Source organism: Carettochelys insculpta, chromosome 12 (assembly GCF_033958435.1).
Source record: "Carettochelys insculpta isolate YL-2023 chromosome 12, ASM3395843v1, whole genome shotgun sequence".
NCBI classification, from domain to species: Eukaryota; Metazoa; Chordata; order Testudines; family Carettochelyidae; genus Carettochelys; species Carettochelys insculpta.
Window position 1 is genome coordinate 44046442 of NC_134148.1, and position 141405 is coordinate 44187846.

At 46.3% G+C, this 141405-nt stretch overlaps 1 protein-coding gene across 2 annotated transcripts; it reads right to left on the reverse strand.

Annotated features, from left to right (window-relative positions):
- Positions 1-24130: 24130 nt before the first annotated feature.
- UACA (uveal autoantigen with coiled-coil domains and ankyrin repeats) lies at positions 24131-80036 on the reverse strand. Of its 2 annotated transcripts, none has more exons than XM_075006769.1 (19): positions 79796-80036; positions 66226-66359; positions 61581-61669; positions 60433-60497; positions 59964-60021; positions 58487-58557; positions 58266-58372; positions 56714-56895; positions 56017-56054; positions 54533-54619; positions 52721-52828; positions 44055-44087; positions 43285-43383; positions 43060-43090; positions 34608-34660; positions 30671-33385; positions 28350-28502; positions 27099-27164; positions 24131-26130 (listed from the first exon to the last, which is right to left on the reverse strand). In XM_075006769.1, exons 1-19 carry the CDS (start codon positions 79862-79864, stop codon positions 26059-26061), a joined length of 4230 nt encoding a protein of 1409 aa, XP_074862870.1. In that variant the 5' UTR covers positions 79865-80036; the 3' UTR covers positions 24131-26058. The 2 variants fall into 2 exon arrangements, with proteins under 2 accessions (XP_074862870.1, XP_074862871.1); XM_075006770.1 differs by lacking the exon at positions 79796-80036 and adding an exon at positions 70269-70657.
- Between the last annotated feature and the right edge of the window lie 61369 nt (positions 80037-141405).

Here is a 141405-nt window from a genome sequence, read left to right on the forward strand (position 1 = left end):
GACAGGCACAAGGCTGATCACAGCCCAAAGGCAGTTTGCTGGCATCTCAGACTGCCAGCCCTGCTATCACCAAAATGCCATGGAGTAGGGCCCTGGAACAGTCATTCACTTCTAGGAATGCTAAAAAAGCCCTGACGCTCCTTGTTTGGCAGATCTGCCCTGGTTTCTGCTCATGCTACCACGTGCTTACAAGTTTAACCTAACTGCAGCCACACAAATTAATTCTTGAATGCAGCATCTGACTCCTGTGCACTTGTGGCCTTCCGCACCTGCACTGGCTTGCTGCAGGCCCTTGCTTTCAGACTGTGCCGCCTCTTGAAGCAGAACAGCTCTGATGACACCTGGTAAAAGCTCCTCAGCATCCTTCTTGGGGAGCAGGACATTTAGAAGCTGGTGATTGACAAAACTCTGCCATCCAGCTCCTCAGAAGCAGAATAGTACAAGTTGGGCACAGCACCTCACCCTTTGACAGTGCTGGTAGAGGGGAGTTGGATGGAGTCTTTGCTAACAGCAAGCCAAGAATTGCAAAATGTTAGCGTGTACATCTGGGAAGAGGCAAGGTGAAAACATCAGAAGCTGTGAAACCAGGTGGAAAACTTCTGACTTGAGTACAAGGGCAGGACAGCCGACCACCTGGTGAATGATGGAGAAGGGCATGGTGGGCTGTCAACTCCAGGGGCCTTGGCCAGCATGGTGAAATTTCTGAGGCTTTGAAATCCGTGGCTGTCTTTGGAGGCACATTGTTCTCTAACACACATGCCTCGATAAGTCTCCCTTTGGCAGCACATCGCACAAGAGCTCGTTCAAACCTCCAGGCTGCTGGACTGGTTTTAATCTAGGTTTTATTTCTGTAAGCGGCAAAACTATGAAGAGAATGCTCCCAAAGTTCGTCGTGGGGATAGACTGCAGGAGGCTGAGCCAGATCCCCTAACGTCAGCAGTGGAAACATTTTAGCTTCTTCAAGCATGGGGACCAAATGTGAAAACCTTTTCATCTTAAAAATAACGGCTCTGTCAGACAGAGAGAGGGGCAACTTGTCCCCCCTTCCCCCAATACAGCGCCGCCTCCGTCTTGGTTCCCAGACGCTCTGCAAATAGGATGTCATGTCCCTCTGGATTCACTACAGTGTGGTGATTAGCCACTTCTGTAAAGTTGTTGCCTAACAAGAAATGGGCGTCTCCACCTAGACCAAAGTTGAAGATGCCTTCTGTGCTGCCCCAGCCAGTAAGCAGGTGGTTATTCTACAGCAAATAATGCCTGTCTAGAGGCCACTGCCAAACCACATAAAAATCACTCCCCATTGATCAGTACTCGCAGTGCAATCATCATGTGCACAACGAAGCCAAGACATGCTGGAGCATTGCCAACAAATAGGGTTGGACTAAGGCTGCCTGGTCTGCACTCGTTACTCAGCTCTACAAGTCTGGATCAGCCCAGGGAGTGGATCTTGCAAGAGACTGTATGTAGCCATAGGGGCCCTGCTCATTCAAAGGGATTGCCCTCCACTTCAGGAGTGGCAGGAAACAGGAGGGGTGGGCATATGGAAAAAACTGGAGACAATTCTGGACCACACCGGGAGTCGGATAGAGTGGGGCTTGAACTTGCCTCATGTGCTGGTGCCTCTTGCTGAACTGAAAGGTACAGATTTTAATCTGCAAATGGACGTTTTGATGCAAATTTGGTTTTGCGAAAACACTGGAAAAAGTTCTGGTTTTACGCTATTGTGGAACAAAAACATTGGAACCCTCTGGTCAGACACCCCTTGTCCTGGGAAACTAGTACCTCTGGGCTACCTCCTGCTCATCACACTCTTAACAGTTCCCTCCACACAGTGGAGTAATCCCATCAGCAGGGGGACAGCCACGCCGTCTCTGACCTGGCCCATATTAGGAGGGTGCCATCACAACAGGTATTTGTGTTTGGCTCTGGATCCCGTAACTGACCTCCGGTCTCTCTCAACTAATAATATTCTGAACAGGTAAACGAATGGAAGATATACTTGAAGATTCTTTCGCTCCGACAAGGTTAAATGCATTTCTGCCTTGCAGCTAATGCTGAAACCGGACAATTGCACTGGAAATCTCTAGCCAGTCTTGCTTTTTAGTGAGGACAATTAATTTGAAGAAAGTCTGTCTATTCCTTTTCTTTTTTTGTAACTCAACTTTCAAGGCAGCTGATGTCCTGAAATGTGCTAAGTGCTCCCAACGTGAGGAATTAATCGAGTGACTTCAAGGGTATTCCGAGCTAGGAGACATATGTTCTGGAACAAGTGAAATATCAGTGAGAGGAGAGCTGGCAAGCAGCTTGCTGCATGATGAAGCTCTGAAATCGAAGAGGAGGAGGAAGGAAACAGCATGTGCAAGAGATTGTCGCATGCCCTCTTACAAGGCATTATGGGGTCCTCAGAGAACGTCACACTAAAATCCACCCAAATGCTTGTGCACGGCTCATGCTTTCAAAGCTGCATTAGCAACCCTGGCTACCACAGCAGGTGTTGACTGTAAAGGCCAGAGAGACAATGTGCATTGAGAGGCAGGATGGGTTAGTCGGTGGAGCAACAGACTAGACGTCAGAGACTTGCATTCTAGCCCTGGCCCAGCCATGTGACTTTTGGCAAGTGACTCACTGCTCTTTGGGACCTCGAGAAGCCAGATAACCAGGTCCCAGCACTCAAGCCCTTCGCTGGTCTGTCCTGTCTGCAGACCATCATCAGCTCTTCGGGGCTGGGACTGCTGCTCCCCGTGTGCACACGGCAGAGAGCTCTGCTCTCGGCCTGGCTCACAGGAGACACCAGGAGAGAGGTAACTGTATCACTCCTACAGCAGAGCAATGACTCTCTCAAGGGCTTTAGCAAAGTGAGTGTTTCTGCCACATCTGAGTCTTATTTCTACTTTCCCCCCATTAAATTGTAATGTTTTCATCCAGGCAACGCAATGAACACACGCAGGGCTTTTTGGGTAACAATTCCCTTTGAAATTTGGAAACTCTCATTACAGCTTTTTTTCCCCTTCCAAGTACTGCCCAATGTTACTTTATTTGTAGGATCATTATTATTATTATTTCTTATTTCCAACTAAGCACGTTGTTTACCCAATTTACTCTCTAGCTTTGATCAGCATCGCGAAACTAGGTAAGAGCTTGCTTTTGCTTGTGTCCATAGTGCCACCTGCAGGCGGTACTCACCTCCCGCAGCCCCCAGTTTTGCTACTATATTTGCACTGAAAAACAAAAAACAAAACAAGGAAGGTTTGGGGCTGCGGAGGGGTCAGGACAGTTTGGTCTTTTAATACTTCATTCAAAGCAGAGCTATGATCACCAAGGAAGAGAATCAGCCTGCCGCTTTCAAACAGACATGCTATCAGACAGACAAATCTAAAATCACTAGGTCTTTTTCCTATCAGGCAAGGCAGAACAAACACCACAGATATTTTAAAGCCAGCATCCCTATTACGCTGATGATAGCAGCAAACTATGCGTTCTACTTCTCTGGGCACCTCTCACCTCAACACCTCAAAAGCTTTAATGTATTTCTCCTCCCAACACCCCTGTGCGGCACGGCAGTGCCAGCTGGGCTCAGTCTCTTGGGGGGTTCCTCTTTAACAAGTGCGAGCCCCTGGCCAGGAACCCGGGACAAGCACAGACCACCTGGGGGGTGCCGGTAAGAGGCACTACTGCCCTTCCCCCAAGCACAGAGTGGGAGCGTAAAAACACTGTAATAAAAGAAGGGAAGTGACCCCGCATCGGTTTGGGAAAACACAGCCAGTAGGATTCCGATATGTAAACCCGCAAGCGAAAGCCCAGCCCCAGAACACATCAGGCAATGTCAGTGTCTCCCCACCATGCCTGTCCTTTCCCAGCACCCTGCTCAGTGCAGCATCTGCAGAGCTCCCTGCACCAGGGGTGGAGGAGGGTAAGAAGGCGCCTTACTTGCTCCCCTGCCCAGGCACTCTCTCATCAGCTTGCTCTGCTAGCTGATGACCGTGACCTGTTCCCATCCTCTCCACTAACTGGCCTGCTGGCAATCACTGCCGCAATCCTCTCTGCCAGCTGCCCCGCTGCCCAATCGCCATGTCCCGATTCCCTCTGCCTCTCGCCTTCCTGCCCAGCCACCCTGTCTCTCTGCCAGCCGCCCTGCCGGCCAGTCGCTGATCATATGGGATGTCTTCAGCTCCCGCCACTGACCACAGCTGTCAGTTATGCCAGCTGTTAATGGGGGAGCCTCCCTGCTGGCGCATCCTGCACAACGTCATGCAGCAGAGTCCTGCTTTGGAACAGCGTCTGGCACTTCCACCCAAGGAGCAGGATTTGTGCTCTGTGGTGCATGACAACACTGCCAATTGAGTCTAAATTAGCTCTTCTATTCCACTGTGCAGAGAGGGAGAGTCAGCCTGTGCCTGGGGCCCATCCCCCTCCCTCTCTCAGCTCAGCAGCCTTTGGAACCCATGGCCCCTGCCCACTGAGCGCCACAGCTTCAGGGCTGTGTCCCTCAGTCAGGAGGCACCAGGCACACAAGGGAAACAGCCCCTTATTACTCCTGCCCCATCGCAAGGAGATGGCAGATTCAACAACAGCCAAATGCGACCGCCTGGGCAAGCAATCCCATCATGCTGAGCGCCTACACAGGGTGGGCATACCCTGGCACTCAGCTCCTGGTGTCCTTTTCCCCAGCTCATCACCAGATGGCAAGGGAGAGTTCATTCTGACCCTCATTACACACAGATGAGGAACTGAAGCACAGAGGTTAAGTGACTTGCCCAAGGCCATGCAGAAAACCATGTAGTGAACCTGAACCTTTATTTCCCTAGTAACTAGAACTGAACCTTTATTTCCCTAGTACCCTCACCCCTGTGCATGCCTTCCCCTCCAAGGAACTGGAGCTCACCAGTTGATTGCAGAATGGTCAGGCATACAACTCACCCTTCCAGACAGATGAAATTAAAGCCAACATTTAGGCCCACCGAAGAGTGATAACATCGCAGCCTAAGGGCCTGGATCTACAACACTTACACACACACTTAATTGTATCCACATGAGACTCGTTCCCTTTCATTGATTGATGTCAGTGGGAAAGGCTCATATGGTTTCAATAAAAACACACATAAGGACTTGCAGGCCAAGGGCTTAAAAATACCCAGCTGAATGATGAGCCACGGCAAGGCCAGTAGAGGGGCACCTGGCAATTCACAAACGCTCTTGGAGACGACCAAGTGTTCCGTTTAGTGCACTCAATATGGTAATTCAGCATCGTGTGTCTCAGAAAAACCCTGGCTAGGTACTGAAACACACTGCATGCATATTCCAGGAGTGGATGACCTGACAACCACAACAAGCATCAGCCTGTATTTCACTGACCAGCAGGCTGAGTTGACCACAGCAGGCTGGGAAGAGCTGGTTTGGACTTGTCAGTTGCAATGGTTTCCAAGGGAAAGGGTAAATAGTCTCAGAAGGGTGTGTGTCCCCTGAGGGAAAAGGCAGCTTCCATAAAATGGGCATTTTAAATTTTCCGTTGAAATGACATTTTAGCAGGGTCCCCCCCCCCCCCGCCCCAAAACACAACTGGAATATTTCATTTTGTTGAACTGATCCAGAACACTTAGTTTTGAATCAGTTCAATATGGTGCTGAACTGCATGTTCCTCTCAGCACGTTGCCTTATGGGAGCTGTACGTTGGGCCCTGGGTCTCTCCTATTGGCCAAGCTCTCTGGAGGACTGCCTCTCTCATAATGCATTGGGAATTGCATTCTGCCCAAGCTTATCTGCCTGGCACACCCTCCATGGGCAACCAGGTGGGCCAACTGGCTTCTCTGGCACATATCAACCCCTTCAGCAGTGCCTCTGCCTGGGTGGCCTCTTATCACAAAGGCAGAGGAAGAGATTTTAAGACTGAAAACACCCGGGTATCAAGTCCCCACTGGTTCACAAGCGAAACAGCCATTCCACCCGTACCATGGTCAGTCACCACTTACCACCATCACCAGCCTGTGGCAGGGAACCAGCTCAGTACTGCAGCTGTCGTTTCAGTAGGAAATGGCTGCATTTTTCAGAGGACAAGTTCCTGTGAGGGGCAGGAGATGGCATTGTGATGAGAGCATAGAAGGAAATGGTGGCCCCAGAATTATGGGAAAAGCTAGAGGCCCTGGTTCAGGCAGGAGAACCAGGTGCTGTGGGACTGGTCAGGCACTTGGAAAGCTCGGTCTCTGCCAACCTCCCATGCGCACACAGGAAGGTTGTCAGATAAGAGGGGAACAGAAAGAGATCTCCTATTACCAACATGCAATCCCATGGGGATGAGCAAAAGCCAATTGAAGTCAGTGGTGGGACTGTTTCCAGGGACTTCACTGGGCTTCAGTTCAAGTTCCCCAGGCCTGGTGGTTTCTGTGCTCCACAACAGCTTTATCAAGATTGGAGCTGGTGGAATGGAGGAGCTGTAAGCCATCAAAAACATGAGCATGATTTTACCAATTTTAGCGCCTCCTGGGCTAATGACTAGATTCCACATGCCTCTGCTCTTCTGAGCACCAGCCAGCTCTCCCCCAGATAAACGCTACAGGTATCCAGCACTGATCAGGGTCTTACGGGCATTTGGAAATCAAGAGCACTGATTCTGGAATTGATCCAGGCACCATCTCTCATGCACCCAGGAACCCCAGAGTGCAAGTGCATTTTCCAGGTTTTAAACCATTATTACACGCCTGAGGCTTCACGAGAGGTGGAGGAAACGTCAAGTCAACAAAGCAAAGCCCTGCCTCATGGAGCCTATTGTCCAGTGGCTTTGGACTTCAGCGTATTCTAGTCCACAGAGCTCAGCAACTGACCCTCTCCTGTTCTTAGAAAAAGATGTTGCATCTCCAAAACACACTTTGCTCCTGGCTATTTATTGACCAAGCAAAGCTGGCCCAGTTACTCAGTTATTAAAGGCCAGCCAGATACTCGAAGGAACATCATTCAATAGCTCCCGTCTCCAACAGCTCAGAGCATAAACTCAGCCTCCAGAGGAATAGTGATTATTTTCACTGAAGGCAGGGAGGAGAAAAAGTTAAGCTCCGTGCTAATGCCCACTTGATTTAGGAAATTCTTAGGAGCAGCAACTTTCTTCTCTCCAGTTATTGGCAGAAAATTTTTTTTTTCCTGTTGAGAAAATATAAGTTCTGTACCTTTGCTGTAAAGCGTTATCTGCAATTAATTTAAAATAAGCCTAAAATCCCAAAGAAATGCCCTTCCTTGGCATTTGCATTGGAAATCATGTCCACTAGATACACACACCCACAACAAAGCGGCAAAGGGCAGCGAAGAAACCCTCTTAGCTAGGCTGCGCTGTAATTTGGTTTCTCTCAAGGCTACGTGAAAGTGCTGTGTCTCCAGCAGAACACCAGCTGCTAACCTATAAGGGGGAGAGAAAAAGCAACAATCGACACATTAGAAAGTCATGTTTCCAGGCACAGGCTGGCCCTTTAGCAGCTTTCTGAATCTCCCACTAGAGCCTAATCACATCAGCCTGGGAATTATAAGGTGGCCCAATGCACGTTTTACCCACTGACAATCAACAAGTAAACCGTAATCCAGAGATGCTGTTATTTAGTCTCTGGCCCACTTTCTGTTCAGCCAGGACCTGGCTGCCACATTTGAGGAGACAGTCTCCTGTTTCTGCCAATATATAAACTTGATTTTAGATCACAGTAACAGTTCTGAAGACTTCCTCTAAAAACCAGCTACCCTGATGATTTTCAGATCCCCTTTTGTCTGATCCCCCGCCCAGCCTTGATTCCAGGCATAACAGGAGACAGAGCAGATGAAAGTCTAAACTCTCTTTCTTTCCATCTTAAACCAGGTGTAGCACTGGCATGAAAGGGTTCCAACTTTCACTTACTCCAGCAAAGACATGCTAAGGCAATAACATGGAAATGACTAACATGTGGTCCAAAAAAAGTCTGTTCATTTCACTGATTTGCTATACATGAATTTTCCTGGGGCACATTTTTTTTAAAATGTTCTATTTTACAAGCATTAAAGGTTTCAAAGACAGGGCAGTCCCTTGGAAACTTCTGAAATGCCAACACACAGGCCTCTTGCCCACTAATAGCCTATTATTTACAATTGTGAGGGGCTCAAATTGCTGATTTAAAACCTTCAAATGACAAAAATTCCTTGGAGGAAAGATGCCAAAGTTGAGCAAACAATTTGTAGGGCATGCTAAGTGCAGGGGGAAGCCACCGAGGCTGTCTGGTGTTTCCAACTGGAGCCAGGCAGGAGTGAAATGAAATGTGGCCAGCTACTGAGGGAGGTAACGAACAAGGGAAAGTGAGACAGGATTAGAGGGATTTTTGGTGACTTGCTGAACCCCCCGACAGAGGTTGATAAGGACAAATGCCTGCAGAGAACACCAAGTCCATCCATGGCCTGTCAGATTCCAAATCAGATTATGGAATAGACTTCAAATCATAAAAGTGACTCACATTTTAATTTCTAGTTCCTAGCAGTAAAGTAATGAAAGAGACGCAGGGGTACCTGCCTCCTTCACAGTTCTCCTGCAGTTCCTAGCTCCAGACAATATTCACCTCAGAATGAAATTCTGTATTCCAGTGGTTCCCAACCTTTACACTAGTGCAGACCCTCCATCACACGCCCACCCCATTCACAGACCTCCCCCATCTCACCCCACCCCATTCACAGACCCCGATCACCCCTCAACTCATTCAGACCCCCAACTGCACCCCAAACCTGTTCATAGGGCCCCCCAAACCATTTGCAGACCCCCATTAAAGCCAATTCTAGCTGCTATGTGAGCTTCATTACATGAAAAATGAAACCACAACGTAGATTTTCAGACATCAATTAACAACATTATTGGAAGATACTTAAATAATTGATTGGAACTTTGCAATTTATTTAAAACTTATTTTCTATGATCCTTTCTACTTATCTCTCATTTTTTTCACTTGCCCTCTGCAAGATCCTCATGGACCCCCGAGAGCTCACGGACCCCAGGTTGGGAACCATCGCTTTATTCTATAGATGTGTGCTTGTCACCAGAATATTCGCACGTCTTCCAGTGGCACAACACACACCAGTCCTTTTTCGCCTGGTCTCCCCGGCGGGGGGCCCGCCTTGGTTGCAGGACTGGATGCTGAGTACACACCCGCACACGCTCTGTGTGTGAAAGGCAGCTGGTGCAAGAAACGCACCAAAGATGGCATCCCAGCTTTCTGCACCTCAGCTCTGACCAACAGGGGCCCCAGGTACACTTCAAGACACAAGCTGAACACAGGCCCCAACCTTTCAATAGCACTGAGCCCCCAGGAACTCCAGCTGAAGTCAGTGAATGCTGTTGCCACTCAACCTCTCCACCCAGGCCCACTGTCCCCTGCCTCTGAGCCCCCGGCCTTTGTTAGTGGGCTGTTCTCCGTGGACTGACTGGCAACGGCAGGCCAGGCGATATTCTAACCACCCCAAACTCCCAGCAGGCTGCCAAACCTAAGACATCCACCATACAAGTGCTTCTGCTGAAGGTCCACCCACTGTCCACACCCCGTATAAGGCAGAGCAACAGGAGATGCACTGTGAGGCTCATTGCTGTAGGTAGCTCTGGGGACATTTTTATCCCTTAACCAACTTGGCTGTAAAATAAGTTCAGTTCAGGAATTCCTGGTTTCTGTCCAATGCGTCGAGCAGGCTGCTGCTGCTTATTGCTACAGAGGTGACTGGCCCACTGGTGGCCTGATGTTTCCGGTGTGATTCAAGACCAATACAGAGCTGGTTAGATCCTCTTGGCTTTTCAAACTCTTTCTGAGTAGCTGACGCAAAAGGCCCTTCTGAAGAAATCCCCACTGGGAGAAGGAAAGAGCCCTGGCAAACGTATCAGAAAGCCTCTTACCAGAAGATACTCCGACCAAATGTGCACACACAAGAGGTTCAGATAAGCTTTGCTGAAGGTCAGGGCATTTCTTTGAGTAGAACCTAAACTGACCCTTCAGCAATTCACCCAACAGCATTCCCAGAACTTCTGGTGGATGCCAAGATACTGAGGGAGTGGGCTTTTGTATGCTCAATTCTTGCCAGCACATCTCAGTTAGAGAAGACTGTTTCTTAATTTAGTTAAGGAAAGCCCACCTCAGCCCCGAGACTGGGAAGCCTCTTTACCCCTTTTTCCAGCTGCATTCACTGAAGGATAGAAACGGTCCCTGGACTAACTGCTTGTAAATGCTGCCACTGTTTCAGATCCTTTGCTCTAACCCCAGCTGATGGAGTTCTCTGAACTGTTATTTAACTTACACCAAGCCCACAAGGAAGCACGTGGATAGAATTCCACTGACTTCAGTGGCGCTGCAACAGGAAGGAATTTGGCTCATGGAGCATATATCATTTCCTCAAACTAAAACACAGTATGCAATTTTCCTGTGCACAGAACAGGGATGTTTGCACAGAAATGAGCCTAATAGGACAGAAGAAAACCTAGTGGGCCATGAGAGAATTCTTTCAGGCTACAGTGGCCAAGCCCAAATGTTATTACTTATTAAGCTATGTCAGTTGCACACTGGAACAATGAGTTTAACAGACGGCTGAGCAGGAACATGCAATCAATGAATAACAGCACATCCCCAGCCTTGTCGTACTCAGTGGACAAATGCCGTTAACAGAGAAACATGCCAAAGTGAGTCTTGCTTCAGAGACACTTAACGTGAGCATTCTTACCACCACACTTCGGATTGTTTGGCAAACACATCGTAAAATAACTAACACAAAGCTCAGACCTTGCCATAGAGTGCATGAGGGCAGACCGCGGACCCGCTCGCTCTCTGCGGGCACAGCGATGCCCCGCCGCTACCCAGAGCCTTAGTATGTTTGAGACAAAGGTCTGTTCAGTAATGCTTACTGACACGAGACCCTTACCCTCCCTTGGACTGACAGTGGTTGGGGCACTTACCCGCTGATCCAATGGAACACTAAACGACCAGTTAACAATAATCAAGAATCTGAACAAAAGCAGCCAGAGATGATGACTGACCCACCAGTTTAGATATTTACAGCACTGCTGCTATGACCTGACTAGTGCTAGTTCAGGCCTTCATTCAGCCGATCACTTAAGCACATGCTAAACTTTAAGCACATGAGGTAGTCACAGCTGTCTCAAGGGCTTAGCTAGATCTAAACACCTCTGGTTCTGCGAAGTCGGTGGAAGTAGCAGCACAGGAGCTGCCCTTTAGGCTGAACGACTACACACTAGTAAGACTGTTATTGTTCCCGCCCCCAGGGAAGCCTTCTGTGGCACTGGTTTTGGCTTTACACACCCAGTTCTCCCAGGCTCACTTCTTTCCCCCACTGCCCTGCACTCCTGTCCATGGCAACACTGAATTTTAAACACAAAGGCCGTGTCTACACTAGCCAAAAACTTTGAAATGGCCATGCAAATAGCCATTTCGAAGTTTACTAATGAGGCGCTGAAATACATATTCAGTGGTTCATTAGCATGCGGGCGGCCGCGGCACTTCGAAATTGACGCGCCTCGCCACCACGCGGCTCGTCCAGACGGGGCTCCTTTTCAGAAGGACCCCAACTACTTCAAAGTCCCCTTATTCCCATCTGCTCATAGGGATAAGGGGACTTCGAAGTAGCCGGGGTCCTTCCGAAAGGAGCCCCATCAATTTCGAAGTGCCGCGGCCGCCCGCAGGCTAATGACATGCTGAATATGCATTTCAGCGCTTCATTAGTAAACTTCGAAATGGCCATTTGCGTGGCCGTTTCGAAGATTTTGGCTAGTGTAGACACGGCCAAAGATTTTAATGGGACATTTTGAAAAACAAATCCCCCCGCCCAAGTGGCTGCCTAGATGTTGACCTGCTGTGGTGAATACACAACACAGCCGCCATGTTCTTCCTACAGAATCAGCAGCTCTTGCTAGCACTCCCGTCTGAGTCATGCTTACTACTCAGGAGACCTTCCCTCTCGGTATGCATTCGAGATTGGCCTTAAGGTCGCGCCGACTCCCAAAGGGCATAAAGCAAGGCACTGACGCACAGCAGCCTTTCTTGTTTCCCTGGGCACCTTATAATGCATGAAGATGTCCTACTCCATCATTGAGTGACCACCAAGCAGAAGATAATTAATATCTAGATGCTGTTACCTGTGCGGTCAAAGAACATTAAGAGATTGTTTTCAAGTCTCCTTTGATGACCCAATACATTTTTTGGCACCCCTTGGGGTTGGGACGCTGGGGAGAAGCACCTAAGCAGAAAGTGAGCCCTGATTTAGCAGAGCTTGTACAAAATTAAAATTTAGAAGGAAGGCTGCCTTAGCCAACAAACAATGGGCTCCTCAAAGCTGCGTTACATCCAACAGACCTTTCTACTTGGCGCCTGTGACCTACGGATCCATCAGTGTGATGAGCCCTTCACTTTGGGAAAGCAAAGTCCTGTATCTGAATTTTCTGTGCTGGAGCAATACCTTAGCCACTCCTCCAAAGGGAATCAAATGGCGTAGAGGACATGGCTGAAAACAAAGGAATAAAACATTCTCTCCCTGGTGTTGGACTGCTCATCCTGGGGTGGGATCCTTTGGTGACAACTGTTTCCACATTCAATAACTATATTAATACTGCAAAGGGACTGGGTTACGAGTTGATGACCTTTTACAGACAATTCCTGTCTTCTTACAGCTGTGGCTAACAGAGTTAATTGTTTTACTTCCTGCCAAACTGACCTGGACCCTGACCAGACGGCCTCCAGGTTAAGTTAAAAATGCAAAAATAAAGGCCACTTGCATCTTCAAGTTGTAAGGATTTTCACTCCAAAATGACACTGAACTCCCAGCCCTGAAAAAAGCAGGTCTTTTTCCCAAGCAGAATTTGGTCCAATAAAAGATATTACCTTCCCAGCCTCCGCTCTCCAATACCCTGGAACCACATCACATCATCATCTCCTGGCAGCTAGCAACTAAACCTCTGTGTGATTCAGAGAATTGCAGGGGCCACCTCTGTCATCCACTGAACTAATAAAAACACCTTCAAAAAAGTCGCATTACTCACCACCATTGTTTGTAAAGACACAAACATTTGCTGGAAGCAGATTGGTTTATTTGTTCCATACTATTTAGCTTAAAATGTGTCCCTTGATTTCCCATACCTGGCAGTATGGCAAAGGGGTCCAGAGACGTTTTTAATCATATGCTCTCTGCATTGCAAGAAGCGCACAGATGGGAGAATGGAGGACACCAATATCGGCACCCCCCTCCCCACTGCTCTGCACCGCAAGCAGGTGGGTCCCAGAGCACCGAGCGGCAGCAGGATGGCTCAGCGTTGAGGGAGGAGCACCTGCTGCCTGCGATACACAGCTAAATCTCTCCTGCATGGCGGAGCCCGCCTGGGCCCCCGGGGAGTTGCCCCTTTCTTCTCCCTCCCATTCCACCCCCAGGACTGTATGTGGGTAAGATAAAGAATATTTCTTAACAACTTAAGAGCAGCCATTCTGGGTCTGAGCAGTGACCAGCTAGCCCAGTACCCCGTCTTCAGCCAGCGGCCAGCTCCAGGTGCTTCAGGGGGAAGACCTTGGCCGGGGTGACCAACCAGTTAGAGACAAAGAGCCACATTAAGAGTGCAAAGAGCCTCGTATTACCTATTTATTTTTATCTATCTATTGACATGATGCATAGATAACAAATATATAATACATGGCTCAATGCTGTCCCTCTGCCCCAGAGCTAGGCACCCCCAGCCTCCTGCTCCAACCCAATCTCCCACCCCTCCCTCCTCTCACTAATTCAATGCCGATGACTCACTGAAGCCACTGCTGGAGCTGCTGCCACCACACATTTCTCTGTGCGCACAGAGTGGCAGACGGCACGCCAGGCGGGTGGCTCTCGAGAGCCGCGGGTTGGCCACCCCTGTGCTAGGCAACGTAGCGAGTGGCCCAACCCCTGCCAAGAGCCCTGGGCTAGAGAGGCTAAAGGACACAGAACACCATAATATAAGAACTCATAATACAAGAACTAGAGGACACCAAATGAAATTAATGGGTAGCAAGTTCAAAACTAATAAAAAAGTTTTTCTTCACACAGCGCACAGTCAATCCGTGGAACTCCTTGCCAGAGGACGCTGTGAAGGCCAGAACTCTAACAGAGTTTAAAAAAGAGCTCGATAAATATTTGGAGGTTAGGTCCATAGATGGCTAATAGCAAGGGGTAAGGTATGGTGCCTAGCCTTTTGTCGAAGGCAGAAGATGGATGGCAGGAGACAAATCACTTGATCATGGTCTTTGGTTCACCTCCTCTGGGGCACCTGGCATTGGCTACTGTCGGCAGACAGGATACCGGGCTAGATAGACCTTTGGTCTGACCCAGTATGGCCGTTCTTATGTTATGTTCAATCTAGATCGGGACAACTTCACCTCACAGCTCTTCAGAGCTGAATTTGAAATGGTGACAAGACCCCCCAAATTCTCACTGTCAACTCCTCTGGCCCCACTGCCCACTACAGACAGCCATGTGGCTGCTCAGGGGAACACCCAGTACTAACGTGGGCCTGGTTACAAACCCACCCTACCTTTGCACCTTTAGGGAACAAGAAAGCTACTTGTAGTAGAACTTGCATCCACAGAATAGAGAAACAACCCCTTAAAACACTACCGCAGTCTGAATACACTGAGGAAGGGCTGGCGATGGTTAACGAAGCACAGCCAGAAAGCGAGGGAAGAATTTCATAACCAAACGTTTAATGGGCCTGAGAAAGCTATAATCCAGAGCTCCACAATGAACTGGAGGGCAGCTCTCTCCTGAGCAATTGCTGGGTGCTAGCTCTGTACATTTGCTTTGTAACCATGTTCCCTCTTATTAGTTCTATAGGAAATCAGCCCCTTATTGTATTGAACTGCAAATCCATCTGGTTTTTTTCCCCGACAGAAGGTAATAAATACCTTTATTTGTTCCTGAACGGTCTAAAATAACCAAGCTGTTTGGGGCCAACTCATTTTTGTGTCCACAGCCTAATGTTTTAAAATGCATTTTAAATGTGGTTGTTTTTCTGTTATCAGGTTGCTTGGTGCAAAGCCTATTTAAACCTAGTCGTTGGAGGTAGAACAATAACAGCTATATCTATAAAGAGAGGCTCTGGAAAAACACGTCCTTGTGCAGCAAAGCTCTTGCCATGCCATTATTTAGAGAGGGAAATGGAATGCCTACATAAAAATCCACACTCCCTCATGCAGAATAGTTATAGTTTCAAAACTTCTATTACATTACTTCAGAGGCATTTCAAAAGCTGAGGCTGTCGTAGTCTTTTTCACATGGATTCAAAATAGATTAAAATCTCTCAATAGCCACTGCCAGGATTCCTATTTTTTAAGCAGCTATAAAATGTACCTGCACTCAGAGGAACGAGTTACACAGCACCTCTGATCGGACCATCTTGGTTGGACGGGAAGGACTACACCTTAGAGCTACACGGAGCTGGACTTCAGGTCTGGGGAAGGCAAATGTTCCTCCTGCACCTCCATGGGAGCACGCACCAGAACCATGCCTCAGGAATGGCAGTTCAGAACCGCAGTCTGGGCAAGGAAGAGGAAGATGTTTCATTCTGTACATTTGTTTCAATTTCCTCTCCCTTCTTTAAGGTAAAGAAATCGTCATAATCCGCCACACCACACCACACAGGAAAGAGGGCAGGGCCGAGAAGGCACCTTTGGTGACAAACTTTCCTTTAAGCCAATCAATCGGACAAACTCCTGGTTTCATTCACCCCAATCTCAGTGAGGCCCTAGAAGCCAGTCCTGGGTTACAGAGCTCAGAATCACCGCTTCTTCCCGCCTCACAAGTGGTGCCAGGTTACCAGCAAGCAGCCCACTAGCGCCCTGCACCATAGACAGCAGCAAGCAGTGCAAGATCACCTGGAACAGTCGGTGCAGCAAGGATGCTGCTGGGTGCAATCCCAGCTGTCGTCATCCCTGACAAAACTCCCATTCACCGCACGAGGCCCAGCATGTTGCCTGCTGCTCTCCCTTTAGAGTTAGCAGCCGCAGAGCAACGCTTACATTTTCTTCTGAGCTACGCCAGCCCCCACTCCCTGTAACAGTATAATCAATAGGGTTTTTCTATAGCCATATTGAAAGGCCTTGCTCTACAGCAGAATGAAGAGCCGCAGCCATTAACTGTAGAGCTACAAGTCACACATGATCAATCAGAGGGGTAGCTGAGTTAGTCTCTATCTTCAAAAACAGCAAGAAGTCCTGTGGCACCTTATAGACTAATAGATATTTTGGAGCATAAGCATTCGTGGATAGAGACCCGCTTTGTCAGATGTTTAAGTGGGTGTTCCAGAGGAGGGTCTAAATTTATAGGCTCATGAAAAGGAGGGAGTCCCAGTCAAGAGAAGGGCCAGAGCTGACCAGGTCAGTTCAGTCATGGAGGACGTGGCCCATTACCAGTAGCTAATGTGGAGGTGTGAACATCAAGAGTGGAGAAACCGCTTTTGTAATTGGCCGGCCACTCCCAGTCTCTGTTCAATCCTTGGTTGATGGTGTCAAATTTGCAAAAGAATTGCAGCTCTGCAGTTTCTCTTTGGAGTCTGTGTTTGAAGTTTTTGTTGTTGTTGCAGGATGGCTACTTTTAAGTCTGCTACTGTGTCCAGGGAGACTGAAGTGTTCTCACAGATTTTTGTATGTTACCATTCCTGATACCTGATTTATGTCCATTTATTCTTTTACATAGAGACTGTCCAGTATGGCCAATGTATGTGGCAGTGGGGCATTACTGGCACATGATTGCATATATATCATATTAGTAGATGTGCAGGTGAATGTGCCCCTGATGGTGTGCTTGATGTGGTTACATCCTGTGATGTCACTGGTGTAGACATGTGAGCAGTGCTGGTGCTGGGGTTTGTTGCAGGGATTGGTTCCAGGTTTAGAGTTACTGTTGTGCGATCTATAGCTATTGGTGAGAATTTGTTTAAGGTTAGTAGGCTGTCTGTAGGTGAGGACAGGCCTGCCTCCCAGGGTCTGAGAATGTGAAGGATCGTTGTCCAGGATGGTTGTAGATCACTGATGATGCACTGGAAAGGTTTTCACTGGGGGCTGTATGTAGCCAGTGGTGTTCTCTTGTTTTTCTTGTTGGGCCTGTTCCATCTATCTCATTACAATAGTGTCACACCAGGCTGTTAAGAGGGAGACCACAGCCTAAGGCCACACACTGTCACCAGACAAAGAAAGGAGATCCCAAGATGCATAAAGAAAACTTAGTTAACAGCATTTCTTCTGGCAAGAAACTACTTATCAATAGCTGAGGTTGTAGAATCCCTATTCTGTGATGATCGTCTTCGCTTTTCTGCCATTTTCTTTAGGATCTCTGTCTGGTTTGTAACTGTTCCCATTGGTTATATAATTAATGTTGCTAGGTTTTAAATCAGTTAAGTTGGTGGGTTGAAATTGGTTAGGCAATTCTGCTACAGTAGGTTAAGACCGGTCAGAGAAATTATACTAAAATAATTGGTCAAGATATAGTTAAGCAGGGCTCAACTTCCACTACTTAAACTGGAGTCTAAGAAGGAAAACAGCAGGAAGGAAGGAAGGAACCCCTTAAGGGAAGAACCTGGAAGGACTTGCCCCCAAGATCAGAACTGCCAGGCTCTGAGGTGCAGCAATCAGCATCCAGAGACCGCTGCCCCAGTAGCGAAGTCTGCCTATCTTTAACCAGCTTGCTAAGCATGACACTGAATGCTTAGCATGTATTCTGCTTGCTTGGTAATTGTAAATAAACAGAGAATAAGACTGTTACTGTGTAAGGCTTTTTCAGTGGCACAGATCCTATATACCCACAGGGAATTATGCCCTGAGCCCTAGGAATTGGGTCAGGAAGTGTGTGTCCCTGAAGCATAGAAGGGACAAAGAAATGTGTGCAGGTAACACCACCACACTGAATACCCCATGGAGAAAATCTCCCAGGGTGTAATTTATCATCTATGTTTCCAGGGCTACGTCTACACTAGCCCCAAACTTCAAAATGGCCACACAAATGGCCATTTTGAAGTTTACTAATGAAGCACTGAAATGCATATTCAGCTCTTCATTAGCATGCGGGCAGCCGCAGCGCTTCGAAATTGACGCGCCTTGACGCCGCACGGCTCGTCCCGATGGGGCTCCTTTTCGAAAGGACCCTGCCTACTTCGAAGTCCCCTTATTCCCATCTGCTCATGAGAATAAGGGGACTTCGAAGTAGGCGGGGTCCTTTTGAAAAGGAGCCCCGTCAAGGCAAGGCGCATCAATTTCGAAGCGCCGCAGCCGCCCGCATGCTAATGAAGCACTGAATATGCATTTCAGCGCTTCATTAGTCAACTTCGAAATGGCCATTTGTGTGGCCATTTCGAAGTTTGGGGCTAGTGTAGACACAGCCCAGGGCATACAAAATAGCAGCACCACCTGCCTATGCACCTTCCTGCCCATCTCTGTGGGCTACTGCTTTTGCACCCTCTTCCTCATGTTCTTCTCCACATTCTGCAGGAACAGGCAGTTGCATGAGCTGCTGCACACCAGGCCACCTGGCATGTGTTTCCTCAGGACAATGCTGTGCGGCGTGTATTATATACTATTAAATACCAGTAAGAGCGGTCTTAAAATTATCTCAGCATCCACTGGCTGAGAACAGACAGTGCAATATTCAGGAGATAATTGCATACTTGAGATCGAGAGTGTCAGGACTACAGACAAGAAATCTTTGCAACCGAATTTTTGACAGCTGAAGAATGGACTATTTCAGATATCCAAACTTTTTATTTTACCCCACCCCACAGTATTGATGATTGAGAAAGTTCAAGGTTTCATGGCTTTGCCAAACCTGCGGCACGTTTTCTGTTTCCACATATCAGCATGCTTGCAAAATGAGTAGCTCAGATGGCCAGATTATTTGCTGCTGCAAATCAGTACAACCGCGATCGAAATCAGTGGAGTTACACTGTCCCAAGCCAGCCGAGAATCTGCCCTCTGTTGTGTGCGCACGCTCGGGCTCATTCCAAGTTGGTGGGTAAAAACAACCACTGTTTCAAGCCATTGTCAGTTTGTTCCTAGGCTGAGAGGAAAACTAGTCAGGAGTCAGTGTAATTCGCATGGGCCTCCTCACAGGGAGTACTAGCCTCTCTGCACTTTTCAAGTCTAGAGATGAATGTTCTCTCCAGGACTCCAGGCATCCACCATAATATTAAGCTTCATGACCAGTTGGCCATCTCCAGTTCCTTGCCTCACAGTGATCGCTCCCTCATAAACACAGATTTCAACACAGCAGGGTTAAGTTGTCCCCCCACTATTTAACTGTAGGCCCTCATTTTTCCCCTTGGAGTTCTAACCAGTTTGAAATGGTCTGCTTCTCACCTTTCCCTCAACCTCTGTGTAACTAGGATAACATTCTTGCTAGTTTTGCTTGATTCCTGTTGCTCCTGCCATTCTCACCCTCTGGGAAGACGTGCTTCAGGTCTCCCAAACCCAGCACATTTCTCTGCTTTGTTCTGCTCCTTTTCCCCCTTGGCGAGAAAGATGAGTCATTTTCCGCTTACCTCTTCCCTTCTGGCTTCCTTCACAGCTGTCCCCACGTCTGGTTATTTTCTGCAGATTCTGCTGCTTTTGTAGTCTGGCCTACAAATAGCCCAAAATGGTCCCTTTTATTGCTTCCATTGCATGACTTCCCTGGACAGAATTCTTGCACTCCAGGGTTAGGTATCACATTAGGTCTCTTTGCCTCAGTCTGACTACCACAAGCAGTTATTTCCATTCGCTGGGTGGGTCCCAGGATAGTAGAGAGACAAGTGGATGAGGTTCTCTCAATGAGCAAACTTCCATTGTGAGAGACAAGCTTTCCAGTTATACACTGGGGTTCTTTAAGTCCAGGAAAGGAACACAGAGTGTCCCAGCTAAATACAAGGTACAACAAATTGTTCAGCATACATGTGTACCTATATTGTAAGAGACCATCTAAGGAGAAGTCCTGCAACAGAAGAGATCAGGCCACTTCACCAAGATAAGTCAAGTCAATAAGAGATTACTTCACCCACACAGAGTATAGTTTGTAATCCCATTCACCCAAATGATGCAGTTCAGCGTCCTTCTCCAGCCTCAGGCCCATGCTCTGACTGCAAAGCAGGATCAGGCCCTAAGTGGAAACTGCCTCCCACCTAAAAAGTTTTCTTCCCATCATATTTGACCCTCCAGGCACTGGGAGCAACTTTTAAAAGATTCTTTCCTGCAGTGAAACATCCCCATTCTAATACCATGCGGCCTGGCTCCATTTTCAAAACAAAAAGCAGTCAAGTAGCACTTTAAAGACTAGCAAAGAAGTTTATTTTGTGCAGGTAACACTTTTTAAGTGGGCTCCATCATACTTCACAAGCATTTAACAAAAACCACTGCTTAATGAGGTGTAGAACTAGTTATCGTGAAATAAAACTCATGCTTTTTGGTGTGTGTGGGCGGGGAGTGGGAAGGTGGAATCACATTTTCATGGCCTATTTTCTTTTAAAATCTGTGCTGTTCCCACCACATCATGTAATGCCCTCTGTAAAGCTAAAAACCAACTCTTCACAGCAGAGTGCTGGCTTAGAGGCCTATGATTCCCATAATATAAAAGCCCTGAAGTGTAATTGCCCTTAAATTCTCCTAATCTTTTACACTTAATGTAAAAGCCATCTGATCTAATAGCCGTGACTAAATTATATTATATTTTTTCTATTAAAAGTAATTTTCTGAGTTGGTAGAGCAACACAAGCATTAAATTATTCAGAAAGCAATACCCTCTAAACTTTCCAGAATTGAGAAACATTCCCCAGTCAGCTACCCAGAAAAAAACCTTTAACCGACCCACTCAAAAAATGAGAGCCAGTGTGTAAACAACATTGTACCAGCAATCAGTTATAAGCTGTGAGACTTATCGGTGTGGCTTTCACTAGTAGATGGAATGGATCACAATGCACAGCACTTCTGACACATCCCTCAGACTTTGTGGATCTATTTCATTTGTATCTGACATTCTGGTGACCTTCCATCTTGCTCAAATTCGTTTATCTTCAATACCTTTTCGCAAAGAATATGAATGAAAATGTCCTTTCATATGTAAAAATGAGAATTCCTGGGGTACCTCAAAGCATCTGACAAAGTGGGTCTTTGCCTACGAAAGCTTATGCTCCAATAAATCTGTTAGTCTACAAGGTGCCACAGGACTTCTCGTTGTTTTTGTGGATTCAGACTAACACTGCCACCCCTCTGATACTTTAATACATAGGTGATGCTGCCTGCTTTGTTATGCTGAACACATGCATTACTGAAGATCTAAATTTACCCTCCACCTTCATGACTTACTTAAGCCTAAAGTCAGAGACCAGGCTAATGAACTCGGCCTGTAGTCCTCGGACTGAAGACTCCTTGTGTTTCTTTATTGTCCAATATTAAGGTTTAAATCTTATGAGAAGTTTTACTTCTGGCAGCACAGCTATGTAGAACAATCACAAAAGAAAAGCTGCAGTAAAATTCAAGGGAAGAGACGGGTTGAGGGATTCTTTTGGATTACACAGAATTCGGAATTTTCAATTACAACATATTTGGAACCAAATTCTGATTTGCCTTCCTTTTTAACTTTAAAAAGGCATTCGCTTTAGTTTATGTAAGTCTTACTGCTGCTTCCAGGACACTGAGCATGCCTGTCTACTGTTCAGCTAGTGCTGCCCTGCAAGTGGGAATCAGCATTTTATATGTGCAGCTGCTAAGAAGTTTAGCAGTGCCCATTCATTCCAAGATTCACCAGCAGTACAAAGGAACTACTCAGGAAGGAGCTCCTCCAGACACACTGCTGGCTGTTGCTTACACTCTACACTGGATGCATAACTGTGACCTCACATCAGTACAGAGAAGTCAGTAGAGTTGACTAGCTAGGCGATCCAAGTCTGGCCCAGTTTTGGAGCACTGCTACCATAAAAGGACACAGTTCAAGGAAAAAGGAGGTATTGCCCAAATCAACTCTCAGCTAAGATGCTGCAATTTAGGGAGATCAGATATGAAGGTTAAAGTGAGACATTTATGATGGAAGCAGAAGAGTTTGCAGTCTCATACTCTGTTGCAACTGGAATCAGAACTCCAGATTTCTTCGATTCCATGCTCTGACAATGCCTTTCTTGGACCGAAAATCTCCATTCCAAGATATGCACAGAAAGCTATTCTTATAATATTTATGGTCCAAAACGCATCAGAGAGTATCAGAAATCCAGCCAGAATGCTGTTGTGGTATTCCCAATCCAACCATGCAGACTCAGAGTCAGATAAGCATCCACATTTGTTAGGCTGTGTACTTGTTCCAGATAGCACCAACTCACACACAATCAGTGTTTATCAGTAATAAAGTACTAGAAAAGGCAGAACTCCATTTCCTAGATTCAGGCATATGGCAGGGGTTACACACTTCTGTCACGTCCAGACAACAGTAGCTACCATTTGCTCTTAGCCTGACACAAGACATCATCTAAAGTAGATTGTGTCAAAGTCTTCTATTCACATGTATGCTTCTTCCCAGACTGCTGTCACTTCAATGCCAATCACTGCAGTTGCCATGTGAATCCATGCAACAGTGCACAATAGTCCATGCATGTACTTCCTTATCACTCCCATCAGCAGAACTAACCACAACAGCTATTACCCCTATTCTCCTGAAAATAGGTTCATTGTTATAAAATTAGCAGTAGCACACTCATTGTTTTCAACAGAATTAAATCATATATGAAGGCACCACTTCAGAAATACACTTTCAGTCCTGTATGTTTTCTGTAGAAACATCAGATAATGCAAAAATTCTACAGCTACAACGATTATATCTAGAAGTTCATTGATCATTTCTGTCTCCTACTCCACTGAACAAATTGTTGCTTGCAGGTCTCCATACAATTTCAGGATTATATGGTACTCTGATTTTTATGCTTCCGTATTACTGACAAAGTATACACAGACAGCATTTCCAAGTCTCCATTGTATTATAAGTTTGAGGCAGCGAGAATTAAATCTCTTCCACTGTCATCTTATTTTTGAGAGATTTCCAAGCCAGTGTTTAAATAGGTAATCCTATTTAAGAACTAAGAAGTGTCAGACTCCCACTGAAAACATTGACAGCAGAGGGGAATCTGCTTGCTTCATCAAAAAAACATAAAAGACAGCCATTCAAAAGTTTTCAAAGAAGTGGCTTCAATGTGGAGTACATAGCAGAGTCAGCTAGTAACAGATTTCAAAAATCCATCATAGAATGCAGAAAGCAGACAACTGGTAAATCAGTGAAAGCCGCTTCCAAATAAGGTCTGAGTATCAAGTGTTGTAGATTAGCCGATATTCATAAGGTGACTTCTAACAACCTACTGCTTGGAGTCACATATCAAACCACATTGTTTGACCCACCCGGAAGTCTCACTTGAAGACAAACACTCAAACGTATGAGATGTTTCAGGTCAGGTTTGAGGGGAATTAGAAAAACTGAGGAAATGTTTTCACTATACTTACCACTTTGTAAAATTTCCAATGTTCTGAGAGAAAGTGATGATTTACTGCATTGAGGCAAGACTCACTCTGTGCTTCTCAATAACAGCTTTCTGTGCTCATTTCCGTCACGGACCCAGCCTGAATAGATTATGGAAACTAATATGAAGGTAGTATCTGGGTGTAGATATTAGTACAAAGCCTTTTACCACCAGGTCACCAGTTCCAATCCAGCCATTTTGGCAATGCTCAAAAGTGAACATGTGAAGGCTGTTCAGTTACTCCCAAAACGTGAGGCAGAAACTCTACGAGACATGTTCAGTTCCCAAACCGCCCTTCTCAGCTGGCACGTCTGTTGGCTGCATCATCAGTAGTAAGGGATTGACTGGAGATGAACTAAATTGCTCTGTTTTGGAGGTGATGGAGAGTTATTTTGATGGCCCACATTGTAGAAGCTCACTGTTGAATTTCTGTACCCAGTACTGTCACTTCGTCCCTGACACAAACTCTCAAAACTCACCTAAAAAGTTGGTTCTCTTCGTATGTGCCTTGGCAACACACACAAATCTTTTCCTATAAAATGAAGACTAATATCCTTTCTCCTTTGCCAGTAAAGAACAAGGCCCTATGCTGCTTTACCATTTATCAACGGACTGGTACAGTAAGATAAAATATTTTATTGATATGTAATACAAGAAAAATACATAAAACTTGCCCCACTAAGGAAAAATACAATACCAAAATATGCTAGTATCAGTACAGCAAAACAATCTCTCAATGACCAGAGCTTCAAGTCATGTGACTAGAAAAGAATTTCTAAAAACTAAAGTACACTTAGTGAATGCCTGCTTCTCAGGGGAGTCCTCTAGGAAACTGAAGGGAAACAAGAGCAATCAGTTGTCACACTGTAGCTAAATATTTACTAAATATATTACACATGTATCTCCAAAGCAGCTTTAAAAATGTCTGCATCCAGACCTCCTTTGCCATGACTGGGGACTGTAATTGCAATGACACAGGCCCACATTCAAGGACAGAGAGACTAAACTCTGTTGGAAAACAGGAAGTTTACAAACTACAAGGTACAGTTTGAGGGGAAGAGCGTATTTTAAATCCAGTTAACATAACAGTAGTTAAATTAAACATTCATAGAATTTACAATACAACCTTGAAAGTCTCCTGTTTCCAAGAACTTAAAAGCTGAATTCTGATCTGTCCTGCCCTGCCCTGCATCAGTGCCAGGATGACAGCCTGCTACTTGCTAACTGTGGGCAAATGCTGACTAAACAAGTGTAATGCTTGGTGCCGAACATAGCATAGAGGTCATGGGAGTACTCCTGCAGCAAGGAGTATTATAAAACAGTAAGTAATTTTTACAGGATCAGGCTCTCTTCTGTTTAACCTGAGAGACTTAAAAAACAGTGACCTTGTGATTAGACCCTTGTTTCACTTGAAGTATTCCCATGCTTTGTATTTTCTTCCACAAAACTCTTTGGCGTTATTGCACTTCAACTTAAACATATGAAGCTCGGTTTTGTTTAACATGTGAATTCCGAATTAGATTTCTCTTTCTATCAACCTAACTATTTGCATCTTTCCCTATAAATAATCAGAAATTGACTATAGTACATAATTTACAGTGCTAATAAACCTGAAAAATCTCAAGCTTTTGCTGGGTAAGGGTTGACCATGGGATGCTTGAATTAGATAATGTACAACTTTATCAGGCATGTTAAACAATCTAGGCCCATTTTATGCATAATGAAGTTTGCAAAAATACATAATAAAAATGGGACTATTTCACTTGAGACTAAAATGCTGCTTACATTCACGATCCATTCCAGCCCTGCTGTTTCTTAGCCTACTGAAATCAGTGTTACAAAGCACTAATGAAAAAACCTCTCTTGTAAAAAGTTAGTGTCTGCTGGAAAAACCTGATTTGTAGCTCTAAGTAAAATGCTAAGGCACTAAACCTTAAATTATTTCAATAAAAGAATGTAGCCTGGCCAGCCAAGCTACAACGTATACCTTGACACACTATCTTGGTCTGCACTTGACCTACTGTCAATCTGCTGATCACCTTAATATAGCCACCAAAAGCACACCTTTTAACCATGAAAAGAGAAAAAAAAAGAGTTACAGTGTTTCAGCCATAGTCACTTTAGCTGAAGCTCAATGTCATTTGCCCTTTGGGACTTACCAACAGCATCAAATTTGGAGATATTCAATATGGGTTTATTTTACCCTAAAATGGTCAATCCGACATCAAAAGAACATAACTACTATGTCATCATTTTGACTCCCATCTTGTATGCCAATTGTAAAATACATTCTACACAATTTATAAGCCCCATACGTGAAATGTCCAATTTGAACCAAAGTAGTTGCCAGGTTGTTCAGTTTCACAAAGAGTAAATGACTTCAGCCTCTGAATTTTTTTTTGTATTTGGCATAATTGCAGGGGAGGGGTGCATTGTTCTTACAGTTCCACAACACAATAAGATAAAGTTAACAAGAAGGTTACACTACTGTCATCACGTCACTCCTACAGGATTGCAGCAGTCATACCACAGAACGAGCATTAAGCATATTAACAAACCAGCCCCTGTCTCATTCGAATGATCTGGAGTAAGGCAGCTTGAACATCTTCATCCATATGGCCCTGGAATTGGAGAGGAAAGGGGGAAGGGAGGATAAAAAACCGACCTGCATTAGTCTTGAATAAAATTAAAACAAATATCCTCCCAAACAGAACAGACAGTCAATCACCATCTCAAGTATCAGGGGGTAGCCGAGTTAATCTGTATCCACAAAAACGGGCACCTAATAGACTGACAGATTTTTTTGGAGCATAAGCTTTTGTGGGCAAGGGCCTGCTTCAGCATCTGACAAAGCGGGTCTTTGCCCATGAAAGTTTATGCTCCAAAAAATTCTGTTACTAAATTTAGATGAACTTATCAATGACTCTGTGTCAGCAGAGCTACTTTCCCGCATTGGAACACAGTGGTAAGTTTCCTGTTTGAAATCATTGTTTTGATTTAGAAAATGTTGTTCATGTCTTCTGGCTTGCCTTGCAGCTTCCTGCCACTACCTACAACCCCCAGCTACAACATGTGACTAACACAAGAGTCATAGTTAGGGTCTGGAACTGCACAGCGTCTCAGCTAATCCACATTAGAGTATGGGCTGCAGCCAGTTACAACATAGGGAACATTTACTGGTCTTTGTGTAAATTCATATTCTGTATTCAAAAAAGAAAAAAAAACACACCCAGGAGAGCTGAAAGTTCCCAAAGCTCATGCAACTCTCCCACTGCACTATTTGGGATCGGGACATATGCTGAAAGCACTGTATTATTCCCTTTAAGTGTGTCACCACCGTATGTTGTCTAGATGTCCATAAAAAAAGTGACCAGCTGAAGGGAGCATGCCATCTCATTCTTTTGCTTCTCAGTTTCTTTCTGGAAATCAACAGGCACCACAAAAAGCCTTTGTAAATATTGTCTAGGGCATACGGAAAACCATGACATTAGCTATTATTCATTCATGCACGTTTATACTGCAAGATTTCTCTAAAAGACACTTAAATCATCAAAAAGGTATCTTCGCATTTCTAGACCAGCTAACCTACCTGCACAGCACTAAGAAGATGGGTCCGATAAATTGAAACTACTTCTTGGTGCTGTCTGTCAGCATCCTGGATGTACAAAGGTAGGAGAAAGAGGAGAGGTGATCACTATTTTCAATATCAATTTGTCATACAAGTCCAGTTTTGCTTGTCTGACTTAGGTTGCTTGCTTAAGAATCATACTACCTTAGAATCTCAAAGTTAACATTTACAAAACTTTAACCAAATAACAGAGCCTTTCGGCTTTCGCATCAACTTGAAATGTTTTGCCTTGAAGTAGGAGGTACGCTCATGCTGCATGTCAGCCCAAGTGTCAACATCACCAACCTCCTTGGATAAGAAATGAGTCTGACTTCTGTTCAGATGCCCCTAATCCAAGTCCCAATTTAAACTCACTTTACCCCACTTCTATGTAGATTTACACATGTAATTTTGCTTTCTTGTGCAGCTCCAATGAAGTCAACAGCACTACTACTCACACAAATGAAGAAATTTATGTGCATCATACTAACACCCTAGCATGAAGTCCAGTGGGGCTACTCACAACAGAAAGCAACACTGGAGTAAGCATTTGCAGGTTCTAACAGAGCAGCTGGGAACCTCCCACCACAGGCAGCTGTGCACTAACTCTGCTAGAATTAGGGTGCTAAAAATACCAGCACAGCACAGCGGTTTGCTGTTACCCACATGAATACAATCCAGCCCAACTCTCCCGCTTGCATTCCCAGGCCACTAACCCGGGCCACCACCATTGCCATTGTGGCTGTACTGTGATTTGTAGCGGGTTAGCTCAAAGAGAGCTAGCACTTCAGTTGTAACCAATTTGGGAGGTACTGCCCTAGCTTCTGCATAAGCATCCTGAAAAACTACCTTCCCCTGGGTAGTAGTACTGCATGGAGAACTGTTGGCACGTGTAGTGTGCACTAGTACCGCTGCACCATTACACGGGACTAATTCAATGATTTTTGGCTTGATACTACAACAAGAGAACCGTTCTTTGGGCATGCTTTGCCAAAAGACACTGCTGCCTCCTCATGGGCACAGCATGAGCTGGTACAAGTACAAACCTTCAAAATGTTCTATCACAAAGACACATTAACCTGTGACATTCTTCTCTCAGAGGATCCTAGCTTCCTGTCGCCACTTCTCCCTTGCACCAAAACATATATTAATGTTTATTCTACCACCTATGACAAAAAAAGGTAACACGCCTTACAACTAAGCTTTGGAGCAAAGTTCTCCAGAAGTACTTACAGCCAGCTGCTGCTGCAGAGTTTTCACCTGGTGCTGGAGCATTTCAACCTGTTGGTTCTGTCTCTTGGAGGGAACACCACATGTGTACGTAAGCTGAGACAGGCCATTAAGAGCTTGTTTTAGCCGCTCTACATCATTAAGCAGCTCTGTTATCTTTAAGAGAAATACAAAGATTACAATTCATCATTTTCTGAACTTGTCAACAGAAAATATTAATTTGCAAGGCCAACTACAGGCTGACGAGCGTATGAAGGCATCATAACATTTGACTTCTCAATATAACCCATAAAGCTCGGCTTACTAGAAAAGCTCATATGAGAAAGAGAGAGAGAGAGGTTTTGAAAAATCTATCAGCTATAGGTTGCACCTCTCAAAACTGGACTTCTTTCGTCTGGCAACATCTGTCATCCAGCAGGACTATGGATATTACTGGATCAGACACTCCTGACTGGGAGGTTGCTAGGAAATCATCAGTAGGTGGGAGCCCTGCCTGGCAGGAGCCCAGTGATGGGGGGCTGGCAGCCCTGTGCAGGTGAGGCCAGAGGCGTCTATCCCTAGAGGCAGACATCCCAGCCAAGGCTGGTGCCAGCCCTGTGGGGCCAGTCACAGGAAAGGAGGGGGAGGGGGAGGGCTGAGGCTGGGGACCGCCCTTTGTTTGGTAAATTCCCTCATTCAAGATAGGTCAGACCCCCAGGGTGTCGGACGAGGGAGATGAAACCTGTACAGTTATTTTGTTGTCAGCTTCTCAGGATTCTGAAATCTGTAAGACATGGCCCACAGGTCAACCAGGCACTTAGCTAATTCACACACTGAAGAGGAGACCCAGAATTCAAAGCACATTATGCTTATTTTTTTCTCTTAGGGGCGATGAACGTCCACAAGGGAGCCTGCCCACAAGAACTCCAGCCGTAAAGGAATTCAATTTTTCAGAGGAACAGTGCACATAGTATACGCTCAACTAGAGCATTAGCCACTACTAGCAGATGTGAAAACCTAGTTCTCTGGATGGTAGAAAGCACATATAACCAAGTCTGAAAGATACAGTAGCATAAAGTTACAATGCTGTGTGCTTAACCCTAGAGTATAAACGATAATGTTTCCGGTTTTAAAACTAAAATACATTCACTAAAAGTAGTAACTTTTTTTTTTTTTTAAAGGGGGGATAAGATAGAGGTCTATAAACTCATGAGTGACATGAAGAAAGTAAGGAAAAAACTTATTTATACCTCCTAACATGAGAATTAGGGGCCACCAAATGATATTAAAAGGCAGCATATTTAAAACAAAAGGAAGTATTTCTTCACACAAGGCACAGTCAACCTGTGGAACTCCTTGCCAGTGGAGGTTGTGAATGCCAAGATGCTAGCAGAGTTCCAGGAAAAGCTAACTAAATTCATGGAGAATAAAGCCACCTATGGCTCTTAGCCAGAATGGGCAGAGATGATGCCCTTAGCCTCTGCTTGCCAGAAGCTGGGAATGGGTGACGGGAGGAATCACTTGACGATTGCTTTGACGACGATGAGTACACAACATGGAATCCTTAACAATGAGCATTAACACCACCCCAGTCTGTCTCAACCCATAATCATGATGCTTTAAATCTTCTCTCTTATACCAGCTTCCCAATATTATTTATTTGGTGTTAAACTGCCAAGGCAGTTATTAAAATGACACGGCAACACACAAAGGACGTGAAGTATTATTTTTTTCAGATTTAAAATCTTCTGGCATTTGCACTATGGATATTTTCAATTTGAATAGGCCCTTAAACCGAAAAATTCTGCAGGCTGAACTTCTCTAATCAGGCACACACTGATCCACCATGATTTTTGTTCGCTGAATGTCTACTTGTCATGGTTACGGTCAAGCTTCCTATAGTCCCATGAAGTTTGTTTACAGCCACCAGCCTGACTCTCAGTGTTCTGTGCTGTTTTTAGCTGTAATTTACCCCTAAATGTCTTCCAAGAGCCCAGTCAGCAGTGGAAGTGTTGGTAACGCTGCTAGACAATATTGACCTCCCATGGTTTGGCAAATTCTCTGGTTCAGCACTAGTCAGGTCCCAACGGTATCAGACTAGAGAGGTTCAGTCTGTAGAAGAACAAGAACTATTTGAATCATTTTATTTTATGATTAACCACAATTTATTTACAAAAAAAATAGCAAGTAGGCAGCACTTTGCATAGCAGACACACAAAACTTGTCCTCAGCTTGGAGAATGTATGTGCTATTATGCAAAGTGCTAACTAATTTCTCAAAATCTGGCCTTTTAGACCTAGACAGAGGCAGTTAATATTGTTAGATAATGGACACTTTCTACGTACCTTGTTATCTTTGGCTTCTACTTGCTTTGCAGATTCCTGGATTCTTTTTTGCAAGTCAGTAATTGTTGTCAAAGATTTATCACATCTCTCTTTCTGGTCCTTAATTTCTTGTTCGATGCTGAAGCTTCTTGACTGCAGAAATTCTCTCTCATCTTTTGCAGAGAGCTCTTCCCTTCTGGCTTGCAAAGCCTCTTCACACATTTCTTCATATTTTCTATTCAAGCTGGCCAAGTCTCCAGCTATGTTAGTAACCTGGGTCTCTAAGGCACTCTTCATGGATTTGTACTCAGACATATCAACCACTTCTTTGCTCTCCAGCACATCTAACGCTTGTTTAGTACTATGAATCTCAGACTGGAGTTTAGAGATTTCCTCACTTTTTGCTTGGTTTTCTTCCATTTCCCTTTTCAAGCTAGTTTTGACTGTTAGAATTTCTTTTTCAAATGCTTCTTTCATCTGTGCATGTTCTGTCAAAGAGATTGAGGTGTTACGTAGATCTGCTAATTCCTGCTGCAGTTCTCTTACTTTTTCTAGTTCTCGGTCATAACATGCCCTCTTACTATTGAGGTCTTCTTTTAGGTCCTCTATTGTCTGGCCAAGCGTTTTCTTCAAGGCTTCAAACTGTTCCACTGGAACACAGTGATCTTGCATACGAGTTTGCACAGCGAGGGCCTCAGAAAGCTGTTTGGCACTCTCTTCCTGTAGCTTGTCTTTTTCACGTTTTACCTCTGTGTATTTGTGCAGTAAGTCTCTCAATTGCTTATTCAGTTCTTCCATTTTGCTGGTGAACATTTTTTCCATTTCATGTGATTTCTCAGCAAGAATGTAATTTTGTTGCAAGTCATTCTGGATTGACAAAAACCCATTCTTTAACTTTTCATTTTCTTGTTTGTATTTCTGTGTCTCAGCCTCACATTCTCTGCATTTCTGTGTCTGTTCTAGCAATTGGTTTTTTAATTCATTCATCCTGGCTTCAAATTTTCTCTCTCTCTCTTCAAAGCAGGCAACTGGGGCATACTTTGACTTAATGCATTCTTGAATTGTGTCCAGTTCCCTTTTCTGGGCTTCAATGTCGGCATGTAACTGTAAGATTTCCTCTTGGCCTCTCTTATATTTAGCCAATGTGTCAGTGTTGCTGCTCTTTAACTCTTGCATGCTTTTACTTAAGGTAGACACCTTACTCTCATGATCTTTTAGGCTCACATATTCTGTTTGTATGCTGCTCTGCAGGAGTCTCAGCTTATTTTTCAAAGTTTCATTCTCTTCATTTACTCTCATAAATTCACGCTTTATATCTTCAGTTTTTTCCTTCAGATCTGATAACTCTCTATTGGTCTTTTCAAGGGTACTGTTCAAGACTGTTTTAATCTCCTCATGTGTTATGGCAGGCACATACTGATGATTCATAGTGTCCCTCAGAGTTGTATTTTCTGACACTAGTTTGGAGACTTTTGCTTGTTCAGCATTGTATTTTTGATGAAGCTCAGCAAGCTGATTTTTAAGTTCCACAATGTTGGATTTTAAGGCTGCCACTTCTTTTTCGTGCTTTTCTGGAGACAGGTACACAGCCTGGAAGTGACTCATATTCTCACTCAAACTGGTCTTTTCTATTAGCAGCTTCTCAACTTCTGCTTTGCTTTCATTGTACTTTTGGGTTACTTCAGCAAGTTTTTTGGTCAGATCCCCAATAGTCAGATCACTTGTTTTTTTCATCTCTTCATTCAGTTTTAAAGGCACATATTGGCTTTTAATTTCAGCTGTTAGAGTGTGTACTTGCTGCTTAAGCAGCTTGTTGTCCAGGTGAACCTTTTCCACTTCCTTCTGAGACGCCTGATTCTTCAACAATAATTCAGAAATAGTTTTTTCCAGTTCTTCAGTTTTTTGCTCAAATCTGCCCCTCATTTGTTCGTGTTCTTCTGGCCTCACATGCTGAGCAAAATTAGCTTTCTGACTCTCCAATTCCCTCTTTAAGAGCCAAAACTCTTCCTGAAGCTTTTCACACTCTCTTTCCCTCTGTAGTAACTTCTTTGCTTTTTCATTCACTTCAGTTGATAATGAACTCTTCATATTTTCAAATTTCTCAACAGGTACAGAGAGGACCAACTTTGCTGCCATTTCTTTCAGCTGTCCTTGTACCTCCAAGACATTTCGCTCACTCTTCTCTCGCTCCATCTCCAACATACCAAGTTCCTTCTGCAATCTCTTGTTCTCCTCCACCAACCTCCCCTCATCTCTCTTAAATTCTGCAACTAACAATTCATTTTGCTTGATTTGGTTCCTTAGCTTGCCAACTTCTGCTGAAGCTCCTTCGTATTTTGCTTTCATGTCTTGCAGCTGATCCTTTAGATCTTCTGTTAATTTACTGCTTCCTGTGGCAGCTTCATGGGTCAGGTGATCTTTCAGCGCAAGAAAGTGGGTTTGCATTTGCTTCACTTTGCCTTCTGAATCAAACATTCTCTTCTGCACATCTTTTAAAGCATCTTCCAATTGCTTTATCTGTCCATCAGATTCTTGCTTGGTTCTTTCACATTCTACTGCCATTGCTTTGCATTCTGCTACCTTATGAGACAGCTCTCGCTGAAGTTTGCTGACCTCTTCCTTTGCTGTGCTATAACTGATTCGCACACTCTCTAGTTCTCGCTTTAGAATTTCATTCTCAGAACTTGACGATTGGCTAGCTAGTGACAGTTCCAGTGGTCTCAGCATAGACTTTGTCTGCAGATTAGGTGGCACAGAAATAAACACAAACTTAGAAAGAGGAAAAATTCAATTTACTATTCGTATCTTTTCACACATTATTTCAATTCTGCTCATCTAAAACTAGAGGTTACCTCCACTATATAGTTCAGATTTACAAGCAGTTTCTAATTTGTGAGTAAGATAAATTAATCCTGCTAATTTACATCAGGAGCCCAAAATATATTTTGTCTTATACATGCAAAATTACTAGAGAAATTATGCAAATTTACATATAGCTGTCACTTAAACATCTAGAAACAATCTGAAGATTTTAAGAGTATAAAATAAATGTAGGTGTACTGAATGCATGCACATTTTCCATACGTTAGGAATCAGGTTAGGTCCATAGATTGCTATTAGCATGGGGTAAGGTATGGTGCCTAGCCTCTTGTCGAAGGCAGGAGATGGATGGCAGGAGACAAATCGCTTGACCATTGTCTTCGGTTCACCTCCTCTGGGGCACCTGGCACTGGCTACTGTTGGCAGACAGGATACTGGGCTAGATGGACCTTTGGTCTGACCCAGTATGGCCATTCTTATGTTCACTCTGATAAGACTCCGCGGAAAAAAATCCACACTATGCTACACTATGAATTGAACAGGGCCCTAAAAATGCAGTTTGTTTTCAATGGAATTCAATGGACAATTTAGGCTCAATTTAAGGTGAATTTCAAGGAGAAAGTGTGGAAGAGGGTAACTGATTCTACTTTCAGGCTATGAAATGGTATTACTACTTATCAGCTGGTCAAAGTTTATTTTTCCATTTCAGCGTGCACCATGTTAATTTTATAACAATACTGTTTTTAAATCAAAATGTCATGAGGTACCAAGTCAAATGACTTATAGAAGTCTAAGGTAAATCATGTTGATTGTAGCATAATTAAATAACCACAAAAGAGATGTCCAGTTAGAGAGAATCTATTTTCTAATTACCCCATATATAACCCTCCTTCAATTCTTTACTCATTAGATTTCCATGTCTGCAGCATTAACTCCTCAAACAGTTATGCTACCATAATTCCTCTGGAGGGCACCAGTAATTAAGAACAGTTTAGTGTGATTAGTGTTCATTATACAATATATTTCTGTTTTATAACTGTAACTACTTCAAGGACTGTTTACGTGCCCAGGAACACATAGAGATAGTTCATATAGCCACTTGCTGAATGTTAATATAGTCTCACAAAGTAAAGGTTACCTGGGACTCTGTAGCCATCACTTGACCCTGTTTAAGCAGCATATCTTCTTTCCCTAGATTATCACAGAATAAAGCCAATTACTCTACCAGTTTAAAGAAAAAAAACAGTAAATAGAAGGCAAGGGACTAAATTAATCCCCGTTGTAATTCTATTTGGTTCAAGAGAATTGCAGAGATTAATTTGTCCCCTAAATTAATGTCAAACAACCCTCCTGTGGTTATTTTTCATGTGAACCCCACTAAAGATGATAAACCTCTAAAGCAAAAGAGCCAAAACAAACACCATTGTTAGGGATATGGTAAAAGCCTCTTTTCAACTAGCCATAGGAGGCCTTACTTCGCAGGTGAGCAGACTTTTTAGGTCAGTCCTCACTTTTTGTCCCTGAAATTAGCAGGCCCCTGAAACCTGACGGAGGACCATAGGAAAGAATGGTGGGGGGTGCTTGGGAAAGGGGTACTGAGGAGCTTCAAGGGGTTCACCAAAGAGGGACGGATACTCAGGGAGAGGACCCCAGGAGGGCAAGCAGGGGGTTCAAGAGGTGCCCCAAAGGAAGAGAGGCACATGGGGGAGTAACAAGAAGGGAGGAGGGGTGCTTGAGGGGACTCCAGGGGCTCACCTGCATCACCACCTCCACCTTTTAGGTGTGATGCCCTTGCTGAAGCAGGGAGGCAGTGACTCCAGGCTGTGCCATGTGCAGTAGAGGTGGTACACAGACACCACCCCACCCCGGCCCCACACAGCAGCACTCCTCCTCCTACCAGCATCTCAGGGAATCGGGGTGTCCTGGATGCAACTGCGCTGTGGGGAAGAGACTGGCTACCTTACCCAGCTGGGAGCTTGCTGGCTGCCCTGTCCCCTGACTCAGGGCCTCCCAGAGATGCTGCCACATGTTCCAACTGACCTTGTAAGCACTGTGATGGGTAGGGCACCATTCCCACTGGTCACCATGCTCCCTCAGCAAACAGTGGAAGTGGGATGGGGGGGCGGGCTAGAGGAGCCAGAGTAGTCCACAGGGAGGCAGCAGAAGATGGGGGGAGGGTTAATCAAGCTGTTCCCTCCCTTTACAAAATTTCATGTCCCCCCTCGCAGGGGCACACCCCCGCTTTACTTCAATGAGCAACATCCAATGACTTGCATATAGGTTCATGACAGACCAAGGCCGTGTCTACATGAGCCCCAAACTTCGAAATGGCCACGCAAATGGCCATTTCGAAGTTTACTAATGAAGCGTGAAAAGAGAAGTTACTCACCGTAGTAACGATGGTTCTTCGAGATGTGTCCCCGTGGGTGCTCCACAATAGGTGTCAGGCTCGCCCGGCGCCGTAGATCGGAATTCTTCCAGCAGTTTCTCCTGGATCGCACATGTGCCGGCACGCGCCGCTCCCTTGCGCGTCCCCGGCCACATGTGCGATCCAGTCCCCGCCAGTTGCTTGACCAACTGCCTCGGCTGCTCCTGAAAAACACTAAACAGAGATCCGAAGCGGGAGGATGGGCGGGTGGTGGAGCACCCACGGGGACACATCTCAAAGAACCATCGTTACTACGGTGAGTAACTTCTCTTTGTTCATCGAGTGTCCCCGTGGGTGCTCCACAATAGGTGACTACCCAGCAGTAACCCAAGTAAGGAGGTGGGTAATCGGTTTAGGTGCAGTTCGCCCCCGAAAGGACCGCTGTCGACAGACGGGTGTCCTCTTGGTATACCCGATGTAGTGCATAATATTTGGCGAAGATGTCATAGGATGACCAGATCGCCGCTCTACATATGTCTTTTAACGCGATGCCCTTGAAGAAGGCTGTTGATGCCGCCACCGCCCTGGTGGAGTGAGCCCTAGGCGGGGCTAGCAAAGGAGTCTTTCGAAGTTCGTAGCACATTTTTATACAGGACACAATGTGCTTAGAGATTCTCTGTGAAGAGAGACCTTCTCCTTTTGACCTGGGAGCGAGAGAGACTAGAAGTCTGTCCGTTTTCCGGAAGGACTTAGTTCTGTCTATATAGAAGGCCAACGCCCTTCTCACATCCAGGAGATATACGCGTGCCTCCTTGCTGGAGCTGTGAGGCTTCGGGTAAAACAAGGGTAAAACTATTGGTTCGTTAAGGTGGAACTCTGAAGAAACTTTCGGAACAAAGGCTGGGTGCAGCCGTCAAGTTACCGCCTCCTTTCAGAATACTGTGCAGGGCAGCGTTGCCATAACTACTGCAAGCGAGCTCACCCTGCGAGCCGACGTAATTGCAAGGAGGAATGCTGTTTTTCTCATAAGGAGACGTAGGGGAACTGTGGCTGAGGGTTCAAATGGTGGACCCATTAGTGTGTTGAGCACCAAGTCCAAGTTCCACGATGGTGGAAGCGGTTTCCGAGGGGAGTACAGGTTTACCAGCCCCTCCAGGAACCTGGTAACAATAGGATGGGCAAATACTGTGGGCCCCTCCTCTGCGTGCCGAAAAGCAGATATAGCGGCGAGGTGGACTTTTAGCGAGGATAGGGAAAGCCCGCCCCTCTTGAGGTCCAATAAGTATTCTAGTATTACAGGTATAGGAATGTCAAGGGGAGCTAACTGCTTGGTGGAACACCAGGCAGTGAATTGAGTCCATTTCTGCTCGTAGGTCTTCCTGGTGGAGGTCCTTCGGCTACTTTCCAGGACTTGTTGTACTCCCTCCGTGCATGTGCTTTCTAGGGAGCTGAGCCATGGATTAGCCATGCTTGTAGGCGCAGACCTTGAGGGTGTGGGTGCACTATGGACCCCTGGGCCTGCATGAGTAGGTCCGGCGCCACCGGAAGGGGGAGCAGTGGGCGGTCCGACATGCTCAGAAGCAAGGGGAACCATTGCTGTCGATCCCACGTTGGGACTACTAGAATCATGCGGGCTCTCTCCCATCTGGCTTTCTGCAAGACCTTGTGGATGAGCACTGTGGGGGGAAACGCATAAAGTAGGGGGCCCTTCCATGAAATTGTGAATGCGTCCCCCAGGGACCCCCGCCCCAATCCTTCCCTGGAGCAGTGCTGGGGGCACTTCTTGTTGTGCTGAGTGGCAAACAGTCGATCTGGGGAAACCCCCATGTGTGAAAGATCGGTCGTAGCAGATTGGAGCGGATCTGCTATTCGTGCACGAGTGCGAAGCGCCTGCTCAGCTGGTCCGCTTTCACATTGTGAGCTCCCGGCAAATACAAGGCTTTCAACGTTATATTGTTGGCAATGCACCAGTTCCACAGCTGAAGTGCTTCCGCACATAGGGCACGGGATCGGGCTCCTCCTTGTCGATTTATATAAAACATAGTGGAGGTATTGTCTGTATTGATCCCGACTACTTTGCCCTGTATGTAGTCTCGAAAATGTTTGCAGGCATTGAACACTGCTCTGAGCTCCAGTATATTTATGTGCAGCGACTGTTCCGTAGGGGACCATAGTCCTTGCGTCACCTTGTCGCCGATGTGTGCTCCCCATCCTATGTGGGAAGCATCGGTAGTAAGAAAAATAAAGATTTGTGGTTGGTGAAAGGGTACCCGTCTGCAGGTTCCTGGGGTTTACCCACCACTGCAGGGATCTGCGCACCTCTGTCGTGGGCGATAACACCCTGCGGACAGTGTGGGATGCCGGTTTGTAGACGCTCGCCAGTCAATGTTGTATGCTGCACATGTGCAATCTGGCATTCTGCACCACAAACGTCACCGCCGCCATGTGGCCCAGCAGCTGCAAGCACGTTAAGACAGGCACCGTGGGGCTGTATGTAATGACTTGCACCAGCGAAATGATAGTGCAAAAGCGGGCGTCGGGTAGATACACCCTTGCTGTAATAGAGTTTATACGTGCCCCTATAAACTCTATGTCTTGTGTGGGGCCGGTCTGACTTCACGAGGTTGATGACTAAGCCCAGTGAAGAAAACGTGTCTGCTGTTACGCGTATCATGCGTAGGACCTCTACCTTCGAGGCCCCTTTCAATAGGCAGTCGTCCAGGTATGGGAATATAAATACCCGGTCTGTGCAGGTAGGCTGACACCACTGCCAGGGTTTTGGTAAAGACTCTGCGGGCCGAGGAGAGGCTGAACGGGAGAACCTTGTACTGGAAATGCTCCTTGCCGACCGTAAAACGGAGGAAGCGCCTGTGTGCCGGGTGGATCATTATATGAAAGTAAGCATCTTGTAAGTCGAGGGCTGCAAACCAATCTCCATCGTCCAGTGCCGTGAGTATGGAGGCGACTGTGATCATCCAAAAATGTTGTTTGCGCAAGTACCGGTTGAGGCCCCGAAGATCTAAGATGGGCCTCCAGCCTCCTGTTTTCTTCTCTGTGAGGAAGTAGCGTGAATAAAAGCCTTTCCCCTGGAATTGCTCCGGCACTCTTTCCACCGTCCCTATGAACATAAGATGGTCCACCTCCTGTTTGAGTCTCGCCTCATGGGAAGCGTCCCTGAGGTGGGGCCTGGGAGGAGGTTTCGGCGGTGGGAGCGACTGGAAGGGGATCGCGTAACCCGTGGCTATGATCTCCAGTACCCATTTGTCTGCGGTGATCTTTTGCCATTCGGAGTTCAATGGTCAGAGGCGATGATGGAACATGAGCTGAGAATGGCATTGCGCAATGGTAGTGCTAGTGCAGCCCTCAACATGCCCCTCAAACTTGTTGACTTTGGGCCTGCCCCGAGGATGCACGGCTTTGTTGGGAACGTCGCCTGGGAGTTCTGTACTGTTGCTGCTGTTGATGTCGCCCTTGGTCGTAGCCCCGTTGGTACTGAGCACGCTGTGGTTGGTACGGGTATCGTCTTTGCTGAGGGTAATACTTTTTCTTCCTATATGGAGGGGTATAAATACCCAGAGTTCTAAGTGTAGCTCTGGAGTCCTTACTGGAGTGGAGGACCAAGTTGGTTGAGTCTGCAAACAATTTCTGCGTGTCAAAGGGAAGATCCACAATCTTCGCCTGCAGATCCCTCAGGATACCCGATGTCTGGAGCCAGGATTCTCTACGCATGACCACCGCTGTAGCCGTGGAGCGTGCCGCTGTGTCCGCCACGTCCAGGGCGATCTGGACTCCTGTCCTCGAAGCCGCGTAGCCCTCTTGCACAATTGCCTTTAGCACCGGCTTCTTATCTTCCGGAAGCGAATCCATGAGAGAAGTAAGCCTGGAGTAATTATCAAAATTATGGTTCGCTAGATGCGCTGCATAGTTTGCCACTCTCAATAGCAGGGTGGAGGAGGAATATACCTTCCTGCCAAACAGCTCTAGCTTCTTGGCATCTTTGTCTGAACCCCCCGATTTGTCCTGAGAAGTCTTTGATCTCTGCTGAGACGATTCTACCACCAATGAGTTTGGTTGTGGGTGACTAAAAAGGAACTCCATGCCCTTCGCCGGGACAAAGTACTTCTTATGCGCTCTCTTGTTCATAGGCAGAGCAGAGGCCAGGGTCTGCCATATGGTAGTGGCTGACTCCATAATGGCTTCGTCAAGTGGGATAGTGATTTTGGATTAAGCCGGGGGTCTCAAATTTTTCAGGAGTTTGTGATGTTTCTCCTGCACTTCTGCCGTTTGGATGCCTTGCGTAAAAGCCACCCTTTTAAACAGCTCCTGAAACTGTTTGAGGTCGTCCGGGGGAGCAACGTCCCTGGGGGCTGTGGCCTCATCGGGGAGAACGAGGAGGAACCACTAGGGTAAACCTCCCTCGAACTCTCAGGTTCTTGCGGCCGATGGTACACCCGCTCGCTGGAGGGTTGCAAAGGAAAGTCTCGGGGTTCTAAAATTAACTCCCCTTGAGATAGCTGTGTTTCCGTCTCCGGCCGGGAGTGTCCACAGGGGTATTGGACGGCCGGGGGGGACCTGCCCCTAGGTGTAGGCCTGGGGCGTCTGTGTCCAGCATGATAAGAATGACCATGGCAGCACGGGCATGGGGATGGAGACCTGGACCACTCTCGGGGTGCGTACCCCTGACGTCTGGGAGAGCGAGATCTCCGCGACGATCCAGATAACAGTGAGACTGGTTTGTTATAGTACTCCAGGGGATCCAGTCCCAGAAAGGGCGAAGGTGGCCCAAGCCATGGTGATGTAGGTTGGAGGAACAGAGAAGGAGACTCTGGATAGGCGGGTGGAGACCCAGATCTTCTGGGTGGCATGTGCAGCGTAAGGGGAGGGCTTGTTGATAGCAGCATTGCAGCCCTGTCCGGAGAAGGGCTGCGGTGCCAGGTTTTTACTCTTGCCTTCCCCCTCCCCTGCGGGGCTGGCACCGCCCCCTCCCGTGCCGGGGATCTCGGCCCCGCTGTCGGTGCCGCGCGGATGACGTCCTCCGGTGCCTGCAGCCTCCGTGCCTGTTGGCCCTGCACCACTGGCACCGCAGGGGTCGGTGCCGCCGGTTCCGGCGCTTGCCTGGCCGCCGCTCTAGGTGCCGCGCGCACCAGCTGTTTGGTAATCGGAGGCTCAGCCTCTGCCACGTGCGCTGCTGCGCTGCCACTTGTTTGAGTATGCGGCTGGGGGCTGTGTGCTCCACCCGTCGCGCTCGCTGAGACTGCCGGCAGGGATCGGGCTGGGGAGAGCTTCCTCCGTTTCTGCACCGAGGGAGTGAGGGAAGCCACCTTCCTTTTGTGGAGCCCTGAGGGCCCCTCTGGTTGAGGCCTCTCCGGCAAGTCGGGCTGGAGAGACTTAAACAGGAGCATTTTCAGCCGCATTTCTCTGTCTTTCCTGGCCCTGGCTGTGAGCTTAGCACAGTGGGAACACTTCTGGGTAACGTGTGATTCCCCCAGGCACCAAATGCATTCGCTATGCCCATTGGAGGCCGGCATAGCTTCGCGGCAGGACACTCACTTTTTAAAGCCTGAAGAGGACATAGCGGTGAGTCTTTTTGTTGTTGATAGGGCACTTAGCACTCAATTCGTGCCTGTTTACCCGTCGCGGATACCGGCCTGCAGCGGCAGGAGGCCCACTGGCCTACACATCCACGCGTCTTCTCCGCTCCTCTCTCTTTTTATTTTTTTTTATTTTTATTTTTTTGCTCTCTCTTTTTGAAATAAAAAACGAACAACAATTTACACGTAAAACTCTAGCTAATCTGACTCTGGCCATAGCCTGAGCGGATTCTGTCTGCAGCCAATGGCGGTTGAGAAGGAACTGGCGGGGACTGGATCGCGCACGTGGCTGAGGACGTGCAAGGGAGCGGCGCACACCGGTGCATGCGCGATCCAGGAGAAACTGCTGGAAGAATTCCAATCTGCGGCACCGGGCGAGCCCGACACCTATTGTGGAGCACCCACGGGGACACTCGAAGAATGCACATTTAGCGCTTCATTAGCAAGCAGGCGGCTGCAGCGCTTCGAAATTGACGCGGCTGGCCGCCGCGCGGCTCGTCCCGACAGGGCTCCTTTTTGAAAGAACCCCGCCTACTTTGAAGTCCCCTTATTGCTATGAGCAGATGGGAATAAGGGGACTTCAAAGTAGGCGGGGTCCTTTCGAAAAGGAGCCCTGTCGGGATGAGCCTTATGGCGGCGAGCCGCATCAATTTCGAAGCGCCGCAGCCGCCTGCATGCTAATGAAGCACTGAATATGCATTTCAGCGCTTCATTAATAAAGTTCGAAATGGCCATTTGCGTGGCCATTACGAAGTTTGGGGCTAGTGTAGACACGGCCCAAGTAATTCATTTTTTTACTACACATATATTAATCCTATACTCATCCAAATTAGAGGACAATCAAATTTGAAAATTAAAAGAATACCCACATCAAAAAAGGGGGTTATGACCTGAGAAAGACTTAATACAAAGCACTTGTAGGTATGGGTAGCTACACTGGCACCAAAGCCTTTCAGTCATTTGTCTAGAAACTCACATCTTGTAAACATTCTACCAGGCAATCCCAGACAACACTGACCTACAAAACTAAACATTGGACTTTTTAAATTATATTTAAATAGAACCAACAAATCTTTTGCTTTAAAATAGTTAACATCATAGTCTTCCATACAAATGTACAAGAGCTCAGATACTAACTACAGCAACCCACATTATAGATTCTGAACAGAAAACTGGACAATCAGGAACCTACGTCTAGAGATCATAGCTGTTTGCAATCTTTATATAGGATGTGTAGAGAAGGAGAGAGAAGACAGTAACAAGAACATCTGTTCAAGCTTTTTTTTTTTTTAATTTAAAGGGTTTAGTGAAATTCACCTCCAATTATTACAGAATATACATACCCATCCCCGTCAACTAGTCAGAGGACAAACGTCAGAATACCCTTTGCTGTCTATGTATTGGGGGGTTTGTATTTACAGGAGATCTAGATACCAACTCAGGACATGCCTATCTACCATCAAAGACTAAATATGAGTGTACAGAAGTGACATGTATAAATTAAATTGTTAGAATTAAGATTAGCAAGAGATTAGGAAAAAAACAGAATTAAAGAGAACAGTTCCATTCCAATTTTTTGAGATTGCAGCATACATTTAAAGAGAAATTCTAAAAATAAAAGCCACCATTACCAAAATCGCTTCCAGAGCCCCGGTAGTCAAGCTGAAATGAAAAAACAGATTACAGTATTGAGATAAAAATAATATATTCATTTCTTTCTAACTGTACATACAGAATGAGATGCTATGCCAAAATTTGAATGATAATTTAACCAGCATAAGGTGACTTTCAGAACAATGTGTTTTTCTTTGCAAGGATTTAAAAGTTATAATGGTTTGAGTTGAACTACAACATACCTCATAGTGTCTAACTTTAGATTTCAGAGCTTCAATACTTCTTAAGCTTTCTTCCTGCTGTTTTTCCTTGGCTGTTAAGAGTCTTCTCAGCTCATCTTTCTGAATAAAGAGAGAGGGCTGTGATTGAGAGCAGCTATCCAGCACCATCTCCAGACCCCTCTGCAAGTAGGCACCCATTCAAATCCTGAGTTAAAATTTCAGGTGATCTCCAACCACAAGTTAGTATTCAGAATCCTATGCTTTCTATTGCCAACGATTTCTCTGACAACTAACATCTGTACATTTATTAGTCACGTGAATATGTAAATGATAGAGACAAAATGTTAGGAACATAGCTGCATGCACCAGACATCTGCTGTGTCACTGAGAGTCACTAGTTTAATAATGAAAGAATACAAAACAAGCAATCTACTTCAATGATTTATTGGCATGCTTTACACAACATCCTTGGAATGAGATGTATGATGGTGATGACAAACATACATAACTAATGTAAGGCAACACTAGATGTATGTAATTTTGGTTCTCAAATCAGAAGCTTTTGTCTTCACTACACACAAGTGCAAAACATGGAAAGAACTCATACAGACAAAAATACAGCTGTGAAACTTTTGTATTAAAAAGTAAACATGTAACATTTTATTTTTGCCGGGGCAATTATTACAACTGTCATAATAAAAGTGATAAAATGAACAAAGGGAAGTATTTTACTCAAGATACAAGTTAATAGGAAAATTTAAAGTGGAGAGGTGAAAAATGAGTTTTCCTACCTCACTTTCAAGATCATCTGCAATCATTTGCTCCTAGAAGGCAACCAAAATCCCAGCCCCCCAAAATAATTTCAGTTATATGTTAACAGGGGTTTGTGTGTATTTGATAAAACAAACAATCACCATTTCAGTCCAGAAAGTTACCTGCTGCCAACATATCTTTCCCTTCCATTTTTCACATTCTCTAATTTTTGGCAGGGAAGTGCCTGCAGTCTATCACATTCCAAATTTCAAAAACTATAGAAATTAAATAGTTTTGAAGCCTTAACATGCATATGTAGACAGCGTTTCCAAATTACTGCCTCGTATATGCCTTCTTGAATCAGAAATTTTCTGCACAGCTGATTATCACATTTTTGGTTGATTTTGGATGAAAATAAAAACTAGGACAAGTTCCTCTCAGTGCTATTGTTCAAAGTAGTTGAATGTTCATGCTCTTGTAATCACGATCATCAGCTGTGAACATACCAATGGATGCTTATGGCTCACACACACGATGGGAGATTGTGCACATTTGAGGGTGATTTTGATTACTGCTGTTAAAGTTTAAAAAGTATCTGTGATGAAAGTGCAGGGGAAAAGCCTGGTTCCCAATAAACAAGGAGTTAACTTCAGCTTTGTTTTCCTCTTCCATTCTACAAGCTTTTTAAGCACTATAAAGGCAGAGGCAGATACACAATGCCTCTGGAAAGGCAGGGCTTCTAATTCACTTGGCGAGAGCAGGGTGAGTCCCAGGTTGGGAATCTTTGTTTCCATTTCTCCTGACAGAAGAGTTCCTCTTGCTGAACTCTCCTGCTTATTACTACTGGTTGCACCTCCTAAAATTGCACACTCTGGGTTCAGCAACATCCCTGGACCAGAAAGCCAGGGCAGGAGGGCAAGCTGGATCCCACATCCTGGCAGCTGCATGGGGGTCAGAGGCATTAGCCTCTCCTGGTCCAGCAAAACCCTTGTGCAGGACCACTGAGGTCCAAGGGCATTGGACCAGGGAAGTGCAACCTGTACAATTTGAGGTATGCTGAGTCACTCCCACCAGATCTCTGTATTACAGTATCAAAGCAATGCCCAAGATGCAACCCATTCACCAGTTAATGGATAATCATGTTGGGGGGCGGGTTCCCCTGAGCTGTTTTTTAATACTGAAGAGAAGATACGGTTTAAAAGGCCTCAGATTAGCATTTGTTCCTTAAAACCATAACATGCTCTACGCTATGATGTAAAGGATTTGAGCATCAACAAAGCTACTTCTAACAACGTATGGTAACATTCTAGAACTGATATCCATAGCAAAAGGCCATCTCTGCCTATGGATATACCATGCTGTAGCAAAAGTCTAAGTTACACTGAGTCAACAGTAAAAGCTCACAGAAAAGCAACAAAGAACATCATACTGCTCAGTATCTGTACACTTGTACCTAAATACTAGAGAGCATGCTTGACCCAAGACTGGCTGGGGGAGGAGGAAGTGGCTCTGCATACTTCCACTGTGGGAAAGGTAGTGCAGTGAAGCATTTTCTGAGACTTTCCCTGCTACTCCCATAGCAATGGGGGGATACAGAGCCCCCAGTGGCCCCAGGAGCAGGGTGTAGGTAAGCATCGCATCCCGTTCACACCTAGACCCCATAGCACTCTCCCTGGCCCAGAAAATTCTTTAATCCAGCATACCCTGTTTCCCAGGTTCGCTTAACTAAAGAGGTTCAAGTGTATTCCCCCCACCCACCCATTCACAGACAAATCTAAGCCACTGATCAGGCTGAGGCTGCGTCTACACAACAAGATAAATTCAAATTTAAGGCAGTTAGCTCGATTGTACCAAGTGACTGTCTTCACTGTAAATACCATTAGCTCAACTCAGGGAGTACTAATATCATCTGAACCGGCTGGGTGTAGAGTCAAGTTTGAATTTAAAATCTCGAATTAAGGCCAGTGTGGAAGCACCAGGTCTTTAAATCGAATTTATTAACCTCCAGAAGTGTCCCATATGTACCCCACTAAGCTATGCGATTACCTGCCAAATATGGCCGCTTCCATCTCCGCTGCCCTCCATCCAGGTGCACAGGGAAAAAGGTCACAGGAAGCCCGTGAATTTTTGCTTAAATTTGAACTCATCAGCACCCAGGAGTGCAAATACAAAAGGTGCCCACAATGAAAAAATGTTTTACCCATCACATCATACCACATCAGTAGCCATTGCACCACATCGGTAACAAATCGCATTGTTAGCCATCTCCTGCTATCATGAGCACTCAGGGTAGCGATTTACCTAACAGTTCTCAGGCTTGCAAAGGAGCTCCACTGTGGAGCTATCAGGAGATTCTGGCTCTTCTTGCAGTTTGGGGAGACAAATCAGTGGCAAGGAGACTTCGGGTGGCCAAGAGAAACGAGGACCTCTACGATCACATGTAGCACAAGATGACCACCAGACATTACTCCCGGGACTCTAAGCAATGCTGGGTGAAGGTGAAAGAACTCCAGCAGGCCTATCACAAAGTCCTGGAAGCCAACCAACAAGTCAGGGTCATCACCGCTATTATGAACAGCTGCATGTGCTTCTTGGGGCCAACCGCCACCATGGAGCCTGGTATTAACTATGACACTTGTGGAGGCCCTGGTCTGGCACCAGGGGTGACTCAGGAGGAGCTGGAGGCCCAGGAGGAAGAGGCCAATGGACAGAAAGGGAGCAACCAGTAGGGAGCCATGGAAGTTCTTCCTGACAGCCCAGAGCTCTTCACCCAAGGCCTGGAACCTGTCCCCGCTAAGCATGTCCCCTCTATGCCAGTCCCTGAACCCCCCAGGATCAAGCTGTTCTGGTGAGTATTTTTTTCGTGAATGCTAGAAGGGGGGTGCAGGTGGGTATAGGAATAGGTATGGCTACAGGCTCTCTGGGCCTTCTCCCTTCACATGTCCCTTTCCCCAGGCATTTCTGTTCACTTCACAGGGATCCCTGCCCACCCAGCTGGAATCAAACCCTCCCCCCAACCAAGCGGCTGCCAGACTCTGCGGACCCTGCTATCGTAAACCGACATGTGCAGCACATGCAGGTTTGCCCTCCTTTAAATAGCCTTTTCTTCCAGATGAGGGCTGCTTCAGTAAGTGCCAAGAAACCTTTTTCCCGTGACTCAGCAGATCCCCCTCCCACCATGGCATTTCTTTTAACTTTACAGGGATCCCCCACCACCCAGCCATTCATGTGGCTGGAATTGAACCCTTCCCCACCAGCCTCTCTTACCATGCAGCTACTGGGCTCTGCCAGCTTTGCTCCAAGAATGGACAAAAATAGTTTATCCCCTGGCCCAGGACACCAGATGGCTTCCCTTCTTTGCAGCCCTCCCACTTCCTCCAGAAAGCAGACAAGGGCTTACCATACCCACAACTAAATGTTCTGGATAAATGATGGATTGCGCAACGTACACTTCAAATCCCATCCTTAATAAGCCTTAAGCGGCCTTGCAGAAAGAAACTTTCCCTGGTGAGAGAGAGAGATCCATTCATTCTGAGCCAGCCTTTTTAGGAGACAAATCTGAGGAACTCTCCCAGATTGAAGTGACATTAGAGGAGGTTTTGGAGTTAATTGATAAGCTGAATAGTAACAAGTCTCCAGGACCAGACGCTATTCACCCAAGGGTTCTGAAAGAACTCAAACATGAAATTGCGGAGTTAACAACAGTGGTTTGTAACCTATCCTTTAAATCCGCTTCGGTACCCAATGACTGGAAGACGGCCAATATAACTCCAATATTTAAAAAAGGCTCTAGAGGAGACCCTGGTAATTATAGACCGATAAGTCTAACATCAGTACCAGGCAAATTAGTAGAAACACTAGTAAAGAATAAAATTGCAAGGCACGTAGAAGAGCACGAATTGTTGGGCAAAAGTCAGCATGGTTTCTGCAGAGGGAAGTCATGTCTAACTAATCTATTAGAATTCTTTGAAGGGGTTAATAAACATGCAGAAAAGGGGCACCCAGTGGACATAATATACCTAGATTTCCAGAAAGCCTTTGACACGGTCCCACACCAAAGGCTTTTATGTAAATTAGGCGGTCATGAGATAGGAGGAAAGATCCTTTCATGGATCGGGAATTGGTTAAAAGACAGAAAACAAAGGGTTGGAATAAATGGTAAATTTTCACAATGGAGCGGGGTAACTAGTGGTGTTCCCCAGGGGTCAGTCCTGGGACCGATCCTGTTCAACTTTTTCATCAATGATCTAGAAAATGAGGTGAGCAGTGAGGTGGCAAAGTTTGCAGATGACACCAAGTTGTTCAGGACAGTCAAAACCAAAAGGGATTGTGAAGAACTACAAAAAGATCTCAGCAAACTGAGTGATTGGGCAACAAAATGGCTAATGAAATTTAATGTGGGTAAGTGTAAGGTAATGCACGTTGGAAAAAATAACCCAAATTACATGTACAACATGATGGGGTCAAATTTAGCTACGACAGATCAGGAAAGGGATCTTGGAGTTATAGTGGATAGTTCTCTGAAGACATCCACGCAGTGTGCAGCGGCAGTTAGTAAAACAAATAGGATGTTAGGAATTATTAAAAAAGGGATAGATAATAAGACAAAAGATATCATACTTCCCCTATATAAAACTATGGTACGCCCACATCTCGAGTACTGCGTGCAGATGTGGTCTCCTCACCTCAAAAAAGATATATTGGCATTAGAAAAGGTTCAGAAAAGGGCGATTAAGATGATTAGGGGTTTGGAACGGGTCCCATATGGGGAGAGGCTAGAGAGACTGGGACTTTTCAGTCTGGAAAAGAGGCAATTGAGGGGCGATATGATAGAGGTATATAAAATCATGAATGGTGTGGAGAAAGTGAATATAGAAAAATTATTGACCTTTTCCCATAATACAAGAACTAGGGGACACCAAATGAAATTGATGGGTAGTAGGTTCAAAACTAATAAAATGAAATTTTTCTTCACACAGCGCGCAGTCAACCTGTGGAACTCCTTGCCAGAGAAGGCTGTGAAGGCCAGGACTCTATTAGGGTTTAAAAAAGAGCTCGATAAATTTTTGCAGGTTAGGTCCATAAATGGCTATTAGCCAGGGGTAAAGTATGGTGCCCTAGCCTTCAGTACAAGGGCAGGAGATGGATGGCAGGAGATAAATCACTTGATCATTGTCTTCTGTTCTCCTTCTCTGGGGCACCTGGCATTGGCCACTGTCGGCAGACGGGATACTGGGCTGGATGGACCTTTGGTCTGACCCAGTATGGCCATTCTTATGTTCTTATTCCATAGCGAAATGCTTTGAATTGTACCTTGATTTTAACCTTCACTTTACAGCTGCCATTCCCAGTGTGGCAGACAGGGTGAGGAAGGATCAGGATCTGATCTTGCAGCACATGGAGCAGTCTGAGTCAGAAACCAGTAAGATGACAAGGGACACAGCTCAGTGTCGGCAAAGTACAGCTCAGTGGCAGCAGAAAATGCAAGAGCAAGTGGCAAAGTTCGCAATGGCAATGAGCAACCAAACGGAGTCCTGCACTCCATGCTGCAACCGCAGAAGGACTCCCAAAGCAGCACTGCAGGCTCTGCTGATGGCTGCCCAGAGTCTCCTGAAGACAGGTCACCCCCCAATCTCCCCTCAGCATTGTGGTCCCCAAATGCAAGAAGGGAGGGCAAGGACAGCCTGATGCTGTAGCCCCAAAGGCCACTGCAAAAGGCTGTTTGCACCACCTTTGACAAGTCTTCTTTTCTCTGACACTTAAACCTCTCCTCCCTCAAAAACAACTTATTCTTTTGAGCTCGGTGTGATTTTTTTGGCATGCATGAGTGGTAGAGTACACAAATCATCGTGGGGAACTGGTCAGGGCAGAGAGAGGGCTCATAGCACAGGTGCCCGCCACTAAGCCAAGGTCTGCAGAGGACAGGCAGCAGACAGAACCAGGCGGGGGTGAGTGAAGGGCTGAAAGCACAGGTGTCCTTTTTTAGGAAAATAAACCTCCCTTGACATCCATTCTACTTCCTGTAGTTTAGCCCCCTCCCACCAAATAAAAACATTCTTTCAGTAAGACAAGGGTTGATTTATTGGTTCACGTTTGGTGGGGAGCACTAATCAGTTTGTGCGGGGGCAGGCTTGGCTGGTATTACAGAGAAATGTATCACTATGAGGTGCGTGATAGATAATGCATGAAGCTACATTCTGAAGTGTCCCGTATTGCTGCTGCTTCCGCATGATTATTGGTGAATGAACATGTAGGCAGCTGCAAGTAAGCCCTCCTGATGGCCTCAGCCTCAGAATTCCAAATGGACAGGACATTCTCCTGCCTAGATTCACAAAATGTTGTTCAAAATAGTGCACTCTGAAATCACTGTGGGGGACATTAGTTTCATCAAGGTCCAAACTGGTCAAGAGGCATCTGAACCTCTCTTTTAAATGGCCAAAGGCACATTCAACCACCATTCTGCACATGCTGACTCTGTGATTGAAGTTTTCCTTGTTGCGGCCCAGGGCTCCTGTCTAGGGCTTCATAAGGCAAGGGAGCAGAGGGTAAGCAAGGTCGCCCAATATTACAATAGGAGTCTCCACGTTGCTAATCTGGATTTTCCAGCCTGAGAAAAAAGTCCATCCATGAGCTTTCTGTACAGTCCAGAATTTCTGAAGATGCGTCCATCGTGAATCCTCCCTGACCATCCCATGTTGATGCCAGTGAAACAACCTTTGTGGTTTACCAATGCCTGTAAAACCACAGAAAAGTATCTCTTTTGGTTTATATACTCAAAAGCCAGATGGGCCGTGGCCATGATGGGGATGCACGTGTCATCTGTTGCCCCACCACAGTTAGAAAATCTCAAAGCAGCAAAGCCATCCGCTATAGCCTGTACATCTCCCAGGGTCAAAGTCTTCCTGAGGAGATGCTGACAGATTGCATGGGCCACCTGCATCACCACAGACCCCACTGTAGATCTGCCCACCCCAAATTAATTTGCCACTGACAGGTAACTGTTGGGCACTACAAACTTCCACAGAGTGATTGACATTTCCTTCTGAACCACTACAACCAGTCTCATTCTTGTGTTGTTGTGCCTCAGTGCAGGGACCAGCACATCACAAAGCTCCATAAAAGCGTACATGTGAAAGTTTCAGCACTCATTGCTTATTATCCCAGGACTCCAAAATGATGTCAGACCAGCACACATGGATGGCACCACAAGTCCAAAACCACTGCTCCACTGCCAGCAATGCATCCAGGGCAGCCTGCACTTGGGAGTTCTTAGACTGCAGTTGAAAGACTTGCTCTTCGAAACCAGCATCAGTATCATTGTCATACTGAACCACCACGGTGCTTTTTAATAGACAGCAAAATTGCACAACAGTCTGGGAAGTTGCTGCAACGGTGTGTGCAAGGACTTGAAACAACTGGGTATCCGTGCTTTTGCTAGCACTGTGACGTAGAAAATGCTGGAGAAAATGGCACGATCTCCAGTTTGTTTTTGCGTGGTTATTGGGTGCTCTGAATTCTGGGATTCTTACATGAAGCACTCACAAGCAACCAGGGCTAAGGCACTGTGGGAGAGGTACCCACAGTGCATTGCTCACGCAGTCAAAATCAGATAAGACAATGGGGACACAGAAACTCAAACACGGAGAAATGGTGGCTCAAATTTCCAGAAGGTTTGTAGACACAAATGCGAATTTATAAGAACAAGGTTAAAAATTTGAATTTAGTAAATATCAAATTTATCTTGTAGTGTAGACACAGCCTGTGAAATTAAAATGAATGATGAACAGCGCCTTACCAAACCCACAGCCCATTTTGATCAATTGCAAAGCCAGAAGTTTTTAAACTGGTCAATTTCACGTTTTCTGCTGTTTACATCTGAAATTTCAGTGTTGTAAGGATAGGAGTCCCAACCCCAGTGCTACCTGGAAGATCTTGCCCTGCCCAATCAAGGACAAGTTTTGTCTCTCCCCAGCCTAGCAGTGACTCAGAACTCGATGCTCCCTGACTGCAGAACTTCCAGGAGCAGGAGGATAGCAGACACACCTTGACAAGTCTCCTCCAGATGCAGGAACCTTGGGAGCTGGAGCTTTCAGCAGCATTGAAAGGCACACTGAGATGGGTCCAATCACCCCCAGCAAGTGAGACCAACCATATATGGGAAGGACAAGTCCTTTCTCTCCCCACCCAAAACTTGCTGCTAGGAGCACTCCTCTTCCCACAGGGTCTTCCCTGCAGCCAGAAGGAGGTTAGATTTCACAGGGAAGGCTTTTTTTCACGGTGCATAACACATTTTTCATTTCTGTGAAACTGGTAAGGCCCTGTCAATAAAGAATCCTTCAGAAAGGGAGAGTGACTACCTTCCCAAACATATGCTTTTCAAAACAAGCATTGGTTATTCATCAAAGACCATCAAATAAAAAACCCTACTTTGAACTTTGGAGTTAAGTAATTCTGTTTCCCACAGATATATAAGCAGAGGCGCTATTGATTTCCTGGTGGAACATCTGATTTATGATAACTAGCAATCCAACAATAAATCCCTGTGTCCTTTTTCAAAGGTGCAGTTCACTGTGAATTGTTGAAATTTCCATTTCAAGACTTTAGGCACTAAAGGCACTACTATGCCAACTTCAAAAGAATGTCTCTGTTATTCAAGTTAGATGACTGATAGTGTTTAAATGCATATTATACAAAATCTATTTACCTCATTCAGTTGTAGCTCTAGTACACTGACTCGGTCTATAAGAATTCTATGTTCTTGTTGAAGGTCTCTTAGTTGGTTTTTCAAGTCTTCATTTTCTGCCTCCAGTTCCTTCAACAAAGAAAGTTTAGACATCTTAACAAACGATTATGGTCATTCAGAACACCAGTGCTTGTTTAACAAAATTCGTAACACATCTTCAGTCTTGCTTTAGAGGAGTTTAAAGGTAGAATGATATAAAGAGCCTCCAGATACTCCACCACTAGAATGCTTGTCCCTGGATGTAGCACACACATGGTTTTTAATATAATCTTTCCCTGTCCAAATGCCAATGCTGACAGCATTTCAAGACCGACTTTAACCTCCTGCCTGTCAACATATTAAAATACACTTTTTTTTTTTTTTTTTTTTAAATACAAGAGGACTGAAACTCAGCCACTGTATTGGTAAAGCCTCTTCGTGAGCATGAGGCATCATGATAGTATTTTAATACGCAGCATGTCTGAAGTGCATCAGATGGAACCTTCATCGTGCCTGTTGAGCCAGAACAAATGCATTCACTGTTCTGCCATTAAAATTAGCACAGTATCCTGTATCAGAATGAGATACATACTTTCTAAAACTATCAGCCATTTTAATTTTTTCTGCTATTAAAAGACCATTTACAACATTAAAAAAAAAAAGTCAATGGGGCCTATTTATACTGACAAAAGCTAAAAGTTCAGAGTTAGAAGCTACCATTACTGTAACTTCTCACAATGTACATAGAAAGGTACTTCAACAGTACAATTGCTACAATAAGGTTTGCATGATTCTCAATTTGGGGACCTAGGACCTCAAGTCATTGCTATATACTAGATTAGTTCGTAACAGCATCCTTGTTTTAAAATTTGCTAGTTTCCCTAATTTAAAATGTTAGTTCCTCAGTGTTTTCACTTTTTTAAAAAATACTGGTACACTAATAAGCTGAGGAAGGAAATGCCATTGATTATCCTCACAATTCTAGCAAGCAAATTCATCTTTGGTAAGACACTGGCTAATATATATTTATTTTTATATTTTCCTTAATTCAGTGAAACGCTCAAAAGGTTGTAGTAAGAGTTTGCTTTTTATTACACTGCTATTTATGAACACTGGAGCACTCTTTACAGAATATATCTATTTTAGCTAATAAAAGCCTTTGCAGAACACATTGCCACATACAACACAGGGCAGAAAGAGGGGAAGTAGCTTGAAAAAGGCCTGCTCATGGGTATTAGGTGGAATTAGTAAGTGTCTCATGACTTAGGAGGAAAAGACCAGGTAAATTTTTTGAAGCCTATGTCTTGCTTTTACATTGATATTTTCTCTAGTGAGTACTAGACTCCATCAGAGACCAGTAATTCCCTCACTTTTGCCTCCATCCTGAAAGGCAGCAGCCACCTTCATCCCTCACTCAACAGGAGGTATTCAGCACTTAAGAGAATCTACAAATACATAATGAGAAATATTTAATGGCTCAAACTTGGGTGTCTGATTGAACTAATTAATATGCATTTTACATGCACGACATTTCTTAAACCTTTTTAGTCTGTTAAGACATTGCAGACATTTTTTCTCCCTTTTTAAAAGAAGGGTAACAAATCACACCCTTGTAACACTGCACATCAGCGATGTTAGACTGAATTAAATGCTCAGAACTGAAATATCGCAGTCCTATTATGGGAATGTACAATGTGATTTCTAACTAAACCTTCATTTTTAAGCACACATGTTCATTATCGCATAAAATAGGCAAAGCGCTAACCTCTTCCTAATCTTTTTATTCTGATTTACCTGTATGCTTAACTGTTCCCTCTGATATTGCTTGAAGTTCACTTCTTGTGCATAGAGCTGACTCCTCTTCTGTGACATATTAATAACCTGTTATTGCAAATTAAAACAAAATAAACTCATGCTATTTCACCTTCTGGATACAACATGCAAGGCCAAGATTTTCCAACTGATATCAGCATTATACTTTGCTATACACCTCCAAGGGTGTAGTGTTACTATTAGTTCACGCTTATTCTGTTACGCCATGTTTCATAGAGGATAACATAAGTGTCCACCTAATCTAGAGAAATCCCATTTCAAATCCCTAAATGAATAAAACATCCATATCCCTGAAATATCAAGGGTCAACTTAGCACTCACAGCAAACAAGCATTGAATACAGCTGAAGAGAAGTATCGCTTCTGCACCAAGGTCCATGTTTAATCAGAGACGCTTTGAGCCTACTCTAAAGTATGCCAGCAGTCAGCAAGATCACCACCCCAGGAGCTCTTATGTATGCAAGTGGCCTAGACAAAAACAGTGTATGAGCTGCTACTGTGGTTTTACACCACTGATGCAGTCCCCTCTGCTAGGGAGTCTTCCATTCACTCTCTAAACTGATTTAACTGGTCTAGAATCAAGTCTCAAAATGCATTCAGACTCTGGGAGAGTTAAGCTTCAAAATAACCATGCACACACATTATGAAAATCAGCACTCACATTCACAAAGATGCTCAACGTAATGATTTTCCCTTACAGGAGCCAGACAATTTTAGTAACTAAAAATTAACTTCTGGGGAACATGAAGTACTATTGAGCAAATATTTAAAAAGGTGAGGTTAAATCGAGTAGGCCTGGAAATGTTTCACATACAAGCTGGATTATAGGGAAATTATACAATAGCAGTTTTTCAAAAAAGCTTTAGCAAAATAATTTAACGAATGAATTACTTTTACTGGCCTTGCCCTTGGATGGGATTTAAAGCAATATTACCATTTACTGCACATTAATCAAAGTTACAGACCCCAGAAGCACCTGCAAAAGTCACATTCTGTATAAGCATTTCAGCATTAGCCACAGAGGATCATTTTGATGGCGCAAAAGCTTAGAGAAAGTCCTACTGAGGATGGATTCATATTCACACACTGCCTTTTCACACAAGCAAAGCCACGTGCTTGGTGACAGTACAGCAGCGTACAAACAGCCACTTTTGTGCTCACCAGTCACTCCTGTGCAGCTCTGGGCAACAGAAGAGGCTTTATTGACAAAGAACATTGGACAGAACCATAGGGATGTCACTATTCATTTTGAGAAGTGCTATAACAGAATGGGGAGGGGAGGCTCTTTCTAGGCAAGCAGCAACCATGGACAAAGAAGAGGGGGGAGTCAACATCTTGCCAAAAAGCGGAACCTTTAGAAGGATACAACATGCAGTATAAGTAATGCATATGAACATATGAGCTCCCTCAGTGATTGAGACATTTAGCATACAAAGAGGGTCTTACCTTTGGTTCAGGCTGTCCTTTCTTCATGAACTCCCTTGCTAAAAACCAAGAAAACTTAGGGTTTTAGTTTTATATTACATGTATACACGAACATGCACAAGGGCACACACACAATTATTTCAAGTTAGACATTGATCAAAGAGGGATATTGGTGGAATATCTAATTAACAATTTGCATTTCTGATTTGTTAACTGAAAGAATCACAAAGCCAAAGAGCATTACTGCAAGTAAGGTCAACTGCTTCTCATCATCCCTGATATACCAATATCAGTAGCAATCTTAACAACAAAGCCTATTTAAAATGTATCATTTCTGCTTTTGAATTTCCAAATGTATAGCAGATTTACATTGGGCACAACGTTAGGTTTTGGTAATAGCATAACATTATAATGGAGTTTCCCAGAATTAGATAATTTAAATGTTCACATTCTGAATCAAAGTGACAGTCTCTCCTACAATGTTAGCATCCCATAAGGTGACACTATCCATCCTTATGTTGAAAAAGTGTATTTCCAAAAAGACACTGTCTGTTCACAATACAATTGAGACAAGTTTTCCTTTAAAACTTTAAAATGCTTGTATTAATACTATCTGCCCACCCGAGAGCTGACACTCGCTGTCAGAGGAATAACAAGCATGAAAACTAACACCACAGAAGAGAGAACTCTGCGACATATAAAGCAATGCTTTTCATACCTTTCTTGGAATCCTCAATGGCAGTCTTTATTAGGGCCAAAATGTCAATATTGTCACCAATTCTTGCATAGTAAGAACAGTCATGATCAAAGGCATCAACCAAACTAACATCTGCACCATTTTTGAGCAAAACTTCGACTGCATCCTTGCAGCCATATTCGCAGCCTAACATCAGAGCAGTCCTGGGGGCAGGGAGAAAGACCACATACATGAGACACTTGAGGAGGGGGAGGAGACAACATTGGCAAAGGACAGCTTACTTAAAAGTAGTAATAACTACTATTTTGTAAACTCAATTACAGAAGCTTATGCTTAGAGAAAACCTTTCCTCAATGCATCTTCATGTCATTGAATATTTCTGTTTCACTAATCTGTAAAGCATTATTTTGATAAACACCTTCAGGTAGCAAGCTTTATTCACAGAGAAAATGAAAATAAACCTAATTTGTATTCACCTCAAGAGACTCATTTTCAAAACACAGGTTTATTGTCCCATCCTCCAGTCTAAGTTTTGCTAAGAAGTTCAGCACATAAAATTATAAATATTATGGAAAAAATACCAAAAGAGTCACACAAAAACCCTCAGGCCACGCTGACGGGGTGTGAAATCATGCACTCCCACCCAAACAAGTGCATACACACCTTGCAAAAAGCACTCATGCAAACTCTTAGGCTGTGTCTACATATGGCCCTTCTTCTGGAAGGCGCATGGTAACGAGCAGCCCAGATGATGCTAATGAGGCACAGATGTAAATTTCCCATGCCTCATTAGCATATGGCCATGTGATTGGGAGTTCAGAAGCAGCTCTTCTGGACTCCAAAATAGACGTGTAGACACGCAGCCCATGGGGATATTCCAGAAGGAAACCCTCCTTCCAGAAGCCCCCGCTTTCTCAAAGTTTTGAGGGGCATGTATATGGCATGTTTAGATGCAGCCTTATATTCTAGCCAAAACAAGGCACCCATCTACCCAGCAGCATAACGTATTTATAAAGCAAGTAAAAATACTGGGGAGGAAGTGGCTGTGCATGAAACGCAAGAGTACAGATATGTAAACATACCAAGTAAAAGTTACAAGACCACCTAAGTCACTTAGGAGCCTTAATGGGACCTGGGACAGAAGCTGTAGCCAGGCAACAGTGGAGGGATACATTTTTTCACAAGTGCCTGAGTTCAGAGAACAGGCAAGTCTTTTTCTCTTGGTCTTCCACCTGTCCACTCTACTTCTTGCTAGTTCACTATAAGCAGCAGCTTGCATCTCTACATGAGTCACCAATCTTTCAACTGCACAAACAAAGACGAGGTACACTAACATAGAAGACTGTCATGGAAATTCTGGATCTTGGTGGAAATATGCATTTTGCGAATGCTCTCTCATTTACTTATAGCACGTGAACTGGCTAATCCCCATTTGAAGTGAATCTCAGGTTAGGATACTGCCCAGCTGTGCAGTTTTATAAGTTTATCTCACAACTTGGAAGTGTGAAAGAGGAGGGAGCGCCCTGTGTAAGAACACGGATACCTCGCCAACATAGCCAATGGCATCTATTACCTGTTTTGTTTATCTCTGGCATTCACATCAGCTCCCCTGCCGATCAGAAGCTGACACGCTGTTGGACGACACATCTGAGTGGCCAGCACCAGGGGTGTCCTCCCATCCTGGAAAACAGGGAAAATTGGGAAAGGGCCCAGCCTCAGGAGAAAACAGCCCCACCACACAGCAAGCCGTTCCATTTGGGCAAGAAGGAAGGATAGCAATAACTAGTGACTTACTCCATCTTTGGCATTCACTGAGGCCCCATGATCACACAGCAGCTGAATACTAGAGGAACAGTCTGACATCGCTTTGGAAGACAAAGAAGAGAAAAATTGGATTAGGTACAGATCCACTTTTAACCCTTCCTCTGCCAAACTCCACTCTGCAGCCACCACAGCTCCAGCCCTGCAGGAGCAGAGAGGACTCAAACTTATTGCCTGTAATTAGCCACTGGAGTTGCTGGGCAGCATGACGCACGCCCCCAACATACACTCCTCACCATGAGCTACGCATTCTTTGAATGCTGCTCACAGGCTATGGACTAAGGATTCTAGGACTCAAACCCCGAAGAGATCCTGGTGTTTTATTCTATGCAAGACAATGCAGAAACCACAGAATGTGAATTTAACTATTTACTATTTTTGACATCGTGCCATGCTTCTGAATGACTCCTCGGAAAGTGACTGCTATGTTCTTCGGCACACATGAGAGAGTTTATAGCATAAGAAAAGTTCATAGGCAGGAACAAACATTCCTGTACTACACATTCTAAACAAGAAGGCTTAGTCTTATGCTGGAGGTGGCACTTACTTAGGTAAAAAGTACTGTCATTTGCAGCAGTAGCTATGTCAGATCCCTCCAGGATACCAAAACCCAGCTTCTAACCCCTAATACCTTGTTTCTCATGCAAGTCAATTTCAACACACATACACATGAATCTTGTGCTTTAGGATTCAGTGAACTCTGGCCCTATGCTCTCGAAAGCTTGTGCAATTTGAAATGAACATACAAGCACACTCCAAAACATTAAAGAGAAGCACAGAATATGGGAAGGATTTAGACTGATTCTGCCTAAGTTATCTCAGTCTAGTCACACTGTGCACCACTATTCAGAGCACTGTCACCTGCGAGGTTGTTAAAATTTCAATGGCAAACTTTGCCTGCATTGCACTTTTTATCTTCTTTTATTCTTGTTTTTAAACTGATTGATAACCTGCCAAAGGCTTGTTTTCCTCTGCATGGACAAAGTCCATGGCAATTCCACAATTTTAAGCAGCAGCCATTTGGGTAAGAATGCAAAACCACATCTAAAAATAGGTCTTAAGCAGCAAACCAGTTCCCTCACGCTTATGTACAAAGGAATAAAAATGTTTATCATGCCCGACTGCCTCTGCCCCCAGTGTCACTTTTAGCTTAGTGATATTTCAACCAATTGGTTTGTTTCAAAATTTTAGGCACCTGAAAGCAGAACTTGATTTTGAGTGCTTCTCAACCCTACAGATATTAGCTGACATAAAGAAGAAAATGTCTTCAAGTAAATATTTTCTACCTCCGGTCAAACTGAGGGAAGAAAACCAAGCTATGACTATTTCTTGTACAGTACATACTCCAGCACAAAGGTATTCTTTTCAGTAACAAATAAGAACCTCTTAAAATGGACTGAAATAAATAATTCCTGGCAGCAGTTCCTAGAATGGCAAAGCCACTGCTTACCCGCATCATGAAGAGCGGTTCTACCTTGAAGATCCAGATTTTCAGTTGGACAATTGTACTGTTAAAAGAATAAGTCTTAATTACAAGATATGAATCAATTAAAATTTAGTTCCAATACTTACAATGTGCAAGTCATTCAGGCTTAAAATGAAACCTAAAAAAATAATTGAACTAGAAACACTTAATGCTTCTCATATTTAAAATATGCTAACAAATGGTAAAAAATAACCACACCTCTGTATAATTCTTCCCGCAATGAAGTAGATAAATTATTATTCAAGTAGGAAAATGTGGTTTATATGATTATAAAAGCCAAAAAGTACATTAAGAGGCAGATGCAGTCCCACAAACTACTTTTAATTTTTAATTGATTAGAAAAAAATTGATAGCATCTCTTAAAGAATACCCATTACTCTTGTACATCTAAATGTGAAGCACGGCACAAAGATTGGTTTGCAGTCTTTAATACCTGTAATAACTTTTGCAAACAAAGAGCGTGTCCATATTTTGCAGCCAGATGCAATGCATTTCTCCCTACGGATTACAGATACATAGACATATTAAATTTGGAATTACAGTTGGGCTAACATTATGAAAACAAAGTAAAATATACCATGACAACAGACTGCGTGATGAACAGCAATATACTTCATAAGAAACAAGAAATTTAACACAAATCAAGTGACCAAAATTTTGTTTATTTCTTCAGTACACCACCTTCCACTTTTCACATGCTTCCTTACTCACAACAGGTTGAGCCTGTAGTCCAGCACCATCAAGACCTGACTCATGCTGAACCAGAGAATTTGCCAAACCACAGGAGGTCAACATTGTCTCACAGCATTACCAAGACATCCATGGCTCACTGGGCTCTGAAACACACTTAGGGAAAATTAGAGATAAACACAGAACACAGAGCCAGGACTGCTGGCTGTAAACCAACTTTATGGGGCCACAGAAAACTTGGCCACACTTATAAGTGGACATCTGGCTCTCTAAAATTGTTCTGGATCACAGGTGTTGCCGGATTAGACAGGTTCAACCTGTAGTAAATTCAGAGCCTATATGGAACGTCAAGGTTATGAAAATTTCCAGATTGGTTTCTGGACCAAAGACAAGTCGGAGAAGCATCCACATGGTTTTAAATACTACTCACACCCAAACCTTTTGAAGTTCTCCTGGTACTTTTTTTCTGAATGCCATAAATCATACTGTTTTAATACATTTTTTATATTTATGTAAAAAGGTTTACTGAACTAGGATAGCACAAGTAGACACAAGTCAACATGCAGGGAAGCCACAATACTTAAACTCAAAATAGGGTAAACGATTGTAGCTTTTCTACTGCCTGGAAATCTAATTCAGAGAGCCTAAGCTATAGCCAACATAGAAAACAGAGGCTGAAGCATAAACTATAAACTGCTTCTTAGCCAGAAGGAAGCAAAGAATTTCAAGTAGATATTGAACACCTACTCAAGTTTGCATCTATTTTAGCCTGTTACACACTACAGGGTAAATTACAAAGATTTCATGTAGATTTTTGTTTTGGGAGGGAAAAAATCAGACCTATGCCAAGTGTTTCTGAAAGCTTCACCCTTAAACTTTGAGGAAACATACCTACAGCATCAGTGGCTACAATATCAACCCCATGTGAAAGAATGGCATTCAAACAATCCAGACTTCCTTTTGACGCTACAACATGAAATCTAAAGAAAGAAAAAAGATACTATGTATTTCTTGGCTTAAAATAGTCTAATTTTACATGCAAGAACAAAAAAGGGTAACACTCGCCAACAAAGGCAAAGCTCACAACAATGCAAACACAGTCATACAGGGAAGCGTTACACAAGTGACAACCAGATTTCACCCACATAATTCAAGCCTGAACAGTCTAATGTTATAGCATGCCCTGACCCAATTAAAAGTTGCACAATGTTTTCCTCCTACATCAGGAATGAATCTTTCCAGCTTAGCAGAAGAGAACATGTGTGAGGGTCTGCCCATATGCCCATCCAGCAGGGAGCATGGTAGCAAGCATCATCTCTTTCAGTGCCAACAGTACACTACTTCTGTGTTTCTGGCAGAGTACGAGTATAATATTGACAAGTTTTTAGTTCTCAAATAATGGTCCAAATTTACTAGAAATAAGCAGCATTCCCTGTAACCTGAGCACTTGGGCAGTTGCCCAAGAGAGATTTGGGTACTACCCCCCCGATTAGCATTTTCCTCACAGCCACCTACATGTGTTTCTACTGGTGGTGCACATAAAATTTATTCTGTGCACGGATGGAAAAAATTAGAGGGAACACTGGAATCAAGCATTAGTCTAGTCAAACAACAATAACTACTTCAGTTTGAAACGTAGCCACATGGATTCCTGTTAACCTGCATGAACACAGCTTGCACGAAGCAAATTGTTAGAACCTGCTCAAAATTTTCCTACCCCTCCTCTTTCTAAAGAGAGAGAAGTTCTTACTCTCGCCTTTGCCTTTCTTCCCCACAGAAATCCAGCAGTTCCTTCCATATTTACTGTCAGTTCCTTTGCTTTACAGCTGCCTGCTTCTCTCACTCTGATCAACCCCAGCTCCAGTTTCAGTTGGGTACAGTACTAGCTAATGCACCATGTAGTTTGACAAGCACAGGAAAGGCACCTGGAGGCACTGGGGCCCAGAAGTAGTGCTGTTGGGTCCACCATTTCTAATGCTGAGGAAGCTGCAGAAAACTAGGTTGCTCCATTGGCTTAAAATTCCCTTAAGATGTCTGCTAAGTATGCCTCAATCCAGGGGAGCTATTGGCTTTGGCCCAGCTGTTAAAACAATGGTTGTAGTTCTGATGACTTCCCACTTTTATCTGGAATCCCTCCTATTTCACACAGGAGGCAGTGAAAACAATACCAGTAGATTCTTCCATAAAATACTTATGCCTAGAGGGGGCTGTTCTGTGGAATTATTTATGAAAGCCAGGGCTGGCTCCTATGCAGTGGTGCACAAAACATGCTAAGAGACCACCAACCCTCAGGAGAAGTCCACCACATTAGCATGCACTCATATTTCCACTAAGTCCGAGTAACTCCTGGAACATGAGCAATGGGGCTGGGAGGAGGGAGACAAAGAATGTGTAAGTATTAAAGAATGGCAGCACCCTAAAAAAGACACTATCCAAAAGATAGGGTACTTCTTTCTTGGCGTATCTGGCAATTTTGACTCAAGATGACTTAGGAACCTGAAATGGGTTAGCTGAATCAGGTGGATAGCCAAAAAGAGTTCACTGAGATAGAACTTTTACTAAGGTTGATGGGCATAAGAACGTTCCATCGAATCGTACTTTATTTTACCTACTACATTACCAATCACAAATCATAACTGTACTAATGCTGTGGAATGACCTAGATATACTGTCTCAACATCTGTAATTTGAGACATGCAGTTTTACACATTAAAATCTGGAGGGCGTTTTCAAATCTTTTCAGTTTAGAAGATTCTTTTAAAAAAAATTCCTATTTTCCAATATTTCATCCTTTATGAAAGGAATTAAATTAGCAAACCCCAAGGAGGTTTACGAAACACTTGGACCTTGTCTGCACCACCAAGTTTTGCCAGCAAAAGGGGTCAGTTGAATTAAAACTCTTTGTTGCATGTCTACGCTAGTTCTCTGGGTCAGCAGAGTGCATCCATGCTAACAGCTCTTGCAACGACACATAGCAGGGCACCGTACAAGTGGCGGCTGGCTGCAGGGTACTCTGGGAAGGGTTTGCAATGCCTCTTGGGGCAGGTACAGCATCACAGGAGGTGCATTTCTCAATCCAGTCATTCCAGGTGCATCCCAGGAGATGGTCAGGTGCTTTTGCAGCTAATGAAGTGGGGGAGAGGAGGAAGAGAGCAGGCTGACTGACCTACCCTGAGGCAAGGAGAGGAGATGCCCCCATTCCAGCCCCAAAGCTCTGCTCAGCACTTTCCCCCGAACAGCCCTCTCTGCCTGTGTATGTGCTCCAAGCGGCTCTGGGAGCTCTCCACAGTGAGGAATGCCAGAGTGGCACAGCAGTACGAGTGCAGGGCACAATGGCAGCACTCCTCATGAAGGATTTGTTCTTTGTGCCCCAAACAGAGCAGCAGGCTCGGCTGTCCGATGCATCCCGGAGCTTTGAAATGGGAGGGGCACATGCCAGCAGGGCAGCAGAGATAAGCACAGTGAGCAGCATGGTCATGGCAGGCATTCTGGGATAGCGGAGGACATCAGTTATGTTGACAGCAGCATCTACACTGCTGCTTTTGTGGCTTTACCATGAGCCATGCATAAAACTTTATCGTAGAATCACAGGGCTAGAAGGGACCTCAGGAGGTCATCTAGTGCAGCCCCCTGCTTCAAGCAGGATCAACCCCAACTAAGTCATCCCAGCCAGGACCTTGTCAAGCCGGGACTTAAAAACGTCCCACTCAGATGGTTTTATTTTGTCACTGCCAAAAGCCTCTCAAGGAATAGAATTTGTTTACATTTAAGGGGGGAGTGTTTGTTTTAAAGAAGCTTAAGATAAATTACTCCACACACCACAGGCACTGAGTTTCAGATTTCCTGGAGGATGCTCAAGCCCCCCACCCCTCTCCACCACCAGCCCAGCTCTGTTTTAGGTGCCAACTCTATCCCCTTCGCCCAATGGCCCCTCCCAGCCCCACAGCCACCGTGCTCTCTCATCCCATGGTACCTGCGGGGGGGGGGGGGGGGGGTGGAATACTTTATTATCCCACCAAACCTGCCTCCACCCTGCATGTTCTGTTTCTCTCCCTGGTGGGCAGGACCCCAGATGTAGAGCAGAAGGGAGACTCAATGCTGACCCTTCCCAGTTGCTGCCTGGCAGCTGCTTGAAAGAGCCTGGCTGGGATGGGAGCAGCTTCTGCTTCCTGCCTGGGCCATCCAGCTACTGTTGAGCCCAGTCCCCAACTGGAGCAGGGAGTGGACGTCACCTCCCTCACCAAGCTCTCAGGCAGCTGTCAGGGCAGGCTGCACAGCCGCATCTCAGAGGCCTGGGGGGAGAAGGGAGCAGGTGCTCAGCACGCACTGTTCTCCCCCCGACCATGTGCTCCAGCCCCAGAGCACCCAAGGAGCCAGTGCCTTTGCCACACGCTATTATGTACAACCAAGAAAGCCCCGATATATATATACAGTTTGTGCACTGAGAAGGAAATAAAAAAACTGCAGAAGCAGCTGATGGGACTGGCTCGATCTCCTGCTTTGGGCTTTATGCTCAAGCCTCCAACATGCCATGGACTCCTGAATTCCTGGAATCAAGCCCTGTGTGACTGATTGCTGCTGAGCAGGTTTTCTGTATGGCTACATCTACAGCAGAGAGTTTTGTGGATACACAAAGTTTTGTCGACAGAAACTGTCAACAAAAAAGCTCCACAGATGCTCGGGGTGGGGGGGGACTTTTGTCAACAGAGTGGTTAAAAAGATCTTTCTGCTCTTATGCGTAGACAGGACCTATCAACAGAAGTTTTGTCGTCACACCTCTTCTGACAGTAACTCCTGTAGACAGATGCTTCTAATGTAGATGTAGCTCATCAGTCCCAAACCTGCTACTTTGCAGTCCCCCTTCAAACCTTTCATTCACAATTCTGTATAGCTTAACCTAACTGATCCCCTACAAGCCCCTCAGCCACCCACAGCATCCAATGTACATTCCTTCAGATTACCACCCCGGTTTTGCTATCCTAGGCTGTTACTCTTCACCCCTTTTTGTCTTTCCAGCCCCTCCCACACACTGAACCCTGAACCTCATATTTTTGGTTTCTGTCTCGGCCCCCAGAAGACAGGTAATCTGGCATGGGGGAAGCCCTGAATCTTAAAAAACAAAAAAACAAAACATAGCTCCCCCTCAGCCCCCCCGACCTGACTTTTATGTCAGTCCATGACCCAAAAAAGGTCTCCCAACCCTGTACTAAATGAACCTTACTGACAGGTTTGGCAGCCTCAGAGCAATGGTATGCAGCTAGATGAAATGCAAAATTTCTATACAGGATGGTACAACAGGGAGTTCATTTTACTAATGTATGGAATTTCTACACACTTTGTTTACTTAAAATCTTCTGCTAACAAAAACCCAATTCTGTAATCGGCTGTCTGTTTCAGAGGGGGAGAAGTCTAACGTACACCAGCAGTAAAAATATTTAAAACCCTTTGAAGTGCTATAATGAAGAAAGATTTACAGTCTAAATAGATTTCACTACTCGTGCCCTCATCCTCCACTGCATTCTTGGGAATTACTTACGCAGATCTCCCTTCCACATCCAGTTTAGTCGGACTGACTCCCTTTTTGGAAAGGGTTGATGAAATTTTTTCCACATCTCCCCTTTCAGCTGCTTTCATCAACCGATCATCATATTTGCTCCAATCTGTATTCAGCTGCATAGAGACAAAAGTTTAAAAAATAAATAAATAAATAAGTTTACTGCATAGTGTGAACCAATTAAGATATAACAAATTAATATATGCTCTGATTGCCAGGCATTAAATTACAGTTTAACCTGTCAATATCTGCTATAGACACAGAGCAGCATGTTCATTTAAAACCACTACCAAAAGATACCACAGAATTTTCCTAGAGAAAAAAATATGACAGATGGGCAGACACTGTGCTTAATTCACCACAGGAAGATACCCACATGCTACAGTGATGATGGCATCATAGCAGCGATACAGAATAGAATATCACATACTTAAGGAGATAAGTGTGTTCGAGTGCTGTAGAATTTGCTAAAGACCCGAGTGCTGTGAACTCCAGAAATTAAAACAAGTTTGTATTAAACAAATAAAAGCTCAATATGAAAACCAGTCATGTGGCATACAGCTAAAGAAACAACGCTGCCTGCTGCCAGCTTTCCAACCTGCATGCTACATTCTACCCCAGTGTAAAATGAAGACATTTTACTAGATATTTTAATAAGAAGAAAAAGTTTGCAGCCATTAACAGCCTAATCACTTTAGGGGGTTGATGCCACACACAAAGTCTACATCTTTGACTGCAAACACACATCTACAACATGAAACTATAAGCCAGTATCATTCAGTACAATGAGGGTGTCAACTGAGTAACTTTTGAACCAGCTCTTTGTAGCAGACCCAGAAAAGTTAGCTTAGATTCCATACTAAATCTCAAGTCATGAGACCAGTTTTATATTTGAAAAATGGGGTAGTCACAAAACTAAGATTTTGCCATGGGGGTAGAAGGCCACATGAAAGTTTACGTACATATGGTTATCTTTATGCAGGAGCAATTTCTATCAGCAAAAGCTTAACACGAGAGCCACATCACACAGCAAAATGGTTGTGTAGCTAATTAGCCTGTGTTCTGAAACACCTGCAGTGCATGTTTATTACCACCCAACATTCGTACCATGGCAGAGTCCCAAAAGCCAGAGCCAGAGCCAGGCTGGGACCCTACTCAGCTACTGTATGGCTGACATCAGTCTCCAGCCCAAAAGAGCTTATAAGTTAAGAGACTATACAAGTGTATGAAATGTAAGTGGGCAGTGAGAAGGTGTAACACAAGCAGGCTCTTTCAGCACAGAATACAAGGGGTTATAGTAGTGGGGTGGTGGTAGTAAAATTACAACTTGCCAACTATCTAGACATTTTCAAATATAGTTTTCCACACAGCAACAAACAGGTTTAATCAGAAACGCTGAGGTGGCTTTACAGATTTTGATTGGAAGGTTTTCACGCATACATGAAAGGTGTGATGTGTGTGTTAAAGTACAATGGGAGATTTAAATGAAATTCAATCTATGCTCCTTATGTGTAGGATAGCAAGTGGCTAGAAGAAGGCAGCATCATAGCAAAATACTCCCAAATTCTGCCAATCTACCATTCAGTAGTATACTAAGTAAGTACAGCAATTTTGACACCAACTTCTATTAAAGTAAGTGGTTGGTTATCTGCTTATTTCATAGCTAAAACTCACCTCCATTGTTAGGAAGGAGGCTGACAAATAGTAGGGAGCCTACTTTTATCTAACATTCCTTCAAGTTGCCCTTCTGATACATGTTCAAGCTACAAGAGAAGCGTGCAACTTACACTTGCAATGCACACAACGGACTGCCCAACTGACGAGAGTCAGGCTATTTTGTCCCTTATACCACTCCACTGATGGGCAGCTTAAACCTCTCACACACGTTTACTTCTGCACCAAGATTCCCACCTGAGTTACGTCAGCTTATTCCATTCCTTGTTGAATTTAGCCCATTAAATTAAAAACACAAAAAAGCAATGGCTGAACTATATAGTAGAACCAGTAACTTAACTTCCGAATTTCAAAATGAAAAGCTGATGCCGAAAACCAACAAGATCAGACTTTCCCTGTGCTGTCCTCTCTCATTAACACTGTAGTGTAAACATTTTAGATGTTCTCAGGCAGTTCCCAAAATTAACAACTATTTGGGGTGAACAAGAATGAGAAAGTTCACAAAGTTGTTTCAAAGTACCTGCAGAGTGCTATGCTATGCAGATTTAGTAAAGATACAGAAATAATTTTAAGTAGTAAGCAATTCACCCACTAAACATCACTCCTTGAAACCAAAACAAACCTCCACACACAAATTTAGAGTTTCAACAAACTTGGGCCAGGAGATCTGAGAAGCCAAAACGTATTAGGAGTCCACCCCAACAAATGAAACCAGCATACCTTTCTAGCTCAGAGGCACATACGTCACTTTGTCTGAATAACCCTTTCCAGTCAAGAAAAATTCTAGTCTGAGCTAAGAACCTGCGTGCAACACTTCAGACTGATCAATTCAATATTAGGGAAACTGCAGGCAGAAGTAGTCCAGGGTGGGGGGGAAGGGAGATCAGGATTATAATGGAATGTTAGCTTGGCTATGCAGAGACTAGCGCCTCTATGCAATTCACTAAAAACAGTAACTTACAGCTATTTGTGGCTGCCAGAGGTCACTGAATACAAACATTTTAAAGTTCTTGATTTAGTGAGAGCCAATCAGCAGCAAACCTAACTGAATTTCTTAAAAAAAAAAAAAAAAAAAAAAAAAAAAGATGAATGATTTATGTTTTCCCATATAACACTGCAAACTGACATTGTTAATGCAACATAAATTTATGTACTGTGAGAAATATATTTTGTTCCACTCTTAATTTATCAAAAATATTAACCTATGATTGAGTCCTGGGTCTGAACGGGTGAGCCTGGTCAGTCTTTATACATACATGAAACAAAGGAAACCAGGAAAAAGGTACATCAACCAAGAATATATGTTAACATTCACTTTAAAAAAAAAAAAAAAAAAAAAAAGTCTGGGACCATTGGTCTATCCATACCCTGAACCTCTGTAGTGATGCTAATGTGCTGTAGCAAGGTCTGATATTACTACTTAAAGAAGCAACTCTTATTCTGCAGAATGCCTAGACAATGGAGCTTGCAAACATGACTGGAACCTCTCTTGTGATAAACAGTCACCATACTTCACTTGTGCATGTACTTTACTGGGAAGGATATGTTGCTTCTCACAGAAAAATGGATTTTTTTTTTGTCACACCTAAATTTCTTTGCATGTGTATTTTGTATTTATATAATTTAAAGAATAGGCATAGAACATCCTCTTGTTGCCTCTAAATACAATTAAGTACAGTGATTTTCAACCTGTGGTCCACAAAATATTTGTAAGATGTCCAAGGAGAGCCATGCCTCCACTCAAAAATTTTTATGACTCCACAAATGAAAAAAGGCTGAAAAATCACACGTTAACATTCAGTGTGATAGATTCAAAGAGAATTCCAGAAAACGTCTTGCATGCAGGCAGCTGCTTGAAATTTTCAAAGATCTTCAGGCTATTCAGGCTCTTATATCTGTAAGTAGGAACAAATTTTTTAACAATCCCTCTTCAATAAAGCTTCTTTTAAAATGAAAAAATATTCCAGATGAAACCACTGTTTTCTTATACCCATAATTAATATGCTCATGAGATTAGAATTACCATAAAAAAGTTTTTCACCAAGTTTTAAGGAAGCAACATACCATAAGGGTTAATGATTTCTGCATATGTTACTTTCAGTTAATTTGGTCTACTAAACCAAGAAATTATCAATTGAGAAGTAGCTCACAGCATGCTTATTTTAACCATAGTATAGTAGAAACTCCCAGAAAGAAATACTATTTATACACTATCAATATGGCAATACACATAACACATGCTAAACAAAAACAAAATAGGAATAGCTTGAATATTTACAAAATGTAAAGAGATGCAGGAAGGTTTAATACAAAAACCTCTCTTCCATTAATAAGAAATACAAGATACATACTGTGTTTTTATCAGCACAGGAAAACCAACAAGTCATCATAGAATTTGCAGCTCCTTGCTGTCAGCAGCAAATAATTTGCCTGGCATTCAGTTACAAACTACTGCAGTTTACAAGGCTAATACCCAACCAGAGTTCAAAACAGGCTGCTCTAAGCAATACACTATTGTTCTGCCCTACATTCATTTTGGTCCATCCTTTACTTAGCTTGGACCTCCAACTATATTTTCTCCATCTTCAGGATCTTCTTCAGACTTCATAACTGTTACAAAAACAAGGTTTCTCTCACTGAAAGACTGCCCAGGGACAGCCTAAGACAGATACAGGAGCTCCTCCTTTTGTAGTTACTACTTAGACGCTCCTTTTCTGGCACTCCACATCAAAACCCTATATAGAGCTTTTGTTTCTGCACCCTTGGTGCTGCAGCACAGACTGCCACAGTGACTCTGACCCAGAGTAATATTCCCCAGATCTGAAATATCCTGTAAACAATATGCAGACAGTCTCACATCAGCCCAGGTCTATTTTTTGATTGTCCAGTACTTGATAGCTGAGTGATAGAAAGGAATAGCTACTAATACATTCTATGCATGCTCACCCTGTGAGTAATACATTTAATGTTTATGGGCAGCAAATGAGATAAGCATATGTGAAACTCTGCGACCAGGGTGCCACATTTTGCAGATGTGCAAACATTCACCTTATAGGAACAAACATGTTAGTCACGTTAACTTTTGACTGCCGCTATATGGGGTCACAGTTATCACTGTTAAACAGGATGCTACAAATAATGGCAGGAAAAGATTGAGTGATTCCACCAACCACCACAAAGCTGGAACCAGCTTTATGGTCATCTGACTTTCAACAGAGTTATGACTACACAGCACATGGACTGCGTGATTCTATTTTGACAAAAATGTGTCTGATTTTAATTTAGAAAAAGCACATGCCTTTGCTTTAAAAAAATTCTCCCTTTGCAAGTATGAATCCCATTCTGAATAAAACCAGGTTTCAGCTTACTTCTGCTGCCTGTCTGTCTCCCCAACATGTTAAATGAGAAGAGCCAGAGAGGCTGTCAAACCATTAAATAGACAGCCTAATGATTAACAGTATTGAAGAGGAAGGGTCCTCTTTCACATATTTTAAATTTAACAGTTGAAAGCTCTTAAATAGCCATATTTAATGTACTAAGTCAACATCATGACTGACTGTTTTGTCTGCAGGGTGTATAAATGTGCGGCAGTGTAACAAAAAAGAAAATACCCAGGACATCACAAGACTACACAACATGCACAGTCAGCAAGCGTGCAAGTGCAATTTTCTGTGGAGACCCATTTTGGAAGGCAGGCATTTCGCAATACACTATCCCTCCTCCTCCTCCTCCTGTCCACGTTTGGGGTGGTGTGCATGCAACTGCTGACACCTCAAAATGCTATGGTTTCTCACCATACATCTTATGTGACTTCTGAGCAAACCCTGCACCACACAAAACACTTTTTCCCTTGAAAGTACGATTCAAACAATTCTCAAAGTTTCCACATGACAGCAGCAATTCAACAAAAAAGTTAATTGAATTTGATACCACATGTCATACTAGCAGTGATCTTATGACCATGAAACAAATCAATTTCCTACAGCTCTAAAGATCATCTGGGGGAGAAAAGAAAAAAAAACACACGTGCCTAGCCTGAACGTGCTAAACCAAGATAAAGTTAGCCTGCTTACTTTGAAAAGGATATGTTTAAAAGCCCCACTGAAATCATAACATATCACACACTAGGTCGCACTGCAGGGCTGACAACAGCATAACTCACTAACATGTCAAAGAACTTTAGAAAATGCATATGAACTTTCACCTTCAAGAGGGATGAACATGGACAGGTTATAAAGAGGACCTCCTTCTGGAAAGGAGCAGGGAAAACTTGCTAGCCAGTTCTACAATACAGTAAACCCCCAATATGTGCAATTTCGACTTGTTCTTAACTCGCAAGTGGAAATCCTGGAGTTCCCAGGGGCTGGGGGGCTGGCAAGAGCACAGCTAGTCTACCAGCTCACCGCTCCAAACCCCAGGTCCCCAGCTGGGGGAAGCCAGGGCGGCATGGCTGGCTGTCCACCCAGATTTCCCCAGCTGCTGGAAGCCGGGGAGAGCTGGTTCCCGGCTCCTAGCCACTGGCATGAGCCAGGAAAAACTGTAGCCATTCTTCTACCAAAGAATTTTACCCCAAGATTACAGTGGGAGACATCTACATTGGAAGATCGTTGGAAATCCTTTGCAAATCTGACACATCTAAACTAGGCCTTAACAGAGATCTCAACTACCTTCTGCATTACAAGGACCATTTCCCCAATCTTTGATATTCACAGGAATGGGACACCTCCTACTTAATTTGATTCATCAACTGGCCCTCCTAGTGACAGGTAACCCTTTTTTTATCCCCTCTCTAACCCCCACATCCCTGCTATATAAACCCTGGATACTATTTGTCTATTCCAATCATCAGAAGAAAGTGGGTCTTATACATGAAAGTTCATGACCAAGTAAGTTTGTCTGTCTCCTGGTGTTACAGGGCTACTTGTTATTTGTGAAGCTATAGCCTAAATAGGGCTACCCCTCCGAGGCAGTATGAACAAGTTTGAGTTTACAGCATTGCTGTATTTATTTAAGCCCCAGGGAGGTGGGGGGGGGGAGAGGTAAGGAATGGATCAGACTCTGTCTTCAAATAGGGAAACAGTGCAGAAACCTCAAGCTGCTAAATAAACCGCCAACAGACAAAAGCTGTTACTTTGCAGAGTAATATTGCCAGTGCTCACTTAACACAGAGCAGCTGTTTTGCTAAGTGGGCGTAAAGGCCAAGAACCTTGCAGTGAAGAAGAACAATATAAAACACATCTTGGAAGCAGATTCACTGACCTCTCTCAAAATAAATACCTGTAAAGCTTCGTTTCCCTGAAATCAGGAAGATTGCCTTGAAAAGATACGTATGATGTATTTTCTAGTATCTTGTACAAAACATTCCCAAAATAAATCAGGCATACATTAGTGATCAGTACAGTCAACATATTCCTGCAACCCCAGCATAACTTGAATGTTCACACTGGATCTCGGCTCCCCTGGGCTTGCAGGCTCTGGGAAACTGACCAGCCCACCAGGGCTGATCAGTTTCCTGGCTCCTGGAGTGGCAGGGAGAGGGGAACCAAGCAGCTGCCTGGTTCCAGTCTCCCTGTGGCTTGCAGGACTGGGAAACTGACCAGCTCATGACTGGTCAATTTCCCAGTTCTGCCAGCACAGGGGAGCCAGCAACCAGAGTCTAGAGCCTTCTACCTCCCTTCCCCAAGCCACATGGCTGTCTGAGAGCTGTGCAGCTGGGGAGAAGGGAGTGAGAAAGCTGCAACCACAGGGCTGTGGGTCACCCCGCCTTCAAGCTGGGGACCCCGCAGCTGGCTCTGCACCAGCCATGGTGTCTCTGCAGCACGCCCCCACTCCCAGTTTGGAGACCACGCTTATCTCAAGGCATTACTGCATATTAAAACACAGATTCCATTGCGTCCAAGTCAGTTCTAAAGAGAACTAACCACATTATTCGAAAAATATGTTTATTGTTCAAGTAAACTAGCCACACGTGGCTAACATGTTGGACACGATGGTCTCAGACCCTCAGTGGCTATTTACCCATGCCCTCCTGTTCAACAAGTGCAATGCAAAAACAGAACGAAAACTGGAAGTGTTAAATTAAGCATTTTCCAGATGTTTTGTCAATCAGCTATTGGACAAAAAGTAACCATTATGGTGGTGGACTTGGAGTGATGTTGCCTCCAATGTTATTGTTCAGCTCTCCATGTACTTTTGTAAATACAGCTAGTGTGAAATTTTATAGTTAAGCATTCCTTACAATATCCACTCACTAATCAAGATCAGGTCTATGGGATAACAATGAGGGAATATTGGCAACAAAAAGACCATTAAGTTAAAGCACTGCTGAAAGTGACTCAATATTGTATTGCTAGGGTTTTGTTACTTGGCCAGCAACTGCGGTTACTGAGGAAATGTTAGTTTTCCATTCTTGATGCCCTCCTGTGTCACAAGACCACGAATACCAAGAACATTAGCAGTACACACAAGCATGTTATTTCATAGCATTATCTTACAATAAAATGCGGTGTATTTGCATACAGCTTTACTATTTACACGAGATGCAAAATTCAAGAGGCACTGCTCGGTCCCAGTGGCAGCAGAGTCCAAGAGAGGGTCCAGGAGTTCTGTGCTTTATCTTAGGATGTCCCACAAGAAGAGGAATAGAGATATGGTGGCATGGAGGCAATTGCACAGGTCTGACTCGTTAGCATCACAAGGAAATATTGTGAGCTCCTTTACTTCCTGTGAATTTCTAAAATGTTATTGGAACACGAGCCACCAACACGGTCAGCCTCGCCACAGTGACACAGGAATTTATCTTCTCTACGCTGTTTAGTGCCCTTTGAGGGAAGGGAGGACTAAACAAGCTGAGGGAAAAGGAGGCCAAAGGAAGCTCTGGAAGCAAGGATGAGAGCTTTGACGTGCCCGTGGCTACATGGCATGTCGACACTTTGAAGTTGCCGCAGGAGAGAATTAGCCTAATGGAATGCTGCATACTCATCACAGCACATCATTAGTAGTCTCCCATCAGCCTGATTACCATGCCCCCTTCAAAGTTCGGGGCAAATGTAGAGATAGCCATGCTATTCCAAATCACAGCAGAGGGCAGGATGCCAACTACCTCCGCTGATGGCTCTACAGTGCGGTTACTCACTTAGGCTGCTCAAATTAGATAATCAGAAACCCACCTCACAGGAGCGAGCTCATGTCCAGAAGCCACGTGAAAGGGCAGTTTGGGGGCAGCGATCTATTCAGAGTAGGAGGCATCAGTGTGACAGCTCCATAAAGCAGGGGACGACTGGAGTTAGGGGCAAATGGATATCTATTTTCACTGTCCTTCTAGAGATTGCTACTGCAGGTATAGTCCCGTACATTACCTATACTGATAAGCGTATCCGGAGCCACATGGAAAGATGGGATGCTAATATGGTGAGACAACGGTTAAAGAGATATGGGATGTAGTAATTTGTTTTGTTTGTCGTCTCCTTCCCCATGCAAAATTTTATACTAAAACATTCCAGTTGAAGAGACCTGCAACAAAGGAACTGAGTCACAAGGGAAAACCTTTGGCCAGTTAACATCATTGTACAAAAACCCAAGCTTAAGGAAGCTTTAAGAAAAACAACGTATAGTGCAACTTCCCACAATGTTTTTTGTTTTGTCCTGATTTTAAATGCCAATTGTGCGCTCCCCTCCTCCCCCCAGTTTTACTTCCCACATCCCAACCCTACCCACACCTCCAAAGTGTCTTACCCGGGACAGGGGAAGGAAAGGAAATTGTTAGGAGCCAGCTGATAGGATTTTTAAAAAAATATAAGACGAAATCAAGGCTTTTAGGCCCAGTATGGCTGATCCTTTAATGCAGTTCCTGTACTTTATCCAAGTAGCTAAAGTGTCCCAGCTGATGTCCAAATATTTTCCAAACAATGTAGTATTATATAAGGATCCAACATTTACTCTATAAAAAGATCTAAATAAATCAGTGTGAGTGTGCACAAGAGGCCTTGCTGCCTTTGACCAAAAAGATTAATTGATTTGACTTTCCACATTTGGATTTGGTTAAATACAAAAACAAGAGTTATCTAAAGCTCTGGCATAACAGTATGGAATAACAGATGCCAAATGCCTGTTAGCTTTACACTTGGAAAAAAGCTTAGTTTTGCAAGGAAAAAAATACCATTATAGTAGACTAACTCTGTTCCCATCAAATGCAATACAGCTCCTATTCACTTTCTTAGGAATGGGTAGATACATGGAGAGTGCTTTTGAAAAATCCCCCCTCACCTACACAGTGGATTGCCTCCTCCCTCATTCCATGAAAGGAAATGTTATTGATGTTAATACAAGTTTTGATTAGAATGACTGCCTGCACATACACTTTGTTTACAGCATAAGGAGAAAAGGTAGATCTGGAATACACGTGCACACAACTTCAAAGTCTTTTGTGGATTGAAACAAAAAAGCAGTAAAGTAGCACTTTAAAGACTAACAAAATAATTTATTAAAACAAAAAGCAGTCAAGTAGCACTTTAAAGACTAGCAAAATAGTTTATTATTAGGTGAGCTTTCGTGGGACAGACCCACTTCTTCAGACCATAGCCAGACCAGAACAGACTCAACTATTTTGCTAGTCTTTAAAGTGCTACTTGACTGCTTTTTGTTTTGATAGTGTATAGACTAGCACGGCTTCCTCTCTGTTACCATTCAAAATAATTTATTAGGTGAGCCTCCGTGGGACAGACCCACTTCTTCAGACCACAGCCATACAGAACAGACTCAATATATAAGGCACAGAGAACCAAAAATAGTAATCAAGGTGGACAAATCAGGAAAAAAAAATTATCAAGGTGAGCAATGTTCAAAATCCATACTCAACAGGTACAAAACAGACAAATCAACAAAAATGTTCAGTCTGCCTGCCATTCATTCTGCAAAGGGCTTTGCTATTAGCGGTATTGTTCAAAAAGTACTGACTGCTGAACCACTCATGAACACTTTATATATAAGAGCATAACACACTTGAAAGAGCATTTGGTTATTCTGTTTTTACAAAAAGAGCACATGTTCTTGCAGCTACCTGTTACAAAAACAGAAGGCAGATTAATTATTACAAAGCCCTAGGTCACAACTTATCTATAAGGATTAAAAATTGAATTAATTTATAATTGGCAATATATTTTTTTCTCTTTCTGCCCACAATTTCAAACTTGTAATTGCAAACTATTAACTGATCCTCCACAACTGCCTCTGCCCCTTGGGAAGCAAAACATATATATTTAAACTCAAAGGAGAAACAATGACATGAGAAATTACAAGATAATGTTTTCATTCTATTTAATTTGTAAAGAGACCCTTCTGGTTTAGTTTATGGCTGAAAGTGAACAGGCTGAAAAACCATTCTGAAGTGAACACTACAGAAAACAGACAAAACAGCTTTGCATTTAATGATTAAGACTTGCATTCACATGGTGGCAATTACTCCTTCCAATTTAAAATTAGCTGTTCTAGCACATAAAACAATTACATTCTGATTGCATTTAATCATGTAAACACACTGAGTTCAAATAGTGCCAAACAAAAGTTAGTCAGAGAAAATAGAATTTGCAGAGAGTTCAACATTGCTTTTGTTTTAATAGGTGATCTCAGAGAGAACAACTTTGCTGGATACATTGACTAATAAAACATATCAAGAAGTAATGGTAGATGAAGATTGTTGTACTAGCTCAAAATTTAAGACTAAACAAACCGTTAACTTGGGATGCAAACTTTAGACTAAGATGAAAATATACACATTTGACCTTACCAGAGAGGTAGACATGTTACTCTGTACTCCAACAAAACAAAACAGCAGAAACGTAGCACTTTAAAGACTAACAGAATGATTTATTTGGTGATGAGCTTTCATGGGACAGACCCACTTCATCAGATCAATGAAAACGTATGGCTTCTGTCGACAGATCACTGTAGTGTATGAGATTGATCCGATGAAGTGGGTCTGTCCCATGAAAGCTCATCGCCAAATAAATCATTTTGTTAGTCTTTAAAGTGCTACATTTCTGCTGCTTTGTTACATTTGACATTACAAATCTGAATGTCTGGAACACATATAGGAGGGAATGTTTTGAAAGTAAAACCAGCGCCAGACAAATCTATTAGGCTACATCTACAGTACAGCCATCTGTTGACAGACGCCATGGTCAGAAAGGACCTTCCGACAAAACTTCTGTTGACAGAGTGTGTCCACACACAAAAGCAGATATAAAAAAAGCTATCTGCTCTGTCAACAGAGAGTGGCCAGACTGCCTGGCCCTCACTTGACAGAATGGCCAACCAGAAGCAGAGCAGACAGGGCTGCCCAGTGACCCAGAAGCCCTGTCTGTTGACAGAGGGCCCCCCCGCCCCCGGCTGTCTACATGGCTTTTTTGTTGACAGATTCTGTTGAAAAAAGCATTGTGCCTCATGGGGGCAAGGCAGAAGGCTGTCAACAGAAGTGGCCAGTTCTGTCAACAGTATGACAACAGAACACATTTTTAGTGTGAAAGCTCTGCAGGTTTTGTCAACAACATGCCTGTTTTGTTGAAAATACCCTCTAGTGGAGGTGTGCCCTTAGGATGTAACAGTTTCCAATGCTTTATGCTTCCAGAATACCTTTCGCTTATAATTAACTACTTGTGAAGGCCTTACAGATGAAAGGCGCTCTGAAAGCCCATAAAGTATTTGAGATTTCTATACCCTGACAATTAGAGCTCGGTTAAACGAGAGGACTTCTAAAGAAGACATCCTTGGTTGGGATTAACTCAAGAACAGGATGTTCACAACCAGGTAATAGATACTTAATGAATACAGATTACATTTACAGTTATGGGCACATTCCCTCGAATTTTTTCCATCCATGCGTGGAATAAATTTTCTGTACACTGAGGCATGCGCAAATGTGCACCACCAATAGAAAGACATGCTGCCAGTGGTTGGTGGCTCTGGGCACTCCGCTATTCAGCTGGGCAGCACCTGAATCTCTCTTAGGTGGCTGCCCTAGCATTCAGTTTACAGAAGACACTGGTTCTGAGTCTAATTAACCAATGTTTGTAATGAATTCCAATTCAGAACTTTGAAACTCACTGCATAACTGCATGAAGCCGGCAGCTTTTTAGTGAACCCCTTGATTTCCTTTGTCCCACACAGGAAGAAGGCTGACTTGGGAGAACTAGCAACAACCCACTCACTCTCACTGTTCGACTGCCTGCTGGCCAGCAGGCAGCCAACGAGCAGCTCCCCTCCCAGAAATGCTGTAGTAACCTCTACTGAGGGCAGATGTGACCTGCTCTGCCTCTGCTCAGCTAACCACCTACCTTTCAAAAGTGAGAAAGGAAATTTGGAACAGTTCCCCAGACCCCCAGTTGGTGTTCCAGTTTCAGAGCTCTTAAACAGTGGCAGAACAAACACGTAAATGCCTGGGACAGAACGGCTAAAGCCATTTCATGAAAAAGATGACATTACAGTTCGTCCATCAGGAAAATCGCTTCTCAGCAGCTGGTGTCTTGCACTAGGTAACTGAATATACAATTAACTCCCACCTTAAATGGGAACCAATAGGGACTGTCTGGAAGAACTACAAAAACCAACTGGTGCCTCATGTCTTCTCAATCATTTTCAAGAAGTGGAAAATGACCTAAAAATAAACCAGTGCAGGCATGGTGATGAGAAACTGACATATAACCCAAATTAAAGAGCTGCTAAAAAGTAGACCAGTATGACTATACTTTTTGCATTATAAAACATGTTAAGCAGGTGGTAATTGGATTTTAATGCATTTGTTTGCCAGGTGAAAAAATGAAAGCAATTCAGTAAATCCCCTCTAATTATTTACAGCTGAAAGCAAACACTAATTTAAGCTTACCCTGCATATTACAGCCTCAGAGACAATGAAAGGTGTTTTCTCTCTGATTTCCTGGCAACTCTGAAACATGCTCCGTACCCTGACTCTTATATTGCTCAAGAGGTCATTTATATTACAGCATTTAATTTGGAGGGGAGAGTGCAAAGATGACCAACAGTTTGAATAAAAACATTTTAAAAGGCAACAGAAAGCCTGACTCTAGCACCCCTGCACTGGTAACGTCCCTTAGATTGAAGGGAATAATAAAAACACACACGTCCCCCATATTTTTTTCAAATAAGTAATAAATAAACGAGCAGTCTACCAGTAGAGGCCCTTGAAGGCATTCACTGTACACATGGTACAGAGAATGAGGATTACTCTTGACACTCTGGATAAAGAGAGACAGGATATTCTCAAATTACCCAGAGGTAGCGGAAAGGACACCGAGCTACTGAGAAAGTGAGAATCCCAAGGCAGTATCAGCAAAACAGCTAGTTATTTATAGACTACCCTTGTAGAAGGTTGAGACTTTTCAGGTTCGATTACCACAGCAGCAATTGTCAGGTCCAACAGACAATTTTTAAAAAACTTTTATGCTATGGCACTCAAGTTTGCCACCACACACCTAATGCAGCCAGAGGGTTTCAGTTTGTATCTCTCGGCTGCTGTTCCTCTATCCGCAGTAGGCTGACAGGAGCAGAAAGTCTACGTCTACACTGAGTGATAAATTCGAATTTAAGGCAGTTAGCTTGATAGTAAAACATCACGGTTTTTGCTGTAAATACCACTAGTTCAAATTAAGGAGCGCTGATATCGATATCATAATATAGTTGGTACTGGATGGGTCTAGTGTCAAGTTTGAACTTAAAATTTTGAATAAAGGCCAGAGTGGAAGTGCCATATCTCAAAAATCGAATTTATTAGCCTCCAGAAGTGTCTCACATGTATCCCACAAAGCTACACGGTTACCCGCCAGGCATGGCCACTGCTCTCCGGGGTTCAGGAAGGAGGTCACAGGAAGCCCGTGAATTTGAATTTATTAGCACCCAGTCATTGAAATATAAAGAGGCCCATAATGAAAAATTTCTTTCACCAGTTGCATGGCACCACTTTGGTAGCCATCGCCTTCAATGGACAAGAGATTCTGGACTGTCTTGCAGTTTGGGGAGATGAATCAGTTGTGAGCAGAATTCAGGTGTCCAAGAGAAACGTGAACACATATGATAAGATCTCAGAGTTGATGACTGCCAGAGGTTATTCCCAGGACTCTACGCAATGCCGGGTGAAGGTGAAAGAACTCCAGCAGGCCTATCACAGAGTGTGGGAAGCCAACTGGCATTCTGAGCCATCTCCACAGACCTGCTGCTATTATGAACAGCTGCATATGTTTCTTGGGGAAGACCCCACCACATTGCTCAGTATTAATTACAACAGTTGTGGAGGCCCTGGTATGAAGTGACCCAAGAGGACCTGGAGGGCCAGGAGAGGAAGAGGCCAATGGAGGGGTGGATGGGGGCAACCAGCCAGGGCCTGAGGAAGTTCTTCCTGACAGCCCAGAGCTCTTCACCCCACAGCTGAAACTGGTCCCCCCAAGGCAGGTCCCCAAACCCCCAGGACCAAGCTGTTCTGGTGAGTGTTTTTTTCTGAATGCTAGAAGCAGGTTGTGGGTGGGTGTAGGTATGGATATGGATACAAGTTTTTTCTATACATCTGTATGCCTCTGAACAGTGCATTAATATCTCTGGGGGAGGGAGCACTTATCCTTTCTGGAGATCTCTTCAAATGCCCTCATCCAGGCACTCTTGTATTTTTTGCAACAGGTTCCCCACCCTTCCTCCTCACCACATGGCTGCTGGGCTCTGTGAACCCTGCTACTACAAACCAGCATGGGCAGCACAGGTGGGTTTGCCCTCCTGCCATGACCTTTTTTCCCTGGTGAGGGCTGTTCTGGTGACTGCCGAGAAAATTTTTTATGCTGACCCAGCAAACAGCTGAGAAACCCTCACCCTCCAGCAATTTATTTTCAATTTACAGGGATCCCTCTGCACCCAGCCACTCATGGCAGGAATCAAACCCTTCCCCAGTCTTCCCCCTTGCCACATGGCTGCCGAGCTCTGTGGTCCTTGCTACTTACAGAGGATTGCTCCAGGAACAGGCAAAAAAAGTTTTTCCCCTGCTCCAGGACAATGGACGGCTTATCCTTCTTTGTATTCCCTCCTCGCCCAATAAAGTGGACAATAGCTTACCATGTCCACAATGAAATGTTCTGGATAAATGGTGGTAAAATGATGGCTTTGCAATGCACACCTTGAATCCTATCCATTCTATGGGTAAATGCTTAGTAGGAACTGTATCTCAATTGTGACCTTTGCTTTCCAGCTGTTATACCCAGTGTGGGAGACAGGCGGAGGAAGCACAAAAGGTGCAAGAGTGATCTGATCCTTCAGCACATGGAGCACTTTGAAGCAGAAACCAATGACATGAAAAGGGAGACAGTACAGTGGCATCGCAGTACAGCAGAATGGTGCAGAGTATGCTTGACTTCCAGAGACAGCAAGAGGCAAAGCAGTGCGAAAATAAGGCAAAGCTCAGAACGGCAGTGAGTGACCATGCTGGAAGTGCAGAGGGGCACCCAACGCAGCAGCTGGGAGTCCCAGAAGACAAGTCACACACCCTGCACCATGGCAGTCCCTGAATGCAGGGAGGGAGGGAGGGAAAGGGCAGCCTGCCACGACAGTCCCAAGGGTCACTGCAATAGGCTATTCCAGCAACCTTAACCATGCGTCTTTTCCCTGCTGCTTAAACCTCCTCTTCCACCCAAAATAAACTTATGCTTTTCAGCTCGGTGTGATTTTTTTGGCATACATGAGTGGTAGGATGCACAAATCATTGCTGGGAACAGGGTGGAGGTGGTGAGGGCTGAAAGTACAGCTGCCCACCACTATGCCAAGGTCCACAGATGATTCACGACAGAGGCAGCCGGGTGGTGGTGGGGAGGGCCGCTAGCACTGCTGCTTTTTTTTTTTTTTTTTTTTTGGGAGAATAACCCTCTCTCCACATCCATTCCTCTGCCTGCAACTTAACTCCCTCCCCCTTCAAGTAAAAGCATTTGTGTAAGACATGGTCTGATGTTTTGGTTTGCATTTGGTGGAGAACACAAATGAGTTTGGTGAGTGGGGGCTGATTGTATTTCTCTGCTGTAATAACATCGTCATCATGTGTGTGGCAGACCATTCATGAAGCTATTTTTTAAGCATCCCTGATTTCTGCTGCCTCCGCTTGGTTATTGGTGAATGACCATGTAGGCAGCTGCAAGTATGCCCTGCCTATGGCCTCAGCCTTGATATTCCAGACATTCAGGAAATTCTCCCGCCTGGATTCACAAATGTTACGCAAGATATCACACGCTGTAATCACAGTGAGGACATTAGTTTCATAAAGGTCCAAATGGATCAATGGGCTTCTGAATCTCTCTCAAATGTCCAAAGGCACAATCAACTGCCATTCTGCACTTGCTGAGTCTGATTGAAGTTTTCCTTGCTGCGGTCCAGGGCTCCTGTGTAGGGCATCATAAGGCAAAGGAGCAGAGGGTAAAGCAGGGTGTCCCAGTACTACCACAGGCATCTCCATGTCGCCAATCTGGATCTTCCAGTCTGGGGAAAAAGTCCCATCCATGAGCTTTCTGTACACACCAGAATTTCTGAAGATTCGCATGTCATGAACCTTCCTACGTTGATGTCAGTGAAATGACTTTTGTGACCTACCAACCCCTGTAATACCAGGGAGAAGTACCCCTTTCTGTTTATATACCAAGAGGCCAGGTAGGACAGGGCCATGATGGACATGTGAATGCCATCTATTGCCCCACCACAGTTCGGAAACCCAGCAAAGCCATCCACTGTGGCCTGTACATCTCCTAGGGTCACAGTCTTCCTGAAGAAATGCCAACAGATTGCACTGGCTACCTGAATCACCTTGGCCTCTACTGTAGATCTGTCCACCTCAAACTGATTTGCCACTGACCACTAACTGTCGATTGCCACCCACTTCTGAACTGTTAAAGCCAGCCTTATTCTTGTGTTGCTGCACTTCGGGACAGGTGCCAGCACATCACAAAGTTCCATTAAAGTGGACTTGCACATGCGAAAGTTCTGCAGCAACTGCTCCTCATCACAGGACTCCAAAATGATGTGGTCTCACTAGCGTGCGCTAATCTCAAGTCCAAAACTACCTTTCCTCTGTCAACAATGTATTCAGGGCAACCAGCAGTTGTGAGCTCTTGGACCATGGCAGAAAGATTTCCTCTTCAAAGACTTCATCATCAACATAGTCAACCATCACCTCACTTAGTAACTGACACAAAAATTGCACGACAGTCCAAGTGTGTGCAATGACTTGAAGCATTTGAGGGTCCATGACTATGCTAGCACTGTCTCCCCTTCATTTTTGTGTGGTTACTGGCTGCTCCAAATTCTGGGACAATACTTTACGTTCTGGGATAGTGAGATCAAACACTCACAAGCAACCAAAGCTAAGGCACTGTGGGATAAGCATACACAATGCATTGCTCACACAATCAAACTTGGAAAAGGCAATGGGGACGTGGAAACTCGACATGGAGAAATGGAGAGTTGAATTTCCAGAAGGTTTGTGGACACCTACATTCAAATTCAGAATATCAAGGTTCAGAAATCAAATTTATTAAAAGTCAAATTTATTAAAAGTCAAATTTATCTGGTACTATAAATGTACCCAAAGATTCCAAAACAGGATTCAGAGACAGACTTCATGATTCAGAAAAGAAGCCATGTGTGGGAGAGGAAGGATCCTGGATACAGACTTGGACCTAAACACAAGGAGTACTCAGGTACAGTGAGGAAGTTGAAGCAGTGAAATGGGTACAGGTGTTCTACTGTTTTGTATAGATTGGCATATTTCCTGTGCTGTCTTAAGAAAAGAAGGATTGATTTAGGAACCCTTTGGAAAGCCTGTGTCTGTTTCCACTGTCATATACCTCTGGAGAGGTAAACTTTATGGCAGAGTATGTGGGGATACTGCAGCTCTGGGAATGGCTATGCTTAAACAACAGAGATGTCTTTGTAGACTAGCCACCGATCCAGGGGGTGTCAGCAGCTGGACTGTGTGGTCTCATTTTCAGGAAGGGCTACCAGAGAGCCCGTGCCCAGGAAATGTCCCTCGCACACCACAGAATGAGATGAGCTCAGGTCTCTGAGCTCTAAAAACATGTAGGTCAAGTTGGGTGGGACTCAAACATTGCAGCCTGGTGAGCATCAATCAGAGGGTGAGGTTGTCCCAGGTTGTGATCAAGTACAAAGCTGATCAGACTTGTGGGTACGTCCCTCCTCTCCATTTTCCATTCTTTTCAGGCCCTGAGTCTTCTGATATCAGCCTGCAAGAGCTGGCTCCAGAAGACCCATTACGTGAAAGGAATTTGTTCTCTTGCTACTGCTAGTCTCACACAAAAAACCACCAAGACACACAAGCACATGACTCCTCGTTCACTAGGATGCATGTCAAATCTTCAGAAAAAAACCCTCTCTCTTACCGACACTTGCCTGCATGACAGCAAAGATGATCACAAGCATCTCGCCCAAACGTTTCATTTTTGATCACCAGTGAAAGGAAAGCCTAGCAACTGTCTTCAGAGATAGCCATGATGCCTGCCAGTTTGGACAGTTCTTCCTCACACACACAAGATATGTAATAGGTTATCATTGCAGCGAGAGATTTAAATTGCCCATTAGGAAAAATTTCCCAACTGTCAGGATGCTTAACCACCGGGATAAAATTGCATAGTGAGGATGGGAAATCTGCATCACTGGATGTTTTTTAGAAGGATTTGACAAACACCTGCTATGGATGGTTTAGATCAGGGTGGACAATAATTTTTGATGGGGATGGGCACACTCCAAGAATTTGGAAAGTGCTCAAGGGCTGCACTTTTCTACGATATTAATGGACAGGGTGTGCAGGCTGGGATGGAGGCTGGGTGCAGAAGGCAGCTCAGGGTAGGAGACTGGGATGCAGAAGGGAGTTTGGGTGAAGGCAGGAGCTGTGACCTGAGGCAGGGGGTTTGGGATTCAGAAGAGGATTCTGACTTGGAGGAGGGGCGTTGGAAGGGATGGTTCATGACAGGGGTGCAAAGGACTTGGGTTGTGACCTGGGGCAGGGAGTGAGTGGGAGGGAGGGAGCAGGTGGGATGCTTGATGCTGGCTGTGGCCAGGAGGCACTTACCCTGGGTGGCTCCCAGCCAACAACCCAGCAGGACCCTTGTGCAAGCTCCCTGCCTGCTGCAGCTCTACATGCTGCACAAAGGGGCCAGCTACTGGGGCCATGTGCATTCTGTGCCACACACCATTGGGGCAAGAGGGCTCAGCACGCTGCCTGAGCTGCAAGCACAGTTTTCTGGCCAATGGCAGCTGAGAGATTGTGCTTGGGGTGGGGGAAATGCACAGAGAATCCTCTCTCCCCCAGGGGCACGTGCTGCACAGACACACACACGGCCCCAGTAACTGGCCACTTCGAGCAGTGTATAGAGGCACAGTGGGCAGGGGGCTGCATGAAGGCTCCACTAGGCTGTGAGATGGAGGCAGGCTGAATCTGAAGGTTTGGAGAGCCAAATCCAGCCAGTGGGCCACAGCTTACCTGCCCCGGTCTAGCTGGTGCTTGGTCTTGCCATGACTGCAGTGAACCGGACCTGAGGACCTCGTGAGGTCCCTTCCAACTCCTATGATTCTGTGTAATAAGATCTGCAACAGGTTACTAGGTTTTATAAATATTGCTTTTCTTTAAGTCATCCCAGAAGGAAAACTGTCCCTCTGTAAATAATACAATGGTTTAAGGACAAGAGAGAATTTCTCTCCAACTCTACCCAATATGTGATCTGAGAGCATCTTAAAAGCTAGGAAATAAAAATAACTCATTTCATAAAAAGCCTCGTAATTTTAGCCAATCTGATCATTTTGTGAGTCTGACTCGTGATTTTCCAATGGTGAGGACCGATGAATACTGCATTTCGCAAGAAGCTCTGCTTTGTATTCTTCTACTATTCCACAGTACAAAAGAAATCCTTAGAAAAAGAGACAGAAGCACTATAAACAATACCTTATCTTATTCAGCAGCAAGGAGGATTTAAATTCTGACGCTAAACCCTTGTTTTCTGTACCTCTCCCATTCCATACAGGCGATTCTGCAGCATTTTCAGCTACATTCTTTAAAATGGACGGCTTATTGCGTGAAATAAGAAAACACCTAAACAGGCAGTCAGAACAGCCACCAGTTATTTTTATATTAAATTCAATTTTGTTTGCAGTACAGGAAGGTCTCAGAGTACATGAGGGTTCCGTTCCACGCACCCTCATGTAAACCCAGATTTCGCACAAGTTGGGGTCTAGCTTTTTCCCCGGCAGAACACATATCCTGCAGCTGGGGAAGCAGCAGAAAGGTATGCCCTGGGCTGGGGGGGGGCAGTTGGGGAGGGTTAAGCCTGGCAGTGGGTTGGGGCTATAGGAGGCAGGGGAGGGCGGGGGGAGGTGGGCTAAGCCTAGGGTGGGTTAGGGCTGCAGGGGGGTGAGGGGTAGAGTTGAGCAGGGGTTGTGAGCTGGGCTGTGGGGGGCGGGAGGGGGAGAGAGCTGAGCTGGAACCAGAACTGTGCCTCGGTGGCGAGCTGGCAGCGGAGGTTGCGCCAGAACAGCCGCAGGCAGGTGGGCAGGCAGCTTGTGAGCTAGCCGGGGGGGGGGGGGGGGGGGGGGTGTTGCACCACAGCCACACACCGGTGGGGGTGGGTGTCGGCATCTTCTGAGCCAGCAGGGGGATCGCACCAGAGCCAAGCAGGGTGCGGGGGCGGGAAGGCAGCTAACTTGTGAGCTGGCAGGGGGGTTGTGCCAGAGACGTGTGGGGCAGGTGGGGTTGCGCCGGAGCCGTGTGCAGCAGGGGAGTTGCGCTGGAGCCACGCAGGGCAGCAGGGGCAGCTTGAACCAAGGCTGCTTGCAGGTGGTTTAAACCGGGCCGGGGGGTGGCGTCAGGGTTAGACACATAAGAGTGGGGTCACGCACTCCGAGTTTGCGTACTCTGAGACCTTACTGTACTATGATCTCTTCAGTTTGGCCCCACAGATCACAGACTGTTAACACCACAAGTACACTAGAAATTGGAGTGACAGATGGGTACCCCAGGACAGGCATGACAGTTAGATGCTTAGGAGCAGAGCTAGAGACAGATGGGACTTGTGGTCTTTGGGAAGAACTACAAGAGAAGGACATTAATCATTATCACAGACCAGAATGAGAATTCAGGTGGACTGAGTTAAATCACAGCAACTAAAATCATTGATCTAAAACCACCAAAAAAATCTGTTTAAATAAAAGTTACCAAAAAATGTGAAGACTGTGTTGACAGGGCATTAAATTTTGGAGGAAGCCACACCCATTGAACTCACTTGCATTTCTGTTTTATGCGAAAACAAGTACAGAACGGTGTTCCCTTGGAACAGCAGAGTTATGCTGAAGTAAAAATAGGGAATAGACTTTGGCTTTACCATTACAGCTTGTTGCCGTGATGTTCCCACATAAGGGTCACGTATCACCCAATATAAAATGAGAAAATGACACACTGGCAACTCTAGATTTCTCCTCCTTCAGCTTTTTGTATTGTGTACTTGGGTGTCAGATTTTGAACCTAGTTAAAGAAGCCAGAAGGATCAGCTAAGCTAAAAACATTTTTTGTCCTGGCAACAAACACAGCAAACAGCTTGGGAATTTACTTGTCAAATTACACTTGTACTTCAAGACCATCTCTCTGCCTTTTTGAATGATGCATTGCACAGTGAATCATTTTAATTACTAACCAGTTGATCCACGTAGTCCTATCCACACCTTCATTCGCATCATTTTCTCAATAAGCAGTTTTCCTCATGATGTTTCATTCTTGTAACTAGGCCCTGCATCTTTTTCTGGCCCTGCTTACACCTGACACTTTTTACCCAATCAACAAATTTATTCAAAATTTCCTCTAAGGTATCTTCTCCCCAGATAGGGAGTAGTCTCTGACTCCCAAAAGCCATTACAGTAAACCTTGGAAATGCACAACTGCGAGTTAAGCACAACTCATAATCCTGTTCCCCCCTTCACACCCTGCTCAACTCCCCCTCCCTCGCATGGCCCCGGTTCAACTCCCCATCAGCCCCGCTCACCCACCCCCACACAGCTCCAGCTCATTGTGCCCAACTCCAGTTCAAACCCTCCCCCCCACACCCGGCTCCGGTTCCATCCTCCCACCCCAGTTCAAACACACACACGCACATACCTGGCCCTGTCTCACCACCCCCATGTGTGGCTCTGGCTCAATCCCCCCAGCTACAGTTCAACTGCTCCTCCCCGCCAGCCTGGCTCCAGCTCACCTCCACCCCGACCTTCAAGGCAGCCCTAAACCATCCCAGGCTTAACCTTCCACAGCTAGGGCACCCACATCTCCCTCTCTCAAACATGGGATAGGGAGATCTGTGGGGGAGAGCCAGCCACAGGCATTCCGCTGGGGCAAAAGCCGCTCCCGACTTAGGCGAAATTCGGGTACACAAGGTTGCACGGGAATGCAACCCGTGTGCAAATTGAGGGTCTACTGTACAGTATTTCTGTGGCAAAAGTGTGGCGGACCATAGGAAGTTTTGTGTATACTGAACGTCTTCCCTTTTTCTTTTCACTCCCCTGTTCCTTTCTATGTTGCCACCCGTCCTTTCCTGTATATTGTTTCCTCTGTCTTAACACAATGTCTTAACTAACTCCTCTGCCACACATGGACAAAGTCCTCCACCACCACATAAGCATCCAACAAGGACTATCCTAGCTACCTCGTGTCTTTCTTTCTACATGTTACTTTCTAGTCTGCTGAGAAACAGAAATTGAAAGCTTAGAACTTTGAAGAAGCAAGAGCTAGTAGGTATGCTGAACAGAGCCATCAATTCATTTTTATGAGACTGCAAGCATAGGTGTATGTAGCATGCTCGTCATGAGATTTCATTAACATTTTTAAATGAGAAACTTAGCATTTTATTGGTTTAAGAATCTGATTTAAATAAAATCAGATATTTTGATTTAAAAAAAACATCCATTTTTACCCACCTTGGAATCTATACAGAACAGGCTGAGTTCATTTCACCAATGAGCTGCAGTAATCAGCAGTGCTGACATTTGAGATTTCAGAATGGAGATGAGCTGGAGTAACACAGCTCTTACTGCTATTCGACAATGCCATCTTGCAGACTTAAGACAACAAAACCACTCAAGACTTCAGATGTTATAGCCATTACAGCAAAAAGGGGTGAATGCAAATTCGATTACACAGAGAGTCTGGCTCACATGAAATAACACGATCAGCATTCCAGCCACTTAATTTGTAATGAACAAAAGCCTTTTCCAGTATCAACTGCAAGCTAAAGCCTCACCACAGGGCTCCCTTTTTGCAACTTGTCGCTAGTATCTACGAAGAAATGAATGGTATTTGTTTACACCCTCTTGCTTCCTGCTACCTGCTGGCCCAGACTTGCATGTTTCTGGGGCTTGGTAGCAGTTCACTGGCTTCCCTGCCAGGCAAAAGTTGCAATAAGCATACAGATCCTTTTATTTACAGAAAATGGACAATGGGCTTCTTAACTCATTGTGTTCAACTTTTTCCTTAAGCTTGATGTGAAAACTGGGCAAGCATAAATATCCTAATGCACTGTAGGTTTTGATAGTACCTTTGTTAGTTATGTATACCATGAATAAATAGCTACATTATCAATGTAGCCAGGACAAGTTGGCACTTCTTCCCTTTCTTCACTAGGTTTACAGTCTGTAATAATTTTCCTACACTCTTATATCGCTTGATCACTTATTTAAAGACTATAGATTATCATTTTCACCAGTGATTCTTGTGTTTTCACCCACAAACTATGTACATTACACTTACATTAATGTTAAAAAAAATTCCTGTATCCAAAATAACGGAACTCTACAATAGGTGCAAAGTAAAAACCTTCAGGGTCATCTTCCTGTTTCAGTGGACAATTGGCTGGATTTGTCCTCACCAGAAGTCATCTCATGTATTACTAATATTGTAAAGGAAAGATGGAACACAAGAGAGGCAGAGATTTTTGTGGCAGACCTGCTCTTTCAGTATCAGCAACCAGTTTCACTACAAGCAGGCAATAAACCATATGCATTGCAAAGGTCAGAGTACATTTGCTGTGAATAAAGTTGACACTGGAAAGAGTTATCTGTGACTTTTTCCAGAGAAATTATTCTCTACTGCTGCCTTCAAAGAAAGAAAACAAAGTTTGGTTTAAAACACCCTCTTTCCATAAGCAGAACAAATTAAAGAGGAATAGAATGGACTTAGACTAATCTTGTTTTCATTGTCACTTGTCATGACAAACATGCCAGCTGTTATTCCTGTCAAAATACAGAACAGTGTCAACGAGTTCCCTCCCCTACTGCCACACTGGCAAAAAGAGTCACAGACCTGCTGCATTTTCACATCATCGCCGAACTATTTTAATGAAGAATTGACATTTACAATGGAGTTCTAGAGTGGAGCATTTTAAATGGAGATCTCCACCCTGTAATTAATATTGGATAATGTAAGACATCTGCTAATGGTTAGCTAAATAAGACATGTTGACTGTTTTTAATTTTTATTTCAGCTTGAAATGCATGGATAACAACACACTCTGCTTGAGAGAGCACCAAAGCTCCAAGACAGAGGAGTGAGAGTGTATTTACATGAAAAACTTATGTGTAGACATCTGTGTTCAGGCCCAAGCTCTAGAACCCTGCAAGAGTGTCCTTTGTTCTCTGGGATTAATTGAAGATAATATGATTTATTAAAACAAAAAAGCAGTCATGTAGCACTTTAAAGACTAACAAAATAATTTATTAGGTGATGAGCGTTCATGGGATATACCCACTTCTTCATATCATAGCCTTACAAGAACAGACTCAATATATAAAGCAGAGGTCCAAAAATTGTTATCAAGGTTGGCAAATCAGAAGAGCAGAGGAACGGCAGGGGTGTGTGGGGTGGGAAAGTTAAGAGTTAGATAAAACATCAAAGTGTGTAAGAGAGTCCTTACATGACTGCTTTTTTGTGTTGATAGAATACAGACTAACACAGCTATCTCTGTCATAATAATTTATTAAGTAAGTCCTGCATCAGCCACTCCATTATCCTGATCAGACTCACTGTCAGACTGGCAGGCCTACCTGTAATCCAGGACATCCCTTTTAACCTTTTTAAATATTGACATAACACTGGTTTTCTTCCCATCTTCTGGGACTTTCCAAGTGTTACAAGATTTATTGAAAAAGGTCTTGGATGCAAGTTATCTGGATCTACTGATTTAAAAATATCCAACTTCAGTAGCTTCTGTTTAAACATTCTCCTCAGGTGGGAGTGGAATGTAAGAGCATTATGAACATATGATATAATTGCTACATTTAATTTTTTCTCCAACTATCGAATAGAAATATGTACTAAACACTCTTGCCTGCATTATTGATAATTCTATCATTTGCAGCAAGTAGCAGACCAACAGTGTTAGGATTCTTTTTGTTTCTAACACACTTTAACTCTGATGACCATTTCTTTAATCTTGTGTCCCTTTGCTTACTTTATCAGTTTTCCATAACTCCTAACTTCTGATTTATACTGCTTAGTGTCAACTTCTAATCTCCTTTGTTTGCCATATATTATAGTGCCTTTTCTTCCCTTCTAAACCAGGTCAGCTTTTTCCACCAATATGGCCTTCTTCCCAGATTGCTATATTTAAGGCACCTACAAGATCTGATGGGAAACTGTTTATCCTTGCAAGGCTGAAAGCTAAGTCTAAGGTGCGGGAAGTCCTCATCAGAGACATGCTGTTCACAGACGATGCTGCTGTAGTGTCTCACACAGAAGACCAGCTTCAAAAACTGCTGGATCAGTTCTCCAAAGTGTGCAAGGACTTTGGGCTTACCATCAGCCTAAAGAAGACAAACGCACTCGGTCAGGATGTTGCTGAATCCCCATCAATCACCATTGACAACTATACGTTAGAGGTCGTCCACAAGTTCGTTTACCTCGGGTCCACCATCACTGACGCCCTGTCGTTGGACACTGAGCTAAGTAGGAGGATCGGAAAAGCGGCCACAACTCTGTCCAGACTCAGCAAGAGAGTGTGGAATAACAACAAGCTGTACACTCACACCAAAATGCAAGTTTACAGAGCCTGCATCCTCAGCACCCTCCTTTATGGCAGGGAGACTTGGACCCTGTATGCCCGCCAGGAAAAGAGGCTGAACATCTTCCAATTGCGCTGCCTTAGGCGCATCCTTGGAATAACATGGAAGGACAGAGTGACCAACACCGCCATCCTCGAGCAAGCTGGAATCCCAACCATGCACACCCTCCTCAGGCAGCGTCGGCTCCGCTGGCTTGGCCACATCCACAGGATGAATGATGGAAGGATTCCAAAAGACATCCTGTATGGTGAGCTAGCCTCTGGCAAAACACCTCCCGGACGCCCCCAGTTGCGCTACAAAGATGTCTGCAAGGGAGACCTCAGAGAGGTAGACATCGAGCTGGACAACTGGGAAGAACTAGCAGACGACCGCAGCAGATGGAGGCAGGGGTTACACAAGGGCCTTCAGAAGGGCGAGATGAAGATCAGACAGCTAGCAGAGGAGAAGCGAGCGCACAGAAAGCACAACAAGGACTTGCCAGACACCCACTACATCTGCAAGAGATGCAGCAAGGACTGTCACTCTCATGCCGGCCTTCATAGTCACAGTAGACGCTGTAAATGAAGTTCTCAATTGAAACTATAAAGGGCGCGATCCATAGTCTATGCAGACTGAAGGATGCCTACTATTCTTAAAGAATTCCCACCTACTACTTTTTTGTAAAAATTAAATCCTTCCTCCTAGCTGATTTAGTTCATGATAGTTTTCAGCTTTGTGAAACTGGCAATTCTAAAAGCACCAAATCTCTCTTTCAGGAGGTCTGATTTTATTCTGTTCACACATTATAAAAGTGATCAAGTCATGATCATTTGTACAGCTGCCATTAATTTTTAGTTCTCTGATCAATGACTCAAATTGTCTGAATTTTAATAGTACTGGATCTTGTCTATTCTCTCTTTTCTGGATGAAAGCAAATAGGAGGCCTTTGTACCTTGCCAAGAAGATTAGAGAGTCAAGTCCTTCTTGACCATAATGGGGATAGGAGAATTATTAGCACTACTTCTCTTTTGATCTTCTGTAGCATTTTAAAAACAACAAGCAGCCTTGGGGCACCTTATGACCCGCTTCGTCAGATGCATGAGTGTGGAGTTCCAGAGGAGGGTCTAAATATATGGGCTTATGAAAAGGAGGGAGTCTCTGTCAAGGGGAGGGCCAGAGCTGACAAGGCCTGTTCAGTCACAGAGGACATAGCCCATTATCAGCCGTTAATGTGGAGTTGTGAACATCGAGAGAGGAGAAATCAGGTCAGTTCAGTCAGGGAGGATGTGGCCCATTATCAGTAGCTAACTTGGAGGTGTGAACATCAAGAGCATTTTTGGTGAGAGAAAAAGGAAGGTATGGAATAGTCCCTTTTGACTGCCTTTGCAAGAAGGCAGAATTTTGTTTTGTGGGCCCATTCATAAGAAAATAAAAATGAAGTCTTGTGATTCAGGGGACAGACAAATAGATCCACTGCTGAAAAACTAAGATTCTTTATCAACAGAAAAATACCTTAAAGTACAGTTCCCATGTTGGACAATCTAATGTTGGCCTACTTGGATGTGATGGGAACAAACTGACTGCAGGTTATCCTGTCCCAAGTCATCAGGAAGTAAGCTTCTCTTTGAAGAAGAGAAGATCTTGCTCCCTGCCTAGTCTATTGATGAATGATATGGCTGAAGTAGTCTGTCAAGACCAGCACTTGAGCACTGAAACCATATTGGAGTACCCTGAACTCTTGCCAATTTATGCTGTAGTGACACTCCTATTCCTTCTCCAAGTAAATAACCAAACAACACTCAAGGGAGAAACTTTTCAGAGGGGTGGGGAAGAGAGTTTAGGTAGGGATAAAAGGACGCTTTGTAGCAGCCACATGAGCACTGACTCCCTAAGAACATCTACATGGAGACCTCTGATCCCAGAAGAGAAAGAAGCATATGCATGGGAACATCCATTGAAAGTTTGATGGTTTTGATATATTGTCTCCCTTTCTTCAGTTTTTCCTGCAATAAAGAGCTTAAAAAAGACAGTTACCAATCCCACTCAGACTGGCAATACACAGAATGCTCACTATTTCTCACAAAACCATGGTCCTGCAGCTAAGAAGCTTTTAGGCATACATTTTTAAAATGTTTGCGAGAAACCACATTTGCAATAGAGCCCACCCACACTGGCAAAGCTTGTAAGAACACAAGAGGACACTTAGGGTGTCAAATGACTATTTTTTATCTTGTTTGATGCCCTAAATAGCTGGCATGATGCCCTCAAAAGCTTTAATGGCTGAAGATTCAGACTGAGATTATACTTGCTTGAAACTTGGACGCTTGTGAAGACTGTACAGAAATATTTCTCAAACTGTGGCGACCCCATTAAAATGGGCTAGCATTAATTTGCCAGGACCCAGAAACAGCTTTTTTAAACACGTACGTCTGACAGAAGTATGACAACTATTCAAGATATAGAATCAAGTAACTGAAACTAGGATAACACAGAGGAGATATTTCCCATTTTAATCTAGTGAAGGATGTGTGGACCTCACCCAACTTTCAGTACCACATTTGAGATAAGAAATCACATCTTACAGAAAAGAATTTTATTTGGCCAAGCTTATCTATTAGAAGCTTCACCCCACTTTCATTTTGGAGTGAACGTTACAATAAAACATGCCACAAATTGTTCTGAGAAATAAGCAGAACCAATAAACAAATAACCAAAAATTCTGACACTTAATTCTTAGTGGCACATTAAAACAGTAAAAGATCTGTGACAGAGTTAAACAACTGGATTAAAGGTTAACAGGGATTTACCACATCAGACTGGACTACACATCCACTTGCAGCAGTGTTTCCCAAACGGTGTTCCGCTGAACCCCAAGTTCCGCAAAGTGAAAATAAGGGTTCCTCACGAAAATTCCTCTGCAACTCCCTGCCCTTCCGCTGCTGAAAGAGTAGAACTAAATTTAATTGGCTTAACAGCCAGCAAGGCAGCAGGAGGGATCTGGACATTAAACCAATCAAATTTAGTTCCATTATTTCAGTGAGGGCAGGGCAGGGAGCTGTAGAGAGCCCCACACTCGCTCCGCTACCTGAGCGGCCACACCCCTCCAAAGGGCGTGGCTCATCTTATCCATGCCAGCCTTCCTTCCACTGAGTGCATGTGGCCACCTGGCATAGGCTGCCCAGACAGCACCACAGATGAGTTAGTCCAAGGAGCCAGTTTGGAGCACAGGAAGGTTAATCCGGGGTATGGGGGGGGGGGCATGAGTTTAGGATTGAGGTGGGGGGAAACTCCGTCATAAGGGACTGGTGACAGAGGGGGGCTTATCTGGCAGAGGCACATCCACACAGCCTCTGTACTACCGGCACACCCCCTGTCTTCAGTAAAATCTTGCGTGGCTATGCTAATGAGCCTTACGAGTTTGCAAATGGTTCTCCATTTGCAATTTCATGACCGGTCATTAGCAAAGGGCAGCAGCTCTGTGCTAAACAGCAGTCAAAACACAGCCTCTAGTAACTAAGACAACAGTGGTGAGTTACATAGCAAGATGGGAAATATTTCTGTGACTCCTGTGGTCATAAAGATCCATTCACCTCTTTTTCCAACCTTCTGAATATTATATCAATTTGGACCTCCCACAGTAGTGAATTCTCATAGATTGTGCTATGAATAAAACATTTTGAGTTCTGAACGTAGTTTAATTTTGATGATTTCTTTCTCACTCATCCCCCCACATCTTCCCTAGTTGAATAGTAACAAAGAGGAAGCCGTGCTAGTCTATACACTATCAAAACAAAAAGCAGTCAAGTAGCACTTTAAAGACTAGCAAAATGGTTTATTAGGTGAGCTTTCGTGGGACAGACCCACTTCTGTCTGAAGACGTGGTCTGAAGAAGTGGGTCTGTCCCACAAAAGCTCACCTAATAAACCATTTTGCTAGTCTTTAAAGTGTTACTTGACTGCTTTTTGCTTCCCTAGTTGAGTGTAATTCGTTTTTAATATGTCATTTATTTGGAATCTGAGTCCCCTCAAAGTCTTCTCCTTTAAATAATGGTTACTGAAATTTCATGTATGCAAATTGTTTCTAACCATCTTCACTGTCCTACTCCAGACATTCTAAGCCTCCACTAAATCTTTCAAGCAAGGCAGACAGCTTTAACCAGATGTGGACATACCAGCTAGCCAATGATAGTTTCAGTACTTTCTCTTAAAGACACACAAGCTTTCCATACGTTCTTAACTGCCACTGCTTGATGTCAGTGACCTTTCCACAAGATCGCCTACAGCTCTTCTCCCCTGAAACTCCACAGCTCATCAGTGGTGTGTGAAGGTTATGCTATATTTGTCAACAAGCATTACCTTACATCTGTACAAGTTGCAAGTGCAATCCATGCTGCCCTATTGGGCAACGTGTTTAAAGCTTCTGTTTTTAAAACTCATTTCTAGCATATTAATACAGATTATTTAGAACTGATAGGCATGTTAAAGTGTTTCCAAAAATACAACGCTAATAGGGGCTAAAGTCAGCCTTGTTGGGATATTTTCAATGAATATTCCTTTTTCACCTAAAACATAGAGGCTAAGTCTCAATATAAAACACTCTTATAGATTTAGACACAAAATAAAGCAAGCTTTACAAGAATGAAAAAATATATTTTTGATGTCTCATTAAATGCGAATTGTGGAAACAAAAAACCACACTATAGTGAAAGATAGCTATTATCTGCTGGGAAGTTAAATAAAAAATATTGCCCAAAACTAACACAGATGGCACAATTACTAGAATGACAACTTAAGATAAAGACTAACACAGCTACCTGTCTGTTAGAATTTAATACTAATGAGAAAGTTTGTTACTATTGACTATTACACTTCTACACTACATAATTTAATGAAAAAAATCATTTGTCTGACAAACCACTTCTGAAATTGCATAATAAAGTATTCCAATTCTGGCTCAGTCAACACATGCTAAAACAATTTAAAAAATAAAGCAATCTTCTGCATAAACTCTGAATTACTTAATCTGAGAAATTTTAAAACAACTAGACTGGACTACTGAGAGGTCAAAGCTCGCTCCATGCTTTCCACTATAAGAGACATTGCATTCCTGCATTAGCACAACGACTTTCCTTTCTTCCCTACACACTTCCCAGTCCTCCCATTTTTCTGCTGTTTTCCATCCCACATTAAGCTTTATGACTACCATTCTGCTCCCTACCCCTACAAACTTCACTCCACCTCTAACCAACCTCCTAGCATTCCACCCTTATTAATACCCCCTCCAGTTCCTTCTCTTCAAGTGTTGTGGTATATCACTGTACATTTAGCTACATTCATAGAGCACTCAAAAATTATGAAATCTGTGTATGATGCTAACAGTTAAGAGTAAAGAAAACTGAACAGTACCAGATAAAGCTGCCAGTCCCCAGGAGTGTACCTTTAATAAAGAAATTAATGGAATAAACTCACCACACAACCTATCCACCAGTACTAGTTCAGAGATGATTCAGCAGCCATTGCTGTTTATTGATGCACAACTAATCTTCTGCATTTTATTGGTTCCAAAATAAGGATGAGTATTTTCACTGAATTTCTAGTGCAACTTGCAAGAATGCAGAACCTCAACAGCACATTCTGGAATCTCAAGAATGTAGAATATTTAGGGCTGAACGCTGCCGGGGCCACCTTCAAACATGAGCAACTGACATTAGATGGCCTACATCTTGAGAACTTAAAAACAAAGATCAATTTACCATTGATGAATAAGGCACTTTCCTTGGTAAGAGGTGGCAGATAGTGCATTAAGTGCTCAATTTAGTAGAATTTAGCCTTTTATTCTAAGAAATTTCTACACCCTACAATTGCAAGATTAACCTCACAATGTGAAACGCAGCAACAGTGTTTACCTGAGGCTGAAACCATTAATGTGACTGAATGGGCCGCTTAAACTTTCGGAAGCAGCAACAGCATCAAGATGTTAACAAGACTGATAACATCAGCAATTCAAAACTATAGGCAGAATAGAAATTGGCACTAATTCTGTCAGTTTCACTCCGGTTCTCATTGAGAAAGCTATGAAAATATCAGTCAGGCAGTGAGGCTACTCGGTGAGAACTATCTCTCAAAAATATAGAAGCTGTTGGAGAGCTCCTATATGGCGAAAAAGGCTCAGGAAACGGGGGAGGGGTTAGAAAGGAAGTACCTGTCCACCCTTCTGGGGTAAAGATGAGGGTAGGGGAGCCTTGAATTTGTTGAATACCTATTACCCAAAATCTAATAAATAATCGAAAAGGGGGGAAAAAGAAAAAGGAAAAGAAAACACTTCCCAAGGTGGATCCTGGGACAGCATCTTGGCAGGATTCCCATTCTCTTTCCTCCCACAGCAGTTTTGAACAGAGCCTGGAATTCTCATAAGCATTTCCTTTTACTTGTATTAACAGACACCCACACAAAGATTTCCACAGAAAACTTTCAAGCTAGAGTTTGTAAATCTGGTACATATTTCAAGGTCTGATTAAGTTGTTGGTACATAATTTTAAGATAACAACCAGTACTCACAACACATACTGATTATGTGGACTTACTTCATCTGACAAAGCAGGTCTCCAAAATATCTGTTAGTTTATAAGGTGCCACAGGACTTCTTGGTGTTTTAGCAGATACAGATTAACACGATGACTACCCCTCTGATACTTGTGGACTTACTGACACTCATGCCACACCATATCTTCATCTGCTTCTACTTTCATTTCATCATGAATATGAACTTCGTGCCGTATCACCCTAGCAATAGTCATTTCATATCACTCTCTTCCTTCTAGAATGCTAATTTCTGCTCGTTCGTGATTGGTGTTTTATGATCTCAGCAAAAGCAAGTTAGTCAAACCAAAATAATCTCAACTTTATAAAAATAGCTTGTTGAGGTAAATAAATCAAGTTTATTTAAGGCGGGAGGGTAGTTCATCCAAATCCTATATCTTCATATTTCTTTCAAACCTATCTATTACTGAATACTGATGCTGTGATTTACTAAAGCATTACTTAATATTCAGGTATGACCCTGTAAAAGCTGATCTGAAAAAAGCGAAGAATACTATTGTAACAAATGTCACCTAATAACTACCATAACACAACACAAGGCTATACACTATACGCCAAGCTTAAAGATGCTTCCGAACTTATTTACTTTCATAAAGAGAAGAATTAGCATTATACCAACCAAGCTTCCAGGGCACAGTTCTACAAATATCAAGGCTGTATTTTAGAATAGTTCTACTCTTTCCAATAAGACACATTTCCAAGTGTGTAGTAGAGATAAAAAAAGATTTTACAGGGTGGGTTTGGTGTATTGAAAAATATCTAGCTATCTGTACAAGCGACAAAACACTGCACACTGGGCTCTAGTCAGCAGGAGGTGGACAGAGCATTCTATCACATACACCAAGCCCCAAGGCCCAGTCCTCCTGCCACTGCCAGTAGGCCCCTACACCCCATCGCCTCTCCAGAAATCCCCATCAATGCTCCACCCACACAGCACAACCACGCCCCCAACACTGCTCCACACTCCCTGCCCTCCCCCTTCAACAACACGCGGGGTGGGGGGGCTCTGCTGTGGGGGAGGGCAGGAGGCATGGAGCAGTGTGGGGGGAGGGCTCTGCTGTGGGGGGAGGGCAGGAGGCATGGAGCAGTGGGGGGGGAGGGCCCTGCTGTGGGGGGAGCAGTATAGGGGAGACCGTGCTGGGGTAGGGCTCTGCTGTGGGGGTAGCAGTGTGGGGGAGGGCAGGAGGCATGGAGCAGTGTGGGGGAGGGCTCTGCTATGGGGGCAGCAGTATGGAGGAGACCGTGCTGGGTTAGGGCTCTCCTGTGGGGGTAGCAGTGTGGGGGAGGGCAGGAGACATGGAGCAGTGTGGGGAGGGCTCTTCTGGGGGGGAAGCAGTGTGGGGGAGGGCAGGAGGCATAGAGCAGTGTGGGGGAGGGCTCTGCTGTGGGGGGAGCAGTATGGGGGAGACCGTGCTGGGGTAGGGCTCTGCTGTGGGGGGGAGCAGTGTGGGGGAGGGCAGGAGGCATGGAGCAGTGTGGGGAAGGCTCTTCTGGGGGGGAAGCAGTGTGGGGGAGGGCAGGAGGCATGGAGCAGTGTGGGGAGGGCTCTGCTGTGGGGGAGGGCTCTGCTGCGGGGGGGAGCAGTGTGGGGGAGGGCCGGAGGCATGGAGCAGTGTGGGGTAGGGCTCTGCTGTGGGGGTAGCACTGTGGGGGAGGGCAGGAGGCATGGAGCAGTGTGGGGGAGGGCTCTGCTATGGGGGGAGCAGTATGGAGGAGACCGTGCTGGGTTAGGGCTCTGCTGTGGGGGTAGCAGTGTGGGGGAGGGCAGGAGACATGGAGCAGTGTGGGGAGGGCTCTTCTGGGGGGGAAGCAGTGTGGGGGAGGGCAGGAGGCATAGAGCAGTGTGGGGGAGGGCTCTGCTGTGGGGGGAGCAGTATGGGGGAGACCGTGCTGGGGTAGGGCTCTGCTGTGGGGGGGAGCAGTGTGGGGGAGGGCAGGAGGCATGGAGCAGTGTGGGGAGGGCTCTGCTGGGGGGGAGGGCTCTGCTGGGGGGGAGGGCAGGAGGTATGGAGCAGTGTGGGGGAGGGCTCTGCTGTAGGGGGGCTCTGCTGTGGGGGAGGGCAGGAGGCATGGAGCAGTGTAGGGGAGGGCTCTGCTGCGGGGGGGAGCAGTGTGGGGGAGGGCAGGAGGCATGGAGCAGTGTGGGGGAGGGCTCTGCTGTGGGGGGGCTCTGCTGTGGGGGAGGGCAGGAGGCATGGAGCAGTGTAGGGGAGGGCTCTGCTGCAGGGGGGAGCAGTGTGGGGGAGGGCAGGAGGCATGGAGCAGTGTGGGGTAGGGCTCTGCTGTGGGGGGGAGCGGTGTGGGGGAGGGCAGGAGGCATGGAGCAGTGTGGGGGAGGGCTCTGCTGTGGGGGGGCTCTGCTGTGGGGGGGCAGGAGGCATGGAGCAGTGTGGGGGAGGGCTCTGCTGTGGGGGGGAGCAGTGTGGGGGAGGGCAGGAGGCATGGAGCAGTGTGGGGTAAGGCTCTGCTGTGGGGGTAGCACTGTGGGGGAGGGCAGGAGGCATGGAGCAGTGTGGGGGAGGGCTCTGCTATGGGGGGAGCAGTATGGAGGAGACCGTGCTGGGTTAGGGCTCTGCTGTGGGGGTAGCAGTGTGGGGGAGGGCAGGAGGCATGGAGCAGTGTGGGGGAGGGTTCTGCTGTGGGGGGGAGCAGTGTGAGGGAGGGCAGGAGGCATGGAGCAGTGTGGGGTAAGGCTCTGCTGCGGGGGGAGCGGTGTGGGGGAGGGCAGGAGGCATGGAGCAGTGTTGGGGAGGGCTCTGCTGCGGGGGGGCAGTGTGGGGGAGGGCAGGAGGCATGGAGCAGTGTGGGGGAGGGCTCTGCTGCGTGGGGGGGAGCAGTGTGGGGGAGGGCAGGAGGCATGGAGCACTGTTGGGGAGGGCTCTGCTGCGGGGGGGGAGCAGTGTGGGGGAGGGCAAGAGGCATGGAGCAGTGTGGGGGAGGGCTCTGCTGCGGGGGGGAGCAGTGTGGGGGAGGGCAGGAGGCATGGAGCAGTGTGGGGGAGGGCTCTGCTGCGGGGGGGGGGCAGTGTGGGGGAGGGCAGGAGGCATGGAGCAGTGTGGGGGAGGGCTCTGCTGCGGGGGGGAGCAGTGTGGGGGAGGGCAGGAGGCATGGAGCAGTGTGGGGGAGGGCTCTGCTGCGGGGGGAGCAGTGTGGGGGAGGGCAGGAGGCATGGAGCAGTGTGGGGGAGGGCTCTGCTGCGGGGGGGAGCAGTGTGGGGGAGGGCAGGAGGCATGGAGCAGTGTGGGGGGAGGGCTCTGCTGCGGGGGGGGCAGTGTGGGGGAGGGCAGGAGGCATGGAGCAGTGTGGGGGAGGGCTCTGCTGCGGGGGGGGGAGCAGTGTGGGGGAGGGCAGGAGGCATGGAGCAGTGTGGGGGGAGGGCTCTGCTGCGGGGGGGGAGCAGTGTGGGGGAGGGCAGGAGGCATGGAGCAGTGTGGGGGGAGGGCTCTGCTGTGGGGGGAGGCCTGGAACAGAACTCTCCCCCCACACTGCCGCACGCCCCCCCATCCTCTCCCCAGCCCAGCACAGCCCCCACTGCCCTGCAGGCCCCCCGCCCCCTCAGCGGCCCGGCCCAGCCCGGCTCACCGCGGCCCCGCCCGCCGACACTTCGTGCTTCTTCAGCCGGGACTTGAGACTCTTCATGCTGCGGCCGGGACAGCGCTGGGGACTCTGCGGAGCGGCGCCCAGCCAGACCCCGCGGCTCCAGGGCGACCGCCCCTCCGCCCGCTGCAACCAATCACCGGCCTCCGGCCCGGGAGCGCCCGCCAATGGGACCGGAGCGCGGGGGCGGGACTTCCCCTTGGAAAAAAGGCTCGGAGAGCCTCACCTGGGCGGGGGTGGGGTTTGCGCACCTGGCTGCCCAGAGCCCCGCCCCCCAGCGCTCGCTGCGCGGGACCCGCCCCCTGCAGTGCGCGTGCCCAGCTGCCTGCCCAGGGCCCGCATGGGGCCCCCTTGCAGGGGGTACAGCCCGGGCGCCCCAGCCAGCACAGGGGGTAGCTTGTGCCATCGCCCTCCGGGTGGGAGCCTGGCATGGGGGGGGCCCTTCGCGGAGCACGTGGCTCTGGCCCCTCTTGATGCCAAGCACTTTGCGCTGTGTGGGGAAGTCAGTAGGCGGTGAGCGGCTGTGGCATTTGGGGCGACATACACTCTGGGGTTCTCGCTGAGTCTTTTAAACCCGGCTTTGTGCTCTCACAAGGCCAACTGAAGACTGCTGAACCCCTTCCAGCGACTTCCCAGGGAAGCCAACTGGGGCAAATATGAGCCATAATCTGCCAAAAATAGCAACCCAAAAAACAACCACACCACATGAGAATCCTAACCATGGTGAAAGTGACCACTGGTTCCGCCTGTCCTTTTACATTGACTTTGGAGATCATAGCGTCGTCGAACACAAGAACTAGAAGGGACCTGGAGAGGTCATTGAGTGCAGTCCCCTGCCCTCACGCAGGACCAAGCACCATCTACACCATCCCTGGTCGATGTCTGTCTAACCCACTCTTAAATATCCCCAGCGATGGAGATTCCACCACCTCCCCAAGCAATTTATGCCAGTGTTTAACCACCCTGACAGGAAATTTTTCTTAATGTCCAACCTAAACCTCCCTTGCTGCAACACCCAGAGTCTCTAAACCATCCCAGATGGGTGTTCATCTACTGTGCTCTTAAATATCTCCAGTGATGCATTTTCCACAACTTCCCTAGGCAATTTATTCCAGTGTTTAACCACTGTGACAGCTAGGCAGTGTTTCCTTAATTTCCAACCTAAACCTCCTGTGCTGCAGTTTAAGCCCATTGCTCATTGTCCTACCCTCAGAGGCCAAGGAGAGCAATTTTTCTACTTCGTCTTTGTAACCTTTTGTAACCCTTCTAAGTCTTCTCTTTTCTAAACTAAACAAACTCAGTTCTTCCAGTCTTTCCTCATAGATCATGTTCTCTAGACCTTTAATTATTCTTGTTGCTCTTCTCTTGACCTTCTCCAATTTCTCCACATTATTCTTGAATTGTGGTGCCCAGAACTGGACAGAATACTGCATTTGAGGCCTAATGAGTGTTGAGTAGAGCAGAAGAATAACTTCTCATGTCTAATATTAACAGAGAAGTGGGTCTGTCCCACGAAAGCTCACCTAATAAACTATTTTGCTAGTCTTTAAAGTGCTACTTGACTACTTTTGCTCATGTCTAGCTCTCAACACTCCTGTTGATGTATCCCAGAATCATGTCTGCTTTTTTTTGGAACAGGATCACATTGTAGACTCTCATTTAGCTTGTGGTCCACTACAAATCCTAGATCCCTTTCCATAGTACTCCTTCCTAGGGAGTCCCTTCCCATTTTGTATATACGAAGCTGACTGTTTCTCCCTAAATAGAGTACTTTGCATTTGTCCTTATTAAACCTCACCCCATTTACCTCAGACCATTTCTCCAGTTTGTCCAGATCATTTTGAATTCTGACCAAATCTTCCAAAGCAGTTGTAACCCCTCCCAGTTTGGTATCATCTGCAAACTTGATAAGCATGCTCCCTATACCAATACCTAAATTGTTGATGAAGATATTGAACAGAAACAGTCCCAAAATAGACCCCTGCAGAACCCCACCTGTTATGCCTTTCCAACGTGACTGTGAACCATCAATAAGTACCCTCTGAGAACATTATCTAGCCAGTTACACACCCAACTTATAGCAGTCCCATCTAAGTTGTATTTGCCCAGTTTATTGATGAGAAGAACACGTGAAGCCATATCAAATGCCTTACTGAAGTCTAGGTATACTACATCCATGGCTTCTCCCTTATCTTATCAAAAAAAGCTATCAATTTGGATTGACAATCAGTAGAAGTCAGCACCTTTCTCCAAATCCCCCTCCTGCCCATGGTCACACCCTTGCTTACACTCTCCAGAGCTTCTACCACAGCAGATCGGGGCCCAGGTGACAACACCCACAAAGCAGAGCCCCCGAGTACTGGACATCCACTTGCACAAAGCATAGAGTAGCTCTGGAGCACCTTCCAGCTGGGACCCAGTGACCTGACTGTCATCAGCTTTGTGTCTGCCTCTCCTTCCCTTCTCCCTGTGCACAGGGGAGGACCCAGCCAGTTGAAGTGGGGAGCACGGAGGTCCTGCCTGAACTGCTTTCCACTGGGACCACTCAACCCATAGCAGGGGAGTCCAGTGGGAGGGCGAGCTCCACCCAGCACAAAACACCGGGTCCCAGCCTCGGCGAGGGGAGCCAGTCAGCACATGTGGAGGAGCCAGCAGCCAACATGCTGCATTGCCACCCCACTTCAAGAAGACAAAGGAGGGGATTTCCCACAAAGGGGACCCCCCCCACTGCAATACCTTTACACAAATGTTTTACCTTAAAGAACACAGAGAATTTTCGGAATAGTGATGCCCACACACCAGGCGTGCATTGATTGTGTGTTGTTTTATGTTACAGGAACAGAATTTTCAGGAGACACGCAACACATGTATCAGCATTCTATTCCTTGAAATAAAGCTTTGCCACTTTGGGGCCGCACTATTGAAAGGCAACTCTAATGTCCAGATCTGCTCTTGTCTTACAGGAACCCAGCCCGGACTTGTACAGAGTTTAAATTCCACTTGGAACATGAGCACTTTGGTGTCTTTAGATTTCAGTCTCTCTGCCTCTTTTCCTAGGCACTCACAGTTTCTCCTCACTTCCATGTACCTGCCTAATAAAAGGCTGCTTCTTGAGACAGTCCCTGCCCCTTCCTTTCAGAAACCACCGTTCTCTCTTTTATGGCCGTATCTCTAGTCTCACGCTCCATGAGACTGTCACACAAAGACATTGCTTTTCTTCATTGCCACTCTGTAAGTCAGCCAGCCAGCGGCACTTGTGCAATAAAAGAACCACGGCTTTCCTTTGTACTCTTGTCTGCACAGACATTTGCCAGGGTTGTTACCCTCACTCTTGGGAGACCCAGTGTTCCAAGCTACAGCTGCTTCCAGTGTTTAAGTACCTCTTCTAACCCTGTCCACAACAGATCTAAATTTGACATGATAATAAAAATGTCAGCAGCAGCTGACAGACCTGCTATACTAGAGCTCTCAATATTGCTTACATCAGTGGAGATGAAAATATACTAATAATAATGGAAAACTTCCTTAGCTTAGGTACAGCTATGGAGCCTAAACTGCACCATCAGCTCAGAGAAGGCGGTTAGATGCTATGTTCATGAAAGTCTTATAGGTATCTGCATAAACAGGTGAAAAACAATGAAAAAAGAATGCCTCCTGGCCACCCTTGAATCCAGTCATCCACAGCATGTAGCTTAGTGTCACTCACAAAGTTTCAAACACAAAATTTCTGCTGCATGCTGGGAAGGATCAGAAGAAATCAAACACTTTTTGAGTTGTTGCTCGGTACCAAACAGCTCCAAGAGGCTGTTCTCAGGAACAGGTAGGTTCCAAGTCCCAAACCTATCACACAGTTTTGCCTTCATGAGAGTCAGTGCTCTAAATAAAATAGTAAAAAAATCCCAGATAGAAACAATGGCTTTTACACTGACATTCAGGGCCAGGCTAACTCTTTGGTAAGCTCTTTCCACTGACGCCTACTTTATTCCACTTCCATGAAGTTACTTGAGAGTCACAGGAACCAACAGAGGTCTAACTTGCTAAAATAAATATGTGCATTCTGGTAGTAGCTGAAAGCCCTTGCTGTCAAATTGGATATGGCAGTTGGGTCAGCTATCTCACCATCTGTGCAATTTCCATCATATAGCTAATGAAACTGTTGCATGCAAATTAGCTGTAGAACAAGAGTGCTGGTTGGTTTGAGATACCCACTGATCTCATAATGATGTAGGACTGTTGGTATGGCATAGATACATGTCTTACGTTAGCTGTGCATCACAGGGGTATAATTCAAACAGTCTAAATGGCTGAGAAGTTGTAAACTGGACAGTGACAGACAGAAAAGCCCAGTGATGGGTGAACCCAGACCCACCAACCGGTGGAGAAGGCAGAAGCTTATGTCTTCTGAGGGCTTTGTTCTCCAACTTAAGCCCCTAACACTTTCAAATGCAAGGAATCCTGTTACTCCATTTTATCACTGTTGCAGAATCCCACAGCTTCTTGCTAATAGTCAAAACACCACTGCCACTTCCCAAATCCACTATAGGGTGTCAAGGAGTTCCCACCTTCCCCCACTCCTGCCCCTGGCATCAGATTCCTACTGCAGGCACTGGGCCATTAAAATAGAACCTTCCTGTCACTTTTTCAGCAAACTGTTTCCTACTCACAAGCACTCTGGAGTCTCTGAGAACATGAAGCCACCAGAGGAGAGAAACGCAATACCCAGATACGTGCACAGTTACATACAAGAAAAGGAGTAAATCACAGTCAGTGTATCTGCAGCCTGGATCACCCAACAGTTCCGGACTCCAGAGGCCAGCAGCTCGCAGTCACAAGGCAATCTCTACCCACCTGCAACATCAGTCATGGGGTCCTCTAGACTCCGTGACACAGAATGGTTCTCCTCAGCCTGTCTGATCCACCCCAGCAAAGGCTGCACTGCGAGGTCCCACTCTGAGGTGTAGCTACCTGACCCAGGCCTGTGACATCAGCTTTCCCACTTCTAGTACGTGTGGGAAAGTTGGCTGTGTTCTCTACCCAGGCTCTGAAGTTAGCGCTGCACCACTGCTTCTGGCCCTGCCTCGTCCAACACAGTCACTCCATGCCCAGCTCAGAGTCCCCAAGAAAATAACCCAGAGCTGGACAAACCATTTGGCCAGAGTCCCTGCTCCCTCCCAGAGCTAACGGTCAAGTGTCTCAGACAAGCCCTGTACCCTCTCCTAGTGAGCCCGACCCCCACTTCCCAAACCAGACTACACGACTGGATGGTTTGGTCTTCCCATGAGTAGAGTCACCATAACAATTCCAGTGAAAGCAGCAAAATGCCAGATGTGGAACTGTGGATAAGCAACATTATACAGTCACATGCTGAGGCTGCCCCAAGATGTCCTTTCCCCTGTCAAGGAAGCAAAGAGTTCCATCTCTCGAAGTGTTTCAGAGTCCTGCAGTGTCAGGTAATTACCAAGGAATCATTTTACTTATCTGAATATATTCCAAATGGCAGCTTTCCGTGTACAACACAGTGATGCTCTCTGTCACTCCACTATGCAATCGTGACTTCCTCTTCGGCTCAGGCTTTGCCTTTGTCCCATTAATCCAAGTCCTGGCTAAATCCTGCCTCTTTTTTTTGCATATCTGCATGAACGGCCCTTTTCTCTCTGCCCCACTTCCTCAGGTCTTGGGCAAAAGACCTGACCATACCTTGCTTTGACTACCATAATCTCCTCCTGTCCGGTCTCAGTGCCTACCACCTGGCCACGCTCAGGATGTCGCTACTAAGGTTTTCTTGGCTTGGCATTCCTGCAGTATCCCATCCTCTCTTAATGTCTCTCCATTGGCTCATTTGTCCTTACTGCTCAAAGTAGGATTACCGTATAAAAAAGAGGACACCCTGAGAGAGAGTGTATCTGTATCAGCATTTACCATCTTACGCTATATTAATGTGTTATGTATATATAGTATATTAATACAATGTGACTTGGTAGATACTGATACAGATCCACTCCTTCTCAGGGGTGTCCTCTTTTTTTGAAAGGTCAGATATGGGAACCCCAACAAAACCACCCCAGTCAAGCCCTGCTCTGTGTCTACAACCTATTCAGTTATGGCAAGGTGAAGTTTTGCTTTCTCTCTCTCAGCTGGCCCATCTCCATCACCTGACTCCCCACTATTTTGAGAAGCTCTTTTGTCAACTTTCCACAGCCACCCCTAACAAGCTCCCAGTCAGAACACAGAAAGCCCCACCCTGTCCTCCACCCAGTCCCACTGCAGAACTCACCCCTGCTGGAATGCAGACAGGAAAGTACAACCAGCTAATAGCTGGGCAAATGGCAAGCTGCAATTACTACCAATGGGTGGAGACCAGTTCAGGATTGTACCATTTATTATATTTGTTATCTGGTCCCCCTCACTCCATCCTGCCTCCTAGTCTTCTTCCACTGCTGACCTCTGGTCTTTCCCACGGGATGGTATTTAGGACATTTCCTGTATGATTGTACTGCAACTCACACAATGGGTTCATTAGGTGCTACTGCAATATAAGTAACCCGCTTGTGTAACATAGGCCTCATGGAGGCTGACAAACTTACCCACCACAGGAACTGTGATTAAGGCTGTGTCACAGCAGTTCCAGAGTAACTGCCCACAAGGGGACTTGAAGCTGGGAGCTCAGCGCCTTAGCCTCTACGGTCTGAGTTCATAGCCAGAGCAAGCTCAGCTAAGGCTGGAGAGGAGAATCAGTCTTTCACTCTCTGCTGTAGGTATCACTACATGGGACAGGCATGTAGGTTACATGCTTCTCACTCCTTTGTAGCCCTCCCCAGCCCCCAGTCAAGTCTCAGACCTTTAGCTGCCTGCCCCCTTTCTCAGGGTGAAACCTGCTGCTCCTCTCCCAGCAGCGCAGGAACGTTGTCTGCTATTCCTTTCGGTTGAACTTTAGTCCAGTGCCTGCTGTTCTGCTCTCTCCCAGGAGGTCTGCAGGGGCACCCAGTGACGAGCCCAGGAGGTTTATTTAAGATGAAAGCATTACAGCGGAACACATTGTGAAACAATTCACGATCAGCACACATGCTCGTCCCCCATCTGTCTTATGCAGACCCTAAACAGCTTCCAAAGACCTTTATTCAAGAAGGCAAAGCCCTGCTGGAAGGATTTGAAGTTTCTTCTCCATGCATGGGCCAAGAGAAGGCCACCTTGGAGACAATTCAGGATGACTGCCTCCCATTTCCTCTTTGTCTGCTGTCTCAACAACCTGGCTAAAACTAGTCCATATGACTCCCACAGGGGGTGGTACTTCAGTCTGCCAGTTTGCCTGGCTGTGGATTCTTACCATTACTCAACTCCTTGTTGATTTTAGTTTCTGCAGGAAACTCTTGGAATCCTCCCACCCTTAAGCCAGCACCCACCAAGCTCACCAGAGACAAGGTGGGTGAAGTGATAACTTTTGAGTCTGTTAGTGAGAGACACAAGCGCTCAGCTGACACAGAACCTCTCCTCAGGGCTGGAAGAAGAGCATTACTAACCAACTAGCCTCACATACTACAGCTGGACGAGGTGGGTGAATGCCTGGGCCCGCAGGCCTATGGCCAGGAGCAGTGGCCAACCTGATGGGCCCAACCTCCATGAATTTATCTAGCTCTTTTTTGAACCCTGTTAAAGTCCTGGTGTTCGCAATGTCCTCTGGCCAGGAGTTCCACGGGCCGACCGTGCACTGTGTGAAGGAAAACTTCCTTTTCCCTGTTTTAAACCTCTGCTACCCTTTCATTTAATCTGGTGACCCCTAGCTCTTGTGTTGTGTGAACAAGTAAATAACTTTTCCCTATTCGCTTTCTCCAGATCTGTCATGATTTTATAGCCCTCCATCTTATCCCCCTCCGTCTCCTCTTTCCTCAGCTGAAAAGACCCAGTGTCTTTAGTCTCTCCTCATCTGGCACCTGTTCCAATCCCCTAATCATTTTAGTTGTCCTTTTTGGAACCTTTTCCAATGCCAAAATATCTTTTATTGAGCTGAGGCGACCACATTTGTACGCAGCATTCGAGGTGTCGGTGTGATTTACAGAGACAATAAGAAATTCTCTGTCCTTTTCTCTATCTTCCTTCTTAATGATTCCTAAAATTCTGTTTGCTGTTTTGACAGCTGCTGCACACTGAGTGGATGTTTTCAGAGAACTACACACAGTGACTCCTAGATCTCTCTCTTGAGAGGTTATAGCTAACCTAGCTGGGATTATTTTTTCCAGTGTGAATTACTTTGCTTTTATCAACATTAAAACTGATTTGCCATTTTTGTGCCCAATCACCTACTTTTGCGAGATCCTTTTGAAGGTTTTCACAATCTGCTGTGTTCTTAACTGTCTTGAACAGTTTAGTATCATCAGCAAATTTTGCCACCTCATGTTTACCCCTTTTTCCAGATCACTTATAAATACAGTAGGGTCTCATGATTTGTGAAGTTAATGTTCATGAATTCAATTATTCGCGAGCGGCCGAGTGACCATTTCCCTGGCCAGGAGTGCTGGCAGGCGCTGCTTCCCCTGGGGCTCTGGGCAGGAGCGCCAGCAGCCGCCGCTTCCCTGGGGTCCCAGCCAGGAGTGCTGGCAGCCACTGCTTCCCCCAGGGCTCCAGCAGGAGCACCGGCAGCCTGGCTCCATATTCGCAAAATTCAACATACACAAGGATTGTCAACACGGAACCCTCATGAAAGTTGAGCCCCTAGTGTATATTGAATAAGATTAGTCCCTAAGAGGGCTTTCTGTCTGAAGTTACCTCTCCCCATTTCTTTGTCCATGTAAATCCACCTTAGAGCTGCTGAGCATGCAGAAAAATGCACAAAGAAATACAAAGAAGGTGACGGAAATGGTGCAGGAGAACATAAGAATGGCTGTCCTGGATCAGACCAAAGGTCCATCTAGCCCAGTGTCCTGTCTCCCAACAGTGGCCAATACCAGGTGCCCCAGAGGAATGAACAGAATAGGGACTCATCAAGTGATCCATCCCCTGTTGTCCATTCCCAGCATCTGACAAATAGAGGCCAGGGACACCAGCCCAGCCCATCCTGCCTAACAACCATTGATTGGCCTATTCTTCTTGATCTTGTCTAGTCCTTTCTGGAGCCCTGTTATTCTTGGCCTCCACAACATCCTCTGGCAGAAAGTTCCACAGCTGTGTGAAGAAATACTTTGTGTGGTTTGCTTCAAACCTGCCCATCCCTAAAGTATGAACTCCCACATCTTTCATAGCTGGTTCTTACCTACCCTGTCATTTTGCACCTCACCCACCTTCAGCTCTCAGTTCTCAGGTAAGTGGGAACGTGTTTAGATGAATCAGCGTATGGTTGGTGCTCACAGGCCATTCTCCTGGACTAGCTTGTCTCAGTACTGACCTGTGGAAAGGCAAGCTCTCGAGGCGACATCCATGGAGCTCAATTTGGCAAAAGCAGGGCTATGATTATCACTTCCTTTATACCACTGTAGTGCTTAGAACCGGGGTGCACAAAGTGGGGGATGTGACATTTTGTAAGGGGGGGTGCAGTGTGATTGGCTCTCTCCCTCCCCAGCCCTCTGCTTTCTCTGGTGGCTGGCAGTGTACTCAGACAAAGCAAGAGATAGTCCCTGCCTCAAAGAGCCTATGGACAAAGAGTTGGGGGAAGGCAAAGGGTGGCAATTAACTTGTCCAAGGTCACATGGTAGGTCAGAGCTGAGAATGAACCCAGGTCCTTTGGTCCCTGGTCCAGCACAGGACCTACAGGAAAAGACCATTCCTCCGAGCATGGCACACACACATTCTCAGCAGCCTGGTGAAAGAAATTCAGTCTTTGTACAACATTGCAGCTGACTATCTGTATATGGCCTGCAGCCTTCGTCCCAAAAACACGCCTCCAAATTCACATTCAACTCCAGGCTCATAGCCAAGAACGCCCTGTGGGAGATGGCAGAGCCAGAATGCTCAATGGGTGTGAGTACACCGCCCCCCCAAAGGGGCATATCTACTGAGAAATCACTGCCTTTCAGCAGCTTCGGGCTCCCAGCGCAGACAAAATTAGAGCTCTGTGCTGCCTCCCTTGTTCCCAGCACTAGCCTAGACCCGCTTCCGTCAGCTACCGAGAGCCCTGTGGCCTGGGGATGTTTCCTGACTGGCTGCCGCCCCAGACTCAGTTTGTGACACAGCTGGTCTCAGGTGAGGAGAACATTTATGCACACTGACGACCAGGCCGAGAGGTGCGTTACGAGGGCCCATTAGTCACACTGATCACCACAAACGGGGGGAGGAAGGATGTGGGGGCAGAAGACAGGGCAACCAGCTAATATCAAACTATTCTCCTGAAGGATTTAGTTCAGACCCATTGAGCCCCTGCACCCATTCCGTGGGGTGGTTTGTCTAGACACCTCTCCCAAGGTCAGTCCCAGGGTAACCAGTGAACCACTGTAATGTCAGCTCTCCCCTACAGGTGCTGGATCAGACCCAGGCCCTTGCAGTTCCACCGGCTGTGGCTGAAGACACAGCACATATAGGCCAGTGACCAATTCCTTCCATTCGGCTGTGTCTGTGCTTGCCACTGATCCCTGAAAGGAGCAGTTGTTCACCCTGTGCTGTAACTGGAGATGGTGATCCCCGTGGGTGCTCCACATGGCCCACCAGGCAGAGGCACTGCCTGCCAGTGAAGGCAGGAGAGAGTTGTACCTTGTTTATGAGATCCTGAATTTTCTGCAGCCTGTGTGGAGGAAGGGAGGCTGGAGGGGTCTGACAGTCCAAGAGTGCCCCTATAAACTCAAGTCTGGGAGCTGGTGTGAGGGTGCACTTTGGTAGGTTTTTGCATAGACCGAGATTGGAGAAAAGATTTCTGGTGAGTGCTGTTGCTTGATGGCTTTGAGTCAAGGACTGGCCCTTTATCAGGCAGTCATTTAGATAGGGGAAGATGGTGACTCACTTTGCTCTTAAACATGCGGTGACTACGCCCAGGACCTTTGAAAAGACCCTTGGTGCCACACGTAGGCCCAAGGGAAGTACTCTGTACCAACAGTGTTGATTTGCTATGACGAATCTGAGATATCTTCTGTGCGATGGGTGGACGGCTATGTGGAAGTATGAGATCCTGAACCGTCTGACAGCCAATCCCCTTTTTGTAGAGCAAGGATGATTTTTGGCTAGGGTCACCATCTTGAATCTTTGACAAAGCAAGTGCCGGTTCAGGTTCCTGAGGTCTTGTATGGGTCTCCAAGCCCCTGTTTTCTTCTGTGTAAGTAAATATCAGGAGTAGAATCCCCTTCCCCTGTGCTCAATAGGTACCTCTTCTCTGGCCCCTAGCCATAGAAGGCGTTGTGTTTCTTGCAGTAGCACAGTCTCATGAGATGGGTCCCTGAAAAGGGATGCGGATGGGGAACGGGGTTGGAGTCTGAAGGTGAATTGAATCACATAACCGGTTTGTGCAATTTCCAAGAGCCAGCGGTCAATCGTGATGGTTCACCAAGCAGGGTAGAATGAGAATGACCCCCTGCTGTCTGTAACCTAAGCCGCAGGTAACGCCTCTGTCCCAGACAATGAGCAGAGAGGGGCCCAGCTGGGTTTGAAGCTGAGAGAGGCAGCTGGAAGCTGCTGGGAAAGCTGGAAGGCAGCCAGCCTGTGCCAAGGGGAGGCTAGACCCCAGATGGGGCACCCCTCGGGCCTCCTCTCCCCAAGATGGATTGAAATGACTGCCTGATGTACTGACACCTCTGTACTGAGCTGTGTCTCTGCCAACTAATAAACTCCCTGTTCTATCTGCTGTGTGAGAGTCACTCCTGCCTGCAGATGGGTGGCTGGGCCTGGGGACCCCTGAACCCCATCACAGTAAGCCCTTCCCCCTGCTGGTGCTGAAGCGGTAAGAGCAGAAGCCAGTGTGTGCTTGCCAATTACGGGTCATTTCTGTGGAGCTGTATGTGAGGGTGGCCTTATCAAACAGCCTCACCACTTTGGCTGGCGGGGATGAGCCCTCTCCTTCTGTCACCTTTTTGGTGAGGACAAGGCTGCCCCCTTAGCTGGGGGAGGGCGGCAGTGCAGTGTTTGGAGGTGGTCCTGAGCACATTCGGGGAAACAGACCCCAATGAGGCATGAGACCTTTTTCTGCCTCCAGGGCATTTCCCCTTTTGTGTAGGACTTGGCCAAACCAAAGTCCTCTGAAGTCAATAGCCCCCTGAGGGCTACACCCGGGGGTGGAGGGCAGAGGTTCATCTGGTCCCTGGTGTCACAGCCTGCTCCATTAGCCAGACCCAGAGCTGTTGCTGTCTTGCTCTGCGGGACCATTTCAAGAGCCTTTCACGGTGTGAGCAGCTCTCGATTTTCTGATGCTGCCCCAGGCACCATACGCACAATGAGTGGCCGTTGGATACTGGGATGGAAAGGCCACAAGTAGTGGGAAACCAGGCGTGAGTGAGTAACAAGCCTGGCTGCAGTCCGCAATGCTGAAGCCGCTTGGGGAAAACCACGTCAGCGGCCTTCCCTGTTGTCTGTTCTTTTCTTCTAAACTAATCCAAGCAAAGCAGCAGTCAAGTAGCACTTTAACGACTAGCAAAATAATTTCTTAGGTGGGTCTGTCCACAGGGGTCTGTCCCACGAAAGCTCATCACCGAATACATTATTTTGCTAGTCTCTAAAGCTCTACATGACTGCTGGCTTGTTTTGATAGAATATGGCCACGCGGCTACCTCTCTGTCACGACTTCTTAGCTACCATAGAGCTGATTGTTCAAAAGTATTTTGTTCTTCTTTTCTTTTGTTTCCAGGTCGGAGGCAGCCGAGGGAGATCTGTGACCGGAGCCGGCGGCGATCAGACAAGAACTGAGGCGACAGCCTGGCCACACACGCGCAGTAGCTGTGACGGGCTCTCGTGCTGCAGCCCTTGCACGTGGGCGGCTGAAGGACCATGCTGAACAAAGATCTTGGACCGGTGGGCGCAGTGGAGCCGACGCCCTTAGGTGGAGCACCCACGGACGGGGACCCTCAAAGCAGAACCAGGGCTTTTTTTGTAGAGAAAGAGGAGCTGGTGTGGCTCCTCTCCTCCCCACCGCCTCCGTCACCACTGGGTTCCCGCAGCTGGGGCTGCTGAAGGGGCAGAAGGGACTCTGATTCCTGGTCCCTCACTGCTGCAGGGCCAGGGCTTGGAGCTGGCTGGGGCCCTGACAAGGAGGTGCCAGTACCCAGTGCCAGCAAGTACCAGCAGAAAGAAAGCCCTGCCTAAAACCCTTCCCACTGCTGCAGCCGCCACACTAGCATTTCTCTGCAGGTTGCTCTGGGCAACTGTGGTGACTCTGTTCCCAGTAAACCCAGCTGCTGCAGCGGAGACCATGCCAGCAGCTCCTCCCCGGCCCCCGCTGGAGGATGTAGCCACGGTGGGAAACATTAGGAAAAAGATATTGCGTAGGTCAGGCCTCTGTCAGCAGTGAGCCAATTTTCCAGCATAGCCAAGGCTGCAGGGTGGATACAGCCGCTGGGAAGGCAGACATAAACCAGGGACAGAAGGCGAATGATAAAAAGAAGGTAAAAGAATGCAATAGACGAGGAACAAATGGGGAGCTGGCAGGACTTCTCCAGGAGGAGCACATGGATAAAGGAAGCTGGGGAGAACTCTGGTGTAGGCCTTGTAGGAGACACTAGCCAGATCTGCCCCTCACACCCTGCTTGTCATTTCTTCACCCTGCAGAGCGGTGTGGAACCTGAATACTGTGCCCACCGCCCTGATACCAGAGCGCGAATAGCACTGCGGCCTGAGCACCAACGGGACAGATTATTTGCACATGGGAACCCCCAGGAGCTGCCTGTCCCTCACTGGAGAACATCCCCATAGAACACAAGTCCTCTGGCGCCCTGGGAGCAGGAATATTCCTTCCCTGGGGCCAGACTCCTTGCCTGTACTCCCGTCCCCTGACTCCCCTGCCACCTCATATGCACCCCCACACATCTCCTGGCCCAACCTGCTACCCCAGGGAGGGCACTGCCACCACCAGCCACACTGCAGGGTGACAGCAGCTTCTGGCTACTCACGGCCCCAGCTGCCAGCATGTGCGTCCCGACGGGGGGGAAGACTGGCAGTGTCTCCATCCTGCGCACTGCTCAAGCGGTTGGAGCAGCACAAGGAGACCTCACCCCCCAGGAGCCATTCACAGAGCGGGGGCGCCCCAAGGTAAGTGTGACACCCCCTCCACTCTCTCACACTCCTTTGTGCTCCCCACTCCCGCCAGGGCCTGCGCCTTCTCCCCAAGCCTGCTCCCAAACTCCCTCCCCTCCAGTCCCCAAACTTCCTGCAACAGCCTGCACCCCAGACCCCACATCCATTACATTCCCTCTCAGAGCCTGCACCCCGAGTCACTCCAATCCCCCGCTGCAGCCCAGAGCCTGCACCCCTGAGTCACTCCAATCCCCCGCTCCAGCCCAGAGCCTGCACCCCTGAGTCACTCCAATCCCCCGCTCCAGCCCAGAGCCTGCACCCCTGACTCACTCCAATCCCCCGCTCCAGCCCAGAGCCTGCACCCCGAGTCACTCCAATCCCCCGCTGCAGCCCAGAGCCTGCACCCCCAAGTCGCTGCAATCCCCCGCTCCAGCCCAGAGCCTGCACCCCTGACTCACTCCAATCCCCCGCTCCAGCCCAGAGCCTGCACCCCCGAATCACTCCAATCCCCCGCTCCAGCCCAGAGGCTGCACCCCTGAATCACTCCAATCCCCCGCTCCAGCCCAGAGCCTTCACCCCCGACTCACTCCAATCCCCCACTCCAGCCCAGAGCCTTCACCCCTGACTCACTCCAATCCCCCGCTCCAGCCCAGAGCCTGCACCCCTGACTCACTCCAATCCCCCGCTGCAGCCCAGAGCCTGCGCCCCCGAGTCACTCCAATCCCCCACTCCAGCCCAGAGCCTGCACCCCTGACTCACTCCAATCCCCCGCTCCAGCCCAGAACCTGCATCCCCGAGTCACTGCAATCCCCCGCTCCAGCCCAGAGCCTGCACCCCCGAATCACTCCAATCCCCCACTCCAGCCCAGAGCCTGCACCCCCGATTCACTCCAATCCCCTGCTCCAGCCCAGAGCCTGCACCCCTGACTCACTCCAATCCCCCGCTCCAGCCCAGAGCCTGCATCCCTGAGTCACTCCAATCCCCTGCTCCAGCCCAGAGCCTGCGCCCCCGAGTCACTCCAATCCCCCGCTCCAGCCCAGAGCCTGCGCCCCTGAGTCACTCCAATCCCCTGCTCCAGCCCAGAGTCTGCACCCAAACTCATAGCAAAGACCAGGGGAGGGATAGCTCAGTGGTTTGAGCACTGGCGTGCTAAGCCCAGGGCTGGGAATTCAATCCTTGAAGGGGTCATTTAGAGATCTGGGGCAAATAGCTTAAAACAAGCAGCACGGAGGGTGCTTGGTCCTGCCAAAAGAGCAGCAGACTGGACTCAATGACGTCCCTTCCAATTCTACGAGACGTGTATCTCCATATACTTATTTAGCATTTTTACCTTTGGGTTTTACCAATAGCCTATTGGATTATTCAAGAATAGATTCTTTTAATCCCAACTTTAATTATTTAGACCCCTTGGAGGCCTTTTACAGATGAAGGTTTTAATATAGTTAATAAATACTTAATAATCTGGGTTATTACTATGCTGTTTTAAATTATGCTTCTTTCCCCTTTACTGGGCATGACTGCAGACTGGCCACACAGAGTAACCAAAAAAGGGCAGGTGGTCAAACCCGTGCAAAAAGGGAGGTGCATGCTGCTTGCACACAACACTGACTGTGAGAGCCACACACTTCCGCAGTATCCCAAGTGCTGCTACGGTTCAGTCGGCACAACCCACAGATTCTAGGTAGGTGAGCACAGTTAGCAATACTACCCTTGGGCAAGAGACCTGTCTTGGTTATGACAGTCTTGTGGCCCACTGAGATGAAGGAGAGCCACTCCTGCCGCCCACCCATTGGCCGAGGCTGCCCATCGCTGGTCTGGGGTGTTGGCTGCAGCGTTGAACGCCTGGGTCCAAGTCCAGCCTGGAAAGGAAATGGACTTTCCATCTTTTTACTGTGTTGCCCACAAATACCCAGTATTGGGCACCGAGCTGGACACTGTGAGGAGAGAGCCAGGAGCCTCCACACTCTGCTCTACACATACATGACAGGAATGCAGGTTCCAGGCTGGGGGTCTTCAAAAGCCGGGGGAAACGGGGCTCTCTCTAAAGTCTGGTAATTACAAGGGGAAAACACTGGCTTCGCCGTGAAAAGAATCTGAGCCTTCACAGCCCCATCCAGCAGCTCCACCATGGTGCCCCGCACGGAGCTGGTGCCAGGAACTGGTTAGCCCATGAGGACCTGTTGAAGAGCTACTGTTCCATGCTGCCTCCCCCAGCAGGCCCCCGTGTTTGCTCACCTCCCTGCGGATGGCCAGGCCTCTCTTTCTGTTTAACCTTTAGCACGTTTAAAAGGGACCATTTGTGTCCTTCTGTGAGCTGAGTGATTCATTTAGGTTATCCAGTGTATTGGATAAAGGCAGCCCCTTTTCTGCCCCCAGGCCTTCACCTTCAAATCTCTCTCCAATGGCATTTCTGTGAAGCCTTTTGAGCACTGCATCTGGAAGGTGTCCAGCCCAGCCCATTAACACAGAGTTAATAAGCCAGCCGGGATCAGAGTCGAGCGACCAAAAGTCCACAGGCCGCCTACGTGCAGGTTTGGAGCTACAACTCCCAGTGGTCAGCTCCACCTGTTGCTTCACCCAACCGCCACTGCTGCAGGACTTTGAGGTAGACAGAAGTGATGAGAATGTGCAAAGAACCTGTGCAGGAGAATGTTTAAAGTGGAAAAGCCGTTGCACGGGGCAGTTCCACTCTCTTGACCTCAGAAGCCTGGTTCCAGTGGTACAAAAAGTCGTCACGACTGGGACTTCCTGGGCTGCAGCGGGTGGCCATGCCATCTTTGGTGCCTTGTCATGCCCTTCGCTCTCCACAGAGCATTGCAGAACCGCCTTCCTGGTCGTTGGATCTTGCTGTTGATCTCATCCGCCCAATCCGCTGGGGCCGACTTTGCACGCTGGGATAGGCAATTCCATCTCTCACCACAGGTTTCAGACCTGCCAGCTGCCCTCACCTGGTTTAGCCCGCCTGTCGAAGCAGTTTATCGGGGTGTGGCAGCTGCTTGCTACAGCTTCTTGGAGCCACAGGTGAGAGCTGGGTGCCAGGTGGGAACCAAAGGTGCATGAACTGCCCCGAAGAGACATGACAAGTCCCCACACCAGAGGTGCTACCCCAATGGTGTGAAGCACAGGTGCACGCTGGCCCCAGTGTTATTCAACCTCTTTTTCACGTGCGTCCTCAGCCACGCAGTCAGGGACCTGGACCAGGGAGTCTGCATAAAATACAGACTTGATGGGTCACTTTTCGACCTTCGTCGTCTGAATGCTAAAACCAAGACGCTTGAGAGGCTCATCCTTGAAGCCCTTTTAGCTGATGACTGTGCTGACTGTGCACTTCTGGCACACAAGGAATCTGATCTCCAGCTCATCGTCAACAAGTTTGCTGAGGCCGCTCGCCTCTTTGGTTTGACCATCAGCCTAGGAAAGACCGAGGTGCTGTTTCAACCTGCTCCAGGATCTGCTGTTCTAGGACGTCTGAGAGCACGAGTGTTGAATCAGCACAAAATCCGACAGCCCACTAAACTGGAAGTGTACAAGGCTGTAGTCCTGACCAGTCTCCTGTATGGCTGTGAAACCTGGACCTTGTACAGAAAATATAAAACTGCTGGAGCATTTCCACACACGCAGCCTGAGGTCAATACTGCACATTTGATGGCAGGACAGAGTTATGAACCTGGAAGTCCTGGACAGAGCAGGAACCACGAGCATCGAAGCTATGATTCTGGAAGCCCAGCTTCACTGGACAGGGCACGTCATACAAATGGAGGAGTCGAGAATCCCTAAGCAACTCTTCTACAGTGAACTCTCCCAGGGCAAAAGGCATCAAGGTAAGGCCTCGCAAGAGATATAAAGACTGCGTGAAGGCCAACATTGCTCATGCTGGTTTAAAACCAGATCAGCTAGAGCAGCATGCAAAAGACCAAACAGGCTGGCGTGCTCTTGTATGACACGCGTATGACAACTTTGAAGAGCAGCAACGCGTACACCTCATTGATGCTCGTGAGCGGAAGAAAGCAACAGCAGCAGCCTCACCAACAGAGCCAGGACAATTCCCCTGCCCCCACTGTGAACGCCCATGCTGTTCAAAGCTCGGACTCCTCAGCCACATGCGAGTCCACAACCGATGAGCCTGTGCAAGCTCAAGACATCATCATCGGACACGGCGGACTACCTATATATATATATATATATATATATATATATATATATATATAAATAAGCCACCCAGAAGTGGTACCATTAAGCTATAATTCCAAGTCACTGTTCTCTCTTTTTGCTGGCTTTGGGCTCATTAAAAATCCCATCACACTTTCATTAACTTAGGACTTCTCTACACTTAACACACTGCAGTAGCGCTCCAGTAAAGATGACGGGAGGGATTCCCACATTGGGATAAGTCCGACACCTCCCTCAGAGGCAGTAGCTAGGCCAATGGGAAAATGTTTTCATCGACGTAGCACTGTTGTCAAGTAAAGTTAGGTCCATTTACCTGCATTGCTCAGCGGTCTTGATTTTTCACATCCTGGAGCACCGTAGCTCTACTGGCCTAACTTCTTATCATAAACCAGACTGCAGAGTGGAGATCTGGGGGCAAAACTGTGGGCCCCCTGGTGTTGAAGGAAATAGCTCTTGGCTTCAGAGGGGACAGAATTTCACTCTGTGGCCATACTCAGTACCGTAACTGAGAGCTCAGAAAGGCTAGCTCCTCTCTGCATGTCTCCTGTGAATTACAGTGCTAAAGTGTGGGTTACTGCAATGAATTTAAAGATTTGTCCTCATAACCACAGTGACTTTGAAGCTGGAGGTCATTATGTCTTTTTCAGTGTTCACCTTATAAGCTATATAGCAACAATCCTGGTTCTGTTTTTAAAAAAATGTTTACATCCTCATAAGCTGCCTCCCAATGACATAATTATGTCACTCTCTGCACTAGAATGCTGCTTCTGCCTAAGTTAGTGGCTTACTTACTACATCAACATAACTCTACCTCCAGGAGAAGTGAAGAGCTTATGTTAACATAATGCAAGGCAGTGCCCATATACATGCTGCACTTCTTACCCTCAGCTGTTTGTTGTCATTCTTGTCAGTTTCAGGGCTGCCTCAGGTCAGAGCAGCAGGAGGACTGCAGGTCTGACCCAGGAACAAAAATGTCAGTTTCACTGCTGGTGGGCTGTAGGCTGTGAAATTGAGCTGGTGCTAAGCTCACAGCTGGAGCTATCACCCTGGGATGGATGGAGGGATTCCAGCTGCAAACCCCATGCAGCTGATAGTACCCCACAAGACCCCTCTTCAGTGGGTGCAGGCACCAGCAGGAAGAGAGTAGTGTAGACACCAAGAGCTGACTGAATTACTGTGGTGGCTACAGGCTGATCTAAATTAATTCTACCTAATCTTGTAGTGTAGACAGGACTAAAGTCTTCAAGGAGCACTGGTCTAACTTTGGCCTAAAGCAAACTCTCTGTTGAATATTTTAGTTCTCACTAAATTGCTCTTCTCAAATCATTAATTTTTATGTATAATTCTTGACTACATTTGTATGCTGTGTGACTGAAACACGGTGAACCTGGGTTAAGGTTTTGCCTTATCTTGCAAGTGTAATGTTCATATATATGATTCATTGTCCAAGGTCAGACAGGGGGAAGATACCAGCATACTCCTCGCCCCACTGCGCTTCACTCAAGCTCCACCCACATACAACACCACCTGGAATGCCCATCACTTCTGACTATACCCATGCATCTCCATAGCATGATTGTCCTTCTTTCCTGCATGCCTTGAGCAAAAATTAACAGTGATGTTTATACTAGCATCACTAGACTCCAGAATTAACAACTCAGAGGCTGTTTGCAAAAGACCTTGGCACTGTCTTACTGCTAGATCACTTTTTGGTAGTTTTCTTCACACCCATTTTGGAAATTTTAAAGAGGTGTTTCTAATCTGAATGTGAGAGAACCAGGGGGAAAAACTGATTCACCAAGCCACTGCACACTTAGTTAGAGCCTCATCTTTATCACGCAGTTAGTGTTCTTGATAATGCAATTTGGGATATACTTATGAGTGATTTATGTTGAGACATTAACTACTTCATGGAATTTTTGTCCAGTAATTGCAGTTACCATAAACCGCAATCAAGCCATTTATTCTTTCAATTGCGTGCAATTAAAAGCACTGTTTGCCAGCCAAAGGCGACACGAATGAAAGCCTACCGTGTCTTAACAACCCTAATACAGACCTGTGCATAGCAACGGCTTTCTCACATTATACCCCTTTGCCTGGAGACCGACAGTTTGATTCTATATAGCAGATACCAAGGGAGTTAGTTTTTTAGCTGTTGGCCCAAGTTTACTGGGAGCCACGCAAGCGTGAGTAGGCCCTGAACTACGTGATGATGAAGCACTGGTAACCGCCAACCCATAAATACCCCGGCTAATTTTATACTCACGCTAATTCTTTCATGCTAGGAATTCAGGTCAGATCTATGGTGACCTAAAATTATAGCAGGTTACAGACATGATATTTGTCATGTTAAAAGTAGAAATATACCAATAGATACAATGTCCCCATCCCTTTCCCGGGCCTATTTCTACATGGGGTTAGTAGCAACAGACCAGACACAGCTACAGAACGTCTCCTATTTTTTTCTCTTTTACAATTTTTTGTTACATTACTGCTGCCATAGAATACAAATAAGGCCTCGGCCAGGGCTTTGTAACCTGACCTGGTGCACTCTGCCTGACACACTGCATCAGAAATCTGAGGACGGCTTCTTAAAGAGCCTTGGCCAGTTTAGGGATCAAAATACCCAAACCATCGAGATATATGTGCCTTCTGGCTGGAAGCCCCAGGTGGGCTGCTGCTTGAGTTAGACTAGAACATAGGTGGCAATTGAACGAGACTGGAGTCAAACTCTAGAGGAAAGAACCCAAAAGAGTCTGGTCAGATAAAATCTGAATTGCATTTATTTGATGGGGTTTTTCATGCATATAAAAGCACATGATTATTGGTACAGGCTGGAGCCAGGCTTTAGTGCCCCAAATCCAGCTCTGCCCCTCTTCTCCTACCCTGAAGGGTTTGCTACTGCCCATTCACTCTTCACTTTCTCCACCGAGGCAAAAATCTGCAGAGTGCATTGACCTGTGTGTGCCTGGGATCTGCCAAATTTATTAAAGGAGAACTGTAAAACAGAGGCCTGTAGAGGAAAAAGGGATATGACCTAATAGGCAGAGCACTTGAACGGGGACTTGGGACCCCTGTTTCTGACACCAGTCTACAAGGTGACTTAGGAAGGTCATATCCCTATCCTGTGACTCAGTCTCTACATCTACAAAATGGGTGTAATGATACTGGCCTCCTTGTAAAGTGCTTTGAAAGCAATGAATGAAAAGAGCCAGCTATTGCTTTTTTCAAAAAATTGTCTTTGTGTAGAAAGTGTTAACAGGTTTACAAACCCTAGCCTGGTAAATATCAGACACAATACAATAATAGTTACGCCTGTAAGTTTTCCTAATAGAGGAATATTCCACAGTACTACAATCATCGGAGCGCTCTGTTTCCCAGGGTGCGGCCTTTACACTGCAAGGTATTATTATACTGTCACTTAACATACCTCTTTCCATGCCCCATTCACGCCCACACACCTGCACCTCACCTTCACCACCTACCACCTGATGCATTCAGTAACCATGAGCCAGCCATTCCCACAACCCCATGAGAGAAATTTTAAAACAATCGCAAGAGTTTAAAAGCTAATCAATGTAAGGCACTTTTTTTTTTTTTTTTTGCCTGCTGGAGTTTTGAGCTTTTCTTTCTGCTGTATCCAGGAGAGAGTTTTCCGGCTTTTCTCTGCAACCACGAAGGCTAGAAACTTAGTGTTAACAAAAAATGAAACCTGAAAGTCTGATATACAGCGGGGCCGAGAGACACCAAGGACCCAGGGACAAGGTGGGCCCAACTCCCCACCCCACCAAGTGCTAAAGGGGCAGGGCTTAGGGCCCACGTGTCTCCTCCCAACTTGCTCACCACAGAAGACTCCTGAGTGTGGGTCTCATTGTCTGGGATGGGGGTTGAAGGTGACCAGCCCTAAGCCAGGGTGTGGGCAGTGGCAAAGCAGGACACAGACAGAGAGCAGCTGTCAGGGCTGGCTGAGGCAGGTGAAGCTTTGAAGGTGGGAGTCTGTGGAAGGGCTTGATTAACATGGGCTCTAGGGGGATACAAGAGGACTCTGCCCTTCATGCGCACTCTGAATGAGGGTTGGATGCCTTCTCCAGCACGGTGCATACAGAGGCATTTCTGGAGCAGCTAGCAGCAGAGGGAGCACTAGCCAGCCACTCCCACCTCCACTCCCACTGCATGAACTTCCTTATGTGCACCACCGTGTCACACAACACCTCCATCACACACCTCCGTATTGCACAACACCTGTGTCACACAACACCTCCTTGTCGCACACCACCACCATGTCACACAACACCTCCATGTCACACACCTCCGTATTGCACACCTGTGTCACACAACACCTCCTTGTCGCACACCACCACGTCACACAACACCTCCATGTCACACACCTCCGTATTGCACAACACCTGTGTCACACAACACCTCCTTGTCGCACACCTCCGTATTGCACACCTGTGTCACACAACACCTCCTTGTCGCACACCACCACCATGTCACACAACACCTCCATGACACACACCTCCGTATTGCACAACACCTGTGTCACACAACACCTCCTTGTCGCACACCACCACCATGTCACACAACACCTCCATGTCACACACCTCCGTATTGCACACCTGTGTCACACAACACCTCCTTGTCGCACACCACCACGTCACACAACACCTCCATGTCACACACCTCCGTATTGCACAACACCTGTGTCACACAACACCTCCTTGTCACACACCTCCGTATTGCACACCTGTGTCACACAACACCTCCTTGTCGCACACCACCACCATGTCACACAACACCTCCATGTCACACACGTCCGTATTGCACAACACCTGTGTCACACAACACCTCCTTGTCGCACACCACCACCATGTCACACAACACCCCCACACAGGCTCACATAAAATTCCTCCCACGCCGGGGTGGGAGCCGTTAGCAGGAAGGCCGACAGGATGTTTGGTTTTGTGTGATTAGAAAGCTGGTGACCCTACCTCCTACGCATAGCAAGCCCCACATAGCCCGGCCTGGCGCCAGCCTTGGGGAGTTGGGATCCCTGCTCCAGCTCTTGGGATGCCAGTGAAATCACCCCCGGCATGACAGGCCCCTCTGGTGACCCATGCCGTTCCCTCTTCCGTGGGGCAGAGTGTCCTGGAGAGCCATGCAGGCAGTTTGGGCAAAGGAGGGAGCTGTGACTGGGGCGAGGGCTCAAGCAGCAGGGTCTGGGCAGGAGTGTAGGGGCAAGAGACGATTCTGGCTGGGGGAGGGGGAGGGTCTGGTAGGGAGTCATGACCTGAGCGCGAATCCAAGGGTTTGGGTGGTGACCTGGGACAGGGAGTTTCTGGGAGTGAGGACCTGGGGTGCCCGAGACAGGCTGTGGCTGGGAGGCGCTGCCCTGTGCAGCTCCTGGACAGCATCCCTCCAAGGCAGGCTCCTGTTGCTGCAGCCCAGGCCGGCCAAGCCCGCGCCAGGGGGCTCTCTGCTCCAGAGGCTGAGAGGAGGGGAAGGTTTCATGCGCTACTGCCGCCCTCCAACAAAATCGCTGAGCTTCTATAAGCCGGAAACCAGAAACTGACCAATCTGGCTCTGGAGCTGGAAGATACATGGAACAAGAAGCTGGTTAAAGCAGCTTGGGGCTGCCCCACACTGCTTTAAAGTGGCTCCCTGCTGGGTGCCTGCGGCTCACAGCAGGGCACTCTGCAGGCTGGGTCTGGAACATCCCTGAGGCAGGGGCAGATTTTCCCTGTTGTCCAACACGCTTGTGAGCTGTCTCTGCTGCGCAGGGAGCTGGACTCTCCCAAAGCCCTCTCCAGAGGCTGTGCGAGTCCTGCCGCGCCCTCCTGCCCACCAGGAGTACATGGGGCCTTTGGCACACGGGGCCTTGAGCAGCCACACCAGAGGCCTGAGTCGGGCCCTTGAGTTTGCCCACCCAGGACCCAGCCAGTTCCTGGTGAAATCACAGAGGAATAGCAAACAGAAAAGTCACACGAGGGGGCCCCACTCTGGTTCCCTGGCCCCTAATCTCAGGTTACGAAGCTCTGTCTAACAGAGGTGGTCCTGGTCCTGGTCCTGGTCCTGACCAGCACCGCCGTGCAGAGCGAAACTTTCCACTGTACTCTCCTGGCAGTGCTTGGCCACAGAGCAGTAACTTGGAGCTTGCTGCAAAAACAACCCTGCAGGGCAGCATTTTCCTGCCATCTGGTGGCTGCTGCACCCACTACACACTGGTGTGCAGCATGAATCAACAAAGCACCCAGCTCGCAGCCAGGGCTAACCCTCCAAGCTGCTCTGGGCCTGTTACTGATGAGCTCTGTGCTTTGGGGGAACCAGAGCGTGACTGCCAGCCCTGTGCTCTTAGGGAGCCTGGGCACCATGCTCATGGAAAACAAATCTCCTTTCCCGGGGCCTCGGCTTGAATCACAGACAAAACACAGACACTGGCAGAGGAGGACACACCTAAATCCCACCAACCAGGGTGACTGGAATCAGGAAACACCCCCAGCCTCGTGTGCGTTGGAGATAGAGCAGAAAGATGTCTCTATTAGCATACTGAATGGAGAACAGCTCTTCCAAAGCGGGAACCGCACTGACCTATGGGATAGCAAAAGCGGAGAAGCACTGCCTGATGGGAAATTTCTGCTCCAGATGCTAATAAACCCAGGCCTGCTCTCCTCCAAATTAGTCATTATCAGACCAATTCTAGTCATGCATCCTATTCATACCCAAATACTGAAACTGCCTAATTGCACTGTGAGCTCGTTCAGGGAACATCGCCCACAACTAGGTATGATCATTCTCAGGATAATTCAGTGGTTTAAGCATCGGCCTGCTACACCCAGGGTTATGAGCTCGGTCCCTGAGGGGGCCATTTAGAGATGTAGAGTAAATAGATTTAAAAAGTGGATGGTGCTTGGTCATGCTGAAAGGGCAAGGGACTGGACTTGACAACTTCTTGAGGTCCCTTCCAGCTCTATGAGATGTGTGAACCTCTGTTTATCCATAATGAAATCCAGTGCTCTTTCTGAACCATTGTCCCATTTCTACAAAAACACCTACCCTTGCTCGAGGAATGGGTCTGATACCCGGATGTAAACTCTACATCAGTTTCATTGAGACCTCATCATCTCCTGCCTGATCACACTGGGGGCTCTGCTTGTCTCCTGCCCTCTGGATCCACCAGCTGGGACCCCCAATGACTGCAAGCTTCATGGAGTGGTGAGATTTCTCTAGGCATAGCCTCCCAACCTTGCCTTATGTAATTAATTAGATGGTTTGCCAACCCTAACGTCTGTAATCAAGACAAAACAGCAGAAATGTAGCACTTTAAAGACTAACAAAATGACTTATTCGGTGATGAGCTTTTGTTGGACAGACCCACTTCATCAGATCAATCACATTTCCAATACAGACTGACATTTCTAAGTACAGAGGACCAAAAAAAAAAAACTGGAATAAAAACTGACAAATCAAATACTTAGGAGGGGGATGAGGGGTGGGGGGATGTTAATTGTCCTGCCTGAGATAATTGCAAGCATCAAAGGAAGGGAAGCAGTCCTTGTTAAGTGTCAGGTAATTGGTGCCTCTGTTCATACCACATGTTAATGTGTCAAATTTGAATATGAATTCCAATTCACAAATTTCTTGCTCTAATCTGTTTTTAAATTATTTGTGCTCAAGGACACAAATTCTCAGGTCTTTAACAGAATGGCCCACTCCGCTGAAGTGTTCACTGACAGGCTTATGCGTATTGAGTTTCTTGATGTCTGCTCTGTGTCCATTTATTCTTTGGCAAAGGTTTTGCCCAGTCTGTCCAATGTACATCGTGACAGGGCATTGATGGCACATAATGGCGTATATAATGTTGCTAGAAGTGCAATCAGTTCATTTTACTATTGTAACTGTTAAATATATATTCACTACCCAGAAATAAATAACGTTCATTGTTACACTGGTTGATTCTCTCTCTTTTTCTTTCTCTCTGGCTCACTCTTCCTCAGGGGTGTTGTTTTGGTTTCCCCATTCATTCTACAACAAGGTTTCTTGTACCTAAGCTAAAAGATCCCCGCGGTGCCCAGAACTCCTGTGGGGTTTGCCCATTGACAGAGTCACTAATAGAACAATTATGCTGTGAAAGTGGGGATGGGGGAGGGGATGCTGAACCAGCGTGGTGGCATATGACGGTGGCAGCTGAGAATGATGTTTAACCCAGCCACTGAGTCTAAGGGCACAGAAGGGCCACAGCTTGGCACTGCTGTGCAACCAGCCCACTGAGGGCAGGGACATAGACAGTGTCAGATGTAAGTGCTGATTAACCAGTCCTCTCAGACAAGCTCTGGCAGAGAGAAAGAGAGAGAGAGAGGGAGAAGTGGGTGTTCACCTGACTCCAGGGTGGGAAGAACTTGATCCTGTGGACGCCGGGTTGGGCAGAATAGCTCCAGTGGGGAGGAATTTGCGGGAGGGAGAAGTAAATCTCCTTAGGAACGCTAGTGTCACAAGCAGCCCACTGAGGCCGTGTCTACACTGAGAGAAATCTTCAAAATAACCATGCTAATGGCCATTTCGAAGAATACTAATGAGGCGCTGAAATGCATATTCAGCACCTCATTAGCATGCCGCCAACCGCAGCACTTCAAAATTGCCGCTTTTCACTGCCGCGCAGCTCGTCCAGACCAGGCTCCTTTCAAACGGACCTCGGGAACTTTGAAATCCCCTCAGCAGATAGGAATAAGGGGATTTCGAAGTTGGTGGGGTTCTTTCGAAAAGGGCCCCTGTCTGGACGAGCTGCGCGGCAGTGAAAAGCAGCACTTTCGAAGTGCCGCAGCCGGCAGCATGCTAATGAGGTGCTGAATATGCATTTCAGTGCCTTATTAGTATTCTTCGAAATGGCCATTAGCATGATAGAATTATTCACCTCCCCCACCGTAACCCCAAACAAATGAGCATACCCCAGAGTAACAGGCACATCTGGTAACAGACTGCAGGTACCCCTGAAACGTGGGGCCCTCCCAAAGCCCAGGGCAGTTGCCCCAGTCCATCCTATGGACAGGATGACTTTGGCCGTGTCTACACTAGCCCCAAACTTCGAAATGGCCACGCAAATGGCCATTTCGAAGTTTACTAATGAAGTGCTGAAATGCATATTCAGTGCTTCATTAGCATGCGGGCAGCTGCGGCACTTCGAAATTGACGCGCCTCGCCGCCGCGCGTCTCATCCCAACGGGGCTCCTTTTCGAAAGGACCCCGCCTACTTCGAAGTCCCCTTATTCCCATGAGCTCCTGTTGGGATGAGCCGCGCGGCAGCGAGGCGCATCAATTTCGAAGTGCCGCAGCCACCCGCATGCTAATAAAGTGCTGAATATGTATTTCAGAGCTTCATTAGTAAACTTTGAAATGGCCATTTGCGTGGCCATTTTGAAGTTTGGGGCTAGTGTAGACACGGCCTTTGAGTGACATTGCAGATGGAGCCCCATTGCATAAACCAGGAACCAGCAATGAACTGGGTGGGAACTTGGGCAAGTCCCTTGTTAACCGAGTGACCGTTTGGAACAAAAGGAGGAATCTCTGCTGGCATTTTAATGGGACAGGGATGTGTCTAGCCTTTTCCTTGTGACTTAACCTTGAAAATCCAAATGGAGACAAACTAATCACTGGGGTTGTACCAAATAAGGTAGTGGACTCCATTTCTGCAGCCAGAAGCTTCAGAGAACCTAAAGGTTCCCCAAAAATGCAGCCCAGGCACCCCCCCAATGTAAAATCCAAGTCCCTATCTCAAGGGTGGCCAGCCTGGAGCTGCATATGGCTCTTTAGAGTTAATACGTGGCTCCTTACAGAGGTGCCAACTCCGGGGCTGGAGCCCTGGGAGCCAACTTTCCAGTGTGCTGGGGCTGCACTGAGCTGCATGAGCAGGTGACAGACAACGTGCTGTCAGTTTCTGAGAAGCAGGTTCCTGCTGGCAGAGGGATCTCACATCTAGCCACTATCTCTCGGGCCCTTGTGAATCACTTCCCTCATGTCTCACTGGAAGGCCCTCCATGACTTGCTGCTTCTCTTTGCAGGGGCGGCGGAGATGGCACAGGTGAAGTTAACTGTTGAGCAGTTCTAAGCCATTTGTGTCTGGCTGTTTCTAGCAGCTAGGCATTCCCAGGGGCTGGGGGGAATGCTTGGCTCCCACGCTCTCTGCAGTGGAGGTCAGGTCAGAGGCCACCTCAGTGAACATGCTCCTGCTACCTAACTGGGTAGGCTCGGACCCCACTCCTTGTCAGGTGGCAGGACACCCCTGGGACCAGGAGTACCTGGTAACACTCCACACTGCCATTCCACTAGCAAAGCGCTAGACACACTCCGTGAGAGGGCTAAACAAAAATACTGGTGAAATGTACATCAGTCTTCTGCACATGATGAAATTATTCCCCAACTACAGAGCCAGCAGTGAGATGGTCACACATCAAATGCAACAAGCGCCAAACCAGAGGACGCACTAAGAGATGTGCAAAATGGAAACACAGTCAGGCACCAAAGACTTGACAAGGACAAGAAAGAAGCTCGCTGAAGGCCAGAGCTGAGAGATGAGCCAGACAGAAAGGGCAGCGGTCAAGCAGCAGTTTGCACAGTTTGCTCAACTCAGCCCTCAGTGTCCAAGAAATGAGTTTGTGGAGCTTGCAGAGAGACACCAAAGACAGTCACTTGTCATCATCTCCAGCCATCAGCTTAAACCCGTCCAGCGCACCATTGATACCCTACAACCTATCCTGGAACATGATCCCTCAGTCTTATGGGCCCTGGGTGACAGGCCTGTCCTCTCCCACAGACAACCACCCAACCTCAGGAAAATACCAGCAGCCACACACCATACCACAGAAACGCTAAACCAGGAACCTCTCCCTGCAGCAACCCTCATTGCCACATCTGGCTTCATACCTGTGTTAGTGACACGATCACCGGGCCTAACCACCTCAGTGGTTTGTACACCTGTATGCCCACTCACGTGACATATGCTATCACATGCCAGAAGTGCCCTCTGCCAGGGTCACTGGACAAACCAGACCGTCTCTGCACCAAAGAATGAATGGACATAAAACTGCCATCAGGAACTGGAATACACTTAAACCTACAGGAGAACACTGCAACCTCTCTGGACATTCAATAAAGGATTTGAAAGTAATCAGCCTTTTGCAAAAGGATTTTACCACAAGATTGCAGAAGGGGACATCTGAATTGGAATTCATTTGCAAATTCAACACATTTAAACTAGGCCTTAACAGAGATCTTAATTATCTTCTGCATTACAAGGACAATTTCCCCACCTTTGATGTTCGCAGGAACGGCACTCATCCTACTTAACTGAATTTGCTTCCTCCACTGGTCCTACTAGTGACCAGCAACCCCCTTTGTTTCCTCCTCCCCTCTGTCCTGGATATATAAATCCTAGATTCCAGTGCTCTGCTCCAATAATCTGAAGAAGTGGGTCTGACCCACACAAGCACTCTGTTACAAGCTCAAGTAGCTTGGCTTCTCTACTCCGAAGCAGGAATGGAATCAATTTACAGTCTTCTAACCAGCCCAGAACCTCCTTTGTGTCTGAAGGACCTTCATTCTCCTTCACCCAGTCTAACCTGCCTTATTCAAACGGGTTTGCCAACTCCCCATGAGAGCTGGCTGGAGGTATTTTGGCTGCTTGGCTCCCGTGTTGTCTCTTAAAGACCCTGAAGTATAGGCTGCTAGGCTATTGGCAAGCGCCTTCTCTCTCTTCCCTTGGATGCTAGACTCTACCAGACAAAACCATAGACTGAAATAGCCACTCCAACTTCTCCTGTTTATGGGACAGACCCACGGCAGCAGTGGCAGATCCAGACACCATATTAAGCACCACCAGAATGAGTCTTCACATTCCTTACACCTAGCATTGGCTAGAAGGAAGGATTTTGCACTTTACCCAGCAGCTCATAGCCCCACACACTTTGCCAGGCTGGGCAGAAATCTGTTGGGAAGGAACACTACTGCTAGGGCTGAAACAACCTAGCGTGAATGCCAACAAGCAAATGTTATTTGGATTATTTATCGTATGTTCTTCAAAAAAGGGGTTACTATTAAAGCCTTTTAAAGTTTTACATTTAACTTCCTTAGGGTTTAACACAGTTGTTTGTCCATTTACCGGCTAAGATTTTAAAAACAACATTGCTCAGCAGTGTACGATGCACGAAGCACTAATGCACCCACCAGTAATGGGATATAAAATTTGCTGAGGCCAAGGCAGCGGTTGCTATGGTAGCCTGCAAAGATACAGAGATTGACTGAGGTACCCGCCTCGCGAACAACCCGAGTGTTGTGTTGTGTTGTGTTGTTGTGGAAACGCAGTCTGGGTCGATTCCAGACAAGTGAGTTACTAAGAACACTTTCAACTGAGCCACAGAATCCAGACACTTTTCAAGAAGACTCTGGGCAAAGTCTGATGTCTGACTCTGGCCCAGTCCTGTGATTGCAGCCATGCAGACAGACACGTCCTCGCCCAGAACTGTGAGGTGCTCCGTTAGTGCCGGGGATGGGGGACCTGCACAAGTTACATCCACACTGCAGCTAGAAAGCGTGTCGCCCAGCACAGACTGACAGATTCATAATAGCTCAGCCTCACCGAGCACACTAAAACCAGCAGGGTGGTCACAGCAGCCTGGTGCCCTGGGGTCTGAGCCTCGGCAGCTAGCCTGAGCCACACTGTCAGGCTCAGTGAGCTTGTACAAGCCTCTTTCGGCCACCTGGCAAAGGGCACATGGGTTTGGTCTCAGAGAGCCCTTTGAGGCTGTAGCTTGCACTAAAATACCACGGAGCCTGCCTACGGCCCTTGGGCCAACCCACCCCTCCGTCCTGCTGAGCCGACTACAGTCCCCGCCCACCTTGCCATAGAGGCGTCACACCTCTGCTGGTCAGTTTCCTGACTCCCACAGTGGCACAGCTGTCTGCCTGCTGGGCTTCCCCCAGCTAGGGGAGCTGGGCAGCAGACAGCCATGGCAGAGAGGCTTCTCCCTGGCTTCCCCAAGCTGCAGGAGCTGGAGGCTGGAGCAGGGAGCTGGCAAAGGACCTGTGCTCCCACCAGCCACCAGCACCTGGGAATCCCATTATTTCAACTTGCATTAACGCAAGTTAAGCACAATTGAAATCACTTAGATCGGGGGTTACTGTATTCTGTTTTTCCAGATTCTTTGAGCTTATGAGTATAAAATTATGCCAAGACAAGGAGTGAACGTGATGCAAAGTGAATTCTGCTCCCATCCACTCGGTAACACTAGCAGAGAGAGCTTGCGTTTGAAAAAACAAAAATACCACTCTCCATAACAGATCTTGTAAATTCACTGCTTTTATCTCCCAAAACAGAAACAGTATAACTGCAGCTGGTTTAGTGACAGAGAGGGCCGTGTTAGTCTGTACTCCAGCAGAACAAAGCAGCAGAAATGTAGCACTTTAAAGACTAACAAAATGATTTATTTGGTGATGAGCTTCCATGGGACACGCTCATTTAGCAGGCAGATTAAGGTTGTTTCTTTAGCCTGCCATAGAGAGACTAATTCATAAGCAGGTCCAAACAGTTTGGCAAAAATCCTGAAGCGTACGCACAGCAGCGATGGGCAGTGGAGGATAATAAGCGGGCCGTGAGTGGCCCTCCTTCATCTCACTGGGCTGCAAGATCGTCATAACCAAGACGGGCAGTTTTACTAACTGCACTAGTGAACCTGGAATTCGCAGCACATGCCAATTGAACCGTAGCAGCACTTTGATTGGCTGCAGAAGGAGCGCCCGGCTCTCACAGCCAATGCTGCGTGCAAACAGAATGCACCTCCCAGCACAGGCCCAGGCTTTGCATGCCTGTCACTGCAGTAACACTGGTAGGGGACAAGCCACACAGATAGAAACCAGTGGAATCTGGCAACCCTGCATGGGTGGGCCACACATAGAATCCTGATGGGCTGCAGGTTGCCCATCACTGATGTATGGGCCACGCGATGGAAGCTTGTGGAGCTGGTCATTGGTTAGATGTCTGTTGGAGTTAGTGCTCAAAGTTGCATTTGCGGAGAGACACCAATGGGGCTATTGACGAGAATTGAGATGTGGGTTGGAGACTGCTCTGCAGAAATACCCCTGTTACTTACAACATCGGCGCTCAGAGAACAGGAGCGGCCTTCCTCTGACTGCACTAATATGCTTTCTGGTTCAGGCACCTTAGCTACATTTCTCATATACACAACTCACTAGCCAATTCACCATAGGCAGGACTTCAGAATACTTCTCACATGGCACCAGAGCGGATCCAGTGCTCACTGGGAGCAATGGAAAGACGTGTAGATTTTGATGGGCTTTGGGGAAGTATGGGTTTTCATGGTATTGCCATCATTTGTTTATTCGCAGGAATAAGCTCCTTATCTCTCTGCATGCAAGAAATAACTACATCATCAGCCCCAGGGGACTGAACTTCGTGGGCTCATCCAGAATTGTGTCCTTCCAACTCATCCCTTTCCTAGCAACTTTGGACTCTAAAGGCACTGGACTGTTTGTTTCTGCAAATTACAAGTGTATGCTGAAGTGGCTTTGATCTGCTTGTCCACAGCTGTCAACAGGGATCCTAGAAATCTGTTTAGAATGGGAAAATGCAGAGTCTGTGTTTTTACAAGGAATCTTTAGTTTTTACATCTGGGGAAAAAAATTAAAATATTACCGGAAGCACTAGTGTCTCTTATTCAGTAAATGAAACTTCCCTGCTTATGAGTGAGTTTTCATTGCACTGTCAATGTGCATAGTGGTTTGAGCATCAGCCTGCTAATCCAGGGTTGTGAGTTCTATCCTTGAAGGGGCCATTTAGGGATCTGCTGCTTTTTTTTTTTTTTTAATAAAAAAAAGGGGATGTTGCTTGGTCCTGCCAAGGGGGCAGGGGACTGGGGTCAATGACCTTCTGAGGCCCCTTCCAGCTCTATGAGATATGTGTCTCCATATATTTTACTCCAGTAAACTGCTTCTGGTGTATGGATGTTACTCAAAAACAGACAGGGCTTCATGTTTTAGTGCATCTCAGATTTCATGTCAGTGTCCCGCTGTAGTGATTAAAGTTATGCAAAGATGACAAAAACTTTAAAAATCCCCTCTAAAGGCATGTCACTGAGTCTGGCAAGAAAAATGTTCACCCTGACGGTTATGTACTCCTTCTGTACCTATTCAGCAAGGATGTAGTTGACATGCAATGGTGGACAGTTGTAGTGCACATGGAACATGCTGAATGGAAAGGAAATAAAAACGAGAGGCTGAAGCAGCAGGGCCATCAACAAAAGTAACAAAACGAAACAAGGGACCAAGACCGGATCGTTCTATTTATTGTATTTTATTACAATGTGTGGTACTGGTAGGGTTTGAACCGGCTTAAAATTGTAAATCTAACATTACAACATTGTGTTCGACTGATTCTTGTGTACATTGTGGCTAGAGAAACTAAAATTCAGCACCTCATTTTAACTGCTGTAAAATGTGGATTTTTTTTCCAGGGTTGGGGAGGGGGGTTAGCACAGAAAACTACAATCCCTGGTTACCAGCTCACAGACTAAGTTATTTTACAACTATTACGAAAAGAAAGGCACTTCCTTGTTAGCAGGCCATAGCCTAAAAGGCATCCGGGTCCCTCAGCACTCAGCTGACCTGCAAAGCCACCATGCCCTGGGGAAGCCACAAAGGGAAGCAAAGAAACAAATGCATGCCGAACACTGCACACAACTGGTCATCATACCAGCACGCGCACAGAGCACAGGTAGCACGGACACAAAAGAATTCAAGCCTCACCCAGAAGGTTGCCGTGGTAAACGAGGCCAGAGGTGCTGGCTGGGTCCTTCAAGTCAATCTGCTGGGAACACCAGCAGCTCCAATCCGCCATCAGACAACGAGACGCTCGTTCCAGCGCATTCCTCCTGCAGGGCAGAAGGATGGACATTCAGCGAAGCGCCCGCTGGCTGCAGGGAAGCCGAGCTTTGTGGAACAGCACAGGCTGAGAGGGCAGAGGAATAACTGGATTTCATACAATGTCTGAGTGGTTAGGCTAAGCGGGAACTAAAACAGCCTGGGGACACCGAGGGGAGTAAAATCACAGCAAGCCTGTGCCAGCCCCACCAAAGACAGGAAACCAGATTACAGCGAAGGAAGGAAAAAGGTGAAACAATGCGTGGGGCAGGATATTACAGCTGCCCGCACCAGAGAAAGGACGCGTTAGCCGCGTGCTGTGATGCAGCCTCTCCTACGGCTCGGGGCGGGGTGCAGTCTGTAACAAGGGGGACAGTGCGGTCATGTTGGAAACAACCAGCCAAAGCTCATTCGCAGCCTTTGGCCAGTCACTGCCCTTAAGCCAAACTCTAGCAATCTGGGCGCGGATGGAAAACTCGGTTGACATTGTGAGCTGTCACTTTCAACGCTGGGCCGGGGGGAGTTTCCAGTCTCGCGTGAAGGTTCATGGCTCTGTAGAGCTGGGTGAGCTGAGCTTAGCAGAGTCAGCTGACAGCCAGCCAGCCTCGGGCAGTGTTCTCAACCTTTCCAGACCACTGTACCCCTTTCAGGAGTCAGAGTTGTCTTGCTTACCTCCAACGTTGGCGTCACTTAAATGTTACTTCTTCACAAAATCAGACACAAAAATGAAGACCATCACTGAAAATTGCTTGCTTTCTCATTTTCTGTCTGTGTGAAATTTCAGCATGTACTGACTTCACTAGTGCGTTTTATGTAGCCTGTTGCAAAAATAGGCAAATACCAAAATGACTTGACTTCTGTGTATCCCCCGGGGTATACACATGCCCATTCCCTTTGGGCATAGAGTCAGGTGGGATGAGCTGTGCCGTGTTTTGAGGAGCCGCCTGCTTTGTCTGTTTAGGGCAGGGGTGGGTGGGTGGTATTGCTCTGAATTTTGAGAAACGAAGTACGATGCAGCCTCCCAGCCAGAGGAGTTGCTGTTTCATCTAATTTCTCTGCCTGCAGGCTGCAAACATAACAAATTTGAGCCCCACTGAAAATGAGAGTTTGTGCGCAGGGAGGAAGCACAGCCTCTTGCGTTCACAGAGCAGGTTCACTCTTCCCCCTTCCCAAAAGGGTGTGGAGAGCAAGGTCCTTAGCAGCCTTTGCTGTAGAGCCCCTCTCTACATGACTTCTCCACCGAGTCCCACAGTCTGCTATTTACATTAATTGGGACTGGGAGAGGTTTTAGAAGTTCTTCTAGCTGGTAGTTCCCAATGTGTTGTGTTGTCCTTATTAAAGGCTGATGTCCACAGAGTATCCAGGAAGTAAATAATTTTTTTTTCTTTTTAATTAACAGCCTTGGGGAGCAATCAGTTTTTTCCCTAGCTGCATTCTCTTTGGCTCGGCCTGGCTACCGGAAGGAAATGGCTCAGTCTTTTGGAAACAGAAACTCTTGACAAGACACAGGCTGCAGCAGGTGCTGGTTGCGGGACACTCGAAATGAACAAAGAAGGACGCTCCTTCTCTCTCAGCGATGCAGGGTGCTGCCAGAATAACAAAGATCCTATTCACGTGATTGGTGCTGATCCATCTTGGGGGAATTGCTGTCACTGCTGAGTTCTGCTGTGCTCAAGGGCAAAGCCCGTTTCAGAACCCCCTATCTCAGAATAGGGGCTGCTGCTGCTTCTGTGATGTGCAGATGAGCCACGGGCTGCAAGCAGCAAGGAGGGCCGGTCCCCTGTAGTGCTTCTCTCTGGGGAGGTCTGAGTTCTTCCAAAGGAGGGAGACGCCCCACCCCACACTCACCCCGCACAGCCAGAGCGGTGCGCCTGGCCCTTCTCCTCCGCGTCGTCCTACCGACGCCTCCCAGGTTTAGCTGGAGAGGAGCTGATGTTCAGTCTAAAGGCGAAGTGTCCCCAGAAAGTTGCTCACATCAGCAGCAGGAGTTTGTGTAACTTTGGCCCAAATTCCAGGGCACTGCACACCGCGGCCAGCTCCGTAGCCGTACACATCTGCAGCGCTCAGCTGAAGCCAGCTGCCCTCGCTCGCTGCAGAGCCGGTGAAGATTTAAGCAGTTGGCCAGCTCCAACTTTCCCCACCCCCGACAAACACAGCCCAGTGGCACGAGTGACCCAGATGGGCTCAAATCGAGTTTCTCAATGGCCTAAATAGTAAATGCAAACACTCAGCTGCTCCGGGCATGCGCCCAGCTCTGGACAGCGGTTAGCCACCCAGCAGCCTGGGCTGTCTGCGACGCACATAGTTATCCACACCTCACAGAGATGGAAGCGGTGGCTGAGAGGGGCCCTGGCATCTCCCCAGCCAAGCAGGGGTCGGTGCCGGGGCTGGGATTAGCCCCCAAGGGCAAACGCGTGTTTTTCTTCTCTTCAGCAGTCTTCCCTCCTTGGAAGGGAAGCAATGGAGAAAGGCCACGACCACCTCGTGCCCCAGCCTTGCACAGCAATCTTCTGCTTCTCAGTTTAATCCCCACCAGTGGAAAAATATCAGCTCACGATGGTCTGCTGCACCAGGAGACAGGACCACATGATCTTACAGTGCCAAAGCAGCATCCCAGGAAACTTCTCAGCGAGGAGAGTGATTAGTACTGTACGTTCAAAACCTTATTGTCCTTCCGAATGGCCCAGCCAGGCAGCTTGCCCAGTGCCTGGTGGGCATTCCCCAGGTGCAAGCACTTTTGTGATTGACGCGTAATCCAGGTTTCTGACCTCAGAACTGATACATGTATAAATAGGATAATAAGTCAATCACAGCCATTCTAATGATAACTCCCAGGGACCGTCCTGCATAAAATGCATCTCCATTATGCTCTTTCATAGCCCAGCAACATTTCTATGAAGCACATGGGGCGTAATGTCACCCAGCATTTTCAACCAGAAAATCACCATTGCTATTTCATTGGTCGCACTCATATTTGCCTCCACTCCATTCAAGGCCATTTTAATTCCTGGCACCAAACTCCCCTGCTCTGCCCAGCTCTGTTACAGCAGCATCACTTGTATTTTCCCAAAGGGAACATGCTGGAGTCTAGTTCCCACCAAGGGAACAAGTGAATAATTGCAGCAGTTCTGTACTCAGCACGCACAACATCCCATTTTGCAGACTCGGGGTGCTGGAAGGCTGGCAGACTGCCAATCCATTGCTCTAATTCAGAGTGCAGTTTTGGCTCGCCTGCTGGATGTTAGCCAAGAGAAATAGAACGCAGCTGCTAATGACAGTCTCAAAGCCATTCATTGAATGTTGCACTCCGAGGAACACAGTAACAATGCCCAAGCTCTGAGAAATGTTCTGTATGGCACCTGTAGCTCCTCATGTCCCCACTCAGCCTCTGCTCCTACAGCCCTCCCGGGAGAGCCTGAAGCACAATCCGCTTCACACTCTCAGATTCCACCCAGGGCAACTGGCCCCCTCCGGACTGAGCCCTCTACATCTCCTAAGCCAGCCTCTCTTGCAAATATATGCTGCTCCTCAAGTAATTTAGAGTTTCCATGGCAACTTGCAGGAACATACTTGCTCTGAGTCCTTATTTCCATTTAAAGAGCCGCTTGCTGGTCCTCGAGATTTTTCCTCTTTGCCTTTTCCTTTGCAATAGCCCAGCCCGGGGACCGCACAATTCTGGGCAAAAGTGATCAGCTGGTATTTGTTGGTCTGTGTTAAAACCTGTGTGTTGCACCTCTGGAGCACAGAAAGAACACCCATGCCTGACGCCGCCGCCACCTGTCCTCAGCTCACACCCTGCTCGGTTGCCCGAGAGGAGCTGCATTTTGCAGCGTGCCCAGCAGATTAACCGATCTGGGACCTAGCGGAGCAAGGCGGGGGAAGGAGGGCAGAGGGAGTGATCTGCAAAGTCAAGGACTCCTCCTGGCAGCACCTTGCTACTCACGCTCTCTTGAGC

Coding starts and splice junctions, on each gene's coding strand:
- UACA (XM_075006769.1), bottom strand. CDS start 79,864: ATGTTTCAGAGTTGCCAGGAAATCAGAGAGAAAACACCTTTCATTGTC. Junction 58,373..58,486: donor CAGTGAATGCCAAAGATGGA/GTAAGTCACTAG, acceptor CCTGTTTTCCAG/GATGGGAGGACACCCCTGGT. Junction 34,661..43,059: donor GGGCTCTGGAAGCGATTTTG/GTAATGGTGGCT, acceptor GTGATAATCTAG/GGAAAGAAGATATGCTGCTT.